Source organism: Athene noctua, chromosome Z (genome assembly GCF_965140245.1).
Source record: "Athene noctua chromosome Z, bAthNoc1.hap1.1, whole genome shotgun sequence".
NCBI lineage: Eukaryota > Metazoa > Chordata > Aves > Strigiformes > Strigidae > Athene > Athene noctua.
The window spans coordinates 53,424,271-53,546,166 of NC_134077.1; the positions used below are offsets into that span (position 1 = coordinate 53,424,271).

General features: G+C 38.1%; 2 protein-coding genes across 6 annotated transcripts in view; both read left to right on the forward strand.

Annotated features, from left to right (window-relative positions):
* PTCH1 (patched 1) overlaps positions 1-15,092 on the forward strand; it is a 67,637-nt gene extending 52,545 nt beyond the window's left edge. For 2 of the 3 annotated variants that reach the window (XM_074931569.1, XM_074931570.1), the window contains 6 exons: positions 802-939; positions 3,885-4,027; positions 6,993-7,092; positions 8,467-8,721; positions 9,767-10,295; positions 11,916-15,092. In XM_074931569.1, coding sequence (XP_074787670.1) covers positions 802-939; positions 3,885-4,027; positions 6,993-7,092; positions 8,467-8,721; positions 9,767-10,294 — 1,164 coding nt within the window. In that variant the 3' untranslated portion in view covers position 10,295; positions 11,916-15,092. Of the gene's footprint in view, positions 1-801; positions 940-3,884; positions 4,028-6,794; positions 6,812-6,992; positions 7,093-8,466; positions 8,722-9,766; positions 10,296-11,915 lie in introns of those variants that run through there. The other variant, XR_012635497.1, reaches the window with a different exon arrangement.
* A 33,268-nt stretch (positions 15,093-48,360) lies between these two features.
* FANCC (FA complementation group C) lies at positions 48,361-121,508 on the forward strand. Of its 3 annotated transcripts, XM_074931849.1 has the most exons (15): positions 48,361-48,443; positions 50,484-50,657; positions 52,215-52,299; positions 57,909-58,003; positions 86,750-86,869; positions 87,665-87,729; positions 91,551-91,715; positions 94,678-94,834; positions 101,171-101,223; positions 104,162-104,261; positions 111,491-111,566; positions 112,379-112,460; positions 116,161-116,332; positions 119,167-119,367; positions 121,141-121,508. In XM_074931849.1, the coding sequence occupies exons 2-15, from the start codon at positions 50,493-50,495 to the stop codon at positions 121,282-121,284; spliced, it is 1,680 nt and encodes a 559-aa protein (XP_074787950.1). In that variant the 5' UTR covers positions 48,361-48,443; positions 50,484-50,492; the 3' UTR covers positions 121,285-121,508. The 3 variants fall into 3 exon arrangements, with proteins under 3 accessions (XP_074787950.1, XP_074787952.1, XP_074787951.1); XM_074931850.1 differs by lacking the exons at positions 48,361-48,443; positions 50,484-50,657; positions 52,215-52,299 and adding an exon at positions 57,431-57,486; XM_074931851.1 differs by lacking the exons at positions 111,491-111,566; positions 112,379-112,460; positions 116,161-116,332.
* Positions 121,509-121,896: the final 388 nt, after the last annotated feature.

The following is a 121,896-nucleotide window of genomic DNA, read 5'->3' on the forward strand; positions in this document are numbered from 1 at the left end:
TAGAATATTTTTCATAGCACTTAATCAAGCAATTTATGTTATTATTCTTGATTCATTAGCTTATAAAATCATTTATTGTAGTGCATACTTTTTTCCCTTGGAAAAGGCATTTATTTTCAGAGTCCACCACTGCTTTTATGTCTATCTTTTTTTCCTGCTTGGCTTTAGCAACTTTTAAAGTTTGTTCTACAGGTTTCCTCCCTTCCCTTTTCCTTATTTTTTTTTACAGGATAGATGAAAGAAAAATAAAAGCTCTCCCTTAGATTTAACTGTTTTCTTTGTCTGTGTCAATCCCTCCAAGTATCTTAAAAGCTCAGAGCCCCTCTGTAACCTGAAACGCATCAGCTGATTATGGCATTCACTTTCTTCTGGGCTTCAAACCTATTCAAATGTCATTCTCACTCACATTTGCAGTTCTACAAAAAGAATTCTGCTACAGGTAGTTGAAAGTTACTTTTTCTGGAAGGATTGTCCAAGAAACAGATGAAAAAGAAAAAATGTATGTTGGGGGGGGCATCCATGATAAGGAAGAATAAATTGTTTGTCAGATCACTGATAAATTGTAACCAATACAAAATTGTTGCTTGGTCTGTTAACTGGTTCTTGGGAGTGTAATTTAAACTGGCTCCTTAGCAAGTCATTGCCATTGAGCACAACAAAACAAGGAAAAGCAGCTTGCCTTTGGGAATATAGGATGGCTTTGAGGAGTACATTGCATAGTCATCATGTTGTTTTGAAATATCTTTCTCTTCATTTGTCTGGAGTGTAAGAAGTTACTAACAGCTGTTTGAAATCGTCTAGGTGGTCGTCCTGGCTCTGATGACTGTGGAGCTGTTTGGCATGATGGGTCTAATTGGAATAAAGCTGAGTGCAGTGCCTGTGGTTATCCTGATTGCGTCTGTCGGCATTGGTGTGGAATTCACTGTTCATGTTGCTTTGGTATGTAAAGCATTTTCTAAATATTTTAAAATAAAATGGTGGCAATATTAGGATCACAAACCAGTTACATGTCTCTTAGAAGGAAATTGGTCACAGTTTTGTTTGTGTTTTGGTTTGTCTTGATAGAATGGAGTTGATCTTGATGAGGTAGTTCTTATCTATTGAGTCAGTCTCCCAGTAGATAAGAGGGGATACATTACCTATGATAACTAGTTGTCTGAGTGATGCAAATACACAAACAAAGCAGAACTCTTAGTGTACCTTACTTCAGTCCAGACTCTTCTGGTTCTTGTCTACAGCCTCACTCTTGCCCCAGTAGCTGTTTGTTCCCTCTTGCACGTAGATTCTGTATCTTGTGAAAGAGAAGCCTTTAAAGGAGATTTTCAAAACCACATATAGTGTCATTTGATCTCTCTGAACCGTTAAAATTTTAATGTATTTGGACTCATTTTCCACTTGAAAAATCTGCACCTTCTTTTCAAAACCCATCAGCTATTAATAGTGGCCTCAAACACACAGTCTGTAGGAAAATAGTTTTGCAGTGTAATGAGGAGGAGCAGACGGGGAGCAAAAGTATGTTTTATGTAAGGATACTCAACATTTTCAAGATTAAGTGTCCAAATCTAGAGTGCACCTTGTCACCCAGCTTAGCTAACCTGATGTGCAAAAATGAGTAGAAATGACAAGTGCGCTTGCAAAGGGGCACTTTTGCTTGTTCAAGATATACAGAACTCATCTTGCTTTGTTTGGTGATAAATAATAAAGCGCTGTTTTTCTGTGTTCACATTTGAGAGCGTTTCCAACATTCTGCACACTCAGCTTAAGTCGTCTTCCTATAAGGCTGTTCTAATCACTATTTCAGAATAGTTTAAGGATATCATTGTCTTCATGGATTTGAATTTTACTATATTAAAAAATTGGAAAGGATGAGTATATATATTTAAGATCATTTCAGGGAGGAGGTGCTTGTATTCTACCATAATCTCTAATATATTAATTCTGTAGCAATCCAAAAAGAATTGAAGGGAGTGGGCTAGAAAGTGGTGGTGATGTTGGATGGGAATGCAACAGGCCTTTTAGACTCAAAAGGAGCACTGGTAGGCTGCTAAGAGGATCTGGTGACAGTGAAAAAGAGAGGAGGTACTGTGGGATCTTAGCACACTGGAGATGGCTAAAACCTCAGAACACTTTGTAGATGATGTACAGAGTTGGGGTACATAAAGTGGCAGGATGGAAAGAACAATTTTAAGAAATTCTTAAGGAAAGTAGGGTAGGGTTACAGAGGATCAACTGGGTCCCTGAAGTCTTTTTGTCCCTGCTGCTATCAATAGGCTTTAGGAGGTAGACCTGTTTGCTGGGACTTGCAGTAGTTTGGGAGTTACCAGAAACTAACAGTGTACAAGAGAAAGAAGGAAATGACAGCTTCTTAGAACTGAAGATATAAAACAGGAAAATGGTAATTAAAAAGAACAAAACAGTTGTTTCTAAATGGGAGGAAACTAACCTAATTTGCAGGACTTTTGAGAGAGAGAGGGATGTATATACAAATCATTTGTGGCTGAAGGTGAATGCCAAGCAAACTGAAAATTGCATTTTTTTTCACATTGCTCAAATGATAGCAGCAGTCCTGACCTTCACAGAACTTCCTTCGCATAAAGAGTCAAACCAGTGTTGCATAAACAAAAAAGGCAATGCTGGCACTGTTGATAGAGAACTTACTTGAACTTGTTTAAGAGTGTTTCACAGTCCACTTGCGGATTGTGCAAATAAATTCTGAATCAATAGTAGACTCCTATATTATGCATATTTTAATTACATATATATACATATGTTTATATAACTTGTTAATATGTTTGTGGGTCAGATCCCGTAGCTCCCATTTATGTGAGTCCTCTCATTGACAGCTGCCTTTGCACTGAGGGGTATTTATGCATTTATGTATATGCAAATGTAAAATGTCCTGGATACATTAGTTTTCCACTGACCACTTTTTAAAGATTAATAATACATGATTTGGCTAGCTATGGAAGTGAGGGTTGAGGATCTCACTCCACGTGTACACATTTTTGGTCTGCTTGTCCCACCAAGTAACTTTTTAATGTGTTGACTCATTTCACCCCGAATTTGTCAGATAAGTGAAAATAGGCCGCTAGAGAAGAGAGACTGAAATTCCAGGACCAAGAAGAAGATAGCTGCTTGAGCTCATATCTTAATAGGCAGTAGAGAATTTCTGTTATAAATGACAAGAATAAGGTCAACCAGGTTCTTGTCTTCTTAAACCCTTAAGTCATACACAAACAAGACAAATTCATATGAAACAACAGCATTTGAGTGTTTTTGATACGGCTTGTTCACTAAGAAGTTGGAAGGAGAAAGATATTTCACTAGTCATTGCTGCTCAGGCACCACTGTGTTTAGTGCTGTTCCACAGGCTATTTTATATGTATAGGCCTTCTAGGTTTGAAGTAGTAGAAGCTGAAAAAAAACATTTTGAATGAAATTAAAGTGTTAAAAAAAGTAATGGAAACCATAGTCCCACGAGAGTGAGAGCTGTACCCCTGTAATTTTGACACTTCAAGAGATTTCACCATGAAATGTATTCTTTGTAGGTAGAAATAAGCAAAGCTGGAAACAAAAGCCTACTAATGCAAGCAGGCTTTGTTTCCAAAGTTATTACTATGGCTTGACTCTGTAACTGATGCTTCCTCTGCTCATGTGACTTCAGCAGCAGCTGTCTGGTGTGACTGCAGAAACAGGCCTTCTCTTGAAGGTTAGCCAGCTGTAGAGATACTTTCAGGAACCATTGTTTGAAGTAATTAACTGGCAAAAATCTGTGCATGCTATGGAGAGGCTGTTTGGAAGGTTGTACGCATCTGTCTATTGAACTGGATTTACAGTTTTTTGTTAATTGTTAATTAACAATTGTCTGTTAAATTGTTTTACAGGCATTTTTAACTGCCATAGGAGACAGGAACCATAGGGCTGTCCTTGCATTGGAACACATGTTTGCACCGGTGCTGGATGGGGCTGTGTCCACTCTGCTTGGAGTGTTAATGCTTGCAGGATCAGAGTTTGATTTTATTGTCAGGTAAAGTATTTGTGTGTAACTTGACTTTCTTTTAAAATAAAAATAAGCATGCTTTTTTAAAATTTTTAGTCACTTCAGCATATCTGTCATTTTATTACTGTGCATGGTGTGTCAAGCATGCTTACCTCATGGTCCTGCTTTCCCTCTGTTTTACTGACTCCTTGTTACGTGCTAGATGTTGTAGTGTTTCCGTTGCTGGTATTAAAATCTGTTTCCAGGAAAATCTGATGCCTAGCATGAAAGAACACAAAAACGGGCCTCTTTAGCCAGGTTAGCTAATTCTGGGTTTGAATCAGTTCAAAGCATCTAGTATTGTCCAGTATTAGCTAAGTTTGACCTTTAACCTTTAGGTTCTCCTGGTTTCTTTTATGCACAACAATTTGTGTGCAAAGGACATGTGAACCTACAAACATGATGCAACTGTGCTGCAAGTTTCTCTCTCAGGGCTTCCTCCTTCTATCATTATGTGAGGTTTACAGTGATGTATAATGGGTCCTGTTTGGGACCCCTGTTTGGAAGCTAGGGAATCATAAGTATGAACACAGAACTTCATATTCAAATTTTGTAAAGCAAAGCCTGAAAGCCCTTCTGTTTAAAACTCCAGGCAGACTGTTTCTTGTGAATTTAATTAAGAATGAATTTGTCAGCTATGAGAGGAAGGCAAATTTTTCATTGAGGGGAATTTGAGAAGTGCAATGAAACAGATCCTATTCTATTCCAAACAACATGTGGAGCCTTGCAAAATGGCTAATCTAACTTAGAAGTAACACAGGTTCTTTGTGGCAAACTACACCATGAAATAAACCCCAAACCCTAAAATGGAACTGAGGTAGAACTGGGCCAAAAAAATGCTCTTAAAGATGACTTAACTAAGGTAAGCTGGATAGATGACTAGACTTAGCTGAGATCCATTTGACAACAAGAACAACAAAATGTCAGAGTCAGGAACTGAGAGAATGGCTGCTAAATCTCATCAGGATTTTTTGTTTATGTATGTAAGAGATTTGAAAAAAGCAGGCAGTTTGCAGTTAGACCTCATGAAACGTACATGAGTATTTTTACTATGCAGGTATTGCATGTCCTGAAATAGAATTTGTATTTTTTTCCCAAGTCAGTATTTTTTTACTTTATTTTATTGCTATTGAAGAAATAAGACAGAATTATTCTTTTCGGGCCTGCTCTTGTAAGGGTTGGAACACTTTGGCATATAGGTTACTTACAGATTTAACCTAAGTTTACAGGGGTACATTTGGTGGGCTACTTTCCTGCTTAACAGATGAGATTTTTGGCAAGCACATTTTTGTGTCAGAGCAAATGAAAGATTGTAGCAGACCTTCACACCAAATTTGGATTGGATATTCTCTCAGTTTATAAAATGAGTTTTTCAACTTTTCAACTTACGTTATTTTACTTTTTTTGGCCATCAGTTTCTCATTTTCTAGCACAATCTGACTTCAGTTTGCCTTGTTTAAAAAATAAAATAAAATAAACTATGGGAGCCTGAGCATTGTTATAGAGGGTGAAGAAGATCCCAAACTTCCGGAAGGCGATAGATTAGTCCAACAGTGTGGAAGATTAAGTAAATTAACAGACACTGTATATACCAAGTGGTCAGAGCTATAATCCTCCTGTTTATCCTAGTGTTAGATGGATGAGATGTAAATGTTTTTAATGCCTGTTGCTGATGTCTGTCCCAGTATAAAGTTCTGGTGGTTTATGTTACTAAAGTAGATTGGCTTGCTGATTTTTGCTAATGCAGATCAGAAATTTCCAAATGTTTACAATAGCAGGATATTTGTAGTTTTACAGAAGTCTGATATATTTGATCAGATGTGGAAACAGGGAGGCAGTAAAGTTTGTTGCCAGCTAGGCAATATAATCAGCAGACACTGTAGTAGCAAACTTGCCCTCTGTTCATCTCCTTTGCCTTCTCCTCCAAGAATTTAACAAGACTGAGTCCTTGAAATCATTAGTTACAACGCAGCCTTAAATTTAGTCTGAGCCCCAGCTGTGCCGAATACCAACTAGCAAGGCTTTCCTTTTACTGACAGGTTTACCTTGGTATTTATGAAGGATCCCAGACCTTAGCCCTCAGTGGTGGGAAAGGACAACCACTTGTGCACTTTCCTCTTCTTCCACAGTACTTCAGTCTTTATGTTTGAATTGGCTGACGCAAAACAAGAGTATTCAGAGATGCTAAATTGTTCAACAAAAGATTAGCCTGCAATGCAGCTCTGCCATTGTGGAGTGCTCTTACTCAGTACAATGCTGAAGCTTACTATAGAATGGGCAGCATTTTCTTTGCAGAAAGCGAGTTTCTGTGTTGTAAAAAGGTTGCAATTCGAGCTATTTGGTAAAACTGGAACTCACAGAATTCTAGGCGGAAAGTTGTGATTAGTGAACAGCAAGGGAAACCCTTACCTGATACACTGGAGGTTTAATTAGAGATTCTGCTGTAAGATGCAGAAGCATTTCACAGTGGATTAGCTGCTGGGAGAAGAGGGCTTCTTTTCCTTCTAGGCTAAATTGTTTAAATTCTACACCCTTCACTTCATTTGTTTGCTTCTGCTGGGTTTTCACTAATGGGGGCCCCTTTTCATTGTATTTGTGCTTTCAATCCATTCAGCTATTCACTGCACATGCCATATTTTTGTGTTTGTGTAACACATTCATAAATAACATTACATGCTTCCAGATTCTGAGAAATTAACAAATGTAATTTTTTTTCTTTCCTTTATCAACTAACACTTTGGGTTGTGGAATGTAGCTTCTCTAAATCAGAAGGTAAAAAACCTTATATCTGTATATGGAAAGTGGTATAATTATTTAGTACAATGTTAGTAATATTTTAGATTTAATTTAGTATGTGTATTATTTTAACATACATAGAAGTAATTTGTAATCCCTTATTTCTAAGAATATTTGTGGCTCTTCTCTCCTCCAAACACCTTAAACCCTACTTCAGGTATTTCTTTGCTGTTTTGGCAATCTTAACCATTCTGGGAGTCCTCAATGGATTGGTACTACTTCCTGTTCTTCTTTCATTCTTTGGACCATACCCTGAGGTCAGTAAAATTAATGGTGAACAGAAGAAATAATACTATGCCTGTACCCCTGCCCCCTCCCCAATCAGCCCTTCCATTTTAGAAACTTTTATTTTTTAAATTCTCTTTGATTTCTTAGTTTTTAAGTTTCTTGCTCTAGGGTTGTGGGTTTTTTAACCTTATTAAAAGTGCTGTTTGTTATTTAGTTGATATTCTTCTACTTACATTTTAAAAGTTTTTTTAATAAGTACTGTTTTAGAGGTTGCAGTTGGCAAACGATACAAGTGTAGGATTATGCTTTTAAAAGCATAATGTGACATGCAATCTAGTTTGTAAAATAAGGATTTTCCCCGGTATTTTGCAAAAGACAGTTCATTTTGTACATGTACCTTCTTCTTTCCTACCTCACTGCTTCTACTGCTTTCCTCAAAATACTTAACTCGGCAGACCACCAGGAAGGCCTGTGTGGACCAACATACACCAGTGGTGGTCCACAGACCACACCTTGGTAACCATGACCAGTCTGCCAGAAGGTCCCCTCTGTCCAGTTGCCCCTCCCTGCAATATGCTCTTGGTTCAGACAACATTTTTGGTAGGTGGAAGGCTTCACTTAGATGCTGATGAGTATAAAGTATAAAGCCCAAGTCTAGCAAAAAAGATTCATAGATACCAAATTTGTATTTGGTTGTTGATTATTCATTACCTACTCTATAGTTAATACAATTACTGCATTACATAGGGCTATCTTTATCACATACTAGTAGAATCAGTGTGCTGTGCTTCATGTGTCTGTATGTGAGTGTACAAGAATAAAACACAAGGTATGTATGCAGCACTAGTAATATGTCAGAAATATTTTTTTTTAGCATCAACAGGACAGTTTTGACAGTGTGTAATCTCTTCTATTTCTAACAGTATACATGATTTGTCCGTTACTCAAGCAGTATATATCTGTGCATATGTTATTACCACATATGTTGCTGTTATGTGTTTGTCCATCTCTCTTTGAAAATAGTCACTGCCCCATACTTCACATACACATTTTATGTGATTTTATGAAATCACTGTTAATGTGTGGTGAGGGGGGAGGGAAGTCCACATATTATTTTTGTATATGTAAGTGCATGCATGCACACACATATGTGCACTTTCTGAGACAATGGTATCCAGAAGAATCTGTGTTAATCCTGTTTACATACACATCCACAGATGGAGAACATGTGTCTCTTTCTTTCATTAATTTTCTTAGTTCAATTTAAATGTTCATTAGAAAACTAGTGTTAAGGTTCTCATGGCATGGAAGGGTGTGTTTGGCAGAAGAACATTTGTGTCAAGCACCAATGATTAAAAGGGTAATGCTAACTGAATGTTAACTGAATGCATTGGCATTATCAGGTTTCTCCAGCCAATGGAAGAAACAGATTGCCCACACCATCTCCTGAGCCACCCCCGAGCATTGTGAGGTTTGCATTGCCACCTGGGCACATAAATAATGGGTCAGATTCCTCTGATTCAGAGTACAGCTCTCAAACCACAGTGTCTGGCATCAGTGAAGAGCTTCACCAGTATGAGGCCACCCAAGGCCCTGGGGCACCAGTCCATCAAGTAATAGTGGAAGCCACTGAGAATCCTGTCTTCGCAAGATCCACTGTAAGTAGCTTGCATACTGACTGGCAGTGAGGCAAAAAGAGTATTTAGGTGTTTTTTTATTTAAATCCATTTTTGTGGAAAGCTCTTTCATATTTCTGGCTGATTATGCTTTGTGACTTTATGCCAAAACTTGTAAGCAGGGATTCATTTATAATCAAGTTGTGGGTAAATCGATGGTATAAAAACAGAGGTCTTTGTCATGTGTAATTGCTGTTACATCATATTGGCACCCGCCACAAGAGAGAGCTCTCCATCTGTTTGATGACTGCTTTCAGAGAGAGAACGGGAAGAGATTAAAAGACCCAGACCTCTTCCACATAGCTCCTTGTGGATCAGCATCTCGTATACCTCATTCTGACGGCACATTCTGGGGAGAAAGAGTGAAAGAGCCTAAAGAAAACAGTTTCAGGATTGTACCAAATCTTGGGCCTGTTGTATCTTGCTACTGGGTTTGCATAACTGCAATTTCAAAGGAAAGTGAAAAAGCTCTGTCTCCTACCCCTGCTGATGCTGCATGCTGAGCTGCAATGCGGATCTGTTTTTGTTCAGCAGAGGCCTAGAAATAGGTACAAGCACAGCCACATTTGAAGTTGGTCACGGTTTATTGACTGATGTGGCCGCTGCGCTTCACGCTTTTTACAGAAATCAGAAAACAGATTCCTACAGTCTATACAAACTACGCTACTAACATCCTGTGTGTGTACCCTGCATGGAATAGAGCCTTTTTCAAATGCCTCCAGTTCTGCTTGCTGAATGAGTTAAGATCAAGTGCTTGTCACCCATTCCTTTGAAAAGAAGGACCAGTATGTAGGAAGCTTACAATAATGTTTACAGCTGTCATCCTGTGTGTTTTCAAAGGTATGCTTTCCAGGTTTTATTAACTTCAGACAAAAGCTACATGGAAAAATCAACAATTATCAGACTCTAGAACATTACCTTTGCAGAGTTAGAGCCAGGACAGCATTATTATAATTGTTCACAGCATAAAATATAGCATTTATTTGCCTCACTTTGTCAGAGGTATAACTGTGCACCTCTCTTTCAGGTGGTTCAGCCAGAGACAAGACGTCAGTCAAGTCCCAGATTACAATCGAATCCAGAATCCGGCATGCAGCAAGCATGGCGTCAGGGCAGACAACCCAAACGGGAAGCGAGGGAAGGGCTGCGACCACCTCCTTACTGCCCTCGCAGGGACGCTTTTGAAATTTCTACTGAAGGGCATTCAGGACCTAGCAATAGGGATCGCTTGGGCCACAGGGCTCGTTCTCATAACATGAGAAGCCCAACATTCGGCGCCGTGGGCGCTGCAGGACCAGCGTACTGCCAGCCTATCACTACTGTGACTGCCTCAGCTTCAGTGACTGTCGCTGTCCACCCTGCGGTGCATAGCCATAGCTCCCGGGGGGGGAGCTTTCCATCCTATGAAGGATACCATGAAGCTGACCATGGGCCATTTGAGGACCCCCATGTGCCTTTTAATGTGCGGTGTGAAAGAAGAAATTCTAAAGTAGAAGTTATAGAACTGCAAGATGTTGAGTGTGAGGAAAGGATACCTGGCAACAGCTCACAGTGAGGTAGGTCTGTCTCCTGTAGCTGCAGGCTTTGCCTATGTAAGGCAATGGTGTGATCGAAAGAAAGAGGAAAGATAAAACTTCTCTGAGGTACCTTTCCTTCAGGTATGTGTACTCTGGTACTGGTCCCTGATCATATTAAATCTGTTGACCACGAATATAGTACATTTTGCACTAGAAATCAGTTTGGATAAGATAGTACTTTCCAACACTGAGAAGTTATAGGGGGTTCAGACATGAGCTACTTCCAAGAGCCTTGTAAACTGGGTAAGTACATTGTACAGTCCTAGTTTACCAGATCAGGAAAATGAAGCAGATGTGTTTTGTAATGTCTTTGCGTAATGACATTGCCAAGGAGAGCATAAAATTGCCAGAGACTTTTAAGAATTGTCCTCTCTTGAATAAAACTCTTTGAAAGAATTTAAGTCTGTAGTAAGGATTGACTCCCTCTGGAAGATGGGCTGAGTGAGAGGTGGGCAGGCCCCACCACGCCTGGTGCACTGCTATGTGGTAGGGTGTCCCCTGCACTTTGGAGGGTCGTTCCGAGACCCACCCAGCGAACTCACACACTGGAGGAGTCCTTGCGCCAGTCTTTCCCTTGGTTTTCCCTTTCCCTTGTTGCGCCGTGTCTATTGCGAGTTTGCGTAGGGTGGAGCTGACCTAGCAGGGCATTTAACATGTTCCTGTAAAACAATAGATAGACCCAAGAACTTGTGAGACTTGATACGTAGATCGTTGTCTGTCTTTAGGCTGGCAAGAGAAAGTTACAGGAAACAGTGCTGTTTAGAACAAACAGGATATTTTAGCAGATGTTTGGGGAAGAATAAAGCTGTTTGTTTTTCTGAAAATTTTCCGTTAATTTTTTAGGGAATACTTTGAAGGGGAGAAACCAATTTTGGGGTTTGTGCCTGAAAAAACATTTTTCACTATTTAACTAACAAAGTTTTTTTCTTTTGAGGAAAAGAGGAAGTGTTTAAATAGTTACTTCAATCTGGATCCCTGTTTTCTCTTTCCATTTCAGAGTTTTTCAGTAACAGACACTAGCTTGACCAGAGCAAGCCATTTTATTTTGGTTGTAGAACTATTTTATGTGTACATGCATGCACAAGCATACACACATGGGGAGTTTTGATGGTAATTTTTTGATGATTCATAAAAAATGGCCTTCTGATTTATAAAACATCTCTCCAAACATCTCGAAGTGCGAATAGACATGAATGACTTTCGCCTTGCAGCCTAGAAATATGGCAAGTAATAGTATCCTCAGAATAAGGAAATACTTGAGCTCAACTTTTTCAAGGTGATCAGCATAGTAATACGAGATTCTAAACTATGTGCAGTGTTTGATGTAGCATATTTCTCCTTGAAGTGTTCATTGGTTTTGACTAAATTTGTCACAGGTATCTAAAGGTGGGAACTTAGAAATCAAAGCATCTGCATTTTTTAAATTGGCATCAGTATTTCTTTACTGGGAAATTCATGACTGAAATGAAAGCAGAGCCCACATGTCCTGACTGCAAACTGTAACCACAAGAATAATGAAATGAGTTTGGATTAACTTGTTTTGTTTGTTCTTCTTGAACTTTAATGAACATTTTTTTTCTTATGTCTTTATTTGTAAAGGGTAATAACTGAAGCAAAGAAGAGGCCAAAGATGGAAAACTGTATTTCCAGAACTGCTTGAAGAGAAGTTGTAGAAAAGGACATGCTGCATCAGGACAACAGTTCGCTGTTACTGTAACCTATTGTATTATTTTGTTAAATATTTCTTTAAATATTTAAAAGATGTACACATATGTAATATACAAAAGAACAATGTAAAGTAGTATAATCTGGAGTCATTTGCCTCTGGGCAATAGAATGGGGACAAAATTGTGCGTGCTTTGTACTTCTTGTACACTGATCTCTGTGCCACAACTAAGCTTAATCTAGTTCTAAATTTCAGCATAAGTTGCTGCTGCTTAAATATTGTATAATTTACCTGTATAATTCTATGCAAATATTGCTTATGTAATAGGATTTTTTTTAAAAGGTACATGTCTGTTTAAAATATTTTAAATCTGCATATCACAACCCTGTGGTAGTATGAAATGTTGCTATTAACTTTCAAACACGCTATGCGTGATAATTTTTAAAATAAGCAGATGTGAAGAAAAGCAAGTTAATCTGGGAGGCTTAAATTGATTTAGTTATGTGCAGGTTTTGTTTTGCTGGGTGTATCCATGTGTGCATCTGGATGTGTGCATGCTTTTGTGTGTATGTTCCTGGTGTACTGTAGTTTCTCTTTTACTGTATGGTAACACTTAGTGGGCTTATAAACCCACTGATGCTGATGTGAGTCTGGCTTTCCATGCTAGTAGGCACTAGTGTAAATTGTGTTGGTGCTCCCCAACATATACCATAGACTGCCATCATCAAAGGCCCAACTAAAATAGAATAGAAGACAGGGAGTCAAGGTTTGGGGTTGTGGTTCAGTTTCCCACACTCTTAATGACTTGGTTCACATGTGTTTGGTCAAGTCACTTTAACTGTCTCATGCCTCAGTTTTTCATTCTGTAAAATGGGTATAATTACACTTACCTACCTCCCAGGAATGTTGTGAGGCTTAATTACTGTTCTTGTAGTGCTTTGATCTTTTTTTTTGCAAAAGGTGCCAGGTAAGTGCAAACACTATAACCATTATTTTTTCACTTCCAAAGGTGCTGGATATTGAGAGGTGCTGGTGGTTATAGAAATTCAATGAGCATATGCCTTATTTTGATACTGATACTATGAGTGGCATTAGAAGCTGGATAATTGAGTTGTTTGATGGTGAGCCACAGCTCAGCTGTGTCTTTACATCATTAAAAGCAGTATCTTTGGTCACCTTATTTTCATGTCAGGAAGGAAGTTAATTGTAAGTGGTAAAAGTCAAATGGAAGGATTAAAAAAAATCTATTTTCACTTTTTAAATATAAATGGCTTTCTGATGGGTCCAGGACTGTAATGACACATAAGGCCTGTAATGACAGGTAAGGCCTGGGGTGTTCTTTTCTCTATTGTTTGTGTTTTCCCATGCTGCATTGGCACTTTTAATTAAAACAGCTAAACTGGGATCTCTTTGCGAAACTAATTTAGCTTTTTGTATTATTATTTTTAAACTAAAGGGGATATCTGCAGGTGAAGGGTCTGAAAAAACACTACTACAATCTTTGTTTCCATTGGAAACAAACCCTAAGAATGGAGAATCTTAATTTTAAATAATAGAACAAAAGTTTTCCTTATCTCTGTCTTCCTCTTCATCTCTTTTTCTGCCCTTCTCCAAGCTGTTTATTTAGAGCAGGTAGATGTTCAGTTGTGTATTCAGAGCCAAACACACAACCATTATTCAGTTTCTAAACACAGCAGTGGTAGGGCTTTTTTTTAAGTACAGTATCTGAACAGCAGTGGCCAATTCTTTGATGGGAAAGTGTTTTTCTCCAGTGGCTTCAGGGAGTCTATCTTTGCCCACAGACCTTGCCAGCATAATGAATGGGGATAATTAAAATGCACAAATTTCCATGTCTTTTTTGCTCACTTGAAAACACTTTGATATGAGGCACTTGTTTACAGATCTCCAATGTGAAAGCTCGAAGAGCAGGTGGTGAGAGCCTGGTGTCAGTCCCGTGATACATAAGCTACTGTTTCAGTGCACGCTAAGGGTTAATGTTGCAACTGCCCACTGGTCCAGTTAACTGTCTAACACGAAAACCCTTAATGACAAAAAGACAAGGGGCCCCAGTTTAGCAGTAGCAGCATAGTGACCTCAGATCATACAAACTCTGCAACAAAACTGTATGATACTAATTGGAAGCTGCCTTCAGCTGCCAAGCGTGTGCACTCCCATGTCAGAGGTCGGCAGGGCTCCCACTGACACCACCGCTGCCGCGGGCTGCCTCGCTCCCTCCTCTTCCTCAGGAGGGAAGGGAGCCAGGGCGAGCTGCGCTGCCTCCCGCCTGCCCCTGCCCAAGTCCTCCTGTGTGCTTGTGTGTGGGTGAGCTGTCTGCTGCTTCGTGCACAGTGTAGACCACCTTCTCCGATAGTCACATTGGCAAGGGGAGAACTCAGTGGCTGGCAACATCTATTTTGTTTTGGTTTTGTTTTTTGACTTTTTTAATCATGGGTGATATTTATATTTTTGTATCATAAGAATGTTTTCTTACAGTATTTGTCATGCCAGTTTATAACAAATGATGCAGGGATTTTATTTCTATTGGAAACACTATTACAGCTATGTTTTTACTGTTTAATGGATTTTTATTTGTATAGAGTGCTTACTAATGTTAAATAGGAAAGAGTATATAACATTTACATTAAGGACTTGTAGCTTTCAGCATAAGGAGTTAAAAGGAAAAAATATTCAAACTGGGTCTCATTGCCTGCCTGTTTTGGTAGGAGTGGGTTTGTGTCATTTCAGTTACAAAGATAAAATTATGCCATATAACTTATTTATATGAAAATTTATTTTTGTAGTGTACATAGTAGTCATCAAGTCTTTTGACAGAAGTATATTTTTAAAGAGTTTATATGTAATGATGATACCATTATGTTTTGGAACACTGCTGAGATACAATTACGGTGCACACTTCCTTGTAAACCCCCTGGCAGAAAAGAAAGTGTTTAACAGTGTTAAGAGACAAAGAGAGTGTGAATATTCATACAATTCTGAACTGTGTTTTAGTTACCATTTGTGATCTAGTGTGGTTCTCATTTTAATCTTTGAATGGAAATTGTACAAACTCTCTAAATATTAATGTTCAAACACTGATAGAAATTCTAACATGAATAAAAAAATATTATAACTTATTGGTTACGGATTTGGTTGTTTATAGAATGCTTCTTTATGTACTACTGAGTCAGCTGTGCAAGTACAGTCATGCAATCATTCTGATTCAGAGCATGAATTTGGGATGTTTGGGAGATTCAGATTGTGCATTTTGGAGCATGAGCCAATTCTAAAATCACGTGTAAATTGTAACACGCTGGTGTGTGTATGTCTGTCAGTTGATTCTGCTACCCTTGTTATGTCTCACGGCGTGGGTTTAGGATTGGATTATACCTTTCATTCTAAGCCTGAACCAATAATTCTGTAGACTTTGAACCCCTGGGTAATGCAGTTTATGTACAGGTTATTTCTACTTAGAAGTGGGAGGAAATTATTTGTTTTTTTTCCATCTCTCTGGTTGCTCCCTGAATTGGATTAGAGAATTAGTCCATTTTTCCCACTTTGTGGAACAAAGAAGTAAATGAACATGGAGTTCTGAAAACTACAGTACTCCATGAGAAGGGAAATTTGACAAAACTCCTCCCAGGAGGTGTGCTAGCAACTGCAAGCCAGGGTGCAGGTCCCTGCGGCCTGTGCAAGCACTGCTTGGGAAGGAGGGGAGACTAGTGTGGGCAGTAGGATGAAGGTTGTAAGTAGCAACGTATGTCTGAAGTCGTGTGCATCATAAACCTCAGTGTGCTTTATCCTGTGCAAACATACTCTCTGCTGAGCATCCACCAAAGTGCCACAGAGCCAGCAATCCTTCACTTTATCCTGTAACCCTTTGGTGATTTTTTGCATGAGTCTTCAAAATTTCTCAGAAACAAAAAGCCCAAATATGTCTTGGGATAATTTGTATTTCAGCCTCTACTTTTCATGGTCAGAGGAAATACACAAACAACTTTTTATTTTACGTTTTCTGGAATATTAACCAGAAAAAAATTCAGTTAAAGGACTTGAACTACAAAACTCCTGCACATGTTTTTTTATTACTCAAAATACTGTCCTTCAGATCCTCAGGACTGAGTCGGGTTGCATTAAGTGGGCTACAGCCTGTGAGAACAGTGCCCACTGAAGTCTTGCATTAGCGCAACTCACTGACTTTGCCTTTTGTGTCCCAGCCATTCATGGGAGCTGCTCCATTCACAGGACTGGAAACCATCTGAATAAATCAATACATTCTGCCAGTCAGAACAGGATTTTTCTTCTAAAATTCTGTTTTGCATCAAATGTAGCTATTTATCTTACATTACTTGTTTAGATTTCTTATAAATGGCTCTTCTTGCTGTCAGTTTTATTAAGCCCAGGTAAGACCTTAATCAGATTTTTGTCAGCAATTGGCCATATTTATTCAGACCCTAAGTAAACGTGGCCAGATTTTTGTTGGCATAATGCATGTATTTAACAGCTTCAGGAATGCTGCATGCTGCTAAACTGCAGCAGCACTGATGTATGAACAGGTGTTTCATTTTTGTTAACTTTCACTCCCAATGAGCATCTGAGACACCGACTGTTTATATCTGAAACCACCGTTGCCAAATTGTAATTACTTTTAATGGCTGCTGCAAGTAATGAGAACAATTACTACCTCCCTACTCCATTTAATCATTCTAGTTCTTTTTGTTGCAGACATGTTGAACCTTACTGCTAAAACAGGATGGATGCCAGGAAACTGCACTACCCAGCCTGAGCAGCTTAAAAAAATACATGCCCAGTGTAACTTTACATGGTTAATTGCAGCTAATTAAACACAAAAATGAAGCATTACTGCTGCTTTGACAAAAAAAAAGTTTAACATCTATCCTGGCATCTTTAGTACTGCAAGAACCATTCTGCCCCTGTGGATACTACATAAGCAAGGGAAATCTCTACCTCTGATTTTTGGTTGTCTGCGATGGCATCCAGGCCACTTACCACCCACGCTACAACAGCTTTTCTTAAGAACATTTCCACCCTCATTTTAAACAGCTGCAACTGCACGTGTCACCAGTGTTTATGCTTCTGTGGCAGCTATACCTGCTTGCAGCTAATGTAAGGCTCCAGTGGAGAAGATTGTATCTCCCTTAGGTTAGTGAACCTACTGTAACTCAGCTTGCCCCAAGAAGCACCAAACACAAGGCAGCATGCATTTTAATTTGTTGCGCTAATCAGAGACTCCTCCCAGGTTCTTCTCCAGGCTTAACTCAAGATGCCAGTTAGGAGGTGCTGGAGCTTTGAATCAGCTAATTTGAATTACCACCTCAAGTTCACACAATGAAGGTGAAATACACTTTTGCACAATGGAGCACAAACAGCTGTGGCTTTTCTGTCCAGTCTTTCCATCCTTTGAGCTCAGATCTTTGCAGTGAGGATGACTTTGCAGGTCCCCAGTTGCCTACAGACAACCACAGCCTTGTGAAACCATCTGGGGAGCGAGGCTGTAAGCCAGGGCAGGCGGGAAGGGGGAGGGTTGGAAGCGGGAGGCTGGAAACTGCTTCCTAGGCAAGGGAGGGCTCTGCCTCGGTTGAAGAGGAAGGGCTGGGAAGCAGGGGCCAGGTTTCATTCACGGGTGAATGAATTAGGTGGGTTTCCCCATCTGTTGAGGGGAAAAGACCACTGAAGTGTTTGAAAAGTGATTTATAGCAGAAGAAAGAGACTCTGGGTACTCTGGAAGAGGGACAGCTCCACCATCTGATTTAGGAGAGCCAAAATGGTATTGCAAATGTATTTCAAAGCCTAGGTAAGACTGATTTTTCTGTTCCGGTTTAGCAACCCTGGCTTTTTTGTTCTGAGGTTTGTGTTGGGGAATAGACTTGTAGGGAGCAATGTCTGGCTCGCCTTTTGAAAGAGAAGGGAAGGGAAAAGTAAAAAATAATTATTTGGCAACTAAAAAGGACTCAAAGTAGAAGAGTATTATTATGCTTATTTTTCCAGCTTTTGTTACTTTGATGAAGGGCAATCTTTCCCCTTTCTCTCCCTTGTGACAGATTTTGTCTTGACCACAAGATGAGGTTTTACCTCTGATCTGCCAGATCTTAGCAGGGCTTTTAAGTGGGGAATTTCCTTTAGGAGAGCCTGTCACCACGGAGTGCTGCTTCTGCACTAAGATGGCTTTATTGAAAAGTATATGTGACTCTGTAAGTCACCAAACATGGGTGACATGAGCTTTGAGATGGCTGGATTTAAACTGATAATCTTGAGGTTAAAATGCCAGTTTACCCTTTCTAGTTTCCAAACATATAACCATCTGTAATTACAGTTTACCTCTCTGAGTCAAATGGGATATTTCTTCTCAGTTAACAAGGGACCAGATTATTTATTAGTTATTAAGACTAATAAAGGTAAAAGATTTGAGTACCTTATTTCAGTGGAACAAGTGGGGAAAATAGGAAACTCACAACTTTAACCCCAAATAACTAGCATTTGCTGTAAGAGAATTCAAACCCTGTTTCACTTTATTGCTTCCCTATTATGCAATCATTTTAAGTAGACGATTTATTTTAACTTAAGGGCATTTACTTTGGTAGTTCCATTTTGCAACATTTTAGAAGACTATCAGGTTCGACTTTAAATGGTTGTAAAGACCAAGGGAGGGTGTAACTGTACAGCAGCACTCACCTTAGTATAGCACTTAGGTAGATTATCAGGTGATATCTAAGAGACAGCTAAAACTTTTCACTTTGTGTTAATAGTATAGAGCTTTCTATCTGGCAAAGGGCAGAGAGGCTCTTTTAATGCACTTTTCTCAAAACTTCTAAAAAAATGTCAACAAAGTTCTTGTGAAACTAAATCGATGGAACAAAAGTATCCATGGCAGAGTGAATGCCATGCATTTATAGTTTCATTTAGTCTGGCCCATATTAAATCAACTGAGGAAACAGAAATAGAAATTGAGTTATTCTTACCCCCTAAAAAGATCTGTATATGAATAACTAATTATTAAGCATGTAACTGGTGAAAATATTAACCAGTACATAAGCTGGGGTGTTCAGCTCCTCTGTTTAAGTTATTTAACATTGATCCATTTAGTTAATTTAACCCTTCACTCTGCATCTCTATGCTGTTGTCAGGTGTTTCAGCATAATCTTGAGGAAAAGTCTATGTATGGTGGCAAAAAGTGCTTTTAAGTACATTGTCTGTGAAAGCTTTAATCTCATTCATAAATAGGTCTCCCAACTAATTAAACAGTACATGGATTTAAATCAATTTAAATGGATGTTCTTTAATGCAATAGACTGTAATGCTCCAAGGTAACCATTACAGCCCATTGAATCGGTAGCCCATAAACTAACGAGGATTTATGCATTACTTGGTTATGGTTCCTTCCTTCCCACAATTTAAGAAGGATGTGAAGATCCTTGAATGCATCCAGAGGAGGGCAACAAAGCCAGTGGAAGGGCTGGAAGGCATGTGAGGAGTGACTGAGGAGTCTGGGTTTGTTTAGTTTGGAGAAAATGACGCTGAGAGACAATTTCATTGCTCTCTACTTCTTCCTGAGGCGGGGAAGTGGAGGGGGAGGTGCTGATCTCTTCTCTCTGATGTCCAGTGACAGGATATGTGGGAATGGTTCAAAGCTGCACCAGAGGAGGTTTAGACTGGATGTTAGGAAGCATTTCTTTACTGAGAGGGTGGTCAAACACTGGAACAGGCTTCCTAGAGAGGTGGCTGATGACTCATGCCTGTCAGTGTTCAAAAGACATTTGGACAATGCCCTAATAACTGGCCAGGCAGTTGGACTAGATCATTGTTGTGGGTCCCTTCCAACTGTTCTGTTCTATTCTATTCTATTCTATTCTATTCTATTCTATTCTATTCTATTCTATTCTATTCTATTCTATTCTATTCTATTCTATTCCATTCCATTCCATTCCATTCCATTCCATTCCATTCCATTCCATCATGAAAACATTATTGAAATAAGCATACATGGAGCATGAAAATTCCTGCCAAATCTGATGGGAATAAGCCATGAGTCAGCAAGGGTGTTTAAGAGCCTTAAGCAAATACTGCTTTTAAATTGTCTTTGGTAGGATTACTCACGGGTAGATCTCCATTTGTTTTAATATTTGCATGGTTTGGTATAGTGAAAAGTGTGGTCCTGGTTATGCTATTCATACCCTTCCTTTAATCTGCAGTGTGTAATTTGGGCACAGTGAGTCATCCCTGTGGAGGTGTCCCTCTGCTATCATTGACTACAAAAGGTACACGGATTTCTGACTGCAGAGGCTCCAGCTCATACTTGAGCTAGATGCGCATAGCTGAGGGTGAGAATCAGGTCCCAAAACCTGAGAGTTTCTTCCCCCTCAGACTGTAAATCATAATTTTGTCAATGGTACACTGGGACTTCTTGAACTGATTTGCATACTTCAGGAGCCTTTTTGAGCTGTGTCTGAAACAGAAAGTTGCGTAGGGAAAACCAACAAGCAGAGGGTTTTGTTTGTGGAAGTGGCCTCTCTCACACCCATCTGAGACATGCAGAAAAGCTATGCTGGAACATACTTGTGATCATTAATCCTAGACCTCCAGGTCACTGCCATAAGATCCAGTCTTTCTTCCATTATTGTGATATTTTATAATTCTGTTTTGCTTTCCGTTTGCTTGGCCGTTCTGTCTTGAATTATCACCTTTTTATTTTCCTTTTGTTTAAATCTTACAAAACTTTTAAAGATAATTGCTGTAAGTAAGTGCAGTGACTTAGGTTGCACCCTTTACCTCTGTGGAACTGGATATCTGCAGGGAAATAGCTCCTTACTTTATTTTTTACCATTTAAATATTATTTTATTTGAACTACAACACTTCTTCCTTTCTTTGCCCTTCCTCTTCCTTGCTTTCCCCCTTTCATATCCTCATGGAGCTGTCAGTGTGGCATCCAGCATGGCTCATGGTTAGCTGGTGAATGCAGCTATGCCCAGAGATATCTGTGGTATGTGGTTTGAATGGAGTTATTCAAAAAAGCCAATGAAAAGAGCTGGTGCAGAAGCACAAGATCACTTGTGCACCAGTAAGACAGTACAAATTTGTGGCTGGGAAGGCCTGAGTAATCCCAGAAAATAAATTTTTCTAAGAAGCCTCTCAGAATATGTTCCCTGGGAAATTACTACCTGTGGCTTTTTTGCTTTCTTTTCACTCTCTGCTCTGTGCATATGTTTCACAAACTGTTTTACGATTCAGGTTTTGTATGAGTCTAGTGGAGAGTTTTACATTTTTGAAAGAAAAGTAATTTATATCAGACAGTTATAAATTTATCAGAAAAAAATACTATTACAGAAAAGATTCTCCAAACAAAAGTTAACATGGACTTCAATCCTTTTAACATTTGAGTCCTTTGTTTCACAATCATAGTGAGTAGCTGGGACTATTCCAACCAGAAGAAAAAAGTACTAAAGCAGTTGCAGAAATGGGATGTGAGTACTGCAACTGATAAAAACATATATAAGAAAGTCTCAGATCTACTATTAATGGTAATGAGACTTGGTTCAGCTTCGCAGCATGGGACTTGAATATTCTGCATGAAGTAGTACACACACACACACACACACACACACACACACACACACACGCTGTGGTCCCTTTTGCCTTTGTAGTTGCAGGATGAAGGGATGCTGAGACACAGAGAAGCAAAACCAGCAGTGACCCATACAGTAGAAAGTGACAGGAAACAGCAGAAAAAGAAAAGAGAACTATACCTGAGCCCCTATGGGAGGACTCACAAAAGTTTCTTTAAAAGGTGCATTTGAAGTTTGTGTAAAATGGCTAGGGGTGTGATTTTGCTGGACAAGGGAGGCTTGGCTGTGCCTGGATGCTGAGCATAAGAGCCCAGTGTTCCTACTCATAGGGGAGGTGATAACTTGCTTTGGGGGATATTTTTTATAATGTTGATGCTGGCTATTTGAATGTTTTTCTATGCAACGTGTGTGTGTCTATGTGTGTGTGAGTGTGTATGATGGGAAACATGCGAGTGTGTAGTAAGAACTGTGGTTTCAGTGTGTAGAATTTGCTACTGGCAAGTTATTCTAGCATCAAGTCCAAGATAAATACCAGGTAGGCTCATATTTTTGCATGTGCCTTTTTGTCCTGAAATGTTTTAAAAGTCTCCCAAAATGCAGGAAGTTGCACCTGGGTTTTCACAATTTTCTTGGGGCTGACATTCCCGGTGCACATCACTTCATTTTCTGTTTCTGCTTTAATTTGTGGTGTTTGGCCAACTCCTGAAGGGAAGCTTAGAAGAAGAGGCTCCAGACAAGTGTTTTTTCTTGGTCTGGGGGCTAGCTTCATAGACTCTTTCTAAAAATTTTTTTTCTGCACTGTCCTACATACTATGCTATGGGAGTCTCTAGACCTCCTTTCCACACTGCTGTTGTTTTGATTCATTTCTTCAGCGTACAAGTAGGATTAAGCAGAATGGAAGAGTAATGACTTACTGGAAACAGTCTTGTTAGCTTCCTTAACGTGTATGCTATGGACCAAAAAGGTTTTGAATTGAAGATACTCCAATATGTCATTTTAAATTATTTTCTCTGGCCTCAGAGTACCTCTCCCTTTAAGGTCTTAAGTGGGCTGTGGCCCAGCAGACACTTTTTTCCTGTTCCAGAGAACACACATCCCCCTAATAACCACCATATTATTCCTCACATGCCACCTAATGGGCTAAGTATGTGAAAAAGCAAAGACTCTGGAAACCCTTGTGAAGAAGCATTGCAGTAGGGGTATATAGGAAGCCATCCCTTATGGGACACCTGGGAGTTTGGCTGTTGCGCTGGCTTTTCCTGGCTTTTCTGTGGGGATTTGTGATATGTGTGTCTTGGTGTGCATTTTTCAATCCCTTCACTCTAGTCAAAAAGAAATAAAAAGAGCAAATGGGTTTGGCTAGCCATGAAAGCCAGTAAGAGGGTGGCAGGCAGATGGGGAGAAAAGCGCCAGAAAGGACATTGTCTGGGTCTGTATTGTGGACAGCAGCAGCAGTATTCCCCTGAACGGCCACAGGAGCTGGGAAAGAAAGCCCATCTTTGTGTTCAGGCAGTGACAAGGAAGATTTGGGAAGCATTGGGAAGCTGGGGATTTGGCTGGGGAAGGGTAAAAGGGGTGTGAGCCAGGAGAGGATGGGTTAGAAGGAGCAGGGGACTTCTGAGATGGCAGCATGGGCTGGTGGCTTAGAGCGAGCAAGAAGTTAGGATCAGTACAGAAAAGTGAATGAAACCCACAGAGCTGAGGAATAAATCCAGTTTCTGCACTTTAAAATATCCCAAACCTGAAAATATTCATAGAACTTTGTGACAGACCAATGAAATACTGCACAAAACAGACAGAAAACAATGCAATTGTAATTAATATATAATAAAATTTATAATATTTTGTAATAATAAATATTATTATGTTTTCATCACAAGATATCAGTCTTTGTAACTCATTAAATGCATGTAATATCTGTGATCTGTTCAATCCAAATATTATATTTAAGAGTACTACCTACCTTACAATAAATATTACACAAGATTAGGACATTGTTTGGAAGCAACACCATCGCACGGGTAAGTAATGCACCTGCAGTTCATGGAACTGAGAGAAGGAATATTGTGTTGGCAAACTGGAGGCTGTAATTATACTTCAGTTGATGCTTTGCCCATTTTGCTGTCTTTTTTTTATAATTCTCAATGACACAAAAAACCTCAAAATATAAGATGACCCAATGTTGTCCTAGATCCTTTATTGCTACACTAAAACAATCAACAGAGAAGAATGCATTTTGTATTTTTTTCCTGTTTTGGCTAAAGCAGGTTCTTTTTTCAAGATTAAATTAATAATTTTTAAGTTTTTTTATGAAGAAGGACTTAAAAAGCAAATGGGATTTTGTCAGTAAGAGTATAATCTTGCAAAGAATATCCAGACAATTAAAGATATTAACTTCAGAAATTCTGCTTGCAAATGAATAGATGCACTTCTACAGTCAAAGAACACTTCCCACCGAGTTAGCATCTCCAACATTTCTTTCTCTAAAGCTTTGAGAGCTAAACACCACTTAAAAACAAGCAGGAAAGAGCCACAATAGAAAGAAGTGACACTGTGGAACTGGGACAAGCAGCTAGGGAATTCTGCCTTCCCACAAGTCCCTTCTGGCTTTGGTTTAGCCTGTGGACCTCTCTGGGACCATACAATTTTATTTAGGCATGAAAACAGTCACCAAATTTTCAGGACCGCTGAGAACTCAGCTGTGGTTTCTCTGTTGGATGTTGGTCCCTTTGTTCTACCCTACAGAGGTAAGAAAGAACTATCAAAGCTTTTTTCTGTATTTTTTTCTTGCTATACTTTGTTCCAAAGGAAGTGGGTTCTGGAAACATTCATGTTGTAAATCATGGCATAAATTCGATACTTGTTCATCTGTTCAGCTGCTGCTCTGTTTTCAACTCTCACCCAGTGCTGCGTTTTCGGGAGAACAGAGTTATCTGTATTGTTACTTGAAAATATATGAAAATCATAATGGATAGTAGTAATTTACAGAAAATACTGATAATGAAGATTTCTTTAATCTCTGTTTTAAAATTAAAAGTGGCTACACATTTATTGTGTACCATGAATCCCTTCACATTCTTTTATGATTATATCTTAGAATAACTGATAAAATCTAAGCCTTTCATCCACCACAGACATTCCATATCCCAGTGGGCCTTTGATCCAATATGATCTTCTTAAACAGCACTATAAGCTTAGTCAGAGCATTTTCTTCAGAGAGTTTTGAACTGAAGCATATTTCATGATGAGTCCCTTTTATTAAGATCTGTTCTGCCATTCTAATGGAAAATATAGATTTGTGATCTGTCTCTTCCAGGATATTAAACAAAAAATTATACTATCATTATTGGATTAGTTTCCCCAGGGCTTTCAAAGATCAACCCGTTATCATTACATTTTTCTAAATGGCTTATTGCTTGTTTAATATGAATGGATTTCGAGTGGTCCCGTCAGTAGGAAATCAATAAATGGAACAGCACTGTAATCTTTTAGACTAATAAAAAAATGTGTGTCTCCCAGCTTCATACAATTAAACTTGATTTACACTCTCTTCCATATCTTTATCAGGGTTTTAATTCTCTTGTGCTATTCCATGGAAGGAAAGTTCCATGTTTAGTAGCTCAGGAGGAGGCACTAAGGAAGGATTCTTCTGTAACTAGTTGAGATGAGATGAAGTGAATTTGCAAATTTGATAGCAGGATTTATGCAAATGCAAAGTCCTTAGATCATGTAGTCTGGTCAGTTATTTACTTCCTGAGCTTCCTATCTGTTACAGAACGTGTTGCTGAAAAACGGGTGTTCTCTGGGTCAGCAGAAACACAGCCACAATACTGGTCCTCCTTCCCACGCCCTCTGATAAAAATGGTGTGTATAGGTACATACCCACTTAAGCAGTTTCTTGTCATAACCAGGGGACAGTGATGTGCAATGCTCCAGAGCATACCAAATTTGAAACTGCATGTTGTTTGCAAGCTGCTGAAAGAAGACATTGCATCTATGTGATGTACAACTTTGTATGCTGCTATATATAACAATTTATACACATTCAAGGCGTCTATACAAAAGCACCTCTGTTAGCTTCTATCTTTACAGTACATGAAATCAAATAAAGATGGATCTGAGGAAGACCCTCAGCATAAATAAAAGTATACTTGGAATCCTGTTATAGAGGATGCACTGCTTTCCCCATAAAATGCTGTCACTCCAAGGTGTGTATACTACCTTCAGTAACTAGTAGGTGTGCATCCAAATTGCTATTCTGGGAATCGTTACTGGCTCTGGCACTGCAGTAAAATCGGGGGACTTTAGGCGTAGATTAGTTCAATCCTTCATGGAATCTAACTGCATTATAATGTGAACATCTACCATTTTGATTGGCTTGACTTCAGAATTGTGAACAGAATTCAGTCGTTAATGCTTTCTAGGGTCTGTGACTTCTGAAAGTTGCTGCAGTGGCTGTATCTCTTTTATCAAAATACAGAAATTTGTGTTTGCTTCTGGTTTCCAGCATTCTGGTTTGGACCTCCATATTGCTTATGTTTTTCACTTGGATTTTTACTTGTGTTTGGCTCGATTTTGCCCTTTAGTTCACATAAAAACCAGACTGAGTCTGACCCTCTAAATATGTGTCAGGTAACATGGAGATGATAAGGTGTAATGCCACAAGGTTTCCTTTTATTTTGAGACAACCTATTCAGTTCAGGAAAAATGCAGTTTGTACCCAGCGGAGTGACATCTAGCTACCCTCACAAGGAAAGAAGCCTGCCCAAAACCTGAGGAATATGGAGAAGTGTTAATTCTTGGAATACCCCAATGAAAAATATAATTCCAAAGGGGTTTTTTTTCAAGTATTTGTCCACAGGAAGATAACTGCAGTTTCAAACCTAGAGACATTTAAATCTTTGCCAGTATACCTCATGAATGTCTGATAGAGATTTCAGGATTGAAGCTATCCATTTGGTGAGAAATTTTTTGTTCAGAGCAATATGCACTATGTTGGACAATCAGATACTGCTAAACTTGGGTATATATCTGGGGTGCTAAATTGTGTTTTGGAATGCTGGTTTTATTATTAATTGTCTGGTTGAGAGACTTAAACCATTTGGTGCTTGGAAAAATTGGAATCCTTTAAGTAAGTAATTCAGTCTTGGCATCCTTTCATTTTAACTGCTGCAACTTATCCAGATAATGTTGGAGGGGTGGATGTTTCATCTTGAAAGCACATTTAGAAGGACAAAATTTGGTTTTATACACACTGTCTCTTACGCTAAAAGCACAGATTTTCAAACAGTGTATAAAAGTCCATAATTCATGACCAGATGCAGGCAACATTTACAACCATTTCAGCCTAAACGGGGAAAGCATCTTTTCTGGATGCAGACACCTGCATTTCTTAGGCTTCCTTAAATTCAGGTGGGGAGTGTGACATCATAGATTGCATTCGACTATTGCTATCAGAAGTTGATGGCCGAGAGGGAAGATTTACATTTGAACAGATAGTACATTCATGGGACATAAGCATACTTCTACATGCATAATAATGTATTACAACAAAAATACTTAAGCTTCAATCCCACAAATGTTTAATATGTACTTAGCTGTCAGAGGACTCCTAGGTCTGCAAGATTAAGCAGAAGTGTAACTGTTTGCAGGAGTTGTGCCTTAGGACTTGCTCTGTATCCTGCAAAGCTCAACGGAGGTCAGGTTTGTAATATTTAGATGCCTTAAGGTGATGCATATGCACATTACTGAGGTGTTGAAACATGTTTGAAAGGAAAATAGAAGAAACCCATATGCCAGTGGAAATAACCTTAAAATAAGATGGAACAGGTATCAGGGTGTGTATGTGTAGGGAAAGCAAGCAAATAGCTATTTCAGCGTGATACAAGATTTTGTATTTGTATTTCAGCATAAGTGATACAAGATTTTGTAGCGCAGCAGGACATTGTCAGGATTGCCGTCATCATCTTTTGCTCTACAGTTCTGAGCACCTTAAGAAAATAATTACTTTCACTGCTGAAATATAGTTTGCCCAGCAGGATGACTGGCTTTAGAAACTTCCCCATTTACTGATAGTGATTCTAACAGTAGCTGAGAGGAATGTGTTGATACTTACTTTCATCTTATTAGAAGTGGTGAAGTCAAATCCCAAAGCTCTGCCACCTCCCCCTAAAGGTAATCACCCAGGGACTTAAATTCCAGTGAAATAAAAATCTGTCATTTGACAAGATCAGTACTGGTTTTATACACTGATCAAGCTCAGAAGCTTCAGGTAAGTCACCTGACTTCTAGTCTGAAAATCACTAGTGAGATAAAAGACTCAGATATTATAGAATGGGTAACTTGAGAGGCTTCAGCTTTATCCCAGCCTGGGCTTGTTTGTGTTATCACAGTACAAACACATAAAACAGTTTAAAATTAATGTTTTCTACTAAACTTCCAGAATTTCCTCCCACCCCCAGCAGCAATAGCAATATTTCAATGACAGTGCTTGAAATCAGAATATTACAAAAATATAAAGCTATGTGTGAATGGCTGTTCTGAAAGATAACTGATCTATTAGACACATTTCAAGATATATTCTGTAGTTTGTAGAGCTTAAATCAATCCCTGTTTTATTCTAAACCATGCCCATCTCCACTTATGAGCAGGAATACTCCCACTGAATGCTCCTTTTCTGTTCCAGCAAATCGATTCCAAACGTATTTTCTTGAGTTCTTCATTTCCCACTACAGTCTTCCCAGAAGATGTTTTAAATGGAAATATTTATTATTTATAGGCTCTTGTTAAAACCTTTAAAATCCTGCCTGTGTTAATTTTCATTTTGGCCTGTTGGGCAGCTAGTATTCTGAATTATCATATCTTTGTGCAAATATACTAGATAATGAGGAGAAGAAGATGGAGTACTTACTTCTTGGTGACTATATGCATTTCTGGGTTTTTGTTTCATTGTTTGGTAGGCTAAAAACATCCTATGTCTGCCAGTAGATCTGAAATGATAAACATACAAACTGATCTGAAAGTTGCCGGAGTGGTCTGCTTCCATTTTTTATAAGTACAATTAAAACTGTATGACTGGAATGCTGAGAGGTGACTCAAGTAATTGGCTGGTTAATGTTAAGAAGGTGTAAATTCACCAGAAAAGCCCTGTGCATAACAACTGAAAATGCAACCCATGAAATATATCCATCTGCCTACATTTGTTTTAACAGAAATACTGACCTTAGAGCAAGGTATTTCTAAAGGATTTTTAATGACCAGCTGGAGTTAATAGCCTCTGGCTGTACCTCAGGCTTTAAACTCTGCCCAGCCAGCCATTAATTCCTAGGAAATGCTCTGTTCCTTGATTGTTACTGCTTAATGGCATGACAACCTAGACTGTAAATAGCTGTTAGCAGAGAAAATATTATTATTGTTAAAAGCACACAATACCTTCCTTCAGAAAAGACTCCAAAATATTTACAAGCCGAGGGTTCTGAAAAAAAGTAAGCAAAGATTATTTTTGTTGCTGGGAAAATAACCTATTTCATAACAGACAGGGCCAAGAAGATCCATATTCTCAGTATGTGTCTGAGAAATTAGGCACCCTTAGGGCTCTCATTGCCTACTGCTGGTGTTTCTGGCTACAGGCTAGAGAAGCATTAGCATTACCCTCTTCTAGCCCTGGCTGTCTGCCAGGCTGTTGTTGAATTTTGTGGCATTTACCAGCCTTCTGGGGAAACATCTCAAAAGTCTGCAAATGTCTGCCACCAGAGCTCCAACATGAAAAATTATGCTCATATAAGTAGTTTGTGGTTAAGCCTTATTGTATAGGCACAACAACCAAGGCAGTATAGCTTTCTCTGCAATGGCTGCATGCTGCAGGGAACGTAGGAGGAGGACATTTGATTATTGAAAGCAATGAGCCCAGGCAAAAGAAGTCTCGATTTCTGCCATGTCTTCAGGAACATGCACAGAAACATAAGTAACCAGAAGGATGAAGAGACAGATTTGGTGACTGATAAGCCAGAGGAATCATGTGCTGAAAGCCAGATTTTCTGGTTTACTGTATGCCACTAGTGTGCTCAAAGTGGGCCTATTCAGGCCACCATTTCCCATTCAACCACAAGCATTAGTGAAGTGCTGAGGAAGTTAGCCCTGATGCTGAGAAACTGTGTAAGCTTATGTTCAACAGCATGCACATCAGTTGCACTGTCACTTGCCTAACCTTAAGCACAGGATCAAAGGCTTTGCCAGGCTACCAGCAAAGGCTGTACAGAAGGCTTTACTAGGTATGCAACTGTGCTATACAGAAACACAGAGTTTCTGGAGCCTAAAATGAATTCATAAAAAGCCACTGTTAAACCTGCCTGTTTTAAAATTATGAATGAGTGGAGACTGATACTACAGATTTGTAACAGTGCTAAATATAATATGATAAATTACTTTTGTCACATGTTGGTTAAGGAATTTTATCATGTGGATATGAATGAAAGGTGGTGGTGAGGATAAAGCTACTAGAGATTTCACAACCTCAAATCCACAGCTAACAAAAATAGTAATTTTCAGATAGAGTATATCACAGCAGTGATATTTTAAATTATATCATTATTTGTATCTGGCCTACTATGACTTCTCTAGATTTAATGTGGTTACAAGTTCTCTGATAGATTTTATGTAATTTTAAATAGAGTGCTGCTGAAGCTAGCGAAGTGACATTTTACAACCTTTTTCCAGTGGTTGCAGACTTTTTTAAAAGAACAGACCTCTTGTGTTTTCTCCCTGCTGTTTCTTAATTAGGCTTTCTTTATTCCATGATAAATGGGTATCACACCATTATCCAGTTACAGATCAGTCTTTGCGTCTCTTTCCCATTCCCATTAATGTACTGACACAACACAAAGTAGCATTTAATCATGTTCCATTTTTGATTCCTCTCGGAGCTACAGAGCAGCCATCACTGAACAAAGTGCCTGGCAAAGTGTGAATCATCAAGATGTCAGCAGCAGCATAAGGGCAGCTCTGACAGCAGAGGCAAGGTCTCGCTGATGGAGTTTTTTCTCCACCCTTGTTACAGCCTTAGAAAAATTCCAGACGGGGGTCAAGCTCCCAGTCTCCTTGTCCTTTTGGCCATCTGTTCCCATAAACAGCTTCGCTCTCACCTTGTGGCATGGAAGAGGGTTTTTGGGAGGTGACAATGCTGCAGCCCCTATATAGGTTTTCAATATTGAGGAAGCTGGAACCACTGAAGATAGATAATGTCCCCCTAATTTAGCTACTTGTTTGAAGCATTTCATATGCTGTAATGTACAGCTACATATTATCACGTTTACAACATTTCACTACTGTATCCATGTGTTTCCAGTAAATGCATTCACTGGGAGACCACTCAGAAGCCTTTTTGCATTCTTGAATGTCTTTTTTCCTCTACAATAATTATTAGACTTAATTTTGGATTTCTGTTCCTTAGCCCTCATTCCTAGAGCATTTTAGAATGCCAGCATCATTTTGCTTATTTACCAGATGGGGAAAAATTGCCACTTGGAGGAAGGAAATAATGTGCTTTCAGCCACCCTGAAATCTTAGGGTTTATCCAGTGCACTCTCCACAAAATTCACTGCCCACTAGGTGCATTTTGAGTATATTTTTCTGCCTATGATATGCTTGAGTGCTATGATAAGGCACTGTCACTTAAGGGAGAGAGAGTGGCATTTCTAGATAGGATAGAAATGGATGCTCAGGTCATTAGCATTTTGTTGAGGTCAGGCTGGACACGTTACATTCAGGCATAGGTGAAGCTCATAGAGGAACAGGGTAAAACCTCTGTTTTCTTACAGTCAAACACCACCTTTTTCTTGAGTTTTTCCAAATGTTGTTGGCTGTTGGTCAATTTGTACAATCCGATCATCTGAAGTAAGAGCCCAGCTACTGAGAAATTTTTAGGACTCTTGATATTTAGGGAATCACAAATAGCTAGTATTTCTAAATGTTTATGTTTAAAACTGGAAATATTATTCTTCTGTTCTCATTTCTATGCACGGTAGTTTAGAAGCAAAAAAATTACCACAGTGAATCAAGACACTGGTATAGCAAACTGTCTGCAGCAGTAGTCTATAGACACATAACTCTGAGCTGTTATTCATGGGTGCAGAATTGCTTACACTAGCTTTATTGCTCACTGCAGATTGTGCAGTTTTATGCCAGTTCAGATATCAGTAACTGAAATGCTCTGTTGTACAGTCCTGCCCTTCCAGCCGGGCAGACCGACACAAGAGAGCTGAGGAGCACCTAAAGCATGGGCACACCAGAGATTAATACGCAGGGCTTAGTATACAGGGCTTCCTGTACAATTTTTTTGATGCTTAGTCCAGACCATGCACTTATTTTCAGGTCACTCTGAGCTCTACATGGTAGCCCTTAACAGGGAGGGGATTCAGCTTCATATTCTTATTTGATACATTATTATTTCATGACAAAAACTATTTTAAAAGATCAAATACAAAGGAACCTCTAATGACATTGTAGCTGCCTCCAGAGTTATTTTTTGTCCTATGAAATGAAAGAAGTATGTAAATGTAAGGAAATGCATAGTTAAAAATCTAGGTTTGAGCTGAAGTTCTTGAGCAAGCTTCCAGGGACACCGCTGAGAGAAAACAAGGGGTGTGACATTGTGAGTACAAGAAAAACAGGGAGTAGGCAACTATTTCCAAAATTAATAAAATCTTGTACACAGCATCAAAGCCTTAAACTTGTGATTATGGCATGAACAGTCTTACAAAATTTTTGGCTCTTACTTTGTGTTTCTTAACACATTTAGGTTTATTTTATATGTGATCTTAATAACTTGGCATTATGATGCTCAGATTTAGGTTAATTCAACGCTATTTTTGTTGAATTTATTTATTTGTAATTTACAGATACATATTCTTAGCCTTATCTCCATCTAATACAATACTTGTCTTTGCTATTTTATTATGTAACCTGTATTTGCATATACATCTTCCATTTATATAGATATCTGAAACAATGCCTTTAAACCAGGCTTTACAGGATCTGTACAAAGCTGTATAAAGCACTTTTTAACTGTATGCATTATATGCACGTAAATGATTATCAGTTGTGAATCAGATTCACCATATATAGACCATTTAAAGGTGATCCAATCTAAATATTTGGTTAATGCAGCAAGGAAATTAAGGAAACGAACACTGTTTTAATGAGAGAATGATGGAAAACAAATTGATATTTTGTCTGTGATATCCCAAGGAAGGGACTAAATCTGAAGACAGAAAAGGTTAAAGAAAGGTTAATACCAATAAAGGAAGAAGGATTGCTAAAACAACTGAGAGGAGATCTATGAAAGAGTACATTCCACAGATTTGCAACTGTGAGTATTGCAGGCAAAGGAGTGTGGATGACAAACTGTTTAAAGAAGCAGTGAAGGCACTGGAATATTGGAGTTATATTTCCTTTGGAAGGTCAAAGAAACACCATATTGTAGTGTCCAATAAACTAAACGAAGGAATGAGAAATGGGAGGTTTTTGGTTAATGTCTAGAGAATATGGGGGCAAAGTTGGCAATACACTAATTGTAGTTCTTGCTTTCTGTCACAGAGCTGTATTGTTTCAGCCTCCTTTTGACTAATGTTGGAAAGACTGTGATTCTACAGAATTGCTAGATACTACATTGGTGGCTACTTTACTACTTGGTAAGTGGAGATCTTTTCCATTTTGAATGGAATCCCTACTTAGGGACTTTTTTGTGAGGTAGGGGTCTGCAACACTGAAAAAAAAAATGTAATTAGCAAAGGCATGAAGGCCACACTAGCAGACCAGCCTATCTTATTGTGAACATAGGATTATACACAACATTCAGCAAATGTTGGAAAATGCAGACCATGGAGACAATTTCTCAAACTGATTAGGTAAAAATGCCTGCATGAGATTGGGTTAAAACCAGAGAGGTATAATCTCACTGCTTCTCCATGTAGTCTTCTTTTCCTTTGTTCTATGGACTTTTAATATTTTGTTATTACTTTTGGTTTTAATATGAACCATAGAAATTAGCTTTAGGAACACTGTGGTTAATAGGTAAAAATTCATGCATTAAGTAAATACTGGTCATTTCTTCATTTTTCATCTGCTGTGTAGTATTTATATTTAAACCGTGGATTTGTTAGGTTTTGATGGAGACACATGCTTGGGAAGGCTTACAGATGAAGAGGCAATCTCAAGTTGCAAACAAAACTATGTCTTTGGCAACTGTGTTTCCATTTTTAATAAAAACATTTAATCCAGATAATAAGAGACAGTTAGGAGAGAAATCTACCCACTTCGTGTATTCTCCTACCTTCTTCTTCTCCATGGACAGCGACTCTATTTTGATACATTTTTAGTACAGTGGGATGTTATAAGGCAACATTCTTTTTTTACCTCTGTTTATGATTTGTATCATGTAATGAAAAGCTGAGGTATACCTTTTCCGTATGTGAATTTTGGTTTTTGTTTTATTTCAAAATTTAAGTATTTAATTAAATAAGAACTAATAAACTTTTACTTTCAACATTTTACAGTGTTGTAGGCTTGTTTGAAATTTCATTTTCAAGTACTGATCATACTTTTAAATGTGAAGAAAAAGGAATTTATTGAGATTTAATTTCTTAATTTGAAAATCTCATTTGTAATAATCAAGTTTGCAAAGGAAAAACCTAAAGACTTTCAGTGTGTGATGTCTCTGAGTTCACTAAGGTACTTTAAATTATGATGGTAACTTCATTTTCTAAGATTTAATGCTTCATAACTTGACAAGAGTTTGAATAAAGATGTAAGTCATGAAAGAATATAAAGTGTCGTAGCTGCATTCTGGTTCCCAACAGGCAGTTCCTCACATCTCCAAACCTGTGTAAATTGGTTCAACCATGACCTTTATCACATTTTGTTGATTTGTTATTTTGGCTCTTCCTTGCCACCAGTAAAACAAGTATTTCCCTTTTTATTACCTTAAATTTTGTTAAAACTTTTCAGGTTCTAGAATGTGTGAATACCTCTTCTAGTTAAGGACTGTATTTTATACAAAGCAAGAAGGAATATAGTCACACACATGAAACTGAAATTCTCACTAAAGTATTTCGTATTGTTAGCTGCTGTCAGTAAGAGAACGGGTCAAAGCAAAATCATGAACTTTCAGTTCCATAGCAAGTATTTTGTTCTCCTTCCATACATGCCATTGAAACTTTTCAGAGTATGACAGGGAATACCGTAGAAATGAGTAAGCTCTCTGCTCCTATGTACTGTGATTAGTTCCTGCAGACCAAGCTTCAGAAATGCTCTCCAGTATTCATCAAGTGTTCAACCACCATACAACAGCAGACGTCATGGAAGATTTTTATCTTTTCTGTCTCAGTGTCTTGGGAACAACTGACTGACTCGACTCACATTTTTTTTCTATAGCACCTGCTGAGAGCGCAGACAGGTACAGGGAAAGGAATTATTTTCTGAATTATTTTCCATGAGGAAGTTTATAAATTAAAGGTAGAGACATAATCAATCAGCAAGCTAAATAGTTCAGCTTCTCTAATAATGCACGTATATTTCTTCTCTGGAAAGACATGCAGTAAGGCAAATTGTGAAAATCTTCACATGTCAAGATTAGCTAATTGACTGATATATTGTGTAATTTCCAAATTTTAGCCTTGTGAACATGTTTTGTACAAGACGGAGAAATAACAAGGGCAGAGCTTTAAAAGATACTGAGAGATCTCCTAAAGTCTGGTTTAAGGAGCATTAAATACTATTAGCCTATTCAGGGCCAATTTTTTAGAACCCCACAGAGAAGATTTAATAGTATTTGTGTTAGAAAGAAACCAAATATAGTCATCTGTCACTTGGGACACACAATATAGCAAATATTCCTGCATTCCTTAGGAGCAAGTAAACCTCCCTGGGATGTCAAATCAAAAGGAATAACAAGCAAATCAGCAATCAAAAGGAGAGGAAAAATTATTTCAGCGTCAATGTAAAGACTGTGTGACACACACTGCTCACAAAGACCAGATTTGTAGAGCCTCCAAGAAACAACACCACTTTTCCTTACCGAAGATAGTTTTGTGTTTCTTTCCTAGAACAGCACAGAAAGCATAAGCAATGCTGAACCATGAAATTATACTGGAAAGTGAATGGGAGATAGGGGAGAGAAGGAACACCTGAAACTCAGGGAATGTTAGCATTTTTAGCTATTATGTTAACAGGTGCCCCAAATACAGTATATTAGGGGCAAATTTTCAAAGACATCCTCACCAGCTAGGAATGACACATCTGTCTATTCAGAAATGCCCTAAAGTGACTAGCAAGCAGCAATAAACTGAAATGCATTGGTGACTTGTTACACACTGTGGTCTTCTCTGGAAAGGCAGGAAACCTGTTAAATATTACTGAGAATTTGTTTGCCACTCTAATACTTGGCCAGTTCCAATTTCATTCATAAAGGACAGCAATATGTACACAGTGGCTACATTAGCTCCTTGTCTTGTAGCAAACATTTTGAGCTAGCCACAGATCTGTATGAAGGTATGTATCACGTTCACCTCAGCTGAGGGATCTGAGGCCTTTTTGCTTGGTACTGTGTGCTTATCTGTTTAAGCAGGAGATCTTGTTGCTTAAAGGAGTATGTGCTCTATAGCTAATCACTGCAATATGTATAAAATATAGTACATACGTGGTGGTCATGTGCACTGATAAATTATATTTACCCATGTACCTTTGTGTGCCTCACCTGCAGTTTGTCCCATTAATCTATCTCACTCAGTATTTATTCTAACACTCCAAACGTTTGAGCAGCTGCAAACAGCTGGGACTTTTTTTTTTTTTTTCTTTTTACCCCCCAAATCTGTCAAATATATATTTCCTTCTTTTCCCCCAACAGAGGATTTTTTTCCTACCGAATTAATACTGGCTAAAAGACAAAATGGTTATATTTTGCCCTGAACCAGTGTAGTATCTGCTGTATCTCATCAAAGTGCACACCTTAACAAGGGGCTTTTACAACATACCTTGGGAAAGAGGAGGTTGCTCTAGTTCCCAGGGAGCAGACAGCAATTCTCCAGTATTTGGAGGACCCTTTTCTAAATATTTAGGTTTTGAAGTCATGGCATTCTTATCTAAAGCAGTACTATTTCTGGTGACTTTAAATAGTTTCAAATATTTTTTTGAAGTTTCAAAGATTTACTATTAGTAATTCTCTGTTTGAGACTAGGCAGCTGGATTAGCTCTGTGTGTAATAGTACCTGCCATTAAAGATCAAGGCTACAAAAAATAGTTGAAATAACATTTTTTTAACATGCAAATATTTTGCATATATTAAATGTAGGAGAGTGGCAAACTGCATACAGAATGTCTGAAGTAACATAACGTTTGTACTGGCATTCACTTGATTTGTACTACTTAATTCATTATTCATATCATTGCCACTTATTTTGTGACTATTTAAAATGAGGGTCATTTGACGGTAATACTGCCAAGTGTTCTTTCCACCCACTGGAGTTCATGCATATTAGTAATTTGCTTTCATCTTTACTATTATATTTATTCCTATTTTTATACATCTGCCTACTATACCTTTTTCCATTACTTTATTAAATTCCTTTTTTTAAAAAATTCCTGGGTTTATTTTTCACAGCTTCTGGTATATTACAATGATCTTTGGCCATATGTCCAAGTGTGCATGAGAACTGGGATATGGCTTCTTGCATAGCAAGAAAAAAATTTGCTCTGCTGATGGTATAAACATCAAGCTGATTAACAAAGGCAGCTTTTTGTCACCCTGTGACTATGGGACAGAAATAGATATTGAACAACAATGGAATATGTTCAGTCAGAAACATGAAAAAAGATGTTATCAAATTTCTTCTACTCAAGCTTCTTCCACTGTACCAGAACAGTTACACATTTCAGCAATGAAATAATTAATAATGCTGACATCTAAGGAACCATTAACACAACTGATGGTAGAAAACAATATAAATTATCCCATGTTTTCATTTGACAAGAAAGAGAAGGAGTAGAATGATTAAAGACTTGCATGAGTTATGAACCGGACTCACAATGTGAATATAGGCATTACATCCAAAGCTCCAAGTTGTGCTCTGCAGATGTGCTGGATGTGTGGGAAACATCCCTGCTGGTTTGTCTTGGTGGGTTGCCTGATGAGTAATTGCTGTTTCCCAAGAAAGTACTTTGAAACTTCCACAGACAAGCCTTTAATTCATCAGGTGTTGCTAGTCTGATAGGATGAAATGAAAAAAAGTAATGTAAATATTCATGCGTTGGTTGAATTTGCTGAATGTACTGAAGGGGATTTTGTCTCATGTTACAGAAAAGTGAAAGCAGTGGTGATCAGAAAAGATGGCACACTGCACCAAATATGAATGGAAGAATATGAAAGCTGAATGCCACTAAGGAGTTTGGACATCAGCTGTACTGGGTAAAGAGAAAACCAGCAACTTATCTTTAACAGCAGTGGTAGTCCTACATCCATTCAGAGTACAAATCTAACACAAACTAGCCTCTTAATTCAGACTGATGATGTCAGTGGGATTTAATTTAAAATCCATGTTAAAAGATACATTCCAACCTAGGTTCAGGATAGAGCATATTCCTGTAGTGACTTTGTTTTTTCAAATAACTTGGTTTGGTTTTCTTCAGGTAGGACCGTGTCCTGGTTTCAGCCAGGATAGAGTTAACTTTCCTTGGGCTGAGAGGGAGCACAGCTGGAGGGCCGGGTTGGGATCGATCACTGAAGTATTCCACATCACGTGATGTCATGCTCAGTATACAGGCGGACACGGGCTCTCTCACGCCCGTTTCAGTTTCTGGGTCAGTGTGGTGGGATTTTCTGGTGCGGTCGGATCGCAGCTGGGGGGGGTGGGGTAGGCTGCGTACCTGTCGCCGCGCTCGGTAAACCACTGCTGCGTACTATTGTTACTGTACTATTATTAATTTTTTTTATTCAACCTATGAATTTCTTCTTTTGTCCCTCCCCTATTTCACTGGGAAGGAGCGGGGGGGAGTAAACAACTGGCCACGTGGTGATTGGCTTACTATCTGAGTTCAAACCACAACAGGTTACAATGAGTGCCTCACTATCCACAGCTTTTTCAAGGAGGAAATAAGAACATTATGGTGTAAACATTCATATTTAGGAGGAGGAGGATGATAGGAAAGGAAGAAATTTGAAGTGCTGATGGCTTCTCAGAAAGGTGGAAATAATAGCAATTTCCCACCAGCTCTTCATTGCAAGTAGTGAATGTGGAGGTAAAACCAGTCAGGAGCAGAAAAACTACCAGGGTGAATAGGAGGAGTTGCGTAGATCAGTGAAACAGGAAGAATTAAACAAAGGTGAATAAAGTATGAACGTGTAAGTGTGCTAGGAAGTGATGAGCAAAACTGTACTAAGTAGTCAGACTGTGTAGTGTTGGTATTTTCAGCAGGATTTCCTTGAGGACCAACGTAATTCAACGGCAGTTAAGTGACAGAATATGGGTCTTGGCAGTTTTACTCCTGATGCTTTTTAACAAATTGAGGGTTAGTAAGGTGCAGGATGTGTGTGTTTCCTCATTTTAGCACCAGTACATATTAATCAGGTTTTTTCAAAGCCTTAATTTATTCAAAAGTTTCTTATCCTACTGTACGTCCACTCATACATGGGTGAAAAGGCCTGTTCACGTTGACAAAACTGAAAACAAACAAAAGTTTAACGGGTTTTGTGCTTAGTCTTACTAGATGGGGAGAAACCGAAGTATTTTTTTAGTTCCTGGTCAGAGACCAGGATGGTGGGTTATGGGCAGGTACCTTCAGCTCGCCGCCACCACTAAAGGGTCGCCGGCAGACACAAAACATTCACGGGGCGTACAACATCCCCATCGTTCTCATTTCCCGTGCAGTTGTTGCCTTAGCTGTAGGCACGGCACAAAATATGGCTCCACCCACCTCGCTCCGTTTCACCTAGTAAATTTCTGGACACGTAGGTAACACAAGATCTCGGTTTCCAGTCACGAGGAGCTCTTTCCGCCCACCAGCCGCGAGGGCTGATGAGGCTTTTGTTCCACATTCAGCTCACGCCGGGGTCCCGTGTCCGAGCCGGGAAGCTCAAAGCGTGTGGGGAGGCACGAGCCGCTGGGCCGGGGAGCGGAGGAGGAAGAAGAGGAAGAGGAGAACCCGCGCCTCCCCGCGCTGCGCCGGGACACACCGGCCCCGCCAGCGGCCCCGCCAGCGGCCCTCCGCGCCACAGCCCCAGCGCCAGCCCCGCCCCCCGCGCGGGCGAGCCCCCCGCGCAGGCGCACCCTCCCGCGCAGGCGCGCCGCTCGCGGACGCGGCGGCTGAGCGCGCGAAAATTCCAAACCGGCGGCGCGAGGCGGCCCGCGGGGTAAGCCGCGGGGGAGGGGGCGGGGCCAGGGGCCGCGCGCGCCGAGGCGGCGGGGCAGGGGGTGCGGCGCGTCCCACCCCTCCCCTTGGAGCGGGGCGCGGCGGGGCGCGGGGTGGCCGCGGACTCCGGCGCGGCGGCGGGGACCCTTCCCGCCGGCGGAGAGGGCAGCGGCGCGCCCCGCCCGCCCCGCCCCCCAGCGGCCTCGAGGGTCCGCGCATGCGCGGAGGCGCCGGCGCGGGGGGCGCGCTAGTGCGGGTCCTCAGCCGGGCTGAGTGCCGCGGTGCGGGGCCGGCGGCCGCCCGGAGAGGGCCCGGCATCGGCACCGAGGGGTTGGTACCAGCCCCTCCCGCTCCTCCCCAGAGGTTTCTGCCGTGGCGGAGGAAGGTGGCTGAGGCGTTGAGGCCGGCGCTGCCCTCGGCTGTACGTCCTGCGAGCTGCGCGCCCCGCGTCTCGCCCCGGGACCTCTCCCGGCTGCTTCCCGAGCTACTGCTGCCTCGCTCGTGAGGTCCTGGTTTTTTGGTATTTCATACCTTGCTGCCAGTGGGCCTCGTTCGTGCCTTAACGCGGGGGAAGGTAGTCGTGTTACACTTCCCCAGACACGGGTCGAGCGTTTCAGTAAGAATGCCGGTTCGGCCATGGGCTGCCAAAGACGGGAATGGCTTGTGGTGAAGGAAATAAGTTAACAGCGCGTACTCGGTCAGTATCGTCAGGTACTGAAAACATTGGAAACGAGGGAGATTTCCGTATCTGTGGTGTTCGCATCTTGCTATTCCTTCACGGTCTAGGAACTCTGTAAACCAAGGGATAAATCACGTTTTGTGATACGTGTCCAAGATCACTGAAACTGTAATACGTAAGATACCTTCCTAAATTACAGAGGGAGAGAGTAAAATGTTTACAGCTTTGCTTCGAATATATCAGATGTGCCAACTTTTGTACAGTGCTATCTGACACTCGCAGACACGTGCTCTAGTGGAGGAACCCCAGCACAGGATGCTTCTACAGAATACTGTCAGAGTGAAGCAGGCTTATTACTTAAAGATTCAGGAAGGCCAGTGCCTTGTAATTATCGGGAGAAGTTGCCATTTTTGTTTTTCGTTTGGTTCACAAATGTAGGTAACTAAACCACTTCTTTAAAAAATTTTCCAAATAGCCATTTTTAATGTGGAAGAATAATGGTCGCTGCTCTGTATCACAGTGAAGAATTCTTCAGTGAAATTTGTGGGACATAACGTTCTAGTGATGGGCCTTTGAAATCCAGGAGAATCTTAAGAATTTGGGACATTTTTTCAGTATGTCATTAGAAAGTTCTGAAGGTCGTTGTATTCCAGCCCCCACCCCACCCCTACCCCGTGCAGACTCTGTTATTATTTTTTGCAGAAGGAAAGCTTGCTTGTTTGCAGCTGTTAAACCAAGCATCATTCAACTTAATTTCTGAGTTGCATGAATTACTTGCTGTGTTACTTGGGTTTATGTTCATCTTCCCTTCTTTGCTCAAGGTTCAAAAACTGTTTCATCAGAATGCATCATCATATGGTATTTGAAGCAGAAATTGAGAAATTTATTAAAGTCTATTGTGTGCTACTGACAAGTCTATGAAAATCTGTCTGTTGCTGGCAAGCCCTTTTACCTGTTTATCCTTACCCGCCCCCGCTGCAGTCTCTCTTTGTGGATATTTGTTCATTACTGCCATCTCTTGGATAGAAGCAGGCCTGCTGAACGTTTGTGATGGTTGTCCTCCAGTGTTTTAAAGAGAATATAAATGCTGCTGTACTTGTCCCTCAGTGAAACTTGTCTCTAGAGAACATGACAGTGGAAAAGTATGAGCTGGGAACAGATACCGAAGGTTAGCTTTTCACTTAGAGGTATGGATCAAGTTTTCATAATAATTTCTGTGCTTTTTATCTTGGTTTCCTCAGGAAATTTGGCCATAGGCCTCTGTCTAGTCAGCACATGCGTATGGGCCAGCTGGATGGTATGTACATGAAATTAGCCATAGGATAGCATGGGTGAAGGTGTCATAAGGGACACCAATGGGAGTTGGGGTTTCAAGGGTGATGTTGTGGTGAGTTAAAGCAACAGATACCCATTTGGAGGTACTAGACACAGTTGTTCTCCTAGTAATGCAGCAGTCCTGTGCACTCTTGTGTACTTTTAAACCATAATTTCTTTTTCCCTCAGACATATGTTAGTTATTAATACTATACTACAGTTGTGAAGGTGCTGGTTTTTGACAAAGATGTCTTTCAAAAGGCAGGTGAAGGATCTTTTGAAGGGTGAAGGATGGGTGAAACAATTTTTTCCTGAACCAGTAATTCCAAAAATGTTAGTCTTCTGATATACGTGGAATAATTTTTCACATTTACAAAAAGATGCGTATATTGCATGAGACTTCTCCCAAATAATCAGTTTTTGATATATCAGCTTGATTTTTTTTTTTAAATGAATACAAAATATTTTGTGCCAACCTGATCTAAAAAGTATGTGCAAGTATGCCAGGCTGTAAAGAAACTATTACATGTATAGAGAGTAGAACAGATCTCAAAAATCAAGTCAAATCTTGAATTAAACAACTTAACTTTCATCAAAAAGGGTATTCCCAGGCCATATTTTCTGGTTAATGTTCTTATAAATGACTGTCATTATTCTTAATGTTGCTAAAATGAACACAGTGGTAATGCTCATTAAAAATCTGTATTTTCTTTCATGGAGATTTGAAATGAAAAAATCCTTTGTGTCTTGAAACTTGGTGGCACATCCCGCCAACTTCAGAGACCAGTTTAGGACCTCATAATCAGTCTACTTTGTAAGTTACAGGAATGTAGAGTATGTTAAATATTTTCTTCTTGGTGAGGGCCAATAACTTTGTGGGTATTGCAAAAGCATTTAAAAATTAGTAAGACTTAGTTATGCATTTCACTGTAGAAATAATACTTATTTTAGATGGCTATGACAGATGGTGTGCGATGGTTTGAACGCTGTACCCCCAATATGAAATTATGCTATTAGTATTATATTAATCATAAACTAATCATAAATCATAGAAGTCTATATTAATTTGACAAATATAATTTCCTTTTAAAATTTTTAGTTACATCTTTAACATCTTTTCAAGAATGCTTTTATTCTGTAATGGTAAAGGATGGACTCATGTCAGACTTATGCTATTTGCAAGAGGTTTCTGTTAAAACTTTTTTAACTGTCAGCCTTATGTTTGCAGAGTTCTGACATAGAACTTCTTCATGCATTTTTAACTTTTAATAGAAATTCTGTAGGTAAGCAATGCCATGAGTTATATTTTCATAAACTTACGAGTCATGAATTATACAGATATTATTTAACATAATCTAAAGACAGATAACTTGATCAAATGTAGTCTGCACAACATCAGCTATGGTAATCTGGTGAAATAGTCTATGAGGCTACTGCAGTACAAAGAACTCTGTAAATCTTTGAGAAGAATAAATTATTTTTACTTTCAGATGGAGCAAATTGATGTCAGACGTATTTTTGGTTTTTAAAAAAAAGTAAAAAAGTACCCTGTACTACGAAACTTTAAAATTAGAGCAGTACTAATCAGGCGCCTGTAGAGGTAAAGTAGAACAGACCTTGGAAATTTGAATGACTTCCTTAGTGTCATGTGTGAGATGTGCCAGAAGTGAGAATCAGACTCAGGCTTCTGACTACTGAAGCCAAACTGGGAGGCTGTCCTTCCTCCCTACTATTAGAGTTACTGGACTTGTTTATTTTATAGATCTTGATTAACTATGTGACAGTATTGAAATATTCCAAACAGTGTCTGTAATAAAGTATCATAATACACAACTAAATTGACATGTGTGTCCAAGGAGAAGAGGCCAAGATATTTACCGCTAGCTAATACTTTTTCCTATGTTGTACATTAAAAGTTCTCATCTATCACCACCTGACCCAAACTCATAAGGAACTCTCTTTTCACAGAATACCAGAACTATATACCTTTAATTTCATGCCAGGGGTGGTATTGCTAAATTGTGAGATTTTCATGAACAGATGTGACAGAAATCTTGCTGGCAAGTCACAGGATCCACTAATAGCACCTTAAAAAGTACATGTGTATAGAATAGGTAGGAATAATTGAAAATTCCCCAAATCATTGCTTTGAATGTCAGTGCCCAGTCTAAATGCCCACATAGCTAATTGTTGCTGCAGTATGAGTTTGGGTGAATCACTGAAAGCCTTTGCTTTAGATGTTTCTGTGAAAACTTAAATTTCTTCTTGTTTGCAAAGAATGAACAGCCAGATTTAATGACTGTGAATAGCATGAAACCTTGTCAATGGACTCCAGGAACAAGTGTCTGTGGGAGTGTGTTAAAATAATGTACAACAAAAAGGTGTAAATGTTGATATGCATGCCATTAAGTTATTTTTATTCTTTTGAAGAATACATTTTTCTTTTTCTGTCAGTCAGGTGTACTTAGTGCCATAAATACGTCTGTATTCAGAACATTTTATTCTGTGGCTATTTCTGTGTGTGAGTAGTCAGGGAGAGAGGAGAGAAAAGTAGGAGACTCTTTGGTAAAGGGTTTTTTTTTTTTATGCCAAAAATAAATGCATTCTTTTGTTTGCAAATTTGCTTTCATTCTATGTGGACTATGTGAATGCTTTTCACATAATTTCAATAGCTTCAACTGATATTAGAGTAAATAAGTATAATTTTTACTTGCACGGATTATGCTGTCACTAGAGTTCATACAAGAGTAAGTAAGTATAATAAAAACTGGAAAGAAAATACTTTCCCATGATTGTTGTGTGGTCATTTTCTTTTTGGTGGAATGTTGCCCTTCACCACTGCATAAACCATTTTGTCATGCTTGAGGAGCTTAGGTTGAATAATAGACTATCTTTGAGGAAATCCTTGAGAAGTGGTGTTGTCTAATAGGTTAGAACACATGACATTTGTATCTTTTACCTCTTTCTGTCATGTGTTTCTTCAGTGACTTTGGACAAGTCATTTTCTGCTTGTGCTTCTGTTTCGTTACACTCGTGTAGAAATGCTTTAACTCTGTAGAACTGAAGAATTTCAGTAAAAGGTATGTACTTCATTAGTAAATATTCGATGTTCTTAAAAACAGTTCTAGAGATAGTCAGAGATTTTCACTTGGTATAAAGTAAGAGAACTCTATACACTGTATGAATAGCTCTGGATATCAATACCATAGACAGTATTTTAACTGATGTTCAAATACTTGCGATAAAGAGTTTGGGCTATGTGTCTTCCTTTCTTACATCTGTGTAAGTCAGGGGTGAAGCTTGAATTTAACGAAGTTGGATGGCTGTTGTTGTAAATACAAAGCCCTTTAGAGATAACTTACAATTTAATTGAAGAAAGAAAGGCTAGTCATTCTTCTCTACATTTAAATAGATTGTCCCTGCCCCCCCCCCCCCGCACTTTTTTTTTTTTAAATGGTGAAACAAAGGTATTTTCAGACTATGCTACCTATTTGCAGAATCTTCTCCACAGCTTAGTTGGAGGAACTTTTTTAGACTTCCCCAATACCTCCTTGTAACTTTAGCATGTACTGGTAGTAGTGAATGCTGTTCCTTGATATACTAATGCAGAGGAATACACTTTTTTCTTTTACCTTACAGGTCATGTAATGTCCTCTGAAGAGACAACTGATGTTCTGACTTCGTGTGTACAATTTAATGCATTTTCTTCTACTTATGCTTGGAAACTAGGGAATTACTACATATTTGTTAATTGCAGAACATAAAGTGAGATGTCTAAAAAAGAATAAAAAGTGCCAAGGATTGGTATATATGCGTCCCCCCTCACTGGTATCTCAAAGTATTGCAACTCTGGAAGGAGGAACACTGTTTATTTCATGATTAAACTTTGAATTAGTCTCTAGTTACAGGTTTTTTTCAGAGGAATTGAATTTTAAGGAAATAAATTTTTCTGTATTCCACTCAAGCAGTGTACAAATACAAGTTAACTGGAGAAGAGGCTCAACGATGAGGGAAGCTTGGATGATTACTTTTTTTTATCTTCAGATCAGAATAGAATAAATAGACTATTTTGGTTGGAAGGGACCTGCAATGATCGTCTAAGTCCAACTGCTCGACCACTTCAGGGCTGACCAGGTTAAAGTATGTTATTGAGGGCAATGTCCAGTGACACTCACATGCATGAATCCCAGAAATGCATTTTTCCTCAGGGCATCAAGTCTTCAGTCCTGCAGGGCAACAGAATGCAACTGGAAACATTGTTTTGCTGTTTGCGATGCTAATCAGATTAAACCTGTGGAAGAGGTTTAATACATAGGCTGTCCATGAAAGTAGCCTTGTTAGTGGCCAAAGTCCCTTAAAGATGAAAATTGGGCTCTTTTTCCAATGAGACCTGATAATGTAATTCAGAAGGCAGATCTGACAACTGTTAAAATACTAATGATTGGAGTAAATAGAGGAAACAAATACAGAGGGGCAAAATAAAGGAGGTAATTACTTTCTTTAGGATAATTTTTAGTCTAAATGTTGAATGATAATGCCAGCCATCTGCTTAACAGATGTTTAGTTTACCAGATTTTGCATGCTGCTTAGCCAGTGTTGGTTCCTTTCTTTTGGCAAAACTCTGGTTTTGTTTTCAGAGGAAGATATATTTGCATGCAAATGTCTTAATTTGGAAAGTTTGCATATAGACAGGCAGTTTTCTGTAATAGTGGTTTGTTCTTGCAGTGAAATATCAGTGGATATAGGCACAAAGAGGAATAGGCAAACTTGCTCTTCTCTGAAAAGTTATTAATTAAAAAATCAACACTAGTCAACACAAGATGTAAGCATGCTGTCCAGAAATAGATGGAAATTGTTCTCTAGATTCTTCTTGACTGCTGGACTGCCAATAAGTGTAGATTAAATTTAATACCAACCTGTAAAGCAGCCTGTGAACCTAGTTTCTCAACAATTAAGTGAAACACTGTGAAAAGTAAGATGACAGAAATAAATAATACATATTTTTAGTTTTCTCATAATCTTTACAACTCTTGGGCCTTTCTAAATTTCTAAAAAATTATTCACTTTTTTTCCCTAATAAGCTTTTTCTGAATTTATTCGGGGGGGCTAGTAATAGATTTTCTTTAAAATAGGAGATAAATCATGTTTGATCTTACTGGCTAACTAAGTATGTATTACATTTTAATTTTGTTCTTGGCAAGTAAAAGGAGAGTTGTCAGTGTGAAAATGAAAAATATACTTGTGGGAACAAGGTGGAAGAACCAAATAAACATTTTATGTAGAGAAATAATGAAAGAGAAAATAGTATCTATGTTTTGGATAACAGCTACTTTTTTTTTTTTCTTTTGACGTAACCTCAATATCATCCATTAGATAGTAAATTTGTGACATGATTATCATCATTTCTGAAACATCAAAACGGTATGTTAATAGTTTTCTGCTCTGTTAGTGTATCAACCATGAGTTAAGGGTGATTAACCAAGGAGTCGAAATCATGGTATCTTTTGATTATATAATATACTGAAGTTCTTATCTAATATCTAACCTCCTAATTCCTAGCGTTAGTCTCCTAATACCTATTAAAGTAATAAATATGCATTAAAAGACTGTTCTGATGCTTTTGTAAGTGTTAACAACCCTAAAAATAATTTGGATCTTGGAATGTATGTTTATGTGTTTTGTTGGCTCAGTGGTGAACTGTTCTGCCTGGGGGCTTTGGGCCCTGATGTCATATAAGTGTTTTAACTGTTTTCTTGTTTTGTTTTTGGCTCACAAGCTGAGGATGCTGATGGACAAGATTTGAGAGAGGAGGTGGAGTAATAATGCAAAGTGTTGTGTTCATTTGGAGTCTGGGGCTACTTATCACTGTTTCAAGGAAAAGTACACAACTGAGAGCTTTATACCTTGAATGCAAGTTTTTGTCACATTTATTTGGAATGCTGTGTCATAAGGCAGTATTGTACCTTAATGCCATCTCAAAGATCCTTGTACTTGAAATGCTATTTGTTTAAAAATAACAGCTGAATTTACAAGATTAAAGACAAACTAAGTAATAAAGTTTAGTAGTCATTTTTGGCAATCTGTTAAAGCTGGATTTGAGGACACTGAAAACTGTAAAGGTTTTTTACTGAACTTTCTATGACTGACAAATTCTTTCTGAGGAGCTGTAATATTTTAGCATAAAGTATTTTAGCAATACATATTCCCTTTTTATTATATCTGCGTCCTGAGTTTCAGAATTTGTAATAATGAAGTTACTTGCTTTCACTTCATTTTTCCCTTTTTATGGTTTTACTTAAAAAGATTTTATTTCTACAGTTCTAGAGAAGAGAAATCTTCATTCTTTGACTACCTTACATGCTGAATGCACAAATACTTCATTTTCAGACTATAAATAAGAAGATACTTGTGAGAATTTCTCTGAAAACTTTGTTGGTGTCTCTTCAACCCTTGCAAATAGATCACTGTCTATCACAGAGGAATAGTGATCGGGTATGTCTGAACATGGAAGACTGTAACAGTATTTGTATGTGGATTGGGGAGGATGTAGCAGTATTAAGTGTGAGTGCCCCTGGTATACTGTAGGGCTTTGCCTCAAGATCTGCTAACAAAAGTTACTGACTATAAAGTGTTACATTTCAGACACTAATCCAGATGGCTCACTTGATAGAATAAAGCTAATCCATTTCTTGTTAGAAATGCTGCCTTCAGCTTCTGAAAGATAGAGCAAGCACCCTCATGCCTGTGCTCCACAGGGGTTCCCTCTCCTTGAAAGTACAAGACCAGGAGGGTTTGACTGGGGGTTCTGAGAGAGGAGGACTAAAGACTGTATCTTCCTCTTCCTTCTAGAAATAAAGGCTATTTTAAAGCAATTCACAGTAAATCCAGCCTCTGAATTTCGGATATTGTGGAGTAAATAGTCATAAATAAGAAGCAGGCTTTTATTTTTGGCAGCTGAAATAAAAGGAGTCTCAACTAACTGAAGAGAGTGGAAATGAATCTGAAAGATACTTTAGGAATATACTTGACAGTATGATAAGTCAAATTTGCTCATAGCCAAGATACTCAGGACAGGTATCTTAAGGGAATTAACTATCAGAAACTGAAAAATGCACACTTGCAGTTAGCAGCAGGTGTTTGACCTATGTCACTTCAGCGAGCTATGGTGATGAAGTCTGGTAGCCTGTTTTTGATACTCGCAGAAGTTCAGTAAGGTCATGGCACTGCACAGGTCCATTAAGAGTTCTGCTGACAGCAAGTTGCAGGTAGAAACGGGAGTGCAATAAAGAACACAAAAGCATTGGCTTTGCTTACCTTGCTTTGAACATGTTTAGGGCAAACACACATTGAACTCTGGCAAGCCAGCAGTTCTACCTTACTTTCTATTTGCTGGACATCAATCCAAAGCCAAATAATAGTTATGATTCACTATGGGGTATTTATTTATTTATTTATTACTTGCAGAAATTAAACGTTTATTAATCTTCAGATTTTTGTCTGGCTCAGATTCGCATGCGATATAAGTGATGTGATTATAAGGATTATATAAAGCAGTCTTGATTTGCAGGGGTGCTGCTCAGATTCAGGTTTATTTTTTTGGTATGTAGTTTACAAAGAGAAATAAATATTCATTGATTTCTGTTACACCTATGAGTGTTTGAATTTGTCTCCAAGTGGGCAACAGTTCATTTCTGCAAACAGCCGCCACATTTGTGTTAATTGGGAGTTGTCTTTACAGTCCTGATGGAAAGAGCAATGATTGAATGGCTGCAAGAGGTCATTTGCTCTTTCAGTCTATGAGGAGTTTCTTTCAGAGAGGTTTAAAGGTTGTTGTAGTGCCTGCTGTGCTATTCTCTGTCCTTCTGCCAGCAAAAAATGTAATAGCAAAGCAGAAAAAAATGGGTGGGGTTTTTTTGGGGTGCCTTTTACTGGGGCAATTTGGTCAGATTTTCACATTCTGGCTTGGCAATAATGCTCATCTCTTAAAGACCCAGTTTATACAGAGAAGTATGTCGTTGGATGTAGATTATATACAGTACAGCTTTTATTCAGAACTGAGTTATATGTAAAGCTGCATGTGTTCATATTTTTCCCCCTCTCCTTTGTATAATAATACAAAGAAGAACAGAGCTGAAATACTAAATTTATTAGTTTTCTTTAAGGAGAATACTCTTTTTGCACTTAAAACCTAGTGATCAATTAGAAATTACAATGAGCAATGTTTCCCTAACCCCTTCTGCTTTGATTGAGCTTTACTTTAATGCTTTCATTGATCTTGAAAAGGGTATTTTCAGTTTTTCATCATGCAAAGCATTCTAAATAAATGCACACTCACATTATTATAATATTGTTTGAGTGAAATCTTACTACTACAAAGAAAGTTGTCACCATAATGAGATGTAAACACAGACACCTTCCACAGCCCCCCTCACATGTGAACACAAAAAAAGTTAGCAGAAATCCTTCTTCCCATTTTCATTCCTGGTTTGAAGCCAGTGTTTAGTGCTGCATGATTTATAACCTTTTTTTCAGGACTGTGGAATGGCCCAGCACACTACAGTGACCAAACTGAACTTTGAATATTGGTTGGATAAAGCTATTGAATGGGGACAAGCCACCACGTTGGAATCCCAGAAGGATATGTGCCTTCACTTGCCCCAGCTCCAAGAGTTCCTACATCAGATTTATGAAACGTTAAAACATATGGTAAGTGACTTTAAAAGGAAGAGTGACCTGTTTTGAAGGCACCCTCAGACCAGAAGCTAACAGTAGCAAAAAGGCTTGTGTTATTGACCTAATGTATTGCTGGATCAGGGAGGCAAATTGGGGAAACAGCCACAGGTAATGCAAACAGGAATGTGCTTCCTGTTTCCCTGATTTATTGTGAAAGCAGCTTTTTCTTCTTGATTGGTTGTTGTCACGTGAAATTTCCCAGCCAATGCTTTAGCCGCTTAAAAAAACTCTTTAAAGTAAACAAGAATTTGATTCTGGTTTTCAGGTCATAAATTGGATTATTTAAAGGCCTTAACACGCAAAACTGTAACCAATCCTTTAAATCTTAGAGAGTCTGTTGACACATTAACCCCAGCGTTGTGGCATACATAGTGAATTCTAGCAGCCTGGTCAGATCATTGGCATATGCTGCTGGCTGTTCTCTTTAGTAATGTAATTATTGTCTGCACTCACTAGAGTGCTTATTTTAAAAGTAAATTTAGTTGTTTATATGTTGTGTATATATTTTTCTGAGCGCGGCAATTTCAGTATATGTATTCGGTACAATTAACTTCAGAAATACTGCATTATGGCATGAGACTGACTTCTTCTGGAAGTACTTACTTTAAATGGTATTCTTATCTGAAGACTACAGAGTTCTTATTTTTTTTCCTGAACTGAGTTTAACTTTCAAACAAAGTATTTTTGGGGAGTGGTGATTCTTCCCATATTTATGTATGTCTTTTTCTTAAGGGAGGAAAAAATAATCTGTTTCTAGTGTTGCTACTTCAAGTAATCTGAGGCTTGGCCTGAAGTGGACCTTGTGAATATGGCCCCAGAAAGTCTAGGGCTAACCTCAAATGTGAGACAAATGCAAGGAATTTATTGCAGCAGCAGGAGATGGTTATCGTTCCTGCTACTTGCATGTTATCTCAGCATAGCACCATTTTTTAAGCTTTCATTTATTAGATAGTAAAGCTACAAAAATGGAAAAATAAGACTGATTACACAGGATTGTATATAAACTACATTGTCTATTACTTTTATAGTGAAACTGCTTTCTGTTTGGTTAAAAGTTGAATTGCAGTTTGCTACTGGTAGTCATTACGTAAGTTAAAGAAAGCAAGAGAAAGTTGCAGAAGGATGCTTACTTGTATGCCATAGTAGGTATTAATTTATTCAGAAACTGTGAGAGATTAAAGCAATGAGGATCAACAAAAATACAGTTTAATTGTGCTTTTATTATCATGAAATATTGGTTACTGTTTTCTGGTTACTGCATATAAGGCAAATGAACAAATCTTCTACCATAATTAAGTATGAGGTGAGGAATTTACTTAAACTTTAATTTATTTGAATTATGACATTATACTGAATTTCAGGAAGTTCTGATTTTATTATGTACCTGCAGGTGTTTTGCTTCCAGAGTATTTCACAGCAAAACCATCGAGATTGTAATTTACAACAATCTGTGTCATTAACAGTTCTCCTAACCTACTTTTGATGTGCAATATATTTATTATCTTTTTGTTTGTTTTTACGTTTTAACAGGATTCAGTTTTAGCAATCCAGCAGTTCCCTTTAATTGGCCAGCTTCTAGGAAGGCTTTGTTGGAATCCTTTTGTTATAGGATATGGTAAGAATGTGTAATGATACTTCTGCAGCAATTCCATAAACTTTATTCTGTAGGAATTAGGAAAATATAACTTGTTTGTTATATACTTTGATTTTTTCCATAAAAACTCAGCATTCTTTTTTACTTAAGTAAAATTTTGAGATTAAAAGTTTATCCAAGTTACTTAAAGTATGTGGCATTGAGAAATCTTAAATTTACTTTTGGAACTAATTAATTCCATGGATTAGTTGCAGAATCTTGACTTGGAAGCATTAGGTTTTAAACTCAGTGTTTGTGTGTGTCATGATTTCCATTTTTCTTATTTTCTTGTTGTATTAATTACTTTTTTGTTAGGTTCTCAAAATGTATAAAATAGTCTAGTGTTTTATACTACTTTCAACAGAAGTATCTCCGAGTTATACATCATAATATTCTGTTATATATGCTAATACAGAAGAATTAATTTTTCTGATAGTTGATTACTTTTTTTATTAGTGTAAAGCTCTACTAAGTTATGATTGTGTTTGTTTTTATTGAGTTTTTCCTGAATGTATTTTCCCCGTCTTGCAATCTAGTGAAAATGCACACAGAATCAAAAGCAAAACAGTGAAGTGGTTACATAAGAAAAAAGTGTATGAAAAAACAAAAGTCTTTTACTGGTAGTGTGTGTAGGTGAGAATAAAGAAGAGAAAAGAAATTGGGGATAGGAAACCTACTGGAAGAGAGGAGACACTGCTTGTGCTACCTCACCAGCAGTTCCAGTTCATTTTTCAGGACCTGAGATGTTGATACATTGATAAATTACTTGGGATATACTTTTAAGCAGAAAACTGAATCTGAGCTTCTCTGTGAGACCCTCATCTTTTGCCAGTCTTCTGCAATTACTACAATTACAAAAAAAAAACCCCGACTAGAAATGGCATTTTGTCTCTTTTATGCTTGCTTTTGTGGAAACACAGGGAAGGACGATTTTTGTGTTCACCTGGAGGAACTTAAGTCAAGCACAACATTAGGCTAAAGTGATCATATGTCTTCTGGTTTGGCTTTATCTTCTTCTAGTCAGCTCCAAGCACAGGCAGAATGAACTTGTCTGCAGAACACATGGTAGATGTGTGTTATGTCAGCACTTCCCCTCTGAAACAAAAATTTGGATAGGAACCATAGATTTAAATATAGATTGCTTTCCCAGAGCAGCAAATGTGTGCTTTTGTGGCACATTTTAAGAAAAGCCGTTTCATACTTTATAGACTTATTTTTACAATGGAGAGGTTCCCTTTTTAATCATCATTTCAGTTTCTGAACATCTTGATAACTGTTGATGTTTGCGATTACGTACATACTTCTGAGTTTTTGATTGGAATATACAAGTCTTTAGACCATCAGTTTTTCTGAGCTGACAAGACATTGTGGTGTAGAAAGTAGCTTCATCTATATTTTTTCATCGTAGTTGAAAGCCATCTGTTCCTGCTTTTGACTCCTTTCCACAACAATCTCAGCCATACGTTCTTGGTTTTCTCTACTTCATTCTTGTTCTTTGGGATCCTTCAGCATTTTCTGAAGCAAGAAAAGCTTTTTCTGCAAGTTGGTCATTACCTCTGAAGATTGCAAGGGAGTGAGGTTTTACTACCAGGTTTTTTTGGTCTCAAAGTTGCAAGCAAGCCAATAGAGAGAACTTCACTTGCTCAGCATGGAATCCTTCTCTTTAATGCTTAAAGATGAATGAAGGAGATTTTCTAACATAACAGACCTGAAGATATCTGCTTATAGATTCCCATCACTTCCTCTTTTTAGAGCCACCTGAGCACTCTTTGGACTGCTGGCATTTTAGATTCAGCAGATTTTCATTTTGTTTGGCACTAGTTCTGAAGATACTCTTTAAGATAGTACTGGCTATAGTAGATGCTGACTTTCAAGTGGGTTTAATGTAATTTCTCATTTGGATAAATAGCTCATTCAGGCATGTGTCCGAGACCAGGCCACCCTCGCAGTAGAAGGAACTAATTTTGTTCAATGCAGTCTTTCATACTAATAAATGGAGGAGGAAAAACATTATGCCTCTGCATCATGTCCAAACCACAATACATATCACCATAGGTGAATGTCTGTTGGTGCCGGAAGCTGACATGACTGACCACTCAGAAAGTGTGTTCTTCAAGGGAAAATAATCTCCTCATAAACACTCCGGAGCAGGAGGTGACCAAGTTAGCCTGATTTAGAATGCTAATGTGAAGGAAGCACGACCAAAGAAAATCTCATGGCTCTACTTGTGGTCCTAACCACAAGGGATACATGAGGAATTCAGTCTTGGTAAGGAATTCCAATGTTTTTTCTGTGGGCTGGGGGATTATCTTCTCAGTAGGACCCTCCTGGTTTGAATTTTGAGCCCAAATGTCTTGAATCCCAAACTAATACTATAAATGCTGGGGAATTTCTTGGTGGCCCTGTATGTTAGTATATGTCTGTCAGTGTGCATGCTTACATATGCATTTATTTCCACAGGAAGTTCAGTTTTAGCTAATCAACCTTTTCTGATGTATTTTAATAAAATTTTACAACAAGCTCTAAAAAGAATATTTCTGCTGTAAGATTAGGGTTTTCTTACTAGTTCCTTGCATGTGGCCCCATTCTTGACAGGGTATTTATAAACTAACTGTATCATAGGGAGACTGAGACTACTCTGTGTTATGGGAAGAACATTGCCTTTTTTTTTTTTCCTCTTTTAAAAAATTTTTGATGTGAGACTGACAGGGAAGAAGTACAGTCTGATTCATCATAAAAGTTTGGGCTTTTGTTTGGCTGATTTTTTGTTTTTTATTTTCTACAAAACAGCTTCCAAGCTGTCTTAAATTTCCTACAGAAAATTTTCATTCCATTAGTTGGAGTTATAACATTAACCTACTTAAGAAGTCCAGTAGATAGTTGGTGACCTTTTTTGCAATGTATTTTCCACCGTTGAATTAGTAATTTTGTTCCTCCGGAGGTATTAATTAGATATTTATTTGGGTATTTGTTTGGGGTTTTTATTTATTCTTTCTTGCCATAATAAGATCAAATGACTTTGTTCATATCCTGATAATGGTTTTCAGTGCGTACCATGATGGTATGTTTTCCACAGGGATCACAGTTACTAGAAAAATGGGAGGGAAAAAACCCACCAGTAAGTTTTCTGTGGCTCTCTATGTTTGGTCTTTTGATGTGATTATCTTTTGCAGTTGCCATAATTAGGATCTGTCCCCGCTTATTCTCAATCTTCCCACCTTTCATCCCCAGTTCCAAAGCAGCTATGAAAACAGTGAACCTGAGCATGGCCCTCAGAGTGTCATTGAGTGCTTCAGTGAGAGGATTGTATGGTCCCTTCTCCTACTTTTCACAGATCTATGGGAGGCTACTTCGGTTTTGGTTGTAGCCAAAAAGTATTTTTGACTGGGAAAAGTGTGAAGCTGTGCGTGTCCCTTATTTTTTGGGAATTTTGGCATAGCTATGGCACCAATACAAGTTGGTTTCACTTAGGTTGAGGTTTGAATGTATCTAGATATATCTGTGTAAACTCGTTATGCTGTCAGAGTGCAACAGTATATCATTTATCTAAGCTTTGTTTTCATCATTTTGTCTTTCATCATATTGGTTTACATTTGTGACAGGCGAACAATATATGCAATTTACTTCATAGTATGCAGCGAGTCATCATGTGTAGCAAAAAGTCTTATCATCCAGAAGTCTAATTAAGCAGTTACATGCATTTTTTTCACCTCTTTCCTTTATTTTTTAGGTTAAGAGAAAACTAGAACTTAAATTACTTAATGGCATACTGTAGAAATATAGTATAAATAGGATGAGTCAAAAGAAGGAACACTTGAACTACATATACTTTTTTTGGGATAAGCTATTTGGACTTGATTCCCCCTGTCTCTTTCTATATAGTTTGACTTTAAAAAATATATAATTAATATAAATTAAAATAATCTCAAAAGCCAGACTTTATAAATAGGCAATATTTTAGTACTAATAATTAATAATGTTTATCTTCATTTTCCAAGAAGCAAATGGCTATTAGTTGTCTAAATAAATAAAACAGTATTTGTTTATTTTTCCTCCCATGAATTTCGTATCAGAGTTTAGGTGGAATGTTTTTTGACTGAGATTTGAAGGAGTTGCCTTTTTGTGCTGATGTCTGAATGCTGGTTGGATATAGTTACAATCAGAGTATAAGAATACTTTGAATTTCTGCTGAGCAGTATGCAAGATGTTTCCTTTAACTCCAATCTTAAACTAACTTAGGAAATTGTAAGCCTTGTAAAAATCCATTTAAAAAAAAAGAATCCCCAAACACACAATGGCAGAATACCCCAAATTGTAGTCAGTTAAATGTGTATGTTTGAGAAACCATTTCTGTGCAGAGATGTTAGTCAGTGAGAGGCCAGTAGTGGCCTGCAGGCTTGTTGGACATTTATTGAGAAATACTGGTTTAAATCAATATTAAGTTCTCTGATCACCTGGTGAAAATAGAGGCATTACTTAATGGAACTTTTATTTTTTGTTCAGGCTTTGCCAACAAAGCACTTCTAAATAATAGTGTTTATTACATCCTGGATAACAAATACAGAGAAAACAAAAGAAATCACTTGCTGAGCTTGATAATCAAATTGTCTCCTAATATAATTTCTAAAACTTATGTGGTATTACTCATTTGTATTATTTTTAACAAGAATAATATTGCTTACTAAGTGAATATTATATCAGAGCTACAATACTACATCCAGTTTTCATAATTTTTATTACAATTGTGCAATTTTATTCTGGCATGAAATTCAGTGTAGAGACTCCTGGTATTTGCCAAAGAACATTAAAAAAAAGCCTATTGAAAACAAAGTCCTAGGAAATAATCATGAGTTAAATGGTTCTTTAGCTGCTTAGTCCAAATAATCAGCTCCTCTATAATAATATCTGTGCTTCTGAGCAGTGGCAGTATTGCTCAGTATAGTAAGTTTTTAGAGAAGGCAACTCATTTCCAACAGTGGATTAGAATTAAGTAAAATGTGATCTGATCCTGAACAGGAAATCGCAATAGGGGTTTTTTTTCCATCAACATTTAGCTATTCTGCTGCCTGCAGAAATGTGATTTTCCTGTAGCATGGAGAATCTTTACAGAAAACACAATGTTTTGCATTCTTGTTGTGAAGATTTCATACTTCATGAGCTTTTTCAGATGTGAGCATTCTTTAGTTGTGCAAGCTTTGGCCACAGTGTGGTAACTATTTTAATACTGTTGTTTGTTGTTAATGATATTATTTAGGTACTGAATTGAAAGCTCCTGTATGATAGCTTCAAGTATTATTTATGTGAATGAATTACTAGGTTATGAATGTTTCTTAAGACCATCTAAGTATTGTATAGATTTTGAAGTCCTTGATACCTTTTAAACTGCTATTGAAGGAAATGATTACACAAGAACTACATATGAATAACATTAAATGTGTGGTCTGAATCTGGTAGAATAGAAGCATTAAGAGTTGAGACTTATATTAAGGGCTTTAGTTTTGTGGATGGATAGGGATTGTTCTGTGTAATTCTGTCTGTGTTTTGATCCCCCCCTTGCCCCAGTGTATCCTTATTTGCTTTTTTCCCTGCAGATGAAAGCCAGAAGACTCTGATGTGGTGCTTATGTTGTCTGTACAGCAGTGAACCACAGAACCCTGTGGAACTGAAGGCCAACAGCTGGATACGGGTGAGTGAATCCTTCCCAGGACTGCTTTGAATTAAATTATTTAAAGGTGCTGCATCTAGAGCATAGAGACACTGTCACTGAAGAACGGCACCAAACACAACTTGCATACATACTGTGTTGATGTATATATCACTCTAATTATAACACAGTCAGTGCTAGTCTGTGATTTTAAATATTAAAAAGATGTGGCATTTTAAAGTGGGTAGTTTTGATGGCTTTTAACCTAGTAAATTCACCAACTGTGAATAGTGAGCAACAACCACAAATCAGAAGGGAAGAAAGTGGTATTGAAAAAACACAACCTTTCAGTTAGGATAAAATAAATAACCTGGATAAATGCCATAGTTTGTTTTGAAAACAGCTTATATTTGTTCTTTAATTTTATTCTTTTTTGCTTTTGTTTAGTCTTCTGCCTGTGAAGAATTTAATTGTATCCAAACTTTCCTCAAAGGCAGTCAGAAAGAGGAGGGGTAGTGCTTGTGTGTGGATTTATATTTAGTGACTTAAGGAATAATGAATCCTTATCTTTAATCCCAAATCTAGGGCATTGCATGGCACATCTGTTCATATTTTCTATATTTACACACTGAACTAGCAAAGCACATCAGCACGTACATAACTTGTAGCACATTGATGTTTAATGCTTTATGTTGCTGAATAGCTATTTGAGGGAGCAATGTTGTTGATTTTTTTGTCCTTGCATTCTCCAACAGACCAAATCAAAATATGGTTAAAAATATTAATGGAATTGTTAATGTATTTTTTTATACCTTATAAGCCTCACAACTAGTTGAAATTGTAGCAGCCTGCTCATTATTTATGTACATCTGCTAAAACTGAAGATACTTCTAGACTTCTCCAAGTAGTTCATTTCTTACTAGTTGATATTGTACATGTCAGTTTATCTAGGTATGCATGTAATACTAGGTTGTACAAATTATTTTAAACTAGTAATGATACTGCAGATGTTTATGTTTGTAAATAACTGTATGTCACCATGTAGTATTGTTGCTTTATGTGCAGTAATCTCAGCAGTAAGTTCTCACAAACTTCCAGATGCACTCGGGTGCCTGTACGTACCTATTTGGTGGGTTGTACCACCTGCCATGAAATTCTCAACAACTTAATACTAACTAGAATAACCCTTATTTTCTTCCTGTCTTTAACCTTTTCCAAGAGGCTTTTCCTGAGGTTATTATACTTGGAATTCACAGTGTGGCAGTGCTTGAATACCAAAGTAAAGTGATGCAAAAAAAATTCTGCCTTTTCTAATACAGTCTGGTTGGGTATGTTCTTCATGGTGACATAGCAGATGCTCAATAGCATGTACTTAGTTATCAAACAGAGCAAAATTTGTAATTTTGTTATTAGCAGCAGCAGATGCATTAATGATGTTAAGTGTTGAGGGAGAGGTGTACCCGTATAATATTCTACAGATAGCTTCCATTTCTGGGAGGGTAAAAACCAGTTGGTTTTGATCTATATCAGTTGCCTTATCTGATTGATGTAATGAACTGGTGGTGTTGCTGATATAAGAAGAATTATCAAGTAAACAAGAACAGTTGGGGATGAATGAAGGTGGGACTGCTGCTTTTGGCAGCACTGAAGATGTTCTGGATTGGGACTAATATGTAAGCATTTGATTCAAGCTTCACTGTAGTCTGCAGAAATATTTCCACCCACTCTGTGTGTCTGAATCAACCTCAATAGTCATTGTCACTTGATGGGTCAAGAGTTAACCTAAAAGCAGTAGGGAATAGGACATGGGGGAGTTCAAAGCACAAACATGTCTTACGAACTATTTTTATTATTCAGCACTTTGCTAGTTGCCTGAAGTGGGTGTGTCATTATATATGATCTGAAATGTAATATGTTCATGTTTTGATTGGAGGGAAAGCAAGAACTCTTGAAAAACTCAGAAAAACAAAGGATAGGTAAAGGTAAGGGAGGCTGCAAAATGCACGGCATGAGGATAAAAAGTTAAGGTTAAAGGAGAGTATTATTGTTTTCTACAGTCATTAGAATTTCTTCTTGGTTTCTTACTGCTCAGTGTGCATCATCACAAAGATTTTTGAAGAAAGTGGTTTTATTTCCTTTTCCTAATCAGTGTTGTAATTTTAGTTACCAGCAGTTGTGGTATAATGACTATCATGCTTTGTACAGAAGAATCTGAGTTAAATATTTTGCAACTCTTGAAGGGTTTCTTTTTGCCATGTGTGATAATTATTTATATTTTTAAAAAAAGACATACAGTAAGTCTGTTGATGCACCTAGTGCATACTTAACATTGTTTCTTCCTGAATTGCTTTATTTTTGGGATTATATGTGTCTGAAAAGATTGTCACAGAAAGAGATCAAGACACATTGGCTATGAGAGCCAAAATTTGAGATTTGCATCAGCTGTTTTCATATTGACTGGATGACCAGCCTCCGCTGTAGTTTGATCTGACCTCAGCCTTTTTTGTAATATGATAAGAGCTCTTTACAGCAGGGATATTTACTCTCTGGTGGAGAAGATGCCAAATACACTGTGGTACACTATGGAAAAAATGGCCAAAAGTCCAAAATATATAGTTGAAACACATTCTTGGGGGTGGGGAGGAAGGTCATTTTGTGGCTATATGATGTAAAGGAAATTGAAATCCAGAAGTTAAATCTAAATAAAGCTTTGAAATTTGAATGCTACTTGAAAGGTTTTTAGTATTATGGAAATCTTGCCCATACTTGGAATGAAATTATAGATTGTCTAAGGTATTTAAGCTTTCACTAGAGGGTATGGATGAAAATCCGTCCATGACCACACAGAATGGGGCTCTGTCTCATGTCCATACACACTGACACAGGAGGCATGGAAAAGGGGTTTACATATAGGAACTGCTGTTCAGCTTATGTGGATTTGACCTTCACAGTCCCTTGTGAATGTGGCATGTGTTTTTAGAAGTGGCTTTTGGGATTGGCCAAATTTTCCTTTCTGGAAATGTGTAGTTCTTTTGGGTATCTATCCTGTGGAAGACCACATTATATTAATGGCTGCAAAGGTAATGGGTGTTCTTTGTAAGAGTAATTTTTAAAGGCACTGGAATTATAAAATTATTTTTGTTATATTATGAAAAATACATAATGAAACTTGTGTGGTTTATCTTTCATAAGATTCCATACATGTTTTCTCTTACCAGTGTTATTCTGGATAATTTTTGAACTGAAGATGGTATGATGCAAAATTGATGTAAAAGTTTTGATTCAGAAAGTTTTTATTGGGTCAGTGAGTTTCTAGTTCTTCAACAGAACTGTATAAAAAAAATGTTCCTCTGAAAATACTAAAACTGATTAAAAATTATAAAAAGCCTCTAAAACTCTGATTCACCTGTTAATCATTTGTGAATGTTGCTGAGATATTTGTGCTGTAAGATTAAGGTTTTGAATTATGGTCTGCAGTGCTTGCCTCCCTCTCTTTTGAGTTTAACATCTCAGTTTTCTGCTGAGCTAAGCAATATTGGTGGAAAAGGGATGGACACCAATTTTTTCCAAATGTATACAATGGAAAGCAGAGACTATTATTTCCTTTGGACACTGTCAGCACTCAGTGAACAAAGCTCACCATTGGAGAGTACCTCTTTGGGAATGCACTCGTAGTCTTTCCAGATAAAGGATTTCAAATTTACCAAATTTAGTGTTTGCGGTGTTTGCTTGCTGGAGTTTCTCTGCTTTTGGGGGAAATAAGAGGTATAATGGAACTTCAACATCATCTTGTTATTTGTTGAATAGCAAACATGGAAGCATTTTTGAAAACCATTAGTTTAATATGATACATGTCTAGTAGAACCCTTGCTTGTACAGCAATACTTGAACGTTTCTGGTAAAAAGGGTTTTGCAGAGTTTTTTGTTGTTTTGTTTTTTTAAAATGTGAGTGTTAAATCTGAAAATATAATGTCAAGGCCTTCTTTGTGAAGTCTTTCCCTTTAGTATTTTTTATTGATACACTCCTGTGGAGGGTACATTAAAGCATCTGAATGGAAGTCTTATTTTCCAGAAGAATGGAAGGCATATACCTGTCCTCCACATGCAAATCTTTTGATGTACCTTGAAGGTGTATTTGTTTAGACTAAGTTTGATGGAATTCTCTCTAGTGTTAAATTGTATTAAAGTGTTTTAGAGTGGATTGCAAATAGGCCAGATAAAGAAATTTGCTGCCAATTAAGCACAGGATGTGTGAGATTTTTACTGATGTTCTCTGGATGACCTTTTTTTTTATGATCATCTTGACTTTTTAATTAAAGTACAACTTTAACTGAGTTGGTTCAGTTAATGAAGCACTTGCTTCTTACCCCTACTTTCGAATCTGTGCCAGAATTACCAGCAAAATGTAAGACCTTGGCTTTCTATGTAGCAATATATCTAAGGCTTTGAAGTAACATTGAAAGGATGGTCTCTCAGTGGTGTTTCAGAATGGAAACGTTGTGATTTACTTTTTAGGATAGATGTACCTGCACTGAAATGCTTAGTCACTTCTCACTGTAAACTTACACTTGTGTGTGGTTTTCTTTTCCTCTTTATCTGTCAGGTGCTTCTTTGTTTGTATCTTGGATACCCACCTTGGATCAGGTGTTACCATATTTGTCATTCTTAATAGTTTTATTCAATGACATATGTTTTGGTTAGGCAACAATATTCAGGAATAGAAGAGAAACAACACTGCTGCAAAACCAGAAGTTGAGTAACCTCTCATACAAATTGAAATAGAAGTATTACAAGAAAGATGTTAGAAAGTAGACATTGATGGAACTATGAGAAAGTTGTGGAGAATAGCTGAGAAAAAAAACTGGAAAGAAGTCATGTTAAGAAAAGGTCAGAGAGTGTGAAATGTCTGTGTGCATGTTTTTATGTATTTTGGCTTCTATTTGGAATCAGTTACCAAAGCATTTTCAGTATTTGTATCACAAGGAGGATATTAAGGCATCATAGTAAATCATGAAGGAACTGAGAGGGACTAGATTATCATTGAGAAATACAGGGTTTCTCATCATATCTTTATACAGTATCCAGAATAGCAGTGAGCAGGGACATCTTCCTGTAGGTCAGGTTGCTCAGAGCCCTGACCAACCTGACCTCGAATGTTTCCAGGGATGGGACGTCTACCACCTCTCTGGGCAACCTGTTCCAGTGTTTCATTACTCTCATCATAAATAATTTCTTCCTTATATCTAGTCTAAATCTTTCAGTTTAAAACCATTACCCCTTGTCCTGTTGCTACAGGCTCTACTAAAGAGGTTGTCCCCATCTTTCTTATAAGCTCCCTTTAAGTATTGAAAGGCCACAATAAGATCTGAAGACCTTAGAATAAGAGAACTGTATTTTCTTTCTGTCTGTTTTACCAGCTTATTTTGCCAGATATATGGGTTGTACATATTTGTTAAAATGCAGTATGCCACGTATGTGAGGAAAAGTTTAGAACTGGACACAGTTGTCTGCAGTACATAGTAATGACAATTTTACTGCTCATTGTGATAGCTATTTACTAACTTCTGCACAGTGGTGTTTATTCTTACTTACCAGTAGATGGCATTCTTCGTATTACATACAGGTACACATATGTTTTATATTAATAAGTACACAGCTTTCCATTTCACAGCATTCTAATACATATTCTTCTAAGGGAAGATGAACGTTTTCTTTTATTAATAGTCTCTAGATTAAAGCCATCTTCACTGCTGCCCAGACTGTGCAGTATTATTTTGAGTCTTAGCTGTCTAATGATGCTTGCACTAGTGAGAGTTCTGTGTTAAGATTCCTGAAATTTTGGGCAACAATTCAGGATACTCAGTAACAGGAACATTAATTTAATGACCTTCTTTCCTGCATGCACACTGTGTGCAGTTGAGCTGCTTTTGTCTTTTCTTGCCTATAATTATTCCAGAGATGTGGAAGAATTCTACCTGTGTTTTCACTTGCTGCTATGATAATGACTGGTTTTTCATGTTTGTATTTTCTTTAGTACTTAGGGGATCTGTTGTGTTAAACACTGTACACAGACAGTTTAGAAAACATACTTGGTTCTGAAGTGGTTACAATGGAAGACTCATCATGCAAATAGATTTAGAAAAACGAACCAAAAAGAACCAACTATTCCATTCCTCCAGCTGCCTCCTTTCCTCACTGATATAAAATTACAAATAGTATTGTGACCAGTGCAGGCTTTTTGTATTTCCTCTCCTCTGTTTTTCCTTAGGCAAATTTTATTACGCGATTTCATGGTGACCCATTGGTGTATTGTCATGCACTGTATTTTTAAGGGCAAGCCATCTGTGTTCCACAACGTTTTTAGTATGTCATCATAATACTTGGTTTGCTGCTCCCATGTTTTAATTTATTCTGTCACCTTTTTCACTGCTGCTTCTTTCAATTGTTTTGCTGTAGATGTGAGACTCTCCCCACAACGTCACAACAAAACATCCATTTTGCTTCTGGTACCTTGTTAAGGGTAAGCCTTTTGCAGTGCTTTAGCACAGGAACCGTAGGAACCTGTGAAAAGGTGTAACACTAACTACCAGTAGATGACGCTCTCTCTATTAAGTGGTTGCGTGTGTTTACATAGCACTAAAGTGCACACCGTTTTTAAAGAGAAGGGTAATTTAGACGTTGTTAGGGATTAAACTAATGGTAATAATGTTGCAGCTTTCCTTGGTTCCATCTGAGTGTGTTTTGTTAGAAAGGCGGTGTTGTGCAGTAGCTTGCCTTCAAGTTGTCATGAGGATGACAAAGACGAGTGCTTCCTCTAAGGAAGAACCAAGTTGAACTTGAATTCTGCAACCAAATTTATGGTCAGAAAATAATGTTACAAAGTAAGCATAAACAGGCCATTCACTGGAGTTGGTAACAAGAAATAAAAGTAGATGTTGTGCATTACACTTTCACTCAAGCTGTTCTGTGTTACAAAAGTTTTCCATTCTTCGTTAAAAGTAAGAGCAATTATTAAATGTGCCTCAAAAAATGGAAGCAGACAAAAGCAGTCTGCCAAATAACCTGCTGCTAATGGTTGACTGTTCTGGAGGCTTTTGTGAAACATGCAATAGTTTCTGGATAATTACAGGCTAATGATCCCTTTTATGATATTTTGTTGTTTATATTTGGAGAATTTGAGATTATTTTTATAATTTGTGATTGGTCAGAGCAGTGAGGCACTTGGAACTTAATGTAATTTTAGCAATTTTATTGTTATGCAATAACAATATGTTCTCACAATTCACAAAAATTTAAAAGCAATTTTAAATCCCACATAGGTTCATATCCCATTGGACGGGTTGGGAAATGCAGATTTTCATGGCATCTGTAAGTCGACAAGCCATCAAAGTTGCATCCAGGAAACCTGAATGTTGTATTTGACTTGTGAGTCAAGGAAAATGAGGAAGCATATTAGCTTTCTGAATAGAAAAAACTGATTTAAACGTGTTTTCTCAGATATAAGGGGGAAAACAGAAAAGGTACTGCTTCTCAATTCTGTGTTTAAAATTCTGTTTACGTAGTTTTATTTTTTATGTATGAAGCTAAATATACAGGATTTTTTTTGTTTTAAATTTGATCTATCCATTTAATACTGAAGTTGCTTAAAGAACAGCAAATATACCTGAGTGAATGTAATTGTCACAACAGTTAAACTGACAGTTTTTCCCATTTTTTGTTTAAGCAATAAAGTGTCAGAAAGATTAGCACCACTCTAGCTATCTGGGTGGTTCTCAGTCCACTATGTTGTACAAGAAAGTTTAAATGCATAATAATAGCAGGGACTATAAAGTTCTATTTTCCTCCCCTAGTCCACCTCTCTTGATATACAGTGCATATGCACCCCCTTGGACTAGATTTCAGGAGCAGAATGAAACAGGTATCTGAAGGGCATTTTATTCTACACTGGTTTTTCAGTTACATGTACTAACAAAAATTTTAAAACTATTCCGACTGGATAGAAGAGGTTAAATGCCAACACTCCACACCACTGTATAGCTGAAAGGACATACAGAAGACTCAGATGTGCCGTTTTGTCCAAGGCAATGGTATTAAACCCCAGAGAAGTCAGAAAGTAGCTTTTCTCTTTGTAATTATTTGAGATAAATTAATTGGTGTTTTAAAGCAATTTTCAATTAATTCAACCAGTGAAACCTGGGTGAATTGTTATTTCAAACTTGCATACAAAAGCTGTACACACATGTGTTGTGTAAAATGAAACATAAAACTGAGATGTTTTAGAGAATGCATGAGGAAAGTAAAAACAGTAGATTCTGTGAAACAGTTCGTAAGTAAGACTGGAAAAAAAACCAGTCTTACAAACTTAAGGGCTGACTCACAGGTGAGAGATCACAGTGTGATCAGTATTAGGAACAATTGATGAGAGACATGTTAGCAGGTGTAGACCTAACTTCTGATGGCTTGTATTTGTTAGCAACAATTTGACAATTACTTTTATCGACAGCAAACAAAAATGCTTGTGTCAGGCAAAGTTAAAGCATGGGGAGATGGCGTGCTCATTTTGTCAGAGACAGTTAGCAAATCACTTCTGACAGGACAGGGAAAGAAAAAGAGACAAGTTGAAAGGCATGCAGACCTAAAAATACTTTATGGAGCTTCATAAGTTTTGTCAGAAGTTGGGGCAGTGGACAAAAAAAAAATTAATCTTCCAATTCAAAAGAGTAATACTCAAAGTGCAGAATAAAGCTGAAGAGGCCTGACTTTTCCTGAAGGCTGGCTGGTCTGAAGAACACATGAGTAGTACATTCATTGGTTTTGTACATAAAAAATTACTTGATTAAATATATAAAAAGAGAGTATCTGTAAGGAGAGACATTTCTGATTGGTGTCAGATTGCTTGCTGCAATATCAGGGTTATTCCTAGAAAAACAGAGCAAGTGTTTCGCAGTTCAGCCCTCTGCATAGGGAAAACTGCTTTTGTTTCCTTGGCTGTCATTTGGGTTGGATACAGCAGTCAGTTTGTGTCACCAGAATGTAGCAACATGTTTCTAAAACTCAAGTTCTGTTAATATGGAAGAAAATAATAGTAATACTCAAACAATACAAGTATATGGTCAGGAGCTCCAAGCTGGTTTTGAAAGAAGCAGAACTGAGTTAAATAAGCAAAAATGCCTTTGCATGGGTGTAACACCTCTGGAGAAGCGTATAGCACAACAGATTGTACTAAGAGGAAGAGCATCATATATGTCAACTGTGTAAAAGGTCTTAAGAATTCAGTTTATGCACTTCATCAAGCTGCACCATCCTTGTGAGTGTATCATTGTGTAAAACTGTATAAGTGTTCTATGCAGTTTGTGGTAAGAATTTGAGAAACTGAAGGGATTAATTTAAGAAAAAAATCCTCAATTATTGTGACCACCTCTGCAAAAAAAACCAGAGGTGGTATCACTGCTGTGATGTCAGTTAACATGGGAAAATACTGCTGTTTGTATCATGGACCCAACAAAAGCAAGAGTAAGAACTCCTACTCTTTCACAGACCTCAGTTCATGCAGAAGAATCTTTGGGGGTTTTTTGGTGGAAGTTGAGCTTCAGCTGAAATGATAATAAACCAATTGTGGCCACTCAAGAAAAAGGTCTGAGGAAAATTTAGTAATCAAATACTTTTCACCTCTAAATACAGCATTTGCAAAAGTAAATTCAGACCTTGGACAGAATTGCTGTTCACTGGAAAATCTAGTCAGCATTTGGAAAAACCTCAGTGAACCAAAACTTGTGTATAGATTGACTTTTAATTTTGTGTGAGATCTGAGAGTATTCAATGCAGGAGCTAATTCAAAAGACTTGTTAGTCCCACCTTGAAAGGCCATTGCAAGACAGAGGAAGTTTAGGTAAATGAACACTGACACTGTGAGGGAGAGCCAAGGGTAGGCTGCTTCACAGGGGAAGGTGAGCCAGGATCTGCAGGTGACTAGAAGGCAGGTGCGGTTGTGGCTTCACACAGAAATGGCACAGTTGCACAAGAAGAGCAGAGCAAGGCCAGTGACAATCGCTAGGGTCAGTTGTGAGTCCAGTGATCACCAGACCAGATTCACAGTGATGAGGCAGGTCCAAGGTCAAGCCAGCAAGTCATGGTCATGAGCAGGCTCCAGATCAGCAAGGTGCTTAACCAGCCTCAGACATGACTGCAGTGTAGCTCAGGGAAGGACCAAAGGCCTTGTTTGCTTGTGCTTTAATGCAGTTCCCAAGTGAAGCCAGAAGGACCCAGCTTCTTACAACTCTTGCTCACACAGCACTGTATGGCAGCTGGCCTTGAGCACGGGCAGCCAAACCCCTAGGAAGCAGGCATAAGGAAGATACAACTAAATGCCTGCTGGTTTTGTACAGGTTTTCCTAAGATTTGTGCATTTGACTGTTGTCAAGAGACAGGATGCTAGCTAGAAAGAAAGGTTTTTATGGTATTTCTGTTGCTGCGTAATTAAACTTGTATCCTTTCAAACATACCATGTGTAGTAATTGTTAGAGGTATCGTTAGGGAATGCAATTTAAAAGGACAAAAATGTAATTTAAGAATACTAGTTCAGAGGGTCACAACAACATAGTTCTGATTATTGCTGTCAATTTGAGAGGTCAAAGGGTGTTGCAGTACTCTCATGGTTTCTATAAGACTTGTCATGATGGTTCCTTTAAGACACTGGAAAAAATATATTAAAGGAGAAAAATAAAGCTTCTTCATAGATTTAAGAATTCTTAGTTTTGACAGAGATGTTTTAGACTGGTCTCAAATTAATATGATAGAAAGAAATCTGTTATTTCTCTTTTTAAATGTCAGAAGTTCAAATTGCAGGTGAAGTCAAGTGAGACTCCACTAAAGCGGGGTAGGCGTAAATTTACTTACTTTCTAGAAAAATAAAAATACTTTGATTATTACTCTGTTTTCCAGAGATATCCACCTATAAGATACTATATTTAATAAAGGTTTTTTCCCTATTCACTTATTTTAATAGCCAATAGTATATTCAGTATGTGTGTATTGCTTGAATTACTCTTCCATATAGTATACTAGTAGGCCTCAAATAAGTAGACTGGTTTTGAGGTTTGCCACACTAGGGAATTTTTATTTTCTTTTGCTTTGTTTTCTGATGTCTTTCAGTCTTACTTTTGCCTTGAATTACTTTTAGGTAATACAGTGCGAGGTTTCTGCAGATGTGCATTAGAAGACCAAGGATACAGTTTCTAAAACTTTGCATGATAAGTCCTGGGAAGGCTTAGGCAATTAAGCTAATTTTTGTATATCTTTCAGTTTTTTGCTTGTATGATCTAACTGACAATGTGTGCACTGTGAGAACAGCTCTGTAGATGGTGATAGAAAGGACTTCTAGTGGGGAAGTGGGACAGATTATTACGTGTGAATTTCTTCTGCCCAGGGGTCATTGTGTGTTTCTCCCAGATGGCCAAAGCAAAGTTTGTTGATTTAATGTCTGAAACACAAAGGTGAGTGTATTTATTAGAGACGAGTAAACTGATGGTGGAATGTTGTGATCTAATATAAGCTTGCTGGAACTGGAAGTATTCTGGTAGATGAAAGGAGCATCTTATGGTGTGGAAAGTGTGTGACAGTGAAGTGCTTTACCTACTCTCCAGACACTTTCCTAATCTTTTGAAGGTGAAACCCCAGAGAGCATTTTTCATCCAAGCATTCTCTATTTGGTCTAATTGGTAAGTAGGTCCAGGCAGGGACTCTATATGACTGTATTTAATCTGCTTAGTGGAGTAATTTGTAGCCATTACAGGCTGTTACAATAAATAAGAGAGCAGTTGACGAATATATTTTGTAATGGAGCAGTTTTTTCTGCCACATACAATTTCAAAGTCTAATCTCAAATTCCCTTGTTCTAAGGGACACTCTCTTGCTATAAGTAACAGTGCTTCATAATAGCTCATGCCTATGATCAGATGTTTGGCTTTCCTTAGCGCCAGTGGTTTTTGTGAGTCTTCCTCCTGTCAATGGGTATCTCAGGAGGTTTATTCTCGTCCCTCAAGACAACTTGCTATTTGAAAGTGCCACAGCAGCTCAGGTTCACATACACATCATACATTTTGATAATTATGGTTTTGCAGGTAAACAGTGAAATACCGTATTCTCCCTTTGTAGACTCAACTGAAGTAATGGGGGGCCTTTTGGAATGACTTGGTCTTCATTAGCATAGTTATTTCATGACTACTGTCTCACTAAGAGGGACTTAAGTCTGTGCTGTCAGACTAGAATGTCACCTCAAAGTTTGAGTCAAATGCGTTTTCTTCTTACTTCACACTGGAGTCCTTTAAACTTCAAATGTACGATTGATTTCTCAATATCTAATCCACTCAGTTTTCCTGTGTCCAGGAATATCCTTTCTCCTGTGGTGGTGAATCCTTTTAACATCTGTCAGGGGAGCTGGTTTCACTTTTTGCCTCTTTAGTCTGGATGATTGCTATAGCAACTTCGTTTTGGGCAGAGAGGCAATTTCACAGTCAGTGAACAGTTTTATTGTTTTTGTTCTCCTGTCAAGGAAAGTTTGCATATTAACATTTGATAGTTCAAGGCTGTTGTAATCCCTGTCTGCTGATCATCCTAAACAGATGATAGTGGGTAACATTTTTAAAATATTTTACCTAAGTAACATCTTCTCTGAGCTGGGCAGTAGTTCATACTGTGTATCATCAAACCCAATTGTCTGTCATTTGTCCTTGATTTTATGAAGGTATCTTTGTGATACAAGATTATGAGCTGGAGAGCCAGAATTTGGGTTTCCTGATGTGAACCAGTAATGAACAAGAGATCCTTTTGCCCAGAACTTCTCCATATCTTGTTTTTTTACAGTTCCTATCCTGATCTGTTGGTTACAGACGATACACCTTCTCCTCCACTCCCCTCTTTTTTCCCCCAGGGTCAGTGGTTGTTTAGTGTTTGCATATCGTAGTCTCTGGGTCCAGCTGTAGTTCCTGTCTGTATATTTGGCTCAGTTTCACTTGGTTGTTTTCTTTTCCAAAACTCATGTTTAATATTTCTTTGCATTTAAGTTTTGAAAAAACCCCCACTTCTGTTATTCTCCCCATTTGTTTTTATTTTAGTTACTGAAATAAACATGACATAGTGCTTATATGAAAAAAAATGTCCATAAAGATAATGAGTTCTGTTATGATATACTCTAAGAGTCCAAAAGTATTCAAGTGTATTGAAGTATTCAGAAGTTAGGCCTCATTCCAGTTCATGTGGGTTGATTGCTTGAAGTTCTGTTCATACCTTAACGAAATGATAGGTCATCTTGGAGGCTTCCTGAAACAGTACTACTCTTGGCAGAATGTCTTTTTCTAAGACACCTCCAAGATCCTCTACCAGACCGAAGTTTCCCACAGTATGAATCTGTATTCAGGTAGGTACTCAAAAGTGAGAAAGGTTTTGTCTTTACAACCTGAAGAGCTGTTGTCTGTTACGGCAGGGTATGATACGCTCTTTTTACAAAACATTCCCTTTTCCTTGAATGCCTTTTTGATGGAATAGATGTCAGCATGTGAGTACATCTCAAAAAAACTGCAACTGCACTGTATTCTATATTTTTTAGACAAAAAGAAATTACATTAATTGAGAGTGTGTCCATCATAAAAGAACATTCTTTGGCTTGTTTTTACCATTGTTACTTGTAAACTTTGTTTAATATGAATTAGATCATTGTGATTTAAGAAGACAGCATTCCATCTCTTCATTCTCTATAACATTACCAACTTTAATACAGATGCATTAATTTGTACGTGAAGATGTAGGTGGTACATTGGAATTATGATAGTCTCCTCTCAGATGAAGAGTGTTGATTTCATTTTGTGGCCAATATACTCTTCATCTTTTAATAAAACTCACTACATGTTATTTTTATTCATATGCATGCTTTTTTGGATAGTTAAGAACACCTCATGTTTTTAGGAATGAATATGATACACTAAGAATAATCCAAATATAATGTAAAAAGCTTTTCTCTCTTCTTCTGTCTTTATAAAAACAAATCTACAAGACCACATTTTTCTAGGAGATGGGAATTTAAGGTAACATAAAGAAGATATTTAGTGCACAAATTATAGTAAACCTCAAGGTCTGTTCCTTAGTCTGCTTTATTAAGTTAGGCAGTGCCTGAATTGTTCATCATTTGTCATTCCACAAGGGAAAATGAGCCCTAAGACCATTTGATGCAGAAAAAAATGAAAATAATGTTATTTTTACAATAAATGATGTCTCTATGAGATAAGAATACTATATTAATGACATATATGTGTAATGCATCTATAAAAGGCTTATGAATTGCTAGAGGTCATACTGAGAAACATGTTTTTTCCTTCTTATCCAGCCAGTTTTGAAAGAGGGAAATCAAGAACTGAACTGAGAGATTTGAGTTAAAATTATGAACATCCTTCACCTGCTATTTATTGAGAAAGTTAGAGGAGAAGGAATCTGTGGCATAGAGTATAGGTTTTAGCATGCTTTTATTACAAATACAACATCTGAAACTTGTTGTTTCTCCCTCCTGTGGGGAGAACACTAATTTTTGTAATATTCAGACTAAGATAAATAACTAATTGCTTTAGACTCTTTCTTAAATGTTGATAGTATCACTATAATGTTTTACCATAGTTAAAATACAAAATAATCAGAAGGGAATGCCAGTTTAAGAGGAGAAAGGGAGGCATGGAGCCAGGGACCTGGTTTTCCCTAGCAGCTGGTGGAAGAGAGAGGTCTGTGTTCCAGGGGGCATGCATCCAAGAAAGAAATGGAAAATGTTAAGTCTTCTGGAGGCTAAGGTAGTTCAAAGTTACTTAATCACTTTCTGAGACTCACTCTTGTGGTGTTAGGGATATTATGGCTTTTTTGGTATGTTTGGAAAAGAGGAGTTGTCATTCCTCTTCTAACCTGTGCAAATAATCATCAGAAACTTTGATCACTGCAAAGACTGCAGTGTATTCCTTCAGATGAAAGACATCTGATGGTGATTAAAGTATGTATCTTGTTTATACTTTTTCTGGTTCTTCAAGAGTCTTTGTGGCACTCAGTCACTCTGTGGAATTTACACTTACCTCTAATCAAAAGTTTATATCAAAGAAGGTCTAAGGACATTTCCTCAGGAAGAGGTCTGGAGTGGGTGGAGACAAATGGGCTTTTACCCAGTCCTTGATTTTTTTTCATTCAGCCTTGCTTTTGGTACATCCTTCTTCCCTCTTTGCTTGGTTAGTGTAACACTTCATATTTATAGCCAGTAGACAATCTGTGCTTTTCACAGGAGAATCTGAGCAGCCAGCACCTGGCAAAATTGTTGAAATGGTACAGACTGCCTCATAAATTTTGTAGGGAAGGGTGCAATAACAGCTATGTGTTGTGCTTCCAACAACAGTGTTGTACTGCTTAATTTTGTGTGGTAAAGCACAAAACAGTATCAGGAATATGCATGGAATATAAGTTTTGAACTTTTCTACTACTTATTGCAGAGATAAGTATTCCAAACAAAATTTTTTGCTGAGAGAACTACTTATTTTGATGTTTAGGACTTACTGTTTTCAAAGTTACTGTTGCTATGAAATATTAAACATTCTTAAAGAGAAAGGGAGAGGTTATAAGGCATTAAATCATAGGGTCATTGGAAATGTTCAATATGTGTAATCAACAAAGTGACAGATGGAATTACAATAGTTTAGTGCTCTCTAGAGCATGTCTAATCTACAATTCACAGAGTTTTTATGCTTTAAAGATCTGAAGCAATGACAGCTCATTATAAAGATGTGGGGTGAAGGGGTGGTGTGTCAGGCTATATCCTTCGGTAAGTAGGTCAAAGTAAATGTTTCATTGGTAGATCTTCTTTCACTATGGCACTGGCTGTACTGTAAGGCAAAATGTTTTCATGAACTTAGAAGTATTTACAGTGTCTAGGTTTTGATCCATTTATGCACATTAAAAATAACTTGCTATTCATGTTCAATGGCTTTTTTATTGGACAGTGTTGGACTTGCTGCAACAGATGCAATAGATTGTAAGAAGACTGCAAGTATAATAAATAATTACAGCATAGAGCAGACTTTGCTGGCAGATACAAGAACACAGCATTCTCTTTAATCATAGTGTTTCCCATAGCGTGGGTGGCCACAGGCTGTAGACATTTCACTCAATCCCTTCTCCGTGCAGCAATGGTTGTAAAACAGAGCTGAAGTAAACAGCATTCCACAGACTTTTAGGGGTTTTTAATTTTGAGAAAGTATAACTTCCCTTCACCCTTCCTTTTGGCTGTTTGCTTCTGTCAGCTGTAACCATACGGGTCATGCTTCCTACCAAATCAGTGCTGCTTGAAGTAAATAGCATATAATGTTATATATATATATATACACACACATATACTCTTCAGAAAGTTGTTTGGTTTGGTTTGGGATTTTGATAAAATAGATGTTACTTTAAAACCTGAATTTTTTTTTTGGTTTTGGGTTTTGGTGATAGGAAGTAACCTCTGCACTTATATTAAATGCTATATAATATTTAATCCTTTTTTAACTCTTTACTCTTCATTGATTTCGTTTTCACTTTTTTTTTTTTTTTTTTTTTAATGCTCAGTGTTGTTTTACTGTTTCTCTAAAAGTTTTATGGTTGCTCTAGCCATTAGTACAGAACTTTTTCTCCAACCATAATGAAGGGGAACATTTTAAATTTTTTTTTTTAGCCTGGCAGCCAGTTTAATGCTTTGGAAGCGGATTTCACCTTCTTAATGTTTGATAACTCCTCTGTTAACTCATCTGGAATCTTGAATTTCATGAAATAGAGTTAAATAGCTAAACTTGGTATCATGCAAATACTTATACAGCATTTACAAGCCTTTTTGGAGTATGTAAATCAGCTGCAGTTCAGGACAGATACTGTAATTCTATTATATAAATGTACGGTCATGAAAGGATACATTTTGATAGATTATTTTTTACATTGTTTTTAGGCATATGTGAAATTAAGTATGGAAATCAGCTTGAAAGAAGTGTCTTAACTTTCATTGGGTAACTGATAATTGAAAGTCAATTTTCCTTTGAATCAAAACATAAAGGAAAAGACTGTTAAATGAGATATATGCACGCTTTTAAGATTTGACATCATTAATTAGAGTCCAATGACTTAATGAACTCCTAATGTGACATGGGACTGTTCAACTTTTAAATTATTGGTTAAAATTCAGTTTTGAGAACCAAATCTGCTTGCTTTGGAGTGTGTCCCAAGGCAGTGAGTGATAGAGGCACTTTTCTCAGTCATTTGTGCAATCTCTTTGTGTCTCAGATCAACCTGGAAAGGGAACAGGCCTCCTCAGAGCTGCTGGCCTCTATTCCTGTCCCTGGTGTGTCTGTCCTGTGCATAGACAACATATGTGGGCCAAAGATTTCAGAACCATTGTTAACACTTTTGTTCAGCTGCATCAGCTGTTGAAGTGTGTGTGACTATGCTGGGTACACACCTAGGGAAACCCACTTTTCCCAGCGATACTTGCTTAATATTTGACCTATATGCCTCTTAAACTTGCTCTATACAGTTCTGCATCTAGGGGTTAAAACAGAAGATTCTTAGGTGTGGTTAGGGTGGGTCACTTCTGGGGAATAGGGAAGATTGCAGTGAAAATTGGAATTGATGGATGAATCAAAGATGAGTAAGTAGTTGATACAGTGATGGTATACATTAAATAATTCTTATAGACTATGTTCTAAAGCAGTTTTATTCATAAAGGACAGCAGGGTTATTGAAGATGTTAAAGAGACATGCATACAAGAATATTGGGGATGGCTCTTTTTAATGTAGTAAGAGAACATTTAAGCATGAAGATGGGTTTTCTTATACAGCACATAACCTATTTCTGATGTTTATTGTCCTGAAGTTTTACTGATTTCATTGATGGTATTTTATGTTCTTTCAGTTTTTGGAAAGTCAAGCAGAGGGAGTTCTTGATTGTTTCTAACCTACTGATGATTATACATCTAAATTGTTAGCTAGCCTTCACACTAACCCCTTTGTGAATCAACTTTCTAAGCTGATTTGGACCTTCTCTAGTCACCTATAGAAAATTTCATTGATAGGATGCAAGAGAATTTGCAGTGTTTGCAAATTTGCAAGTATTAACATATCGTTCTACTTAAAAATAGAATGATAGTATGAATAGTCTGGGGGGAAACGGAACTCTCTTCTTTTTTTCAAGTAGATAATTCTTTAGTAATGCAAAGCTAACATGAATATAAATAATTTCTGGGCCAAAATAAACAAAAGCCAAGTATCTCAAAGAACAAAATGAGAAACTAAGGATTCTGCTTCCCTGCAAGGGTGCTGGAGCTTTAACAGCAAGTGTCACAATTTGCTAGCCAGCTGACAGTTCTCAGAGCACTTCAGTAGTGCCAGGTGGCTCTAGTAAACAATAAGGATTTTTTACTAACAAATAGAGGTCTCTATTTGAAGAAATTCTACTGGCATTAGATACTTCTGCTCAACCTAATATAATTAGTATCCAGCAGTTGTTGCATCACCATTATAGGAGTATTTTGTGCTTTTTTGCTAAAAAGTTCAGTGAACATTTTTCAGTCCTTACACTTTTAGCAGCTTGATACTTACCGAAGTCCAAACCCAAGCAATTATAAGTAAATTCTCCTGAATAACATCCTAGGCTAGGCGATCTTTGGGTATTTGCAATGTGTACCTGTTGGAAGAATAAAAATCTGACACTGGGCAAATACATTTATTGAAAAAAGTGTAAATTTGGGATTATATTTTTTCTAGAAATTATTGAACTCACTGATTTAAACTAAAAGTAGTAATAGATGCATCCACTCTTTCTAAACTTAGATTTATTCATCCTGCTTTTCCACTTTTTTTTTTTTTTTTTTTTTTTAGATTTAAGGAGTTCTGTGGGAAGCTTGCAATTTGGCTTTTGAAAATTGTGGAGGGAAGAGGGAAATTAATTCTAAATCTCTGGCTGGTTAAAACAGAGGGCTTAAAAAAAAGATTTATGGTTGATTCTGGTAAAGCTATTGAATTTCTTTTTGTAAGTGTATGTGTTTTATTTCAGCAGCAAAAGTCTCCCCTTTTTTAATACAAAGAGTAATAGCACTTTCTAGGTGGGTGTTTCTTAAAGAGAAAGAAGAAAGAAAAGAAAAGGAGATTTGAAACTGCTTTTCCTGTCTGAGGCCAAGAGTAGACTCAAAGCTTGCCAGCCGCACAGTTCTTTAGCTTCTTTCTTAACGATTTCCGAGGGTTTTGTTAGTGATTTGCAGATGGAGCTTAGGCTTTGGAACTCATCCATTAAGAAGTTGTGTGGTCTTAGCCACAGTAGTAGCGCAAGATGTTTTTCCTATACCAGTTTCACAGAAGTTAACTGAGCTTGAATTGGTGAGGAAACAACAATGCAGCTTCCCCTTCCCCTCTTTTCCCGTAATTTTCATTCCTGCATATCATTTGGAAATTAAGATCAGGTTCATTTTGAATTGTATGTAATGTTTTTCTTCCATTTTAAGAAACAGAGGTGGAATATGAACCTAGTCATTTTAATAAGATACAGGTATCAGTAAGATTAACACAATTCATAGCATACATTAATTTCTAAAGAAACAGCATATCTGGTTTTGTTTTTTTGTTTTGTTTTGTTTGTTTTTTTTTTTCTTGTAGGTTTTCATGCTTCTTTTGTGTATTTTTGCTATTACTACTTTATTTAAAAAGCAAATTGCAGTTAAGTTGTTGAAGCAAAGTTAAGGAATTTGGCCCATTTGTAAGAGAACTTGAGCAGTTTTACTGCAAACACTGACTGAAGGTGAGCCTGCTTACATGCTTCAGGGACAGAGCAGGATGAAGTCCTCTGTTACATCAAGTACAGTATGGAGAACTTCATAGAATCAGTGTTTTCTCCTCTGGGAATATGTGAAAAGCAGTGAAGTCTGGCAACGTTAATTTTGTGAAGAATAATATTATTCCTGGATTATTTTTATTTTTTTTTAACTCTGTAGTAATATTAACTCAGTCTAGCATTTATTTATAGATTTTCAGTAACTTGATCACATGCTTAAATGGCAAGACCCTTGTTTCTGTATGAGTGTTTAACAGAATAATTTGTTTATGATCAACTAGTCTTTCATGGCTATCCGTGGTGATTTAGATGTGGGCAGATGTCAGATTGTCATTCCAAGTGAATAAGGAGAAAAAGGAGAAGCTTCCATAAATCCTAAACATGTACTGTGCTGGTATAGAATTCAGCTAATGAAAACCATCCCATAAATACATGTCTCCATAAACTGTGCTGAAACAAAAAAACTTTCTGACAGGGAATGTCAGAAAGAAATGTAGGAAGAAAACCCCTCCCCACCCTATACTTAGGCACTTTGGCCCCGATCCAGTAAACTACTGAAGATATTCTAATCTTTCTTAAAGTTAAATTGAAACTGATTTCTTTGTGCAGAACCTCTGAGCGGTTACTGGAATAGACTCAATTTAGTAAAGTGGGAGGTTATGTTGACTGGCTAATTGAAATATATGTGTGTGCACAGTGTAACATTTCATCTGTTTGAAACATGTTTTAACCAAGTTTAAGTTTAAAGCAGAAATTGGAGATTTCTGTTAGGTTATAGATGGTAAGTAGTTAAAGAAATGTTTTTTACTACCTTATAAAATACACTCTCACATACTGATAATAATTAAGGTGTTACCAAATATACACCATATAACTGCCCCTAATTTTATAGACGGAGATTTTTATAAAATCTTGAGAAAACAAAATTGTATAAACAGTACTTTGAAAACTGCATTATGTTTAAATCTGCATGATGTTTTACTATCTTATTTTCTTCTACATTTTGGCTTGTGGAAAACTAATTTTCTGTCTTCTGGAACTAAGGAACAGGTGAACAAGAGGTCTTGTAAGCAGAATTAAGTCACAGACTTTGTTATGAATGAATATGTGTGTGGAAATAATGTGAATTGTGTTACATCAGCATGCTACTCACAGAACTTTTTTTAAAGAGCTGGTGTTGAGACAGTCTCTGAATGAGCATGCTGCCTTGTCATTTACAGCCAGCCATTACGATTCTCCAGAACTAGCTGTTTATTTCATAGTAAAAACGTTCTAAAAATATTAGACCTGTTTGTATTTTGTTGTTGGTCATTTAATCTAGACGGTATGGGACACAATTCTTAAGACTTCAGGCAGGATTTTAAAGAAAATATTACTAAAAATATCTGCAGGAATTTAGTTTGGACTGAGCTGCTGAAAGCTAGCAAACAAAACAAATTAACTTATATTTAAATTTCATCACAGGAATGTGTATACCTTGCTTCCTGAGGACTCTGTTTAAATAATTGAGGAAGTAATTTGGGATGTTAGAATCTTACATATTTAAGGAAAGAAATTGTACCTACTGTATAGCATTTTTATTTTTTTTAATAATGATTGGAAATCATATTTTCTGATCTGTCATTAATGTTGTAATTGATTACAAATTTGGAAGTATTTTTAAAGCCAGGTTGGAAATACAGTTCGATCTCTTGTTTTCTAGACCTGTGTTGAAAGCAATGGGCCATCTGTCTGTACAGGGAACAGCTAAGAACAGAATTGATGTACACACAGTTGAAACCATCGCCATACAAGAAATATTAATTCCAAAATCTGACAAACTGCAAAGAGGAAGTAGCACTTACTTCTAATGCTTCCTCTGAATAAGTTAGTTTTTCTTACTATACGTGCTTTTTCTTAGCAGTGCGGAGGAAATCTGGTTCCTGTAGAAGCAGATGGAATGGTCAGAAATAAACCTGTTACTTGACCAGATTTCAGAAATTTACCCTTGGGTATCCATGTTGTACTTACTGCAACAAATTCACATATATCATAATTTCAGAAAAATTGCATTAATGATCTCTGCTCAAAAAATAATGGCACTCAGTGTTACCAGGGAGACTATACTATTAAGAAGTATCCTTTAGGGTAAATGATAGATCCTGCTGTCCTATCCTGCTCTATCTGTCACTTTGACAGACTCATCCAAGTTGGCAAAAAGAGCCCAGTAGTGTCACTGGGAAGTCCTAATCAGTATTAGGTTTGCATGGCTCATCCCAGTGAAACCATCCATCTCTTATCTCAAAAATACACTGCCTGTGTTGATTTTCACATCTGCTTCTGAGAACATTCAGAATCATAAATACTTTGAAAACTTCTCAACACACTATCTCCAGAAACGAATTGGTTTATCTGGTTCCCCTGGAATGTCTTTGAAACTGTCATAAATTCATGACAGTTGCTACACAAATACAGTTACTAGCATAAAAATTGTCATGTGGTCCTGTAATAAAAAGCAACTGCTATTTCTGTGTTGATGTCTAATTTCAGAGGTAATTGTGCCTTTAGTTCAGGCTTCTATATTTTTCACCATCAATGTGAGCAGGAAGATACTTCCCATTACAGAAAGAAGGGGGAAAAGGCTTCTAAGAGCTTTTGGATCCCTGCTTAGAAAAGGTAGTATCAGGAGACTAAAGCACCTCCTCCTCTTCTGAAGTTGTAGATACTAGCTGAGATGGTACCTGCCCAGTGCTGTGCTGCTTGTCTCAGTGAAGGGGCAAATTCTGCTCATAATTCTTTCCTCCTCAGTTTTAGGGAAGTCTCTGGATGGTGGTGAAACAGCAGTTTTTTCTTTCGAGGGCTATTTAGGAAAGAAGGTTTGCAGTGAAAGAGAAGGATATTCAGGCATTTAACGTAAGTCTGCAAGTTAGTAAAATAATCCTACAGAATAGTACAATAAATAAGGTGTCCCAAATGCTTGTTACTTGTTTTGATTGTAGTGAATTCTCTTAGACCTCTGGTGTGCTTATGCTGATTTTATCTTCTCTCTCACAATAATCAAACATCTAATTCCAGGATTTCCAAAGTTGTTTAGAGATGTTCAACAAAAGCATGCATAAATATTTGGTTTGGATTTCTGAAAGCAGAAAACGAGCTAACTGATTTTTAGGTTTTTTTAGTCTTTATTCTTTCATCAGATCCCTCTTTTAAAAAGAATATGTAGAGTGAGATACCCTAAGACCATGGAAGTCACAATGCTTTCATCTGAACTTTCCTTTTAATGACATATTTTCAAAATGAAGGGTTTTTTCATAGAATCACAGAATCACCGAGGTTGGAAAAGACTTTGAAAATCATCCAGTCCAACCATTAACCTAACATTCACAGCTCCCAACTACACCATATACCCCAGCACTATGTTGACTCTACTCTTGAACACCTCCAGGGATGGGGACTCCACCATGTCCCTGGGCAGCCCATTCCAACGCGTAACAACCCCTTCTGGAAAAAAATGCTTCCTAATATCCAGTCTAAACCTTCTCTGGTGCAACTTGAGGCCATTACATTTTGTTCTATCACTTACTACTTGGTTAAAGAGACTCATCCCCAGCTCTCTGCACCCTCCTTTCAGGGAGCTGTAGAGGGCGATGAGGTCTCCCCTCAGCCTCCTCTTCTCCAGACTAAACACCCCCAGTTCCCTCAGCCGCTCCTCGTACGATCTGTGCTCCAGACCCTGCACCAGCTTCGTTGCCCTTCTCTGGACACGCTTGAGTCATTCAATGTCCTTTTTGTAGTGAGGGGCCCAAAACTGAACACAGGAATCGAGGGGCGGCCTCACCAGTGCCCAGTACAGGGGTCAGACCCCTTCCCTGTCCCTGCTGGCCACGCTATTGCTGACACAAGCCAGGATGCCATTGGCCTTCTTGGCCCCCTGGGCACACTGCTGGCTCCTGTTCAGCCGGCTGTCAATCAGCACCCCCAGGTCCCTCTCTGACTGGCAGCTCTCCAGCCACTCCTCCCCAAGCCTGTAGCGCTGCTGGGGGTTGTTGTGGCCCAAGGGCAGCCCCCGGCATTTGGCCTTATGGAAACTCCTCCAGTTGGGCTCAGCCCATGGCTCCAGCCTGTCCAGGTCTCTCTGCAGAGCCTCCCTACCCTCGAGCAGATCAACACTCCCACCCAACGTGGTGTCATCTGCAAACTGACTGAGGGTGCACTCGATCCCCTCGTCTAGATCATCAATAAAGATGTTAAACAGGAGTGGCCCCAAAACCGAGCCCTGGGGGACACCACTCGTGACTGACCACCAACTGGATTTAACTCTGTTCACCACAACTCTTTGTGCCCGGCCATCCAGATAGTTTTTTATCCAGCAAAGCGTGTGATCATCCAAGCTGTGAGCAGCCAGTTTTGTCAGGAGAATGCTGTGAGAAGCGGTGTCAAAGGCGTTGCTAAAGTCAAGGTAAACAACATCCACAGCCTTTCCCTCATCCAATAAGCAGGTCGCTCTGTCATAGAAGGAGATCAGGTTTGTCAGGCAGGACCTGCCTTTCATAAACCCATGCTGACTGGGCCTGAGCATCTGGTTGTCCCTCATGTGCTGTGTGATGTTACTCAGGATGAGCTGCTCCATCAGCTTCCTGGGCACCGAAGTCAAGCTGACAGGCCTGTAATTTCCCAGATCATCCTTCTGACCCTTCTTATAGATGGGCGTCACATTGGCCAATTTCCAGTCAGTCGGGACCTCCCCAGTCAGCCAGAACTGCTGGTAAATGATGGAAAGTAGCTTGGCGAGCACCCCAGCCAGCTCCTTCAGCACTCTCAGGTGTATCCCATCCGGTCCCATAGACTTGTGTGTGTCTGTGTGATGCAGCAGGTCACTGACTGTCTCCTCCTGGATTGTGGGGGGGGTTGTTCTCCTCAGTCTTCTGACTAAGGAGCTGGATTCCCTCAGTACAACTAGTCTTGTTATTAAAGACTGAGGCAAAGAAGGCATTAAGCACCTCAGCCTTTTCCTCAACACTCGTTGCCATGTTTCCTCCTGCATCTAGCAGGGGATGGAGGCTCTCCCTGGTCATTCTTTGGCTGTTGACATACTTACAGAAACATTTCTCATTATCTTTGACTGCTGAAGTCAGAGTAATTTCTAGCTGGGCTTTAGACCTCCTGATTTCCACCCTGCATAGCCTCACAGCATCTTTGTAATCACTGAGGGTCGCTAGCCCCTTTTTTCCAAAGGCTGTAAACTCTCCTTTTCTCCCTGAGTTGCAGCCAAAGCTCCCTGTTCAGCTAGGGTTGTCTTCTCTGGTGCCAGCTTCTCTTACAGCACTTGAGGACTGCCTGCTCCTGAGCCATGAAGATTTCCTTCTTAAAGAGTGCCCAGCCTTCCTTGACTCCTGTACCCTTTAGGATTGTCTCCCAAGGGATCCTGTCAAGCAGGTGCCCAAACAAGACAAAGTCAGCCCTTTTGAAGTCCAGGATGTCAGTTCTGCTTATCCCTCTCCTGGCCTCTCGAAAAATAGAGAACTCTATTATTTCATGATCTCCATGCCCTAGTCGGCGTCCAACCACCACATCATCCACCAGTCCTCCTCTGTTCACAAAGAGGTGATCCAGCAGGGCACCTTCTCTGGTCGGTTCACTCACCAGCTCTGTCAGGAAGTTATCTCCCACACAGTCCAGGAATCTCCAGGGCTGGTCCTGCCCTGCTGTGTTGTATTTCCAGCAGATGTCTGGGAAGTTAAAGTCTCCCACAAGAACAAGGACAAGTGATCGTGGGATTTCTCCTAAGTGCCTATAGAATATTTCATCCATCTCTCTGTCCTGGCTGGGTGGCCTACAGTAGACTCCTACTACAACATCTGCCCTGTTGGCCTTCCCCCTGATTCTAACACACAGACACTCCACCCTGTCTTCACTACATTTGTGCTCAAAGCAATCATAACAGCCCCTAACATAGAGCGCCACCCCCCTCCCTCTCCTTCCTTGTCTATCCCTTCTAAAGAGCTTGTAGCCATCAACTGGCACACTCCAGTCTTGGGAGACATCCCACCATGTTTCTGTATAGCCACTACATCATAATTTTCCTGTTTCATTATGGCTTCAAGCTCCTCCTGTTTGTTACCTATGCTGTGTGCATCGGTATACATGCACTTCAGATGAGCTGATGTACCCAGCACCTTTCTGCATTTAGAGGTCCTAAGTCTGGCTTGCGCTTTCTCAGCTGCTACCATGGTTACAAATCCATCAGTATCCCTTGCACCTTAGTTGTGCTGCGCCTTTCCATCCCCTCATCTGTGCGTCCACTGAGATGGCACAGTGAGGGTCATCACTGGCACAACAGCCCACAAGCTCTGGTAATGTACCCTGGGGCTTATGTCTGGAAGTTCCAGTTTTGCCCCCTTCCTCCTTCAAATCTAGTTTAAAGCTCTGTCAGTGAGCCCAGCTAACTCCTGCCCCAAGATCCTTTTCTCCCTCTGGGACAGGTGCATCCCATCTAATGCCGAAAGGTCTGATGTCCTGTATACTATCCTGTGATTGAAAAATCCAAAGCCCTGCCCATAACACCAGTCTTGGAGCCACAGGTTTGTCTGTTGAGTTCTCCAGTAATCTTCTTCATCCATCCCCACAACTGAAGGGATGTTAAGAACACTGTTTGTGCCCCCGAGCCCTTAACCAGTTTCTTCAAGGCCTTGAAACCTCTCTTCATTGATTTTAGACTTCTGGTAATATTGTCATTACCTAGCTGAAAAAACAAGAGAGGGTAGTAGTCCTTGGGTTTCACTAGAGCGGGGAGTTTTGCTGTGAGGCCTGTCACCCATGCCCCAAAGAAGGCAGCAGACTTCCCTATGAAGCGGGTCCGGTCTGCATATTGAGCCTTCGACACCCCTCAGAATGGAGTCACCCACTACAATGACTTTTCTGGGGTTCTTTATAGAATTGTTTTTAATACGTGGTCTAGAGTGACTCAGCCTTGGTGGACCTTTATCTTCCTTCTTGTTTGGCTCATTTTCTTCATCCTTCTCTGCCTCATTCAGAAGTTCCAGGGCCCTGTATCTATTGCAAAGGAGCACCATGGAAGGTGAGGGAGATCAGGAGAGGATTTTCCTGCCTCTGTGAGCAGGGACCTGTTTCCATTCTCAGGTCCCCTCCTTCTGCCTGGTGACCACCTGCCTCTTCTGGAGCCTCCATTTGCTCCTGTTGCTTCAGGGGTGTTAAGGTGCTACTCTACCAATCAATTTCCCTTTCGCACTACCTAATACTTCTTAATCTTTCAGCCTCTTCTCCAAGTCCAGCCACCAGGCTGAGCAGGTCACCCCGCTGATGGCAGCGCACACAGGTGCTGTCCCTGCTGCCCTCCGGCAGGATGGACGGGCTCAGGCACTCCCTGCAGCCGGGGACCCGGACCCTGCGTGTTTGCCTGGCAGCTCCGTCTGGGTCGCCACGTTCTTTCTGGTGGTGGTTTTGATGCAAGCGGAGACCATGGTTCAGTCCACTCGTGGAGGACGGTAAGATGACAACTCGTTCAGATGAGCTCTGGAGCCAGGAGAGGGGCTGTGCCCTGCCCGCTCGCCCTGCCTGCGCCAACTGCTGCGCCAGGCCCTGTTCGCCGCCCTCTTCGCCGCGGCCCTGGGGGCTGCTCTTGTACATGAGGGCCTTGGGCGTTGTCACTCCCGTCTCCTCCCGCCCTGAGTCCCTGCTGCCCTCGGTCGCAGCTCGCTCTTCCTGCTCAGGGGGGAGGCGACTTGAGGCTCTCCCTCTTCCCTGGGCTTCTGCCTTCTCATCTTGCGGTTTTGCCACGGGTTTTTTATGCTTTCAGAAGGGTCCCCGACCGCTCTCCTCCTCTTCAGAGCCCCTCTCCTCATTGTTTGCTAATCCTGACCCTCTTGTTACAAAGGATTTTATATTTATTGCCACACGAAGGATAATTTAATTTAAACTTTAAGTTTCAATTATACATAAAGACCTGAAATTAACCTCTGGAAAGGGAATGTAACTGTTGTTATATCAGTATGTAGCAACAAAGGACAGAAAGAGAACTTAACAAATTCAGAGCAGATGATTTAATAAGCAACATAAAACTACTTCTGCTCATTTATGACAGCAGGATGCAAAAACCTGCTCAAGATTTCACACAACAATTTTCATAAATGTGTTGAGTCGGGAAGGTGCTGTAAGATCTATACAAAAGACAGCAGAGCTGTATTATAGCACTGAAGAACAGGGAACGTGAAACCAGAGTACTATGTTCAGAGTCCTCTGTATGCACCTGCAGAACCAGTGTATCAAATATGTTAAGGTGACTTTACTCTGAATCTGCCATCAAAGGATTGTTATACGATGTATTAAAAAGGTTTTATTAAATGTGACTGAAAGCATTCCATAGTGAAATTGGTAGAGAAGTAAATGTCAGACTAAAATGTTATCACTGTCTTTTCAAGATAATGAGGAAATGAAGCAAATTAAATTGACACCAGCCCCTGAATCTCATAAAAAATACTGGGGCCTCTTGAAGGAGTGATATGGAAAGGTAATGATGAGTTCGTGCTTTCTCTTCTTGATCACAATACTCATCAAGACTACAGGTGATTTTTTTTTGTTGTTGTGTAGCAACATGACTGCTTCTATCCAGATACCGGACTGAAACAGCTCTCAAGAGAACTGAAACCTATCTAAGGTCTGTCTGGTTTTGACATGGATGGCGTCCACTGCTGTTGCACAACTGCTGAAATTTTGGAGTGTGTGAACTCATGTTAGATACTAGCAGCTGCAGCGTTTTCCTTATGGTTGATGGGAGCTGTCTGCTCTTCTGTGTCAATGGTTTAAAATGGCCACAACTGATCAAAAGGTCTTACTTACCCCAGGTATAGTTCAATAGCAGTCAGTTCTTTTTACACAGAATGTTGTAGCCTAATACTTTTTTTATTGCCCTTCTGTTGATGTCTCAGAGTTTGCTGTGCCATCTCCTTTCTTCTTCTAAGTGGGAAAGTAATGAAGCTGAAACCAGTACTTTCATATCAACTCTTGGCTACACGTCAGCAGATTATTATTGTCACTTAGTTAAAAATGTAAGTATTTTGTGCAACTGAGATATTGTTAATAATAAATCACCAGTTTATAAGCATGTACGTGGAACTGTCATTGTGATAAGGAACATGGACTGAACTTCGTTTATCTTTTCTTACATCAATTATTTTACAGCCTTTTAAGGGAGAAAATTAAGTGGGAAATCTCTGGACAAATGAGAAAGTTTTTATTAGATTATACTGTCATAGATGTTCATAAAAACAAAATTTCTGTTGCTGTTGTGTTATAGCAAAAAAAAAGTCTTCACTATCATTAATATTTTTTTCCATTAAGTTTAAATTAGATATATTCTTTTGTGTATTAGAATGTAATTTTGGAATGTTTTCTTTGACTGTATACACTGCATTAAAAATGGTAGAGGAGCCCTAAATCTTAGGAATAGTGTCTTTTACATTTAATGTATAAAAATAATGGTAATAGTTAATAATATGATGACTTAAATTAGATAAAGCAGATAAAAATTCTTAGTAGCACACTTCTGAAAGTTTTACCTCAACTCTTAGGGAAGCAGAGCTAAAATAAATAGCTTCATAGTTTTCAAATGTGGAAAGTATATAATGTATGTTCAAAAAATGTTTTGCAGCATAGTTTCTTTAGTGATCTGGACAGCTTTAATTTGTTACCAATAATAAATTAAAAAAAACCCTGAGTGATCAGAGAAAGTTATTAACCTCTACATGATGTCAGTCACAACAGAGAACCATGAAACTGATGTCTGCTTATTTCCAGTATGTGTAATACATTTTATTTTAATGTTATTTTATTTTATTTAACAGATGGTCTTTTCATTAGTAACAGAACTCAAAGGAAATCAGTTCAATGGGCTTAACATTCAGGGGAGGTAGGTGTTACTTAAACATAATTTTGATAAATTCTAGTTTGGATTGTTACAGTTCAGTGAGGACCTCTTTACATTCTTGGGCAATTTAGGCTTCAGTTGGAAAGTTTTGGATGTGTATGTAGATAATTTCAGGTGTGGACAAGCTTGTTAATTTGTGCTTCATGTAAGAGTTTATACTTAACCTGAGAGTCATGGAATGGTTTGGGTTGGAAAGAACTTTCAAAGATCATCTAGTCCAACCCCCCTGCCATGGACAAGGACACCTTCCATTAGACCTGGTTGCTCAAAGCCCCGTCCAGCCTGGCCTTGAACTCTTGCAGGGAGGAGGCATCCACAGCTTCTCTGAGCAACCTGTTCCAGTGTCTCACCACCCTCACAGGAAAGGATTTTTCCTTATATCTAATCTAAGTCTACCCTCTTTCAGTTTAAAACCATTGCCCCTTGTCCTGTCACTACAGGCCCTGGTAAAAACTCTGTTTCTTCTAAGATCCCTCTGTGTACTGGAAGGCCCCAATAAGGTCTCCCTGGAGCCTTCTCTTGCCTAGACTGAACAACCCCAACTCTCTCAGCCTTTCTTCACAGGAGAGGTGTTCTATCCCTCTGATCATTTTTGTGTCCCTCCTCTGAACCCACTCAAGCAGGTCCATGTCTTTCCTGTGCTGAGGACTCCAGAGCTGGTTGCAGTACTCAGGTGGGGTCTCACGACAGCAGAGTAGAGGGGCAGAATCACCTCCCTCGACCTGCCGGCCGTGCTTCTTGTAATGCAGCCCAGGGTATGGGTGGCTTCTGGACTGTGAGTGCATATTGCCAGCCTGTGTCCAGTTTTTCGTCCCCAAGTCTTTCTCCACAGGGCTGCCATCAATCCCTTTATCCCCCAGTCAGTACTGATACTGGGGATTGCCCTGATCAAGGCCTTGTTGAACCTCATGAACTTCATGATCATAATGTTGGCTGCTATATGCATCCTTATAACCAAAGTTAACTAGCAGTTACTATGAGAAAAAGCAAAAAAAAATTTCCAAAGGAACTTTTTTCCCTGTTTGTGTGAGTGATAGTTTAATATGACAGAATGGTATACTTTGCATTTGTTATTAATGATAAAATTAGTCCATGCTTATTTAAAGAACCTTTAATTTTCCTTCCTCTAGATCCTTGATCTGGTATCAGACAGTGCTGTGGCAGTACTGTGTGTTTCATATACAACTATTTTATATGTACCCAAGAACACCCTTTAACTGCTTCCTTGGCCTGGTTTTCTAAGGATGAAAGTCTGAGAAAGTGGGTGGGAAGGAAATTGTGATGTGCTCTGGCCAGTTTTCCAGTCCTGATAATAAAAAGCTAGTAATGACCCTGCAACATTCTTTGGGGTGTTTCTACATGTCTAGGTGTAGTCAGTGAGAATGATCATCTTTTTATCCACACTACATAAATACAGTGAATTAAGCCAAAATCTGTGACCATAAAAAAAGGAATACATTTGCCTAATGCAACTGTTGTCACTGTTTTTGACATGATCATGCCTTTTCACTGTGTAATTTGTGCCTTTCCACTGACCTTGAAATGCAGATCATATCCTTTGTCAATACTTTTAAAATTACTTGAGTATGTAGTAGATCCTTCTGATTGCATGCATATTAAGTGTATTCCAGCTAAAAAAAAAAAAAAAAAAAAAAAAGAGGAAAAAATAAGGATATATTCAAATTGTGTCTTTTGTTTTAAATGTATGACTATCCTGTGGGTATTCTCTTGGTCTTCAGCATCAAAGCTGCTGATATAATGAATTCTATGACCTATTTAACACCACATAGCCTGTAAAGTTACAGGAAAGAGAAGGCTGTTTGAAGTATGTTCTTTGTATCATAAGCCAATAGCTTCGCTATTTTTCTCCATGTCTTCTTGCACTTCAGTGTTTGTGTAAGGAACAGTAGATTAGCTGAATTCATTTAGAGCTGAATTTAGTATTGACATGATGGACACATTTAATGAAATGAGGAGCATCACGAAGTTTTGTTCAATGTAGAAAACAAACACACATTTTATAAAGTGGGGTAAAGCAGACTTAGCTGAAGAGCTAATGAGACTGTTGAAGAGAAATATCTGATTTCTACCACAAGAAAAGGAAAACTTTGAACTTAGGTGGATTTTTGAACATAGAAATTGCAAGGTTTGTTTATTCAAGTTGCAGAGACAAATGTAGTTTGCAGTTAGAGGTGTACATTGTCTTATTTCTCTGTTCAGTGATGCTTACAGCAACATAGATGACAATGTGCAAATTCATTGCAAACAGTGGAATGCACTGTTCATTATTCTCCTGGAACATATTTTGAAGTCTATGTAGAAAAAGAAGAAAATTGCCTTAGCAGTGTTTTTCTTCCGAAATTAAAATTTTAAGAGTAAAGCGAACTGGTACAGTTTGCTAATCCTGGATAAGGAATTAGAAACAGAATTATGTCCAGGGGACTGATTTGAAGAGTCTTAGGTCTGTGAACATTACATGTATACCCTAGAGAACACTACTGCACAATAAATATCAGCCCAATAACTACCATTCCTACAGAAACACTTCTCATAGAAAAACTGCATCCCAGATTATTTCAGTGTAAGAAACCTTAAACACGTATTTGGTTAGGTACTTAGAAATCTGAGTCTTTGAAAATGTGTCATGTTTTATTTCTCTCACTGTGGAAACCACAATGGTACTCTGTGTCCACAAATTCTATCACAACATATACCAGCGACCAATAGGCAACATCTGTTTGGGAGTAGTTTTAATACCTGCAGGGCAATACAGATAGCTCTTACTCAGAGCAGCCTGTAGTGTAATTCATGTCTCAGCTCTTCCTAGACTATATTAGTGGCTCTCCAAAGAAAACAGTTTTGTGTTCTTGCAAAGAATGCACCCCTTTTACTAATCAATGCAATCAGGAGAACCTTGCAGCAACTCAAGGAAGCCTTTTAAACCAACCTAGCACTTTTTAATTTTCTAGAATTCAATATTTCTGATTTCAGAACTTGGTGTTCATAAATATATTACTGTCAAAACTGCACCTAGAAAAATCTGCAGTTTCATCTGCTACAAACTATATATACTCCAGGAAACTTGTGATTTCCTTTTGCAAACGCTCTTTTATATTGTGTGCCATTTTCTCTTTTGTTTATGTTCCAAAGGTTTCGTGATTTGTTTATGTTCCAGGTTCCACTGTCTTTAATAATTTCTAAGTGTCTAGTTTTAGCAAGCAGGTCAAGTGAGTGGTTTGTATAAGATCCAAAAGTGTTACATATTCCTTCAACTGTAGATCTGAAAGACAAAAAATTTTCAACTGAGCACTTGAAGACAGAAGGATTCATATTGTTTGGTTCCTAGAAGCTGTCTCTGTTGAGAGGACAGAGGTCAAGGAAACAACAGGAGGCCTTAAAAGCAGCTAGGTGGTCTCTTGTGAGGGCCTAGCAAACCTTCATGAGAGCTGTGAATCTGTAGTTTTCCTCACCTGTGCTTCGCTGATCCTGAGAAAGACAAAGCATTCCTTGCTAGGAAAGGTGTGATTACTGAGCAAACACAACTGGCTGCATTTCAGAACTGGGTTTATATCCTTTATGTGGTTTGCCTTGAGCACTAAAATATCAAAATTTTATCTGACTTCTCCTTAATATTCTTCAGACAATATGTAACGACATATAAACAGTCATTCCAATAAATGTTTGCTGCAGTTAGGTATGCATCTCTTACATTTAACCATCTGCAATTAATCTTTTACTATATCAGTTTAGAAATTAAACTTTTGACTTTTCTATAATATTAATTTTATTTATTTTTCCCTCAGAGTTTCAGCCAGTCGTGTGAACGCTGTGTCCCTTTTCTGTCTCCCTCTCATTACTTTGCCTGATCTAACTTCATTGCTGGAAACTCTCCTTCTTTACCATGGAGGTGCCTCAAAAGAAATTCTCAGTTCAGAGTTTCTGGAGGCTGTGAATGAAGCCTTTTTAAAGTAAGTGGCATGGTCTGAATGATTTTTATGCTCTTTTCATAAAGGTTATTAATTCAATTAAATGTCTTTTCTCTGGGTTTGCATGCTGAATGCACTATACACCTTCTGCATTCTGGAAAAATACTTCCCTTGCAATTGAATAGCAGAGCTCAGGTTGTAGGCCAAAGCAGAATTTTATATTGCTTATGCACAAATTGTGGCATAACAGCTTTAAATATTGACTGAAACCTGGTCCCACCTTTTCTCTAAAATGGACGTTAAAGTCTTCAATAGATTTTTAGAAATTTTGTGAAAAATGATCACTTTTCATGAAAATGTTATTTACCTTTCATTTAAGTGTATCAACATTCTTAACTTGACATTTTGACACCCATCTTTATTTTTCTATGCACAAGATAAATCCTTGAGTGTTTTCATATTTCTGGTTTTTCTTTTCTGTGAAATTAGTTCTCAAGATTTTAAATTCTTCTGTTTTCCAGCAGATTATTTTTAATGAGTCTGAGAGGAGCAGTTTGTGAAATATAACTCTTTTTTTGCTGTGACTAAAACCACTGTTTTGATAAAATGTATGGATGAAAACCAGCTGTGTGAAACTGAACATCAGCAAGATCGGCTATGCCAGGGAAGGAGAGACATCAGGGAAAGCACAGTACTGTAGGCTGAGAGTTGCTTTATTCAAGTTGTAGCTGAGGACCTGTATTATAAATGTAATTTTTTTTATACTAGAACAGTTCCTTTGTGAACACTACCTCAGTTATCCATTTGTGTCTTTTTTTAATCAAAGTTTTATTTGCTTCCTCTGTACTCAACATGGTAATTTCTGAGATGTTTCAGTGAAGATTGTCATATTGCTCCATTGAGGGGCCTGGCAAAAATAAATAATGAATGGAAAAGCCCAATTACTATTTTATACACATTACTAAAAGCTGAGAAGAAACAAGTGGAAAAGGAATGTGAAGGTCCATAGTGAATTATGTGTCCCAAAAAAAGAGACAGCTACCTTTCACTTGTCCATCTTTCATGGCCTCAGACTGGATGTGTTCCACAAGCAGTAGCGCAGTTTGGAAAACTTTCCCAGCAAGTTCACAGGTTCAGCATGGACCGTCTGTACTGATGTCAGTAAGCCAAGAGCAGTCCATCATGACATACTTTTGCCATTTCATAATATGAGTCTTAATCCTTTAGGTGATCATAAAAGGTTCTTCTGACTGAAGTAACTTTTGAGCTACTTGTTTATCACAGCGAGGAGAAAGAATTCAGTTCAAATGGCATTTGACTAAGTGACTCTTACAGGGCTCTTGACAAAAGTGTATGGTTTTCCTGAGAACAGATGTAGGTTCATACGTGCTTTTCATGGTGTACTCCTGGCCTGTCACTGAAGCCCAGTGATCTTAACATGATGTACTTATATTTTTTTTCCCCCTTTTAACAATTGAGTTCTGTGTTCCCTAACTCTTTTTGTTTTGTTCTGTACACTTGTTTGCCTTCTGAACATGGATGAAGCCTGCTCCAAGAAATAGGGTTACTAATTACTGGGACTTGCAGTACTCCACAGAACTCAGCATTGTCCCAGTGGGACCATCTGCAATTTCAGTCACAGAAGGATAATGACTACCGTTTACTTCCTGTATGGTTTTTAAATCTCAGGGTTTGGAACACCTCTACATAAGCTTATTAGATTTCTTTTCCTGGCATAATATCTATAATATTTACCATGCTACCACAAAACCAACAAAAAAAAAAAGACTGTGGCAAAGTTCAATAATATCTTGGCATTCTTAATTTACTCTGATGTGCATATGTGCTTTAATAGTGATACTTAACTAAACAGCATTGTGAAATTGAGCATTGCTTTACAATTTTGAAAGTCTATGTGCTTCAATAAATTTCTTGTCTACAGATGTACTCTTTTAAATTAAGCTATTACAATTTTGAATGGAAAAAATAAAGCTTTTCTATGGAAATCAGAATTCTGAAGGTTGATACTTAGATGAATGTAAAATATGTATGTATGGTAAAACACATACATTGAAAATAGATCTTAAAATGATGTTAAATCTTCTTTCTGATGGTATTCTTCTTTTTTATCAGTAGTTAGTATGCATATACTCTCCAGCCCAATTTTAGTTTTTTTAATCTTTACTTGATTTAAGACCAGGGCACATTCTTGTTATTTATGTATTTTTTTTTGGTTTTTAACTATTTAATTTACAGCTGCCATGATAGCTGCAAAAATATTCCAGGATGTTTTGTGCTGTGATATCTCTTCTTGGCCAGTTACTTCAGTATATTTTGATTTGTGTTGGTCCACAAAAATTTATAGTGTTTTCTCAAAATAAACTGTGCCTTTTGTTTTCTGGTGATACAACAGTATACTTTAGCTGAGCTATAGCTGAAGGCTTTAGGTGAAGAGGTAACTGTCTTAAAAAAGGCCCTGGTGAGTGTTGGCGGGCTGAAGAGTTCCCTACCTCTACATCATTTGTTGTTTGGGTTTTTTTTTTTAACATATTTCTCTTCAAAGACAGATAGTGCTTTAATTTAGCCAGCAGTAATAGCATCCGGGACCTTCCTGCTTCTCTGTCAGCTACTGACACTTTCTGAGCCGATGGGTCTGCAGGAAGCTGCCTGGGTTTGAAAGAGTGCAAGAGTGGGGCAGGACCTTTCTTTAGAGAGGAAGGGAACTCTAGGCTTAAACCTTCCATTTCCATTTGTCAGGTTCCATCATAACCAAATTTTTAGGTTTTTAAAGACACATGGTACGGTTTTGTTTGTAGATGATGGTGATTTCCTGCTATTCTTTGCCATTATTATTTGGTGTTGAACAGAGTACTGTAAGCAAGATTCTCTCTCTTGCTGCAGGTTGATCTTTGTGTCTTCTTTTTCCCCAATGTCCTTTTATAAAAAAAAGTACTTTTTTGTCTTACAGTTTCTCAGGGAAAACAGTATTTTTCTCTCTAAACAGAAAGAAGATCTCCCTTCCTGAATCAGCTGTCTTCAACCTCTGGCTGCGTCATCCACCAAGCCTTGAAAAAGCTACATTATATCTTTTAGACCAGCTGGCTTCGATTCAGTTGAACTCACTGGAAGAAGTGGCTTGTGTCATAAAAGAGTCATTACTGGTATGTGCAACATGTACATCTGATACTCCTCTTTCATGCTTCAGAAGTGACAGAGAGTTTCCAAATACATCGGTATATTTGAGGGAAATGGCTGTCATAATGACATATAACTTGAAAATGCAAAGGCAAATCCTGAGTCTTACAAATGTCACTAAATTTTTAGTTTTTACACTGAATTTTACACGTATGAAGAATAGATGAAGAGGAGAATCTGGCTGGTGGGGGTGCTGAGTACCTGCCTCTGTCTTAAAAAATTATAAACTCAGGCCAGGGAGTATTTAAATCTGTTTTTACTTCAATCTCTGGGCCCATGGGAGTTTAGCAGTTTAAACAGTTGGAATTCCGTGTAGATTATTTTATTATAGACTGCTTAGTTACCTGGTTTGGTTTGCAAACCTGAATAAAATTCTTAATACAAAACATTTGCTAAAATGTAATTAGTTTTCAACACAGTACACCAAAAATCTTTCCTATGAGAAAACATGACACAATACCTTTTCCAAAATAATGAGCTAGTTTACAACACTAAATGTAAATTCAGTTGTAATTACAGTGTGAAATAGCATGTGTGCTATGTACTTAAATTATATATTTCATAAAATCTATAGAACTAAAAAATGGCATGTGTGTTTTATTTTCAGACTATGAAACTGCTTACAGAGTATGTATTCTAGATGGGAAATGAACGATATCTTTAAATATTCTTCCTTGTTAATTGAATCTGCAAATTTCTATTTCAGGGCTCTATTATAATACTTGCAAATCTTGTAAATGCTTGGCATCAACAGCACTTCATATGTCATCTGGGTATCTAGATATTTCAGAAGACAAGGCTATATTACAAGGCCTGTGCCCAATTTTTCTTTATCAGATACATTGTGAATTGAATACAGTATATGGTACCACACATTGCTGAAGAAAAAAAAAAAATCTAGGTTATATATAAAAAGAAGTAAAATTTAATTTTAATTATTGGTTTATTGTTGTTATATTTACCTTGCCTTCACATCCTAATGTCTGAAAAGAATGGAACATTACTGTGCTAGCACACTTAGGTTGTCCTTACTTGCCTCTGCTTCAAAGACTTCATGCTTTTAAAATAAGTTATTCACAGAGGGGAAAGACGAGCGCAGCAGCTTTGAATGCTGGTTAAGAGAGGACATCCTGTGGACAAGGAGTGGAATGAATGGAGGGAGAAAGAAGCGGGAAGTTGGAAGATGGATATTTCTGATGGATAGGCATTGATAAGAGGGAGAGTGCATAAATGGGAGATGGCATACCAAACAACAGGATGAGAAGCCTCAGAGAGGCAGTATAGAAGAAAAGATTTGATCCAGAAATTGTATTCTAAAATACTTAATGATCTTTTGTACAACTTGTACATGGTAATATAAATTTACTTGTGGGACCTTAGACCAGTCAGCACTTTGAATCCAACACTATGATTAACTTAGCCTAAAGATACTTGAATGTTTCTTTAGGAATGTGGGTATGCATTTTTTGTCAGGTGGATTATCTTATTTGTAGAATGTGACTTCTGTTTGCCTTATGGGTATGATAATGAATAGTTGAATCATAAGACAGAGCTTGAATTACCCATTTTTTCTATTTGGAAGAAAATCTCTAGAGTACAAATAAGCAGAAATATGTTAGTGATTTTATTATAGTATATAAGAAGGAAATTTCAATTTACCTAAATAAAATAACTTGATACAGTAACCAAACTGTACATAAACCTCATAGAGATCTTTGGTACCCAGATAGTTGTAAACCACCATAGTTCTGTTATGAAAGAAACTTGATATGCAATACTCCTGTATTTTAATTTCAAGAGTAATTGTAATGTGATGGTCCACTAACTTGTGGTTTATATAGTATAGGTTTGTGGTTTGGGGATTAAACTGGAATTAATTTTGCAAATTCTGTAGTTACTCAAGAGTAACTGAAGTAAGTGAAGTGACCATCACAAATGTTTTTTTAGCTTTTTCAGAATTTGGTAGGTGAGTGGATGTCTTCCTTTCTGAAGTAACTGTAAGGTTTGTATGTGTGTGTTAACTAAAATTTAAATAAATACACATATTAGAATTTCATGCTTTACCAGAAATGCGTAGATATATATATAAACAGAGTTTTAAAGCACATGTATGTAAAAAGAGATGTGAATTAATTGGTGTCAATTATAGTTTGTGTTCAGTTCTTAGACAGCTTTCCAAAGTATTTCTTTTGAAGTTACATTGCAAGAAAAGTGCAATAGGTGGAGAGGACTTAAAATTTGTTGGCTTCTCTTTTATAAACCATCTGTTACTGCTGCATTTTTGTTTTTCTACCTTGTCGGCTTTCCCAAGTCTAGCCCAGCATTGAAATTCTGTTGTGCTCTGCAGTTAAAGCTCTTGTGGACTTTCCCTTGCGGTTAGTTTTGCTTCAGCATTACAGAGCAAATAAAGTTTTAGTGGGTGATATGGTGACTCTTGTATTGCCTGACAGGATACCAAACTGGAGACTGCTCTGGTTCCCATGCCCTTGCACTGCCCTCTTGCTGTGCCTTATCCCCACGTTTTGAGCCTAGATGGATCCACACTCACCTTTCACTGGGATCTGTGCCAATGAAAAAGGCGTTAATGAGGGAGAAAGGAGGAAGGATAGGCAGAGAAAATGAGAAGCTTTTTTTCTTCTTGCAGTACATTCCAGTTAAGTTACAATCAGTTCCCACAGTATTGCCTGTTTTCAAAACTTGTGTTGTTATGGTAAGGTTTTTGAAACAATGCACACTAATATATTCATAATGTTGATGAATTCAGGAGCTTTTTAAACCTCTGTAAGAAGATGTTTATGCTTTTAAAATAAGTGCATCCTTCAAAAAAAAATCCACGTGGCACTTTGTAGAAGAAAAAAAAAGTGACATTTCTTATTTTTAATTTTAATGTAACATTCAGGAATACAGATAAGTACACAGTCTGGAAATACAGACATTTGAAATACAGCAGTGTAGTAGTTTCATAAAGCTAGATGTGTTTAACTGTAGAAGTGTGGCGTCCTGTTAATTGCATTTGAGTCTGGAAGTCAAGACAACTGGTATACTTGGTGTTACCACCTCAAATCTGTTGATGTGTGATCTTGGGCACAATGTGGTTCCTTATGTTTACTCTTACTTGCAGTTGTTACAGAGCATTCTATGATGTGCATAAAACGCCGTGTATGATTATTAGTCTGTTCCTCTTCTGCCATTTATTTGCTTCCTGTAGTTACAAATGTATTTTTCTCATTTCTGTATTCATTTCTAGATTTGTATTATAAACTAGTTGTTTAGGGTTGTTCTTTCTGATAATACAGATACAAAAGTTAGTGTAGTTCTACAGAGCTTGTGTATGTAATGTTTTATGTTATTTTCCTATTTTATTTCTTTCAAAAATCATAGTGTGTTTCTGTAATTTTTTTCCTGAAGAGCCATATATTCTTAAAATTTATAATGATAATATCACACATGCAGCTCCAATTCCCTGTGTTTAGATCTTTTTGCTTTAGTATGTGTAGTGCTATGTGCATTGTGCATGTTTCAAAAGTGATGGAACAAACTCCCGGTAGACAGTATGTTTGATTTTCTGAACTATCTGTGAAAAATATTGCATAGTTGCAGACAATATTATTAAAATGTAAAATGCCCTTTTATTCTGAAAAAATAAGGAGATAAATGACAACAGCATGAAAACCCTGTGAGAACCCCTCCTGAAACTGATAATCCTTCCCAAACTCCAGAATTGCTGCTGGCCACAGCAGAATTGTGCTGCCTGCGCTAGTCTTGCTACGCAGCAGGCAGATCTTCAAATTGCCTTGGAGACTTTTGCAATATGATAGCATTCTTACTTTGAGTGCTTGCAAATTAAATCCATGCAGTCCATTGATCAAAGTCTTGTGGAATTAGATATCCAACGGTGGGGTTTGGGGTTCTTGGGTTTTTTCTTACCCCTTTTGATACCAGTGATGAAATTCATGTTGATTTCAGTAGTGGAGATTAAATACTAGGAGCTGTGGTTTCTTGTAGTAAGTACTTTAGATTGTTGTGACTTGCGGAAACAAGACTCTACAACTTTGAAGTTGTAAAGTAGGTAGGTTTATTCAGCGCTGGGCGCGTGGGGGATCGCTCCACCACAAACATGCGTGCCCCTTGCAGCTCTCGTCCTGCTTATATATTGCAAAATAATGCATATTCATAGAATGCTTATACATATACATAATATATCCCCGCCTCCCCTCGCTTCTCATGGTAATTAAGTCTCCTCCTCTTGCATCTGCGCGTTGAGCTCCTTTGGTGGTTGCAAATTCCTGGGCGGGGGTCGTATAGATGAAGTATCTCCTCTTCCTCGCTGATGAACTTTTTACCCTGTCCTTCTGCGCAGCCTTGGTTGTTCCCTGGCTCCTGGCTAAACCGCCAGGCCAGTTTGTGCTAGAATTTGAGGTGATCTATTTCTGACTTGTACCACTTCAAGGACGAGAGCAAGCTTCTGTTTGAGCCAGAAGATAATATCTTAGCAACACTATCAGCACCTGGTATATCTTCGTGCATAGCCCCCTCATCTTGGCGCAAGCTCCTCAGTCTTGCGCCATCTAACTAAAATTGTTTAAATTCCCTATCTCAGCTGCTGTCTGGCAGGAAAGGGTGGAGAGGTTTTCATTGTTGCATACAGCACGTTGATTTTGGTCTTGTTCAAAAGAACTCTTACTTGTTCTTGATATGTGTGGCAGTGTGCTGATGGGCCCTTTCTAGTTAATATTCAACAACTCTGAAGCAACAGTGGGTTGGTATGTCATTATAGAAGCATGTGTGTGAAGGTAGGTAGAGTGAAAAGACAGTGGAGAAATGGCTGAATTCAACCATTCAGCCCATGGGACTGGAAAGCATCCTTCTTGCTTTGCACTGTTTTCACAGAATTGCAGAATGTTTGGGGTTGGAAGGCACCTCAGGAGACAGTCTAGTCCAAGTTTTCCTTTGGAGAAAAAAAAAGGGGGGATGAACGTATCTCAGTTTTGCCTCATCCAGCCATTTTTTTTTTCCCTTCCAGTAGTGGAAGTTTGGAGATCAGCCTTGCAACAAGCTGCATGCTGTTCTTCACACGTCTGAACAACCAGTTGTAAATACTGTTGAACACTAGATGGCACGCGTTCAATAGGACAACCTAGCTACAGCCATGTGACAAAGAAAGTGTGGTAAAACGTCGAAATGAGGTGCCAGTATTTCCAGTATGGCAAAGACAACTGTGAGAAACAAGGAGCTTTTCTAGACAGTTTGTATTAAAGATTGTCTCTTTATGATGTTATCATATAGGGATCAGATAGAGTCCACAATGAGGACTGTGGATAATAACTGTGAGCAATTAAAAACAAAAAAAATTTCTACTTGGTACTTTTTAGCTTGAAACAAATGCATAAGTTTTCTTTAGAATAATGCATCAGGTGCTTAAAGCTGTTACAATAAATGCCGTTAATAAGAGCTATTCCTTCCATGCATCCTGAAGTTTATAGAATGCATTTGATTAAACATGCGTTACTCTAGATTGTTTGAGAACTATATTCTTATCAAATCTTCATGTGCTAACATCAGAAACAGAAAGCATGAATTTGTTTTTAACTTAGGCAAATATGCATTGGGGAATGTGTAGGTAGCATTTTGTGTGTTTACTAGTGCATGTTTACTATGACAACTTTCTTAAAACAGTCTTTTGTGTGGTAGCATGATAAAAAGCTTCACTAGTTTAAAAAAACCCACATTTTGATGCTGAGGTATTAGCTTGGACTAGAGACTCCGAAATTCACAGAAGGCAATACTCTGAAAAAATGTCTTGGGACCAAAATATGTGTGATACTATTAAAGAAAAAGGTGATAAAACAAATTTAATTTCTGGAATTGAATTTTGAAGATGTACCAAGAATCTCAGATTACATCCAAAAGAGATTGTCTGTGAATGGGAGAGAAAAGCTTTTTGTAAATCTACTCTCTGTCTCTTGCTCTAGTAATAGCATGCAACAACCTGTTCTTTCTAGCTGCCACCTTTTAGTATTTTTAGCGATTGTTTCCATTAACAGGTTGAGATCCTGGTGTTTGTATTTATCATCTGTTTAGCATTCTTGATATGTTTATGAATCTCCTTCCATGACTTTGTTGTAGTGATTTGGAAGAACCTCCTGAGGAAATCTAAGAGTTTAGTAAGAGTTAATCTGAGGTTTACAGTTTAATAATTGCAGTGTAATAGCATCCATGAGTTAAACTGTAAATTATACAGTGGCACTTGTTTGAGTTGCTTCTTATTAATGACTAATTTTCTTTCATTTGTTTATCAACAGCCACAAGCAGCAATCCATCCTGCCATTTTCAGAATTGTTAATGAAATTTTCAAGTAAGTTTTGAAATTATAGTGGGAAGGGTTTGAAATGATCGGTTTAAAGGAGGAGTATTATAAACTGGGATGTATTATAATTACAGGATGTCTTTTTCTTTACATGTATGCCTTAGTGTCCCCTTCTGTGTAATATACTTCAAATAATGAAAAATGTTAAAAATCTTGTGAACTTTACATAAAAGTTACATTATAATAATCACTGGTACAGTTGACTATATTGTGTTTTAGCCTTTAATTTTTATCATATATATTGTACTTCAGTAGACATTTGTGGTTGAAATATGATTTTGAGGTGGAAATTATAAATGCTGAAATGACTTGGTCTATGCCAGCGTGAAGATGGAATTCAATTAAAACATTTGCAGTATACAGTGTAGCCTTCCTAATAAAATGTTAATAGTCATCAGGATTTATGTCAGATATCTCTTAATGGCATGAAACTATTGATCTGCCTGAGTTTAGTTTTGAATGCATTATTATTTTAAAGTAATATGTATTGTTTACCACATGGGGGCTTCCAGTCCTTCATACTCAGTTCTCAGTGGCTTTTTCTCTTCACTTACTATTTTGTCATTCTTTTTAAGTGAATCTACTGCCAGGGCTATCACTATTACAGTTTTGATACAACAGTAATGCATTTAGTGACTGATATTCTTTGTTCAAGTGTTTCCCTTCTTAAGAAAAAAGGGCTCCCAGGTGCATGTGTTTGGGGGCATTTGTGTGTCTCTGTGCATCTTTAGGTTTGTGCTGGCACTAACAGAAGATTTTCTGCTGTAGAAACTGTAGGCTGCTGTGTTGTGAGAGTGGAACCTCTTGGGAGCTATTGCTATGACAGTCCTTTCTGTTGCTGTGGTCCAGTGTCTGAGCACAGCTAGCATTTTCTGAATAGTTGAGACCAGTCACTTTTGCAAAGCAAAATGCACTTGAAAATGGGTGTGACTTCAACAGACGTGTTGTCAGGAGGTCTCAACAGACCTCCATGTCTTAGGCTGGAGGCTATATATTGTGATGGTATGAGGAGACAAAATTTGTTCAAGGTTCTTGTCTTATTTAGGGTCATAGTGTATCAAATATTTTCTAAAAATAAGACAAGACTCTTTTGCACCCTTTCCATTTGGAAGACAGTAGAAATGGGTGAGATGCTGTTTCTCCAGATAATTCAGGGCTTTGTCCAGCAAAGTATTTCCTAATAAAATTTTGCACTTGTATTAGTGTTTGAAACCATCTTAGAAATTGTTTTTTCCTGTTGCTCAGCCTACATCTCAGTTCCTTTGCTTGCTTCGTACTGCTTAGTATGCATATTCCTCTATACTGTTGGTATTAAAGCTTTAATATATTATTTTAAAAATACTATGTTTTAGGTCCTCTTGGTATTATGTGAAGCTATGCAGGCTAGCTGGCTTTTGCAAACCAGTTGGTTTCTGCAGCTTTGTGTTCATTTTTTTTGTATTTCTCTGACATCCTTCCCACTATAATCAAGTGGTGTGCAGATGTTAAAATAATACTTTAGATTGTCACATGAGAGCTGCTGATAAAGAACTTGTACTTCATTGCTTGTAAACTGTGTTATGCTTCTGCAGCTGGCACAAAACTTTTATTTTGGAAGTTAATACTTTGTTAGAAGTACAGATCTAAGCATTGTGTCTCTTTCAGGAATAACTTCCTGCTATTTGCATGCTTTTTATTGAGGTTGATTGTGCTAAATTGTTTTATCTCAGGGATGTTAACTTGTGTTTTTATTTCCCAAGTAGAAGCTTATTTTTTTGCTATGTGTGGCTATATAGAAGTCCATACACCTAGAATGTCTTGACTTTCTGTGTACTATTTCTTGTGTTTATATGAGTGATTATATTTGCCTGTAGTTTTGCAAAGTTTCTCGGTTACAGTAACGTGTTAGCTGTTCTTTTAGATCATTACAGAAAGAATGACATAATTCTCTAATAAAAAGCTTACATCTCAGAGACAGCTTTTGAACATTTTTTCTCCTTAGTATTACATGTCTTTCAAATAAGAGAATGAAAATTCCACTTTTACTGCCTATGTGATTTTTCTTTTCCATTTGCTCAAGGTTACATTACGCCTTATGGAAGGCCAGTTAAAGCGTTTGCTTTCCTGAGCCTCCAGAGCGAATTTTATTATTTCATCATTGAAAGCACACTGAAATTAATTGGTCCCTAATTAAATCTGTAGCAGTTACAGATCTAAAGTACACCTTTGGTATACACTCATTTCTGTTTGTTCTGCTGATTCATTGCTTAATGATCATGAAGGAGTCACAGCAATTGAAGAGCAGATGTATTATTTAATACTTAGGTTCTCTCTCCTTGTGTAGTTTTAAAAATATGTTATTTCTAAATTTGATCAACAGCTTTTGATTATTTGTTTCTATGGCTCCATTAAGAGTGTTATGTTTAACAGTTTAAGTCCAGATTTTTATTTTTTTTTTTCCTCCAGGTACCACATCCCAGGAGATTTTACTAGATTTCACTTTCTAATTTGAGAAGGTCTATGGGATGCAGTCTCACAAAGCACTAAAGTATGCTTAACTGCAGGCATGGGAATAGTTGCTCTGAACCCAGTAAGACTGTTCAGATGCCAGATTCGTTTAACAAAGTTGTGGCAGTCTCTTTTAATTTTATGCTTTTTTTCCCTCCTGTTGGTAGGGTAAATTATGAGTGTCTGCATGTATATTCTACATATTTACTAAATCTAGTTTATTTGTAGGAGTTGCATTTTTTTAAAGTAAAAATAAAATTTAAAAAGCCCGCAAAGTTAGTATATCTGTCTGTTTCCATACTGCCATAATGAGCTTAGACGTAGCTTGAATCTACAGCATACATAGGATCTATCTTTTTTTTTCCTCATTTCAATTAACAGTGGTGTGATGGGCAGACTAATTATCTGATCTGTCGTAATCTAATTTTTCAATGCTTAGGAATGCACTGCTGGAAACTAGTGGAACTCCAGAAGTTATGACCATAATACAGATGTTTACACAGCTCTTCCTTCAGGCTCATCAGAATGAAAACAAGCAGGTTAGTCAAGATCTGTCTTAATGTCTCTTTTCAGTGAGAAGATATGAAATGTAATGAGAACAATTCATCTGTTAAGAGTGGTGACTGAATATAATGAGCTAAATAACAGCATGTCTCTACAGCTGTATATAAATCTATACCCAGTGCAGTTCAAATATTTTCACCTGTGAACAAAATTATAGTGTGAAACCAATAATAAGAGCAATTTACCTGACTTTACCCTGAGTAATTCTGCAATCTAAACTGTGATTTTCAAAGGGGCAGTTGTAGCAGGGTTTCTGATAATAAGTGAAACAGAGATAATAACCCCAATGCCATTCTCCCAGATAACTCTAAGTAGGATACTGAATAGCCAGACTTGCCTGTTCAGAAGGTAAAAGACAGAGAATACATACTGGTTTCAGATTCTGGTCTTCAACAGTGGCCTCCTAGAAATTTTTCCTCAGTCTAAAGCTTCAGGTTTAATGTCTCCTCTTCTGCACAGATTTTAGTACAGGTTTTACTGAACTGAATCAAGTAGAATTACTTTTGTATGTGTTGATAAACAAGAGCAGGATCAGTTTAGAATTTTTAAATTTCAAAATGGAGATATGAAAAAGCCTTGTTTTGTTTTGCAGACTTCTTTTCAGGTTCCCAAATCATGTTGTCATTTCATATCCTGACCATTTTGTTTGGTTGTTTAACTCCAATTCATATGATGTAAGCTTGGAAAGTATCCTATCATTTAATGGCTGTCACTTTAGATTTGAAAAAACTTCCAGTTCCTTTGATTTTTGCATCTTTTTTGGGGAGGTGGGAATTAATAAAATTTTGGGACTTCTTGGAACCTGTGACGTACTGGCTTTTAACTAGCAGAGTGATTGAATCTGTCTTCTAGCTTCAGGCAGTATGAATTAAGGATGAAACTGCAGGTGTCTTGCTTAATATATAGGTGCTGTGCATGTTAATTTTAAGGCACCCTGACTGCATGTCAGCAGTACACTGTGTAGCCCCAGGTGGGGGTGACTTTGTGGAGAAAAGTTCCACACCCATCAGACACCTGAGAGCTAATCCTGTTGTGCAGGTGATGCATTTGCTTCTGGGTGAAAGTCCTTCATTTGCTGGCGTTTTGACATGGGCTATTGCCCAGTTTTTTGAAGTGGTTTTAAATGTTAAGTTTCCTCTATTTAACTTGTATACAGTTTAATTCATGGGGCTCTAATTAAGGTATTGCTTTCACTATTAGAATTTAAAATCCCTTGTTTCACAGTTCATGAATCAACCATAACATTGAGTAACAGTTGGCATACAAAAATGCAGGGAGAGAGTGTCTCCTAAACTTTGTTTAAATCGGTCAGATTTTTTTTTTTTTTGTCATACCAGTATTACATATATTCATAAGGCACCCATCTGTGTGGTATCTGGATGCCCTTGACAGGACATAATGTGCTTCATTAGCATTTCACAGAAGAATAGTAAAACCATTAATGACAGAGGACAGAGAGGCTTCTAGCTGGGTCATCTGAGACCTTAGGAATTTATAGTACAGTTAATTGAAGAAAAGGCTAGGCAAACAGATATGCCCACAAAATTTTCAAGAGAATCAGGTCATGTCTTGCAGTTGCACAGGTTTACAAGGTGAACAGTTCTCTATTTCAGCGTGGCAACTGTCAGAAATAGCTCTTTTCTAATAACTTATAGACCATTTAGAGAGAACAAAGTTTGGCAGAAAAAAAGCTGAAGAGTGTGAAAATACAGTGCTACAGGGTTTAGAAATAGTCTTGTTTCCTCTATGTTTTGGGAGACTGAAAAAGGTATAAATGGAACATGGGGTTTAAACCTACTTAAGAAAAAAGACCATTTATGTAGTCATTGAATAAAATTTTTAAATGGTTGTACTGAGATCACTGTTGGCATAATCCTTTCCATGTTTTGTACAAGCGGATTTTCAAGTTTGTGAAAGCTGACTAAGGATATTTTTTTGGTCATGTTGCTTGTAAATTTAAGAACTTTATTTTTTTATTTGATGGAAATTATAATTTCCTTCAGGATTATTTTATGAATATGTATAATCTTACTGTATATTAGCTGCCACTTATAGATATGGGGGCATGCCTGCCTTTGTGAAGCTATTTGTGTGTGCGCCCAGTGCTGCAATAAAGAATGCCTGCTTTCTAAAACTCCAAAACAAGTCTTAGAGAGTTCCTCTGCCAGCTTTTATGGTAACACCATGATCATTTTGAAATTGTCAGTGGTTTTCACCTGAAATTTTGTTTTAAATAGCTGGATAAATATTTTACACCAGTGTTTAAATTTTATTTCCAGTTATACATCACAGCAATTATTATAACTGGCCGCATCCAAAATCATTCTGTCTCTTTGTACATTGTTTTGCACTTTGGGATGGCTTATGTAAGGAAGGAACTGCCTAAAATACTGTATTTGTATGATAGGAAGCAAACATTTTTTACTTTGCTTAAACGGTATGCTGAAAACTGGTTTTCACTTACTTTACTGTTTTCATATGTAACTCATGCTGTGGATTGTCTTGGCTACTACTGACTGTGTTAAGGGCTGCTTTTTCATGGGGATTTTTGGTGCAGACTAATTGTCTACATGCATACTTTAGTATAGGGATTATTAAGTTTTAATTAACCTAATTCCACTTGACAAGTAGACTTTTAGAGTCTTACCATGCCAGTGATACATATACTGAGAATACTGTATGTATTAGGCTTTGATTTCTTAGCAACAACTGAAAACATCAGTATACTATCAACATTTTTCTCATACCAAATCCTATAATGAATCCAAAATGCAGCACTATTGTAATTACTACGAAGAAAAATTAGCTCTATCCCAGTCAAAACCGGGACAGTATCCACCCCTTATTCTATACTTCTTATGTTATGCTCAGATTCCATGTTTTCTAATACATCCTAATGAATCACTGTCATTTTCCCTGTTTTTTGACATATGGACACAGATACTATTCTCTTAGTCTGTGGCTCATCCCTCCAAAATATGTAGTGAGTTAATTTAGTCCATAACTTTGTGTTTCATTTGTCATGGTAGTCTTTCAAGGCAGGAACGATGAGGCAGAGTTGGCTCAGTCAGTGGAGTGGGTTTCATTTGACACAGCAGGAGTATGGTGTGTAGTCTTTGTTTTATGCTACATTTGGAGCTTTTATCTGGTGTGGTCAGTGCTCATGGTCTGTAGGTTGAAGAATTCGATCTTTGATCTTGAAGAAGTTGGGAAGTTGGATGACAGCGTTGAAACTAGTCCTGACTTCATCAGTTCCTTTTTCATTAACCTGGGTGATTCTTAATATGATGCCATGAGTATAATATGTATCAACCATAGCAATGATGTTATGCAATGACAGGGTTATTTAATAATTAATACAATACAATTCAATTCATCAGCTATTTTCACCCCAAATCAAATCCCTTTGAAGCACACATCAGACTTCTCCATCCTTCTGCATCATCCACCAAGTGTACCCAGGTCCTTGGGCACAAGTAATCCCACACATGAGTTTACCTTCACCTAAGGCAGCAGTAACCCAGATGGTCTTCCCCAGCATATTTTTAATGTCCATACAGGGACTTTATCCCCATCTACAGCATGTGGAAGGTTTGATTGGGTAGGACCAGCTTGACTGACAGATCTCCTAGTGTTGACTAACCAGGTGGCTTTTGCTAAGTGTGTATCCCAGTGTTTGAAAGTTCCACCACCCATTGCTCTCAGTGCAGGTTTTAGCAACCCATTGTACTACTCAATTTTACCAGAGGCTGGTGCATGATAGAGAATATGATATATGCACTCAATGTCATGTTCTTTGGCCCAAGTGTCTATGAGATTATTTCAAAAGCAGGTCCCATTATCTGACTCAATTCTTTCTGTGTGTCATGTCGCCACACGACTTCTTTTCAAGGCCCAGGAGAATGTTCTGAGTGGTGGTATGGGGTGCAGGATACATTTCCAGCCATCTGGTGGTTACTTCTACCATTGTGAGCACGTAGTGTTTGACATGCCAGGTTTGTTGGGAGAGTGATACAATCAATCTGTGTGTAGGGTTTGTGTGGTGGGGTTTTTGGTAGCAGGGGAGGGGGCTACAGCCATGACCCCATGTGAGAAGCTCCTTGAAGCTCCCCTGGCACCAACTCAGACCTACCTCTGTCCAAGTCTGGGCCAGTTAGTAACAGTGGCTGCACCTCTGTGATAACATATTTAAAAAGGGGAACCTGGGAGGAAGGAGTTGTGAGTAGGAGTTACAAGAAGAACACCTATGTGAACACCAAGGACAGTGTCAGAAAGGAGAAGGAAGGCAGGGAGGTACACCGAAGCAGAGAGTCTCCCCCTCTATCCCATGATGAGAGGGCAGCCCCCCCCCCCCCCCCCCCCCCCCCTTCCCCCCAGAGGCCCATGGTGGAGCAGAGATCCACTTGCAGACTGTGGAGGACCCCACTTTGCAGGCAGCTCCACCTGAAAAAGGGCAGGACTCTGTGGGAAGAAGCTCTCACTGTTGTAGTCTGGCGCTGGGAGGACTGCATCCCTTCCTTGATGACCTGAGTAGTCATAGGCCCCTATGGGCCATATATTGGCCCCATATGCCATAAATTGTTCACCCTTATGTTGCCAGTCCAGATCTACTTAAACCACCTTAATCTTAGCAGCTTGATCCACCTGTTGGCTGCTTTGATGTTCTTCAATGTTCCGGCTCTTGGGTACATGAGCATCTATGTGATGAGCTTTCACAACCATGTTCTCTACCTGAGCAGTAACATCTTGCCATAATTCAGGAGCCCAGACAGGTTTACCTCTGTGCTGTTCATTGCTCTAGCTATGCTCCCTCCCAGCTTCTTGGCTACCGGTGCACTAGCAGGACATGGCAAATTGAAAAGTCATAGAATCACAGTTCCCACTTCAAGTACTGGAAGGCCACTATAAGGTCTCTCTGGAGCCTTCCCTCCTCTTGGGTGAACAATCTCAACTGTCAGTCTGTCCTCATAAGGGAGGTAGATGCTCCAGCCCCTGATCATCTTCATGGCCTCCTCTGGACCTGCTTGAGCAGGTCCATGTCCTTCTTATGTTGGGGGCTCCAGAGCTGCACAGTACTCTGGGTGGGGTCTCACGAGAGCGGAGCAAGAGGGCGAGAATCACCTCCCTCGGCCTGCTGGCCACCCTTCTCTTGAAACAGCCTAGGATACAGTTGGCTTTCTAGGCTGCAAGCACACATTGCTGACTCGTATTCACTTTTCCACCCACTAATACCCCCAAGCCCTTCTCTCCAGGGCTGCTCTAAATCCACTTATTGTCCAGCCTGTATTTGTGCTTGCCTTGATTCATGTGCAGGATCTTGCACTTGGACTTGTTGTACTTCATGAGGTTTGCGCAAGCCCATCCTCGAGCCTGTTAAGGTCCATCTGAATAGCATCCCTTCCCTCCACCGTCTAGACTGCACCACACTGTTTGGTCTTGCCAGCAAACTTGCTGACAAACTTGCTGGAACTCAACCCCAAGGCCTTGATACCTTAGCAACAACTGAAAAGTATAGTATCAGCATTCTTCTTATACCAAGTCCCATACTGAATCCAAAACACAGCACTATTCTAGCTACGAAGAAGAAAAATTATCTCTGTCCTAGCTGACACCAGGACACCCAGGACCATGTTCAGTCAGCTTTTGAACATTTCCAAGGACTGCGACTCTACAACCCATCTGGGCAACCTGTGCCAGCACTCAGTGATCTTCACAATAAAGAAAGATAAATTGTTTTCTGTTAATCAGATGGAACCTCCAGTGGTTCAGCTTGTGCCCATTGCCTTTGTTCCTGTTACTGGGCACCACTGAAGAGAGCCTAGCTCCATCTTCTTTGCACCCTCCCTCATACATTGGTAAGATCTCACTTAAGCCTTCTCTTTTCCAGGCTCTCTCAGCCTCTTCTTATAGAAAAGTCCAGTCATATGTCCAGTCTCTTAATCATCCTTGTGGCCCTTTGTCGAACACTCCAGTGTGTCTCCGGTGTACTAAGGAGCCTAGAACTAGACATAGTATTCCAGATTTGGCTGCTGCAGTGGCTCCTCACCAGTGCTGAGGAGAGGGGAAGGATCACCTCCCTCTACCTGCTGGTGATCCTTTGCCTAATGCAGTTCAAGATAGCATTCACCACTGCCTTTGTGACAAGGGCACATTGCTGGATGACGTTCAACTTGGTGTCCACCAGGAACCCCAGGTCCTTTTCTGCAAAATGGCTTTCCAGCTGATTGGCTCCCACTGTGAACTGTTGCAGAACTTTATACTTTCTCCTTTTTGAACTTCATGAGGTTCCTGTCAGCCCGTTTCTCCAGCCTGTCAAGGTCCCTGATGGCAGCATGACTCACTGGCTTCTCAGTCACTACTCTCTAGTTTTGTGTCATCAGCAAACTTGCTGAGGTAACACCTGCTTCATCATCCAGGTCATTAATGATGGTGAATAGGACTGGACCCAGTGTTGACCCCTGTGGACACTGCTAGTTACTGGCCTCCAGCTAGACTGTGATCCCCACCCTCTGGGCCTGACCATTCAGCCAGTTTTCAGTACACCTGAAAGGGAGTTCATATTGCACTTGCACATGCATGCGACATAGCAGATTTGCCTGTAGTAAATGCTTGCAGAACAAAAAGATTAAATGTATGCTGCTGCTAGTCTCAATTACACAAGCAGCAGTGTTCACAAATACACAAATCACATGTACCCAGATAAATAGAGGACAAGTCTGTTATCTGCAACTACCCCACCTTGTGCTGATCCTCAGAAATTTAGGTTTCCATTTTTGAACAGAAAGTATTAATCTACGTCACACTTTCAGATTTTTTAGATATTACTAGTTTAATATGATCTGTGAACCTGTTTACACTGGAAAATGGAATTAAACTAATTATGTCTCTTTTAACCTCTGCATATTAAGAGCGAAGGGGAAAAGCCTAAGAATATTAAGATGTAATTTTTTTCATAGTCTGAATCCTTTTTAATGCATGTATTTAAAAAATGATAAATAACTACTTTTTTCTAAGCAAGTTTTTCCTAAATATTCGCCTTCTTTCATTATTAAAAATCCTAAAATTAAGTGTAGAGTTACTTTTCCATTCTCTTGCTTCAGTCTATATTGTTAGTTACTACCTTAGATGATATTATTCACTGTGGGTTTGTTTTGAAAACTGACCAGAAAGATCTTGAAATAATGATTTTGATTTTGTATCTTAGCATAAATTTCCACTGAAGGCCTACTTCCCTTATCATCACCAGCCTCTTGTAACAGCTTTACTCAGATGTCCTTTTGGTAAGTTTCTTCATGAAATATTTTCAGCATTAGCTAACTTGCATGGTCTGTAAATGACTTAAAATAACTTTAAAAGGGATGAAGACAAAATTTTGCCATTTCCTAAATAGGGTGTGTTGACTTAGTATTTAGTTATATTATTTTAATATATTTTTTGCAGCAACATTTAATTCTTGTGTAACAATACTACAGATGTAACTTTAAAGAAAATTAAACCACAAGTGAATAACAGAGTGCATAATTTTGCAGGAATAAAACCAAGTTACTGGCGTAGCAAAAATACTAAATACTCTTATCTTACAATATTAGAAACTGTCATTGTGAATATTTTCATATGTATATTACCAGAAATAGCCTTGCTGTTTGTCTCTGAATCTTGAATTTTGCTGATGTTTTAGATTGCAAACCTAATATTTTTTTTTAGGTTTCCCTTTTTCGTCAGTCAAGAAACCTCTGTGCAATATGGTACAGTTTTTCATGAGCAATAATTTCAGCTCAGTACAAGAGCCTCTGAGAATGTTACTCCACTGGTTACATCTTAATATTGAGGCAGCATTTGCACAAGGGTACATCAGCCTCGTTTGAGTATTCTTTGATGTACTTATATGGCTTTGTTAATGAATTTTTCTAAGAAACACAGTAATAGGTATTGTTAAAAAATGGGAAATTTAAAAATTAATTTTAAATGCTTTGTGATAACTAAAGCTAGTTGCACAAATTTTAATGCTAGGTTAATATGGCTAATTTCAGTGTTCTGATCTAGTTGGACAGACTAAAATTTGAAGAGTTTTATTTTCATCCTTCCTCCTCAGGACTGCCAACTACATGCTGGTCTCAACACTTGAAACACATTTCAGATATGCTTAAAGCATTTGTAGAAGATACAAACATTAGGTATGCAGTATTTCTAACTTTTTGTCCTTTGCATATGTTACTTCATGAAAAATCATGTCGTTTGAAGTCTTTGCTGGCTACATGTCATCATTTTCTTATTCTCTCTTTGTTTTAAAGAACAGGACTTAGATTACTTACTGAACCTGAGCTTTGTAGCACCTATAAACCTGACCAATAAGCCTCTGAGTAGACAAAATCTTGTTCTTTTTATTTCAGCAAATAGATGGCTGTATAACAGAAAGGCTTACCTGCCTACTCTGCAATTTCTCCTGCAAAACTTTTAAACTGATTTTGGATTGAATAACGAGAACTCTTACAACCAGAAAAGTAGCTAATATTGGAAAGAGCCTGTTGTGAGCTGTACTGTTTCTGAAGGAACTTGTATTGGCTTTCTTCAGGCTTGTGCAAACATCCAAACTTCAAACTTCTGTATTTTTTAAATAAAGATACGACTGCTAGACTGCAGTATCGTTGTTTGTGTTATATTACTCTTTGAGCTGGCACCCCATGTTTCTAACCTGTTGCCCTTAGCTTTTTTTGTCCAAATAGTTGCTGTAATGAATGATAGTGTTTATCTACAGGAATTCTGTTTTGGTATAGTAGATGCTCTAGCATTATATGAAAAGAATGAAAAAAGATACATCTATATCTGTTGATGCCCTGTAATTCTTTGTTATCAGGTGTGTGATGAGACCTGACTTGGCTAGAGGTAGGATATGAGTCTGCTTAGATCTGCCCCAAGAGTGAGCTTTCCAAAGAATGGTGAAGAGCTTTTAAATTCAAAGAAACTGATTTAATTTTGATTTAAAACCTGAAATGTTTAAATAGAAATTTAGAACGCCTAGGGCAGACAGACTTGCAAAGCAAGATACACAACCGTCCGCCTGTCTCTTGGAAGACAGATACTTGCATCTATGCTTGGTTTCAATTAACTCATGGAGGCTTTTATTTTTGTTATTGAGTAGCAGAAAAAAGCTTTTTGCTGTTCTCTCTGTGGCCAGGCTGTCTGCTGGCAGCTTCTCACTTTCTGTATGAGCTGCAGTTCAGTGCTATGTCTCGCCTGTTTGTCCCTGAAATCTGTCAAAAATCTTCCGCCCTTGGAGTGTGACCAGTAGCTGACCCTGGCTTCTTAAAGAAACACATAACTCAAACTTAGGACAAGCAAATAAAATAAATACCATCCATCATATGTATTACAATAATAGAAGCCTGTCTGTTCTCCTTTTGTTGCCTAGCCCTTTCTTGGCTTATATTGTCTTTTTCCCCCTTTGCTTTGATAGTACACTAGCTTGATAGTATTGTACTTGCCAGAATATCCTCTTACTTCCTTTAGAACTCATGCAACAATTATATTTTCTACCAAATGCCTCTCAGTTACAAAGAAAATGATCTGGCTTAAGTTTTTATATACTACTATCCATGAGGAAACTGTATTTAATTTTCTTTTATGGCTTTATTCCTGATTCTGCATCCTTTCTATTTAATAAGGTTAACAGAGGAGCAAAAAATACTACTATACATCATATCCTCTTGCTTCCCATAGTCAATGCTCTCTGTTTATATAACTTGTTTTTCAATGGGTTTATTTTTCACCAAATGTAAATCTTACAGCAAGGTGCTTTCTGTGTACTTCTAAGCAATTCTAATGGCACAGATTGTTTCTGTGCCATTATTTATTGTTATATGTAGTCATCTCAGTGAACAGTAAATGTTATGTGACATTTTAAACCAGAAAGCAACTGATGTACGTTCTGTGGGGGGAAGTACCAGAAAAAATTAAGGGATACTTTTGGCAATGACAGTGGAGCTGTTGACATAGGTGCCACTATAGAGCAGGCAGAAACAGCAGTGAGAAGTGGAGGGTACACAACTCCAAATCAGGCTCTGCAATGGTACTGGAAAGTTATGGTGAGTTGTAAGGCAGTGGTGCCTAGGCTCTCTATGCAAGGACTAAATGCTATTCTGCCAAGTATCTGTTAAAATTAGTTTAATGCCTAAAGTTTAAGGACTTGTATTTACCCTTTGAGCTATGAACACTTCCATTCATAAATGCTGTCAATATTACACTAAGTATAGTTATCTGGTCTCAGTAATTAACTTTTAATTAAATTTCATCTTTGATTGTAAATCACTGGGTTTCAAAGCTAGCCTATCCACTTACATTTTACAGCACTGAATTATGATCAGAGACATAGATTATTTTGCTGATGGGAGGGCTGTTGTCCTAGACCACTGTCACATATGTTTGTTTTTCAAAGGTTTTTAATGTTGCCTTTCCAGATTCTAGTAGCTTCAGAGACTTTACCAGTGATGATCGTGTTCCTTTAGCTAAGGAATTTCAGTCTCAGATTTTGTTATACAGCTCTAGTTCCCTGCAGTCTGAGCCATGCTGCTGCCCCTACAAAAGCAGTGGAATATCAACAATGATGACTTTTACAGCCATCACCTCAGTACTCTGTTTTCTTTCCATGACTCTATGTCATTCTGATGTCAGTGATCATGCCTATCCAGAAATACTGATGTGGTGGATTTGTGTCCTAGGAATAGGATTTTGAGGCCCTGAGATTCTGTGGCGTATAGAAAGTGTCATTTACAGGATCAACAATTTCTGGGATACCTGTAGACATCATCAGTCACCAGTATCCTCCAGACATAGAACACTGCACACACCACGCCTTCATGCATAAAACTGTGCGTCCCACCTCTTCAAAAAGTCTTAAAGCAGTTTAGTTCAACTAGGGCTTTGTCACATTCCCCAGATGATGTGTTGGTATCAGACAACTTCATCAACTCCTGAAATTTCAAAGATCTCTTGGAGTTTCCTGGGAAGGGTGGTGCAGGAGCTCTTGGAGTCCTCAGGAATAAAACATAAAAAAACCTTATAATTTTTCAAACTTTTGCCAAACTTGAGAGGAATAATTGTTCCTGGTTCTTAATCTCCTTCCAGCTGTCCTACTGTCTGTCCTCCTTCCACACTCAGTTTGACTTTTTACTTTGGAGGTGCCTACCATTAGGCTGCATCTCCTCATTACTTCTCTTTTCTTTAGTATTGACTTTAGAAGAGTGCATGTGACAAAGTGATGACCTACAGTCCATTCTCACCTTTCTTTTTCTTACTACAGTAACCCAGTTGTAAATACCTTCAAAATTTTCATCAAAGAGGACCTGAATTTTAAGTCAGGAGAGGAATATCCTTAAAAACTTTATGTCCATCTAAATGTAATTCATCATGAATTACCAAAAAACATGTGCCTCATGAATCATCAAAGACCATAAAATAACCCAAGAAAGCAATAGTGAGAAATTAGAAGACAGTATAAGGCAACAGTATGTTAGAATACAACACTCAAGATATGATTTAAAGTTTTGAAAATCCATCAGTGGGAGACTATAAAATGACAGGGTGTAATTTTATGATGTATATTTTAATTCATAATATTTTGTCATAGTTTATTAGAAACTGGTGTTATGGACAGTTCTACTGATGAAGTTAATCTGTTAGTAGCACTGAGTGTGTCTCTTTTGAATGTGAGTGCAGATAACAGAGTAGTACAGGGCTGTTTACTTAGCAGGTAGGGCATTATCTGTTGAAGAGTAGTTTAAGGATTCTTATTGTCATGCCAGAACCCTTTGTAGTTAACTTGAGACATTTTAAAATGTTAAATAACAAGAAATACTTAATTGTATTGTTATTTTCCAGTTCTCTTGCTGACCTTTTTGAAATCTGGTTTTTGGTTGCTTGTTTTGGAGAATGGCTGGATATTGCAGCAGAACAATTACTGAAGGCTGCTGTAGAACCAGATGCTTTGCTGTGGCTGCTGGCATTTTACTACTGTCCTCAGAATGAAAATCAGCAAAGGACTCAAACAATGGTGGGTAATGCAGTGACAGTAAACAGCAATAAGCAGTTTGTTTGTATCTTATTGCTATAAAACAAATACTGCACACCAATAAATGAAGGGTCTACACTGGAGAAGGTATTGGCTTTACAAGGTCTCCTGGGAATTTTGTTGCAGTGGCAAAGTTGAAAGAGGATTTTTGTGGATTTTCTTAGTGACATTTAGAAAACATTTTTCCTCTTTTTAAAGTATATTATATAGATTAGCACCTTCTTGGCTTTCTTGGATAACTTGGGCACTTTTAATCAGAAGTAAAACTGCTCTAGGAATGGTATTTTTTAAGTTACTCTGGCAGCATTCAGCATTCCTGTGTTATGGCATCTTCCGAGAAGAAAACACAAGAGAAATCACAACAGCAGTTGAAGCACTCTGAATCCTAACCTTGCTCATCTATTCTGATTTCACTTACGTATGTTTACAGATTTTTTGGCATGTATGAGATTGTAGCAAGTATGTTTTATTCCCATATGCTAGATTTCTAACAGAAGGAAGCAGTGTATTGCATGAAGATGTCTGTGTATGCATGCAAATACATGAAAGCCTTTAATTTAGACCTATTGTGCAAGTTTGAACTAGCCCAAGCAGTCTGATCTACAAAGCCCAGATTCAGAATCTGGCTGCAGCATCTCTAGTTTTTCTTACTTTGAAAATGGATTGTTTGATTTAAAAATGCAGATCAGTACACCATGCTGGTAAAACAACATGCATTCATTTTATATCTAATGGTTCATGTACAACAGTGTGTTCTGCAATATTTTATTTCCTTCCTTTCCCCTCCCGCCACCCAGATGGCACTACAAATGCAAGCGCACTTCCCAATCAGTTTTAAATTTTTTTTCTCTTGAATTTCTTATAGTCTAGGAGTGGCGGTGGGATGTTGGCTGAGCAAAGTTAGGTTGGAGCTACAGTGGGATAAAGAAACCAATGCTAGTTTTAGAATGCAGTTTTGGGAAAGAAGGCAATACCTAAGCAATAAGCATGAGTGAGTGAAACTGAAGGACTGTTAAGTGCAGATCTATGTATGGAACACTTGTTCTAACTCCAGCACCATAAAATGAAATCACATTGTCCCATATCCATATCCTCTCCCTTTGTGTCCCCTATTTTATCAGTTTGTTATTCTGTCATAATGTATGACAAACTTCAGTGAGAAAAAAGCTTTTTCCACTGACAGCCCATGTAGTTACTCATCTGTTCCCAGAGGTCTAATATTTCAGCTCATTATGGTTTTTTTTCTTTAGTTACTTCAAGTAAGACTTTTTTTTTCCCACAGGTCATGCTACTTCAGAAGCATTCCCACAGTTCATGCAAACCTTCTGCTCTTAGTTGGATATTTGTTTTTCTTTTAATTTGTACTTTGGCAGGTTAGCTCTCAGCTCTTTAAAATGAAGTGGTTTTCTCCTCAACATCCTTCACCAGTTAAGGATTAAGATGGGATGGGAACTTCTGGCTGATGCCAGAATGAAGGCAAAGATAGAGGACTTTGTATTCAGCATATTTTTGTGGGAAAAGGTGTGCACTCATGACTTATGATTCTGTCTTCCTGCTACTTACTTTAGGTAGCAGTTTATATATCAGCAAGAATGAAAAACATGATTTAAAGAAGAAAAAGTCTACTTTTGCTGTTCACTAGACTTCACTCATGCAGAAATGACTGAATATTCTGCTTCTCAATATTTATTAATTTGGTGGAGTCCTTTTGTACCTCTAGACTCTTGAAACACTGGAGGAACAAAACTTGGAGGTTGGTCACAGTAACTTTGGTACTGAGTCTGACAGGGTATGCGAGCTCGTGGAGCAGAGCATACTACTACCAATCTTCAGTCTCTGGCAAATGGGATGGAGGCACACCAAGAGTAGGATGCACAGAAGGATGAAGAATCTTGAAGAATTCCAGTTACCTTTTTTAAGGTTCTGGTATCATTTGTTGCCTCAGGTGTAACTGTGGATATGATTCAAGAATAACAGCTTTTTCAGATTATTTTATATGGAATTGTTAATAGGACAGGGATGAGAAAAGCAAGGTTAGGTAAATGACTGAAACAAATTGTCCTAATGAATACGGTTGAGAAACAGGTGTTCTTTTCCTTTGGGTCTGTCGTGGTATATTTTTCCATTGTTCTTGCACTTACTCATTTGGGTTTTTTCTACCAGTTTGTTTGGCTTATTTTTAACATAGAGAACAGAATTGTTAGGATTTTTTTTCAGCAGTTGCTTATAGTTCTTTTTCCATTGTGTAGGTGCCAAAATCTTCTGTTTTCTGCTACCAGTAAAAATTAGTTTTTATTGGCTAACTCAAAAGGTAAAAGCATAAGTTGCAAACAACACAGGAAGAAGAAAAAAACTTCATTCTTACCAGAACATTTTATCAGCCAAGGTCAGGTTGCATGGGGATTTAATTGATTTGTAGCAGCAATGCTGAAATGAGCCCTTGAGGAACCTCTGTTCTTTTTCCCACAATGCAAAATATGACCATGTTCTTCTGAGGGAATTTCTCCATTTCCTTTTATTATTAAAAAAGGTCAAATCCTGGCTTGATGCCCTTCCTGCTTAATTTGCGAGACCAAAGAAACTTAAAAAATCCATTCTGTCCACCTCTGTATGTGTGTATGAATCAGCGTAAGAGAAATGTGTACGGCCCTTCCTTCCCTGTTCTTCCTGCTGCTTAAATTCAATCTGTTTTCATGTTTGGGTAGTTTCTGCCAAGAATTCAGTTTCCTATTAGTAAATAAATCCAAAGGAAAAATATGATAGATATGACCTTTACTCTTCTCTGATCCCACATTTGTTGAAATTGTTTCCTACAGGTAGAAGCTCAAGCAGTCTACAATCATCTAATGATGCTCTTCAGCTGTACAGTTCTTTCTGTCAAAGATCTGGAGGCTGCTGTACATAGTATAATGGATATAGAGCAGTGCTGTAACCAGCGTCTTATAATACATCTTCTTACCAACTTTTTGCTCTTTTCTTCTGGTGGACATATGATTGCCCAGGAATTTATTTACCATGTAAGTGTTTCTTCCTTTTTTTTTTCAGCTTAAGTAAAATAGATGTTTTTTTTTCTATTTTGAATTTAAGTTCCTACCTCTTAATAAAGAAAACACATAACAGAGAATTAAAGAAGATCATGACTACAACTATACCTAACCTGCTACATACCTATTTAAGCTACAGTCAAAATATTTTCTTTCTTGACAAAATCTCACTGAAAAGGTTAGCATCCGAACTATACAGCTGCAGAAACAGTTGGAGTAGCTTGCAGTTAAGGGATACCTACAGTTCATTTGCACCTGGCACAGAGAGCATGTGCAAACATTTTGCTTTTCCCAGTTATAAATCACTCCCTTTATTATCCAGTTGCTCCAGAGATGATGGAACTGTCTTCTCTCTGTTTGCCAGTACGTAAAACAGCTAGTTACTAAGAGTTAGCATTGCTAAGGCAGAAGCTTGGTGCTTTAGCAAAGCCAGAGGGGAAAATGGTGTGATAATTGAGAGGAAAAAAAGAAGGAAGACCTGAGAGACTATAACTTAGGGTGTGAAAAGTCTGAAGAGAAGTAAAATGTGGGATGCATGCCACAGTATTTTGCTATTGTTGATGACAGTCTTCAGGTAAATTTTGTGCAAACAACAAAATGTGTTTGTGTCTCTCAAGATAAATAGTACTGTCTCAGCATGAGATTAGGAATTTGTTCCTCTCTAAAACCTTACTCTTCTAAGAAGTAGAAGCCTGTGCAAGCAGATCTAGGGCCAGTGTGTGGTTTTAGCGCTTTAAAAGTTTTTCCTTTAAGCAGCAGTGTGCTTTTCCATCTGTATAGGCTATATGGCATGTGTAAGGAGTGTGATTTTATGACCCAGGAAACTGGAAACCTATTTTGGTGATTATTCCTTCTGGCTGACTAAACAGACATAAGATTTTTCTGTTTAAGAAGGGCTACGATATTTCTAGCATTTTAGGTGTAAGTTCACAGAACATCAGTTTCTTTGTAGCATAAGAGCGTAATGATAAAATTAGGAGGGCTGTATGTACTTTCACAGTCTGCTGGTCTTAGTTCCTCTTTTGAGGAGTGTCGCTGTTGAGCGGTGATGCTGTAATATACTAGTTTGCTACTTTAAACCTCTACAAGAAGACCGAAGGCAATTTCTTGTTTCTTCCTAGACAACAGCATGACTACTTTCAAAAATCTGAGTATTCCCCAGTGCAGAGTGGTCAAGAACTGTTGTAGTCTAGAGTATGCTGGTCTGATTAATTTTGACTATCTGTGTAATCATTAATGTGTGGCTAGGCCTTCCATGTGATTTGAAGAGGCCTGAAAGACAACATATGAAAGGCAGAATGATGCGGAACCAAATTGGGATGCATGGCAGTGGTTTTTGTTAGCATGGTAAACTTTGGGATTAACACAGCAGATAATGTGGTGTAAAATCCCTCCTGATCTGCAAAATTGCAATTTAGGGTCTTCTCACCCAAAACCTTCATGCGTTTTTAGTTGTTTTCTAAGGAGATGACTTCTAAGTGGTTACACTGTCTGTCCATTTGTGTTTCTTTTAAAAACTTTTTGACTTCTTGATCTGTTTCACTTGAGAGAACAGTAGAAATCTCAAAGTTTCTCAGCTCCACAAAGATGTATGGAAAGAGATGCCTTGGGCAGAAGTTGCTTTTGGACCTGAGCATCTCAGGTGTTCAGGAGTGATGGACAGATCTATGGTTTTGTTGCAAATATTAAAATTATTAATATTTAGCAACATTATTGCATTATTTCCAATCTTCTCTTTCCCTTCAGATTACTGAGACAACTGATACAAGCAAAGAAGTTTGTAGCATTCTTACCCGTACTGCATACAGAATTAACCGTATTGGAGAAGAAAATCAAAGTACTGTGAAGCTGCTGAATGAACTTCTTCAAAAACTAACATTGAAAGTTTAGATTTTTAATGTTGTCTGTTTATCAAGCTAACAAATCAGATCTTTATCTAGATGTCAGACTTTGATTAATGTCTTGCACTGCAAGTTACTGAGGGTAGGAAAACAACTACTTAAGCATTTTCTGCAACTTTGTATTTCCTCATATATATTTGAAGATAATCCCTTGTTTGGAAATGTTAACCTTCTAGAACATAACAGTAAATATTAAAGATGGTTGCAAATTTTGTTCTGAGCACGTTTTTTAACAAGAGACCTCATTTAAATCAGTTCACTCATCTCCTTGTTTATCTGGCTGAGGATCTGTTTTTCTCCCAAATTACACATGGTTCTGTTAGCAAATCATATTCAGTAGCTTGGTTGGTAAGTTGTTCCTAAAATGTTTTGTCATAATTCTGCTTTTATGAAACTAATGATGATCTCAGGTGAGAGTTAGTGATTCATGGTGAATGTACTTTTTGTTCTCAGGAAATCAACAGTGTTTCCTGAACTCTTCAGTTCTTTTTGAAAATGTTTCTAAAGTGAAACTCCTCTCAGATTTGCTAAATTTTTTTTTTTCAGTACTGCAGCTTTCACAGGACAGTGTTCTCTGCAAAGTACTATACCAACAGCTAGT

Excerpts from the sequence above, each read along its gene's own strand:
- FANCC (XM_074931849.1), top strand. The coding sequence starts at position 50,493 with ATGGCCCAGCACACTACAGTGACCAAACTGAACTTTGAATATTGGTTG. Across the intron at positions 94,835-101,170 it reads TCATAAAAGAGTCATTACTG|CCACAAGCAGCAATCCATCC; the intron begins GTATGTGCAACA and ends GTTTATCAACAG. Across the intron at positions 112,461-116,160 it reads GTAGAAGATACAAACATTAG|TTCTCTTGCTGACCTTTTTG; the intron begins GTATGCAGTATT and ends GTTATTTTCCAG.